Source organism: Erinaceus europaeus, unplaced genomic scaffold (assembly GCF_950295315.1).
Source record: "Erinaceus europaeus unplaced genomic scaffold, mEriEur2.1 scaffold_294, whole genome shotgun sequence".
Taxonomy (NCBI): domain Eukaryota; kingdom Metazoa; phylum Chordata; class Mammalia; order Eulipotyphla; family Erinaceidae; genus Erinaceus; species Erinaceus europaeus.
Window position 1 is genome coordinate 4,672 of NW_026648036.1, and position 144,179 is coordinate 148,850.

At 45.2% G+C, this 144,179-nt stretch overlaps 2 protein-coding genes, 1 long non-coding RNA gene and 3 pseudogenes across 3 annotated transcripts; 3 read left to right on the top strand and 3 right to left on the bottom strand.

Annotated features, from left to right (window-relative positions):
• The first annotated feature begins 26,090 nt into the window (after positions 1-26,090).
• Positions 26,091-96,317, top strand: LOC132536592 (TBC1 domain family member 10B-like; annotated as a pseudogene).
• LOC132536590 (zinc finger protein 200-like) lies at positions 39,285-44,187 on the bottom strand (annotated as a pseudogene).
• LOC132536591 (uncharacterized) lies at positions 66,548-68,477 on the bottom strand. Its single transcript, XR_009548106.1, has 3 exons — positions 68,366-68,477; positions 67,401-67,442; positions 66,548-66,611 (listed from the first exon to the last, which is right to left on the bottom strand). It is a non-coding gene; the product is annotated as an uncharacterized LOC132536591 (long non-coding RNA).
• A 4,907-nt stretch (positions 96,318-101,224) lies between the features above and the next one.
• On the top strand, positions 101,225-102,671 carry LOC103128125 (TBC1 domain family member 10B-like; annotated as a pseudogene).
• A 14,459-nt stretch (positions 102,672-117,130) lies between these two features.
• Positions 117,131-119,442, bottom strand: LOC132536593 (cone-rod homeobox protein-like). Its single transcript, XM_060184670.1, has 3 exons — positions 119,430-119,442; positions 118,356-118,525; positions 117,131-117,946 (listed from the first exon to the last, which is right to left on the bottom strand). Exons 1-3 carry the CDS (start codon positions 119,440-119,442, stop codon positions 117,131-117,133), a joined length of 999 nt encoding a protein of 332 aa, XP_060040653.1.
• Positions 119,443-127,035: 7,593 nt separating this feature from the next.
• LOC132536594 (paired mesoderm homeobox protein 2-like) lies at positions 127,036-129,694 on the top strand. The gene is made up of 4 exons (XM_060184672.1): positions 127,036-127,048; positions 128,312-128,466; positions 128,876-129,248; positions 129,597-129,694. Exons 1-4 carry the CDS (start codon positions 127,036-127,038, stop codon positions 129,692-129,694), a joined length of 639 nt encoding a protein of 212 aa, XP_060040655.1.
• Positions 129,695-144,179: the final 14,485 nt, after the last annotated feature.

Consider the following 144,179-nt stretch of genomic DNA (forward strand, 5'->3'; position numbering starts at 1 on the left):
ATGGAGGCTGAGAAGTGAACCTGGGACTTCTTATGCCTGAGACATGAAAGTCTTCTTCTTAAACCACTGTGCTGCTTTCTCCATCCCTAAATTTACTTTCTTAAGACTTTATTCATGCCATTTCACTTATATTCTGGCTAAAACTGAAAAACAGTTCACCTACATACTATTTCCAACTAAAAAGAAAAACTAAAGTAGTCAATCAGTCAGTCAAACAAGCCCAGACCAGTGGCTTGGAGGGCTTAGGAGTAAGAGAGGAAAATCTCTTATCTTAGGAAAATCAGAGGGAATCAATTCATCAGTAGTGAAAGTGCTTTGTGGATATGCCTGCTCAATCAGCTTTGCTTTCTCACATGGAAAAATACCATTTCTTGGTTTGTCCATATATTGTGCTACAGTGAAAACAGGCAGGGAGGGGACCTCCCTCTCAAAGACCCCTCCTTTCTCCTGTGGATCATGGAGACTTGGGGAGTCTGGATCCCTGACCACAGTGTCATGCTACTGTCACAACTGTGCTGTAGACTGCAGTCACCTGTCTCACTCCAAGGGGACTTCAGAAGTGAGAGGGCAAGTCACATCTGAGGAGGTCTCTGAACCGGTAGCCCAGAAGGCTTGGGCCACCTCCTCTAGGAGTGGGGCCTCTGTCATTCTGGGGCCCAGACTAGAGTTCCACTCATCAGAGATGCCCTCTCTGATAACTTCCATGTTCTCCCCTGGGCACTTAGTCCTTTTCTTCTTGGAAGCTCTGATTACAACCTGTACTCTCCCCTCATCTTTACTCCACCTAGGAGCCCCAGGCCCAGGAGACCTGTCTAGCCTGTTCTTCTCTGCTCTGAACCCTGACCCAGAACAAAGCCTCCCTTGATCACCTATGGGAGAAATAAAAGACCAGATCTCTTGCAGATTCAAATTTCTTTTTTTTTCTTTCCTTTTTTAAAATTTTTATTTATTTGATTGATAAAAATAATTGAGAAAAGGGGAGAGACAGAGAGACACCTGCAATCCTATTTCAACATTCATGAAGCTTTCTTCCTGCAAGTGAGGACCAGGGACTTGAAGCCAGGAGTCTTGTGCATTGCAATGTATGCATTTAACCAGGTGCATCACTGCCTGGCCCCCAGATTTAAGTTTCCCTCTGATGTTCTCCCAGAAAGGGGCAGTAAAGAGGTAACTTCAGGACCGAGGACAGAGCATGGAGTGTCCACCTACTTGGTATTGGAAATGAACAGCACGTTGGAGCAGAGAAATAGTTCTCGCATCTGCCTCCTGCGGCCCTTCTTGACTTTGACTGTGCAGCGGAGCAGAAACCGACCACAGGGCTCCACCCAGGGCTGCTTTTCTTTGGGGACATCTCCCTCTACACATGAGCTGCAGCATAACAGACATCAGAGAACAATCAGTCACCAGCCAAGGAGAAAACAGACTTTTATGCTAAAATGTCCATGTTGACACAACACCAAAAATTATCTTCTGTTCCCTCAGACAGATTCCCAGACCCGCCAGGCAGGAGTCCCTAGGTAATGGGAGCTCCTGTCAGAGAGGAGGTCACTTTAAGGCTGGGAGAGATGAAGAGCAATTTGAAGGGCAGACAGGGCACTGGGACTTGATGCTCTAGAGGTGAGGAGTAGAGAAAGCACAAATCAGAGGCCCAGGTGGTGACTCATCTAGTGGAGTGTTCACGTTACAATGTGCAAGGACCCAGGTTCAAGTCCCTGGTCTCCACTTGCAGGGGGAAATCTTCACAAATGGTGAAGCAGTGCTGCAAGTGTCTCTCTCTCTCTCCCTCTCTATCTATCTGTCTTTCTCTCTCTCTTCCTCTCTCCTCCTTCCTCTCAATTTATGGTTATCTCTATACAATAAATAAAAATAATTTTTTAAAAAAAGGGAAAAAGAAAGCAAAAAAACAACCTACCACTCAAGAACCTGTAGGAAGGGGGACAACTAGGAAGAAATGGGAGGACTGCAAGAGGGTTGGAAAACAACAAGCCAGTGTGTGGTCTCCTATAGCAGACAAAATGATACATAGAGTGGTGAAGCAATAATCACAGGCTGTGAGGATTTAGATGACAGAATGGAGAGCCTCCTCTGGAGTATTCAGCAGAGCTAAAGCTTAGCCCCATGAGGAACTGTCCATGAAGCCAGTGCTGAACTTCAGGACCAGAGGCCTTCCTCAACCTGCCCTCCTCCTCTGATGGCCACATCCAGAAATATGTAGTAAGACCACCTGCCTCAGGCCGGCCAGCCAACTAAAACACCCTGAACGCCCGGAAGGGTTTCGGGTGGATGCAGACATCCTTCGCTCTTCACTCTTTGACACTGACTTGAAAGTTGAGTAAGGCACTCCAAACCCTGCCAACTCACTCTCCTACTCTGAGGATTCCACAGTAGTCATGGTCACAGATCTGCGATGGCAACATTCTGAGGCTCATGCCCTGCCCTAACTGACCAATTGGCAGACTGGCTTCCTAGACGGCTGTTGATTTTTTTAAAAAAACAATCATTTTCTTAGGAGGTAACTGTGGACTCACATGCAGTTTTTAGGAAACCACAGTGATTTCATAAGACTTGTGCCCTATTTGATCCCATGGTGATAACTCTCCAAACTGAAACATAGTATGTATCTATCGATGAGGCGATTCACAGGGAGATAGTCAGACTCACAACATTTCCGTTCACATAAGGAAGCTCACATTACCATCGCACCACCCAGAATTCCTTGCCACCTTTCTTACTGCATCACCTTTGACAACCATGTTGTCATTATAATTCTGTACTTCAAGAATATTATAGAAATGGGTTCATATGGCATCTGCACCTGACGTTTTAGGATTTTTTTTTAATTCCCATCCTTTACATAATTGGAAACATAGTCAGATAGCTTTGGGTGAAAATACTTACTTTGGGGTGGTATTCCTTATCTTTAAAAAATATTTATTTATTTATTTATTCCCTTTTGTTGCCCTTGTTGTTTTCTTGTTGTAGTTATTATTGTTGCTATCATTGTTGGATAGGACAGAGAGAAAAGTAGAGATGAGGGGAAGACAGAGAGGGGTAGAGAAAGATGGACACCCACAGACCAGCTTCACCGCTTGTGAAGTGACTCATCTGCTGGTGGGGAGCTGGGGGCTCGAACCGGGATCCTTACACCAGTCCCTGTGCTTTGTGCCATGTGAGTTTAATCTGCTGTGTTACCGCAAAACTCCCTGGGGAGTATTTCTTAGTAGGATTTCACTATATGGGTATAGTCCAGCTTGCTTAACTGAATGTTAAAGGACTTTTGGGTGGTTTATATTGGTTGGGGGTATTTTATGACAAAGCTGTTAGTCATTTATATATGGTTCATTTCTCTGAAATCATCTCCTTGTATCTTTTGCTCTTAAAAATTTTTTTGGGAGCTGGGCAATGGTGGACTTGGTTAAGTGCACATAATAATAAATATAAGGGTCTCTGTAAGGATCCAGGTTCAAGCCCCCAGCTCCTCAACTGCAGGAAGGATGCTTCACAAGCAGTGAAGCTGGTCTGCAGGTGTGTCTATCTTTCTTTCTTCCACTATATTTTCTCCTCCTTTCTCAGTTTCTCTCTCCTGTTCAATAAAACATAAAAAAACTGTCTTCCAGGAGCAATGGATTCATAGTGTCAGCACCAAGCTCCAGTGAGGCAAAAAAAATGTTTTTTAGCCATTGATTAAATATGTCTGAATGGATGCTATCAGGTTTCATACTAAATTTTGCTTTATCCAGAAAGTTGACTGCATTCTGGCCATGAGGCAATGAATCAACATAACCACAGGCATTGCGAATCTCTGGTAGCTGAGAGTCAGGCGTAGGAAGTGAGCTCCCAGAAGGTTGAGGTAGAGTTCAAGGTGGATGTGAGTAGTAGCAAAGCCTGAAGAGCAGCTGGTGGAGTTGGAGGTCAGGGTTTCCACACAGCTCCTGCATGTTCTTATTGTGCTTCTTTCTAACCATGTTCTTTTTTTGGGGGGTACTTGGCTTTTTAAGAAGGAGTGATGAGGTGAATCAACTATACAATAAAATCAGCACTTGCCACTTGCTGAGGTGCAGCTCCACCAAAGACCCTTGCCATCCTCTAATACTAAAAAACAAACAAACAAAACTTAAAAGACTTTCTCGGAAGGAAACTGTCGGAAAAGTAACCTCAACGTGACTAAACGGGAGTCATCCAATCAAGTCATTGATGACTAACTTTAATTGCCACCAGGTTTTGGTAATGAGAACAAACACATGGTATCCTAGGTTCTGAGTGAAAATTGGAAACGATTTCTCTCATTCACTTGGAAGCTAGACCAGAAGGAAGGAATGCCTGCCTCTCACACACCACCCAAGGCCTCGGAATGAGCATATGTAGTCTAGTTTCATGATGGAAACTTTTTTTTTTTTTTTGCTTGGCTAAGAGTATAACTTGTACCGACTTAATGAAATATTTCTTTTTTTTTTCTTTTTGAAAATATCCCATTCAAGTTTTGTTTCATTATCGTATGGGCAGTCGGCAAGATACCAATCATTTAGTATTTTCATTCTTGCTAGAATATAGACTTGTCAGCTATGACCAGAATTTCAAGCTCTCGGGATAGCAAGTATCATTGCTTTTCATCTTCTCTGTCACAGTGAATAAGAACAAACTTTCTATAGGGTAGAGGCAATTTTACAAGTGGAAAAGGGACTTTCTTCTTGTTCAGTGGGGAGGAAGGAAGGAGTAGTTGGGCAGACAAGAGCAAAAGAGAGGTACTTGTCATCACTGTGAAGTACAACTCTACTGCTCAGTGACAGGAAGCCTTTTCAGCATGAATTTGGCCTGAAATTCCCAGGCAGGAAGTGCCTCATGCTGCCTGCAGCCAGGCTTTCAGTGAAAAGCCCAGGACAGTCTCTCCAGCTCAGTCAATAAATGCCATGAAAAGTCCAGGAGGCGGAGCTGTGCCCTGAGGCGGAGCTGTCTCTCTGCCTTGCCTCCTGAAGGTGGGCTCCTTGCACAGCAGCACCTCCACCTCACATCCTTGCTGTCCATCCCTGGTCCCCACCTCTGGGGATGATGGACCACCGTTCACTCCTCAATGTGAAATCATCGACCCTCTGTCCAATGTTGTATTAGAAAGTACATGTAAATTTGCCCTGGACTATTTCTAACTGGGCTAAACAATAGAAGGACCTTTTAGTACCTAACAGTTAGAAATGTATAAGGAGGGCAGTCGGGCAATGGGTTAAATGCACGTGGCGCGAAGCGCAAGGATCCCAGTTTGAGTTCCAGCTCCCCACCTACAGGGGAGTTGCTTCACAGGCGGTGAAGCAGGTCTGCAGGTGTCTGTCTTTCTCTCCCCCTCTCTGTCTTTCCCTCCTTTGTCCATTTCTCTCTGTCCCGTCCAACAAGGACGCCATCAATAACAATAACTACAACAAGAAAACAACAAGGGCAACAAAAGGGAATAAATAAATAGAAAGAAATGTATAAGGAGGATGGATGGTTGCTCACCCAATGGGGTGCACACTTTACCATACATGAGGACTGGGGTTCGAACCCCTGGCTAAGTGATGGGAGTGTTGTGGGGAGGACAGTCTCCATTAGAGGTGAAACAACAAAGAATTGAAAGAGTCCCGCCAGTCAGGGTAAGTAAGCCACCAATATATTAAACAGGTGATAATAATAGATGCTTGATAGTTGGGGTTGGGCCTCGGAGATAGTAGCTGGTGTGTTCCCCCCACTCTGCCCCATGAGTTTTTACATCTTTGTTTGTTTATTTATTTATTTATTCTCTCTTTGCTCCATAGTCTGAGAGTGAATACATTACACTTCTAAGGGTTAAAAAGTGCCAGCATTCAAAATCAAAACAAAACAAAAAAGCAACTAGTCTTTGGTGTGAGGCTATATTCGGTTAAGACTCAGGACTGTTCCTTTCACAAGGATGAGTAGTTGCCTTTGTCAGATGGTTTTGACTGCTCTCTCTCACTCTCTCTTTCTTCCTTTTTGATTTGTGATTAATAGTAGGTTAAAAGATGGTAAGATTACAGGTCTAGTTCCACACCACACGCACCATCCAAGTTCTGTGTCCTGCCTCCTGACGATAACCGTCATAGCTCTATCGCAAGTCTTAGAAACGGTTGGTTGGCTTCTGTTTTCTTCTTCTTCTTCTTCTTCTTCTTCTTCTTCTTCTTCTTCTTCTTCTTCTTCTTCTTCTTCTTCTTCTTCTTCTTCTTCTTCTTCTTCTTCTTCTTCTTCTTCTTCTCCTTCTCCTTCTCCTTCTCCTTCTCCTTCTCCTTCTCCTTCTCCTTCTCCTTCTCCTTCTCCTTCTCCTTCTCCTTCTTCTCTTTCTTCTCCTTCTTCTCCTTCTCCTCCTCCTCCTCCTCCTCCTCCTGAAATAAATTGTATGTCTCAAAGTTTCTCAAAAGACAAACTGAATCTTTTTAATATATAGGCTATGTATTTGATATGCGGACTCTCTCAAAAGCCTAGACCAAGTAGATTAGAAGCTTCCAATAGCACAGCTATATACAAGATACTGGGTACTGTCCAGCAAACCATAACAAAGGGACTTTTCAAAGTTAACCCAATTAACAAATAATGTGATGATAATATTAACTATTGATTGTCTTTTTGAACCCTAAGAGAGCAGGAACCTCACATCTTCACTATAGAGCCCCTACTTCCCCCAGTCCTGGAACCCTTGGATAGGGCCCACTTTCCCGTATGCATCTCCAAATCCAAACCAAATAACATTGCATCTGCCGATCACAACCTTACCAAAGCAACGATTGCTACCTCAACATGCTTCACCTCAGAATGTATCCAGAGACTTCACGTGTGGAATGACAACCCTTCAGCTTCATTACTCGGGTGAGACCTTTCCTTTAATAGTACACTCTAATTTCATCTCAGGTAGTTCACTTTCCAACAAAGTCCCATAACCTAGATATACACCAGTTTCTGTGAGAGAGAGCTTATGTGCACACGTATCCATAAAATACTGCAAAATATATACCTGAAAGCAGGACTACACTAGAGTTTGCAGTGAGTACCTCCCTAACACTTCCTCTCCACTATTCCAAGCTTGGGATCCATGATTGCTCAACAAATTGTTTGGCTTCATATGTTAACTCTCTTTTCAATCACCAGGTTCCAGATGCCACCAGGATGCTGGCTAGGCTTCCCTGGATTGAAGACCCCACCAATGTATCCTGGAGCTCAGCATCCCCAGAGTCACACCCTACTAGGGAAAGAGAGAGGCAGACTGGGGGTATGGACCGACCAGTCAACGACCATGTTCAGCAGGGAAGCAATTACAGAAGCCAGACCTTCTACCTTCTGCAACCCTCAACGACCCTGGGTCCATGCTCCCAGAGGGATAGAGAATGGGAAAGCTACCATGGGAGCGGGTGGGTTATGGGGATTGGGTGTTGAGAATTGTGTGGAGTTGTACCCCTCCTACTTTATGCTTTTGTTCACGAATCCTTTCTTAAATAAAAAATTAAAAAAAAAAAGAAATGGCTGGTTGGCTTCTGTTTTCTTCTTCTTCTTCTTCTTCTTCTTCTTCTTCTTCTTCTTCTTCTTCTTCTTCTCCTTCTCCTTCTCCTTCTCCTTCTCCTTCTCCTTCTCCTTATTCTCTTTCTTCTCCTTCTTCTCCTTCTTCTCCTCCTCCTCCTCCTCCTCCTCCTCCTCCTCCTCCTCCCCCTCCTCCTCCTCCTTCTCCTTCTCCTTCTCCTTCTCCTTCTCCTTCTCCTCCTTTTTCATGTGCATCAGTCCTTTAGGTTCCACCTACGAGTGAAACTCCCCAGTAGTTGTCTTTCACCTCTTTAACTTACCTCACTGAGCATAATCACTTCCAATTCCATCCATTTTATCCCAAAGGATACAATATCATCTTTTTGGATTACATAGTAGTATCCCTTTGAATATGGAACCCATAACTTCTTTAGCCAGTCACCTGTTGATGGGCATTTGGGCTACTTCCATTCCTTGGCTATTATGAATAACTCAGCTCTGAATGCGGAGGAGCATATGTCCTTCTGGATAAGTGTTTGACATTTATTCACCTTGATGGTCAGATTCAAGTCACTGGTAGCTTGACCTTGGTTGCAGGACTCAGCTGTGGAGGTTTGTCAGCAGTTAATCCAAGAGGATCCAGGATGCTCTCCTCTTTCCCTAACAGGAGTCCTGGTGCAGCTTCAGGAGCAGAGGAGCAGTGCTGTGGTTTCTCTCCTCTTTCTTTCACTCCCTCTTTACTGGTATCTTCACCTGTGTCTTAAACAATGTGTCCGTGAGAGGGACTGGGTGGTGGTGCACCTGGTTGAGCACACACATCACAATGCACAAGGACCCAGGTTTGAGCCCCTAGTCACCTTCCTGCAAGGGGAAAGCTTCACAAACAGTGGAACAGGGCTGCAAGTGTCTCTCTGGCTCTCTCTCTGTCTCTCTCTCTGTCTCTCTCTCTCTCTCTCTCTTGCTTCTATTGATTTCTGGCTGTCTCTATTCAATAAATAAAAATTTTTTAAAAAGTGCCCATGAGAGCAGTGGACTCATGCAGGAGCTGACTCCCAAAGAAAGCCAAGGTGGCAAAGTAAAATAAGTCTTAGGGTTCACCCATCAAGATTAACAGTATTTTCAATCTACTGACCTTCTCTCCAAACTATATTCTTGAACACCTGTAGCATTTGCTGCTTCTTAGTTCAAACGTGGAAGCTGGTTATTTTGTTGAAATGAACAGTCTGGTAGGGCTGATGTCTGTATGTCCCTGTGTCTGTCATTTCAAATGCTCTTGACTATATGTCAACTAGTAACTTCCCATGTTTCATTTTAGTCTGAAACATCTTGAAATTTAAACAAGGGGAGAGAAAAATGTCAAACAGAAAGGAGGCTCACTTTGCCTTGGGGTCTACGATGCACTAACAGAACAGAACTAGCCACCAGGATGGGCCCCTGTGATCAGTGGCTATTCCACATGCTCAAGTGATTTGACTTGGTTATGAAATATCTTGGGGAAACTTGGATGGACACTTCACACTGCCCCTCAAGCCTCTGGCTACTAGGACAGGGACTCTTCAGTGTGTGTGTGATTTTAGGGCACTGAGTTAGGAGCATCTGAGAAGTTTTAGTAAAAAGGAAATTCCCTGAGCCTCAGTCAAGATTCAAAAAATAATACCATCAAAGTCGGTGAGATAGTGTGCTAGTTTGTTGTGTGTGACCGGAGTTGATCTTGGCCTTCACTGCATTGAAACAATCATTGGTGTTTTGGTCTCTCTCTCTCTCTCTCTCTCTCTCTCTCTCTCTCTCTCATTCTGTCTCTCTGTCTTTCTCTTTCTCTCTCTCTATTTCTGCCTCTCTGTCTTGACTTTATCTGAAAAATCATGAGGGTATGATCAGTAGATGCAGGATAGTGGGAAGGAGGCATGATAGCACTTTTTCTATGTATTTTGTGGTATTGGTGATCATTTAGATGGGAAAGCAGAAGACTTAGTATAGCAAGCACAATACTGTAAGAGGACAAAGTTGGAGGACTCCCACTACCCCACTTTAAAATTTATCTAGAATTGGGGCTGGGGGCTCTAGCTGTCCCAAGTAGAGCACGCTTACCACGTTCTCAGTCACGGCTACACCACGCAGAGGGGAAGCTTCACAAGCAGTAGAACAATGCTGTGGTGTCTCTTATCCTTTTCCTCATCCCTTTCTGCCTTTCGAGCTCTATCTGTAGAAATAGAGGAGGGAGGGAGAGAGGGAGAGGGAGATAGAAAGGGAGAGGGAGAGGGAGAGGGATAGGATGCTGCTTGGGAATGATGGAGTTATGCTAGCATGAAGCCCCAGTGACAATAAATATTCAAATGGGAAAAAGAGTGATTTATACAGCAGTAATGATTAATACAATGTGGCACTGATGGGGGGAAAAAGTCAACAGACTAGAGCAGAATATTTCAGTACAGAATAGAGAACCCTGACAAAAACAGTACCAACTTTTTGTTGTTGTTGTTGTTGAAAGAACAGAGGTCGTATAATAGACCAAAGGCAGTCTCCTTGACAAGTGGTGCTGGAACTACTAGGCATACAGGTGTGAAGAAGATAAATCTAGACACAGATTCACACACTTCCTCGAAATCAACTCAGAAATGTACTATGGACGTCAATGTGAAATTCCAAAACTATAAAACTCCTAAATGTTAAGAAGAAATCAAGGTAACCTTGAGTGTTGTCCCAGAGGCAAAACTCATAAAGAAGTGTTGAGCTGGGCTCCATTGAAATTAAAAAGTGCCTCTTCTTCCAAGAATGCTATCCAAGGAACAGAAGATTAAAGCACAGTCCAGAGACAGTATTTTCAAAAGACACACACTGCTCATCAAGGACTCATATCCAAAGAACTACAAAAAAAAAATCTGACAATCAATAAGGAAATAACTCATGAAAATGAATAAGTCAACAGCCTTAATGTCTCCCTCTCTGTCAATTTCTATGTGAAAAAAATGGGGGGGCTGGGTAATAGTGCAGCAGATTAAGTGTACATAGTAGGGAGCAGAAGGACCAGCACAAGGATCCCAGGACAAGCCCCCAGCTCTCCACCATGGATGGAGGGTCTCTTTGCAACTGGTGAAGCAGGTCTGCAGGAGTCTATCTTTCTCTCCCCCCTCCATCTTCCCCTCCTCTCTCTATTTCTCTCTGGCCTATGCAACAACAACAGCAGCAACACAACAACAACAACAACACCAAAAAAAAAAGGAAAAAATGGCTGCCAGGTACAGTGAATTCCTAGTATAGGCACCAAGCCCCAGCAATAACCCTGGAGGCAGAGAGAGAGAGAGAGAGAGAGAGAGAGAGAGAGAGAAAGAGAGACAAATTATTAGCCATTTCTGGAATAGAGGATAGTGCTGACATGAAGTCTCAGCAATAATTGGGGGGGGAATCATAATAATGAATTAAATTTAATATATATTTGTATTTGAGATTTTTAATTAAAGCAGCATTATTAATTTGACATATAATCACTCCCCTCAACACCCCCAAGACAACAATGTTGGACAAAACAGTTTTGAATTGGATTTTTTTTCCCAGAGCACTGCTCAGCTCTGGTTTTCAGTGGTTGCTGGGATTGAACCTGAGAGTTTAGAGCCTCAGCCATAAGAGTCTTCACATAACCACTATGCTATCTCCCTGCCCTGGACAAAACAAATCAAAATATTTAAAGTATCTAGATGCTCTATGATGATTTTATTGACAAAGTGGGAAAAATAACTTTAATATAACTTGATAAGCTGGTTACTTACCAAAGAAATGTAAATACTAAGGCAATCTTCCAGATCAAATTCATTAACAAATATCTATGTAACTTATCAAGGAATAGGTAACATTTACTGAAGAAGAAAATGAAATCATGAAACACAAGTAGATATGACTTATTAAAGAAAAGAGTAAAAAAACTAAGGAAGTGCTGAAATTGAAAAGTATGGTCATCTTAAAATTATCAGGTGAACATAGCTAAAGAAATCCAGAAAGTCCTCTTTCACAGAAAAAAGCCCTGTGCGTCTTAATTTTAAGTGTGAAAATAAAAGACCCAGATGAGAAATCACAGGTAATATCTATTATTCCAATAACGTGAGAAGAAACAAAGCAAGTCTTTGTATAATTCCTAGCAAGTCTCATTCCGTGTCAAAGGGCCTCAATGCTTTGAGTAAATAAATGTATTTGGATTGAAATTTTAAGTATCATTTCTAGTGAAAGGCTGTATTTTCTTTTTTTTTTTCAACCAGGCCTTCACTGCTCTAGGATGACTTTTTCAGTTAGAAAAAGACAGACAGATAAAGACACATAGGGACGGACACTGTATAGGACAGGGTTAGGACCTGAGCTGTACACACAGCAAGGCAGGTGAACTGTTTTGCTAGTCCTGTGAGAGTGTATATCCCTAGATGCATTCCAGAAATCAGAAATGTAAAAATAGCAAAAGAATAGACTTGATGAGTGCACCTTCTGAACTGAAAACAAACAAACAAACAAAAAATGCAGAAGCCCTGAGGCAGACCAAATGGTCCATGTAAAAATTACAACTCAGGTGTACAGATTGTATAGTCTGTCCATTATCTTTTTTTTAATTTTTATTTCTAAAAAGGGAACACTGACAAAAAACACAGGATAGGAGGGCTACAACTCTACACAATTCCCATCACCAGAACTCCCATTCCCACTCCCTCCACTGATAGCTTCCCTATTCTTTATCCTTCTGGGAATATGAACCCAGGGTCATTATGGGATGCAGAAGGAGGAGGGTCTGGCTTCTATAATTGCTTCCCCGCTGAACATGGGCATTGACAGGTCGAGCCATACTCCCATACTCCTGTCTTTCTCTTTCTCTAGTGAGGCAGGACTTTGAGAAGTGGGTCTCCAGGACATATTGGTGGGGCCGACTGCCCAGGGAAGTCTGTTTGGCATCATGGTAGCATCTGGAACCTGGTGGCTGAAACAAAGAGTCAACATCTACAGCCAAACAAATCGTTGCCTAATCATGAACGCAAAGGCTAGAATATTGCAGATGAAGGTTGGGGAGTCACCGTTTTGTAGATAGCAAGTAGGCCAATTCTATTTATATTTAAGGGGGCCCATGACTATACTAGTTTTTTTTTTTTTTCTGAGCCTGACATCTGATATGCTGGTGGATCCAAGTTATTGTCTGGGGAGATGATGTCATGGCTGGAAAAAGGACCAGAAAGCTGGATCAGGGAAGAGAGTAGCTCCCAAATATGGGAAAAGTATGTAAATATTGTTGACTATAAAGCCCATCGATTTGATCTGATCTGGGGCCCATGTTCAGCTTAGGAGCCTATGTGACCTCTGCATCCCTGGAGATCTGAGCTCACATTCTATGGTCATGAGTAGGAACGTTCTAGCCTGGCCCAACTTTACAAATGCCTGCACGATATAGGTTTCTGTTCATGCATACACTGCTATTCCTCTGATAGAAATGGAGTCTTTTGCAGACATTCACCCATGTAAATATGGCCATTTAGAAAGACGGAGATGTCAGGAAACTGTGAGGATGTGGCTGAGCTTGGCAGGCCTTGACCCTGAGGGCTGTGTCCAGTCCTCTTAATCTCTCTCTCTACTGTGAAGTTGAGCAAGGAGGGACAGTAGAACCCCAAAGGTGTGCCTCGTCCTATCAGACTCACTGCCTCACAAATCGCCCCACATTCTTCATATTATGGCGATTAGATTAATAGGAAGGGGGAGATGTCGGTCATTACACCAGGTCTTTACTGTATTGCTTGATGCTATGGTCTACTTACATAATCACTGTTTTTCCTGAGACACACCCCCACCCCCACCTCCCCATCCCCACCTATAGTGGTTAAATCCCATTGGTTAGAATCTTAGAAGCAGCTGCTATGCAAGGTTTCTACCTTCGCACTCTTTTTTTTCTCCACTCTTCTCCTAGTCATTTCCTTTTGGTACTTGCCACTTGCTTTTAAAAAGAAATAAAGGCGTTGTCTCTGATCAATAAAGGCATTGCATTGCGTTCCCGCTCAGCCACGGGTCCCCAGTTCTTCTCTCTCCTGTGACACTACCCTGGACTGGGTACATGACAGTGGGCCCTTCCCTCCCCCACAGCCTGTCCCACAGTCCCTCCACCAGCCCTGCTGTTCTCCATGTTCTGCAGAGGCAGGTCTGCTCAGAGGATGGGCTGTATGTTCCAAGGTCCTGGAGGAGTAGCAGTGTGAGACCCAGGAAGACCACCAGGGGGCAGAGGACTAAGGTGGAGACAGGAGATAAGGGAGCCTGGATTTAGCTCCTGGATGGATACCGTGATAGCCTGAGGGTGTTTCTTCCCAGGCACATGCTCTCTAGGTTGGAAACAACTCGACAGGAGCCAACCTAGGCAGCTGCATACTCAGCAACGCAGGAGAGGAACCAGGGAACTCATGTAGCATCTTGGGAGACAGAGATGCTGGGACTCGCGGAGCAGGAACACAATGAAATGATTTATTGATCAGAAAAACACTGCCCGTTATATCTTCTGAGATGGAAGTGGCAGGTCAGGAAAAGAAAATGGGTAGGAGAGTGGGTGGAGAGAAGAAAAAGAGTGCAAAGTTAGCCAGCTTCCATCTAACCAGTGGGGATTAAACCAATACCCTGAAGGCAGGGGGGGTCTCAGGCAAAAGAGTGATTATGTAAATAGAACATAGCAATGCAGCAGACCTGGCATTATGACCAACACGGATAGAGCCAGAAGGGGTCGTTAGAAGCAGAATGAGCCAAAGGAAAAATGATGACCAACAGATGGAGACTATGAAATTAACACCTGGATTTTGTGGAGGCTGTCCTCACCTGAGTGGATCCAGGAATTAGGACTCATGAAGAGAATCTCCAAAATGGACATTGGCAAATTGTATGGGATAGATTATAGGAGTCTGAAGCAGAAAAGTAGATGAATCAAAGTTGACTATTCCCTTAAGCCTAGTATGCCTAATAGCAATTAGTGACTGAAGCTGCCTTCCTCCTCCCTCCATATTCCTAAGCAGGACAACTAGGCAGGATGCAGCCTAGCTGATAGAGCTAAGACCCCTGTATCTACCTAGAACCAGAGCCCAGGATCATGGGCCTTTAGTGTGCCAATGTATGCATTCTCTCTGTAACCAAAATGTAGGATCCTATATAAGCTGGTGCTGTTTCATTTTTCGGTGGAGGTGGTAGGGAGAACTTCCTGGAGCAGTCCAGACCTCATGCAAACCAGTGGATTAAACTCCATCTGGCTCTGGTCTCATGTTTGGGGATAATCACTTTTCTTTCTCTCTTCTTTCTATTCTTTTGCCTCAGTGTTACTGCTGGGGCTTGGTGCCTGCAGTACAAACCCACTTCACCTGGAGGTCATTCTTTTCCATTTTCTTGACCTTGTTGTTGTTGTTATTGTTGCCACCAATGTTAATGTTGGAAAGGACAGAGAGAAATGGAAAGAGGAGGGGAAGACAGAGAGGGACACAGAAAGATAGATAACTGCAGACCTCCTTCACTGCCTGTGATGTGGCCCCCCTGCAGGTGGAGACCCAGGGGCTTGAACAAGGATCACACAACTAAGCCCCAAGTACACTCAATCTAGTGCACTACCACCCAACCCCCTGGAGGCAATTTCTACAGGAAGTCCCTCCACTTCCTCCTGGAGTCAATTGGAGATAATTTGAATCTAATTCTGAGCATGGGGTTGTGGTTCAGCTGGGAGGATCTGGGATGTATTTCCAGATTGAGGACAGGAACAGAGACACTGTCGATATTAACTTTTTTTTCTATTTTTTATCTTTTATTTTTTGACAAGTGAAGACATGTTTTGACATTTTTGACAAGGAGACATTTACAAAACCAGAGGACAAGAGGGGTACAATCCCATACAATTCCCGCCACCAGATCTCCGCATCCCCTCACCTCCCGTGATAGCCTTGCTATTCTTTATCCCTCTGGGAGTATTTCTCTAGCTCCATATCCATCCTGGTTTCCCTTTCTATCACATACACATACATCAATACAATATAACAAATAGGAAAAAGTTGCAGCCAATAGCGATCATTCCAAATATTGTAAGTGAACAAACTTCACTACTGGAACTCAGATATGTTCAATATTAATTTGTCTCTGGACTTTCTCAGCCTGTCCGTATGCATTGTCTGAAGAATAAAAATCGTATCTGTTTCTGACAACAATAAGACAGTTCTTCCAGAATGCCAGCCATGATCCTGGGACCAGGAGTCCCTATGCCTGAAATGTCTTTGGAAAACATGTCCACAGTGGTGGGGCGAGTCCTTCCTCCAAGATTTAACATCAAGTTATTTTGGCGGTCGGGGCCTCTGGTTCAGAGGCACAGGAGCAGCTGTCATGGGGATTATCAGGGTACCAGTTCCAGGGTGTCATCCATTTAGTGGGTGGGCAGGAAGTCTGTTGGAAGAGCTGGTCCTATCCGGGGTGTCCTCCTCATTGAAGTCAGGAACAGGGTCCCCCTGGGTTGCTGCAGGCCAGGCCTTGAGGTGAGAGCCCGGGCTTCACTGTGGAGAAGTTCTGAGCTGGGCTGATTAGAGGGGCCCTGCGGGTAGCTGAGAAAGGGCAGTCTTCAGGGGCAGGTTTCAAAGCTGGGCTTCTGGGGCATCAGACCCCAGAGCCATCAGATCTCAGCAGGCCTCCAAAGCCAAGGTCTCAGCTTCCCGAAGGCAAGAGTCGAGTTGAGCTGCGATCTCGGGGTGCTTTCCAGAGGTGAAGATGTCAGTAACAAACTTTTCAAGCAGGTCCATGCATTCGTGGAAGAGGGGCAGGTGTTCGCGAGGTAATCCGAAGATCAAGGAGTCTTCAGTCAAGGAAGGGGCTGGTCCAGTGGGCTCCGCTGAGCTCTCAGGGCCCGCAGGGGCAGGTCCTGAGGCTGGGGATCTGGCACTGTGGGGCCATGGCATCGCTGGTCTGGTGGGACCCGTAGGGGCAGGAGCTGGTGTAGTGGGTCTGGGGCTGCAGACAGCAGGGCTCCCAGGGCAGGGTGGGCCTTCAGGAGTGGAGGTTGAGGGCAGGCAGATGGACTGGGAGTCCTGCACCCCTGGGAGTTGTCCTGCCATTCTGGAATTTGCTCTAGAGAGTTTTGCCCTCTGGTTCTTAAACCAAATCTGCAAAGAAAAGGACACAAGGTCTGTGTGAGAGAACCAGGTGCCAGCCCTTCCTAGAAAGGGACTCTGCCAGCAACCCCTCCACTGGGAAGATAATGAGGTTTCCCAGATTTAAGGCAGGGAGTGGGCCATAGAATCAAAGCCCAGATCCCTGCTCTCTGAGGGTCTCCTGAGGAGAGGCCCTGACGTTTGGGCTAATAGACCTCATTAGCCAGTTCATGCCAGCTTCCCTGAGGTTCGACTTGAGGTCAAGGTTGGGAGCACTAAGGAGACCCCCCCTTGCTTAAGGGTCTCACGTACACTGGGCCTGTCTGGTTCTCTCAGTGCTGCACATGAGGTCTTAAGGTGGCTGTGGGCCTGGGTGTTGATGATGGGTGGGGGAAGACAGAAGGAAGGGAGTCTGAGACCACTTACCTTGACGCTGTACTCCCTCAAGTTCAGCTTGTGTGCCAGGGCCTGGCGCTCTCTGGCAGTCGGGTATCTGTCCTGCTCAAAGCATCTCCGGAGCTCCTGCAGCTGCTCCTCCGTGAATATTGTGAACTCCCTCTGCCTCTGATTCAGGGCGCTTGTACCATGTAGAGACCCTGCTGCAGGGAACTGGAGTTAGCTCATAGCCCAACATGTCCCAGCTTTCATCCCTTCCTCCCAGTCTGGCCTGTGGGGACACATGGCAGCAGAAATCTTGCTTCTCTTTTGCTGGAGCTCCATTGAAGCTGTGCCCCAATTCTGGCCTCATAGGCCACCTCTGTGCACCCCTACCCCAACAATTACCTGTGATCCCACAAACCCTGCAAGCCTTCAGGGTCCTGGGATCCTTCTGCAGCACTGCCCACCCTAATCTTGGGTCCCTCAAGAAATTCTTTAATGTATCACCTTTACATTGCTCTCGACGTAATCCGAACTTCATGGTGTCCTCAGTCAAGGCGGTTGCTGGGGCTGTGAGCTCCTCTGAGCTCTCAGAGCCCCCAGGGGCAGGGCCTGAGGCTGGAGCTATGGTGCTGTAGTGCCCTGAACTTGCTAGTCCCACAGGGTCCTGAGAAGGTGGAGTGGGTCTGGGGCGGCAGACAGCAGGGTTCCCTGGGCCTGGCTGGCCCTCAGGAGTGGGAGTTGAGGGCAGGCAGATGGGCTGGGAATCCTGTACCCCTGGGAGTTGTCCTGCCGTTCTGGAATTTGCTCTGGAGAGTTTTGCCCTCTGCTTCTTAAACCAAATCTGCAAAGAAAAGGACACATGGACTGTGAGAGGCAACCAGGTGCCAGCCCTACCTAGAAAGGGACTCTGCCAGCAACCCCTCCACTGGGAAGCTAATGAGATTTCAAAGACTTAAGGCAGGGGGTGAGGCCAGAGAATCAAAGCCCAGATCCTTGCTCTCCGAGGGTCTCCAGAGAGGCCCTGAAGTTTGGGCTCATAGACCTCATTAGCCAGGGCATTCCAGCTACCCTGATGTTGGCCTTGAGGTGAAGGTTGGGAGCACGAAGGGGGCCCCCTTGCTTATGAGTCTCACCAACTCTGGGCCTGTCTGGTTCTCTCAGTGCTGCACATGAGGTCCTAAAGTGGCTGTGGGCCTGGGTGTTGATGATGTGTGGGGGAGATGCAGAATGATGGGAGTCCTGGGACCACTTACCTTGACACTGTACTCCCTCAAGTTCAGCTTGTGTGCCAGGGCCTGGTGCTCTCTGGCACTCGGGAATCGGTCCTGCTCAAAGCAACTCCGGAGCTCCTGCAGCTGCTCCTCCGTGAATATTGTGAACTCCCTCCGCCTCCGATTCAGGGCGCTTGAACCATGTTGAGAACCTGGTGCAGGGAACTGGAGTTAGCTCATAGTCAAACACGTCCCAGCTTTCATCCCTTCCTCCCAGTCTGGGCTTGTGGGGACATATGGTGGCAGAAATCTTGCTTCTCTTCTACTGGGGCTCCACTGATGCTGTGCCCCAAGTCTGGCCTCATAGGCCACCTCTGTGCACCCCTGCCCCAACAATTACCTGTGATCCCACAAACCCTGCAAGCCTTCAGGGTCCTGGGATCCTCATGCAGCACTGCCCACCCTAATCTTATCACCAATAGGTGAGAACAAATTTTAGAACTAGTCAAGACCCTGATTTCAAGGATTTGCAGTTTATGTTGGTTAACCTAAAATATATATTGAAAACCATGGACAAATGGTATGTATGATATTCGGAAAGCATACCGTTCACATTGCTATTACATTTTCAGCATTATTGTTATTGGTTATTTAACCAAGTTCTGTGAATTCTGGTTTTGGCTAGCTCTGGCTGATGTAGTTATTGAAGTTGCACCTTGGGTCCCTCAAGAAATTCTATAATGTATCACCTTTACATTGCTCTCGACGTAATCCGAAGTCCATGGAGTCCTCAGTCAAGGCGGTTGCTGGGGCGGTGGGTTCCACAGAGGTCTCAGTGCCCCTAGGGGCAGGTCCCAAGGCTGGAGCTATGTCACTGTGGTTCCCTGACCTTGCTGGTCCCACAGGGACAGGAGCTGGTGGAGTGAGTCTGGGGCTGCAGACAGCAGGGCTCCCTGGGCCTGGCTGGCCCTCAGGAGTGGGGGTTGAGGGCAGGCAGATGGGCTGTGAGTCCTGCACTCCTGGGAGTTGTCCTGCCATTCTGGAGTTTGCTCTGGAGAGTTTTGCCCTCTGGTTCTTAAACCAAACCTGCAAAGAAAAGGACACAAGGTCTGTGTGAGAGAACCAGGTGCCAGCCCTTCCTAGAAAGGGACTCTGCCAGCAACCCCTCCACTGGGAACATAATGAGATTTCCCAGATTTAAGGCAGGGGGTGGGTCATAGAATCAAAGCCCAGATCCCTGCTCTCTGAGGGTCTCCTGAGGAGTGGCCCTGACATTTGGGCTAATAGACCTCATTAGCCAGTTCATGCCAGCTCCCTGGAGGTGGGACTTGAGGTCAAGGTTGGGAGCACTAAGGGGACCCCCTTGCTATGGGTCTCACCTATTATGGGCCTATCTGGTTCTCTCAGTGCTGCACTTGAGGTCCTAAGGTGGCTGTGGGACTGGGTGTTGATGAGGGGTGGGGGAGAGGCAGAGGGAAGGGAGTCTGAGACCACTTACCTTGACACTGTACTCTCCCAAGTTCAGCTTGTGTGCCAGGGCCTGGCGCTCTCTGGCACTTGGGTATTGGTCCTGCTCGAAGCATTTCTGGAGCTCCTGCAGCTGCTCCTCCTTGAACATTGTGCGCTCCCTCCGTCTCTGATTCAGAGTGTTTGTACCATGTAGAGACCCTCCTGCAGGGAACTGGAGTTAGCTCATAGCCCAACATGTCCCAGCTTTCATCCCTTCCTCCCATTCTGACCTGCAGGGACACATGTCAGCAGAAATCTTGCTTCTCTTTTGCTGGGGCTCCATTGAGGCTGTGCCCCAATTCTGGCCTCGAAGGCCACATCTTTGCAGCCTGCCCCAACATTTACCTGTGATCCCACAAACCCTGTAAACCTTCAGGGTCCTGGGATCCTCCTGCAGCACTGCCCACCCTAATTATATCACCAATAGGTGAGAACAAATTTCACAACTAGTCAAGTCCCTGATTTCAAGGATTTGCAGTTTATGTTAATTCACCTAAAATATAGATAGAAAACCATGGGCAAATGGTATATATGATATTCAGAAAGCATACCGTTCACATTGCTATTACATTTTCAGCATTATTATTATTGTTAATTTAATGAAGTTCTGTGCATTCTGGTTTTGGCTAGCTTTGGCTGATGCAATTATTTAACTTGGACCTTGGTTCCCTCAAGAATTTCTTTATTTTGTAATCTTGACATTATTTCCACAGTCATTTTGTTCTTAGATATATTTAAAAAACAAAACGTATTTTTGGAACTAGGACCTCATAGTGAAGAATTGCACTGTCTAACTTTTTATTTAGAGAGAAAGAGAGAAAGAGGGAGAGGTGAGGAAAGAGAGAGAGCACACACATCTTCAACTTCCATCATTGCCACAGCCCAGTCCTGGGAGCCTCCTCAGAATCCCAGGCTCCCTCCATAACAGACACCTGGACTCACCTTCTGGAGACATGGTGGCAGACATCGTGTGTCTTCTGCTCTTCGAAGCTCTACTGAGGTTCAGCTCCCTCAACTGGCTTTATATGCTGCCTCTGAGCCCTCACACCCTACACACCCCCACCACACCCTCTCCCTGGGTTCCCAGAAGCCCCTGCATGCCCTCAGAGTCCCAGGCTCCCATTCCAGTTACCCACCCTAATGATATCACCAATAGAGCCAGTAAATTGATCTCTTGTCCTAAAAGATTTGGGGTTTACCATTTGTCATCATTTGTTTTCTTGATTTCTCATTAGATGGCGCTTCTTTTTTCTTTCTCATCTCCACTATCATATCATTGGTCACCCTTTTAAAAAGTGGGATCTGTGTTCAAATGTCTTACTTCCTGGTTTCACAGTAGAAATTGTTATAAAGTCTATAATCTAGAGTGTAAAGTCTCCCCACCATTGTGAATTTAAGCACTTTACTGACATGTGCAGCGAGCATCAGGCTGTCTGTGGGCACCGTTGTCATGGACAGGGCAGGGTGACACACACAGAGGGGCATCTTCACAAAGGCCATCAGGCTGCAACCCATTTCCAAATGGAGGAAAGGACTAGAGACACGATAGATATGAATGTTTTGTATTAATACTTTAAAAAGAACTAACTTACTAATGTGCAAGTTAGGGGGCAAGAGAGAGAAAGAACCAAACATCACTCTGGTACACATACTTCCAAGGATTGAACTAAGGACCTCATTCTTGAGAGTGCAGTGCTTTATTCACTGTGCCACCTCCTGGACCACTGTATTAATACTTTACTGAGATTTTCATATCAACGACATAGAGTAAGTCTCTCACAGAGACAATGGAACTGAGTGAAATCTGAACTGAAAACTCAGAACAGACTTGCAGGGGCAGTTGAGACACAATTTATAAAATAGTGACAGATACAGGGCTGCATTCAATGAGTAGTGAATTATCTGTGTAGTGACACAAAACAGTGGAGAGTAAAAGTCAGCACATGAAAGGAACTGGTTTCAAGTCTCCAGGCCCCAGTGTGGAATCATCACAATTGGTGACTCAGTGATGCAAGATTCCCTCTCATTCTTTCTCTCTCTCTTTCTCCTCTCTCTCTCTCTGTCTCCCTCTCTCTCTCTCTCTCTATACATATATATATGCCATATTTATAATTTTATTTATTTATTCCCTTTTGTTGCCCTTGTTGTTTTATTGTTGTAGTTATTATTGTTGTTGTCATTGTTGGATAGGACAGAGAGAAATGGAGAGAGGAGGGGAAGACAGAGAGGAAGAGAGAAAGATAGACACCTGCAGACCTGCTTCATCGCCTGTGAAGCGACTCCCCTGCAGGTGAGGAGCAGGGGTTCAAACCAGGATCATTATGCAGGTCCTTGTGCTTTGCACCACCTGCGCTTAACCCGATGCACTACAGCCCGACTCCCTATATATGCCATTCTATGTATAAATGAAAAACTTAAAAACTGGAAAGATGAAACTTGGGTGATAATTACAAGTAGTGGAATTCTATTTTCACTATTTGAATTCAGTTAAGTCAATCATAGTTTGAATCTGGACTTCCCCTGCCTACCAGTAAGGAGATAGAGAGAGAGAGAGAGAGAGAGAGAGAGAGAGAGAGGTCAAGTGCACAGCTTAGGTTTCTCAATTGCCAAAGCTCCTCCCTTGTAGATTTGGATTCTGACTGAAAGGTACAACCAAAGCCCTCATCTGCTCAGTTATAAAGTGGTGTTGTGATTGAGTCAATGACCTCATGTGGGTGTTTTAGAAGGAAGAGTTATCCTCTAATATCTCAACACATTGTGTATGTATTAAATAATTCTATGTAAACACACACATAGGTATCATTACTTATTTTATTGATTTATATTTATTTGATAAGGCAGAGTATTTAAGTGGGAGGGGAAGATATGGGTGAAGAGATTTAGGGAGACACCTGCAACACGGATTCACCACTTGGGAATATTCCCCCCTTTGCTGGGCTCTGCAATGCATGTTAATTACTACCTGGAAATTCTACAGGCTGGGGAGACATTCTAGTGATTATGCAAAATGACTTTCCTGCCTGAGGCTCTAAGATCCCAGGATCCATCCTCAGCAGCACTGTAAGTCTGAGCTGAGTAGGGCTCTGTCCTCTTCCGCTCTCAGTATCTTTCCCTCTGAGTCCAATGTGAGGGGGACCACATTAGCTCTCCCTCCACACTGGGCCTTGGCCTTTTTCAGTCCCGATTTCTTGGGTTGTGGGGGCTGGGACTGGGGCTGGGGGAGGTTGAAGCTGAAATATCATTTCTTCATGTGGACAGAAAATGGATTTTTCATTAAGGCTGTCCTTTGGGGACTCCTGCTGCAGTTGACCCCGACCCCAGAATTATGAGAATTAAATGTTCATATCTAAAGATATTTCTTTAATTTTATGACAGAGAGAGGACAGTGTGAGGGAATTTGGCATATGGTAATCGCAGGCATTGAACCTGACCCATGCTCCATTCTTTTTTCTCATACCGTATTTATATTACTATTTAAAAGGAAAATAGATTGAGAAATTATATGAACACTATTTATAAAGCACATATTTTACATTGATATTATTTGACAGCACTAAGTGTTGGTATGCTTCTAATTCTGCTTATAAGACCTTTTGTTTTGATCAAGTTAGGTTCGCTTGTATTGCTTAACTCTGTGGTCTATTTACATAATCATTCTTTTAATCTCCACTAGTTCCTTATCTTTTTCCACTGTGCCCCCTCTCCTAGTCACACCCTGTTTTCCTCCGTTTAATCCCCACTGGTTTGCACTCTTTTCACTCCAACTTCTCTTGGTCACATCCTGTTTTACACCCTACCACTTCCTTCCTGGAGAGTATAAATGCAGATGAATAAAGCCAGCATGGCATTGCACTGCACCCCAGCTCAGCCATGAGTCCCTGGTTGTCTCAATCCCACCAATAAAGCTAGCCTGGCAACTAAGTATAGTGTTTTTTTAAATTTTTTATTAGTGTTTTAATAATGATTAACAAGATTATAAAATAAAAGGTAGGGCTTCCTTGGTATTGAATTCTTTAGGAAGCCTCTGCTCACTCACAGCTATAGCTGCCCAGGTCCAGACCCATCGTGGTGGTGGCTCCATGACCACCAGTGTCCATGGACATCTCGGCCCTGGTCAGCCTTGACCCATCCAGACATTGGAGGTGGCAGCCCAATGACCCCAGGCAGCAAGGTGGTGGTGCTGACCCTGGAGGCCTCCACCCAAGTCCTGAAGATGCAGGGGGCCCTGGAGGGAGCCTAGATGCCAATCTCCCTGAGCCTGGGGGCAGACTCTCGAAGGTTGGCAGGGAAGAGTGCTGGGGTGGCTCTCACCGTGTTGAATAGGTTGCAATCAACATGCAATATTATTTGACAGGAACTTAGAGAAGCATGCAGGAAAGTGGGACCCACCCTAAGGTTCCAGGACTGGGGGAAATATAGGCTCTATAGTGGAAATGTGAGGTTCCTCTGTCTTAGGGTTCAAGGAGACAATGGATAATTCTTGTTAGCATCACATTATTTGGTAATTGGGTTAAATTTGAAAAGTCCCTTTGTTAGGGTTTTCTGTATAATACCCCACATCTTGTAGACAGTAATGCGACCAGTTGCTTCTGTTCTCCAGGATCTAGGCTTTTGAGAGAGTCAACATAACAAAGACTCAGCCTATGTATTAAAAAGACTCACCTTCCGGAGACATGGTGGCAGACATCTTGTGTCCTCTGCTCTTTGTAGCTCTACTGAGGTTCAGCTCAGCACCTGGCTTTATGTGCTGCCTCTGAGCCCTCACACCCATCATACCCCCACCACACCCTCTCCCTGGGATCCCAGAAGCCCCTGCATGCCCTCAGGTTTCCGGGCTCCCATTCCAGTAACCCACCCTAACGATATCACCAATAGAGCCAGTAAATTGATCTCTTGTCCTAAAAGATTTGGGGTTTACCATTTTTCATAATTTGTTTTGTTAATTTCTCATTTCAGAAATACTTTAAAAATTGGAAAGATGAAACTAGGGTGATAATTACAAGTAGTGGAATTCTATTTTCACTATTTGAATTTAGTTAAGTCAATAATAATTTGAATCTGGACTTTCCCAGTCTGCCAGTAAGGAGATAGAGATTGAGAGATTGAAAGATAGTAGAGAGAGAGAGAGAGAGAGTAAGTGCACAGCTTAGGTTTCTCAATTGCCAAAGCTTCACCCTTGTAGATTTGGATTCTGACTGAAAGTTTGAAGCAAAGCCCTCATTGCTCAGTTATAAAGTGGTGTTGTGATTGAGTCAATGACCTCATGTGGGTGTTTTAGAAGGAAGAGTTATCCTCTAATATCTTCACACATTGTGTATGTATTAAATATTTCTATGTAATTACACACATAGGTATTTTTATTTGTTTATTTATATTTATTTGATAAGGCAGAGTATTTAAGTGGGAGGGAAAGATATGGATGAAGAGATTAAGGGAGACACCACTTAGAATATTCCCCCCTCTGCTGGGCTCTGCAATGCATGTTCATTAAAACCTGGAAATTCTACAGGCTGGGGAGACTTTCTAGTGATTATGCACAATGACTTTCCTGCCTGAGGCTCTAAGATCCCAGGATCCATCCTCAGCACCACTGTAAGTCTGAGCTGAGTAGTGCTCTGACCTCTTGCTCTCTCAATATCTTTCCCTCTGAGTCCAATGTGAGGGGACCACATTAGCTCTCCCTCCACACTGGGCCTTGGCCTTTTTCAGTCCCGATTTCTTGGTTGGTGGGGGCTGGGGCTGGGCCTGGCGGAGGTTGAAGCTGAAGTCTCATTTCTTCATGTGGACAGAAAATTGAATTTTCATTAAGGCTGTCCTTTGGGGACTCCTACTGCAGTAGAACCCTACCCCAGAATGATGAGAATTAACTTCATATCTAAAGATATCTCTATTTTCATGACAGAGAGAGAGAGAATATTGCCAAGGAATTTGGCATATGGTAATCCCAGGCATTGAACCTGACACATGTTCCATTCATTTTTCTCATACCGTATTTATATTACTATTTAAAAGGAAAATAGATTGAGAAATTATATGAACAATATTGATAAAGTACATATTTTACATTGATATTATTTTGAATGCACTAAAAATGGTGGTTTTTAATTTTTATTAGTGTGTTAATAATGATTAACAATATTATAAAATCAAAACAGGACTTTCTTGAATTTTATTTTTTTTAATGAAACCTCTGCTTAGCTAATGCTGCCCAGAGCCAGACCGTAGTGGTGTTGGCTCCGGGGCTGCTGGTGACCAGGGCCATTGCGGCCCTGGTGGCCCCCGGGGAGGCGCGGGACGTCTGGGTCCTGTGACAGAGTCTGACCTCGAAGGCACCGGCCCCTATGGCCCCAGGTAGTAAGGTGCTACCCTGGAGGCCTTAGTCCAATCCCCGATGGCGGAGGGTGCCTGTGCAGGGAGCCCCTGGGGTCGGTGGCCAGATCCTAGAAGCTGGTCACACTGGGCCCAGGGGCAGACTTTTGAAAGATGGAAGAGGCTCCAGACGCCCCTGGCCTCAACGGGTACCCCCACCAGGACTCCCTCCAGAATGGCGCCAGGGGTCCCAATGGCCAAGGACCTGCTCGCTCCAAGCCCAGAACCTCCGTGTCCTCTGTGGCTGCGACACGTGTGGCTGCGGCAACAGAGGGGCTGGTGACAGGCAGCGGCATCAGCAGCAGCATCAGGCTCCGCACGACGCGCACCAGAAGATCCCCCCCATCCTTGGCCGAGGGTACCTGCGACCCTCCGGTGGCAGTGGTGACCATGACCCCAGCGTGGAGCTCGAGGACAACTGTCAGGACCTCGGCTCCACGTCCAGCCTGGGCCCCGGCATCGCAGGGCCGTGGGGGCAATTCCTGGACACGCTGAGCTACTTTGATTCCAACCCTCATGTCCAGGAACCTGGAGTCCTTGGCGAGTGATGTGAGCTCCATGGGCTCCGACTGGGGGATCCAGGGGCTGGCGCTGAGCAAGACAGACACGTATGACTTCCTGGGGTGCAGCCAGTACTCGGGCAGCCTCCAGAGCTCCGTCCCTGTGGACAAGGCTCTGCTGCAGGAGCTCAGGTGGCTGGAGATGTTCAGTTACTGGGAGAAGTGGATGTCATGGCGTTTCTATAAGGTGAAGATGAGCTGCCTGAAGGGGATCCCCCTCTCTCTTTCCCTAGAGGGGTGGGTCTCTGGGGAAGGGAAGCTCCAGGACACATTAGTGGGGTCCGCAGTCCAGGGAAGTCTGGTCAGCATCATGCTAGAATGGACCCTGCTGGCTGAAAAGAGAGTTCACATACAAATCCAAACAAAGTGTTGAACAATCATGGTCCTAAAGGCTGCAATAGTGCAGATGAAGTGTGTGTGTGGGGTATTCCTTGCAAACCCTTGTGTACTTCGGCTTTCTGGTGTATATTTTTCGCTGGTTTATGGACAAATGTGAACATATGTTCTATCTCAGGGCACCTGGTCTATAACTAGTTTGAGGACTTTATTGGTGAGTGGAACACTTGGAATGGAATTAGAGAATACTATGAAAGGAAAGGTCTCACCCAAGTGATGAAGCTGAATGGTTGTCATTCCACCCCTGAAGTCTCTGCACACAGCCAACAACAGATGAGTGGCTGAGAAAACTATGACTGTGCTATATATCCACAATGGAATACTATGCAGCTATTACAAACAATGAACCCACCTCATCTGAACCATTTTGGACAGAGCTAGAAGGAATTATGTTAAGCTAGCTAAGTCAGAAAGACAAAGATGAGTATGGGATGATCTCACTCATCAACAGAAGTTGACAAAGAGGAAGAGAAAGGGAAACTAAAACAGGATCTGATTAAATAGAGAGGAGGGCACCAAAGTAAAAACCCTGTGGTGAGGGGGAGGGTGGACATTCGGCTTTCTGTGGCGGTGGGGGAGGGGCAGCATGGGTGGGAGGGAGAGATGGGGCACAGTCTTTTGCTGTGGGAATGGTGTTTATTTACACTCCTAGTAAAGTGTAGTCACATAAACCACTAGTTAATTAATATGAGAGGGGAAATATTGATTGAACGTCTCAAACTTTTTAAAGCACAGATTGAGTCTTTTTAATACATAGGCTGAGTCTTTGATATGTTGACTCTCTCAAAAGCCTAGACCATGGAGAACAGAAGCAACCGGTGGTACAGCTATCTACAAGATGTTGGGTATTATACAGCAAACCCTAACAAAGGCACTTTTCAAAGTTAACCCAGTTACCAAATGATGTGATGATAACAAGAACTATCCATTGTCTTCTTGAACCCTAAGACAGCAGGAACCTCACATTTCCACTATAGAGCCTATATTTCCCCCATACCTGGAACCTTAGGGTGGGGCCCACTTTCCTGCATGCTTCTCTCAGTTCCTATCAAATAATATTGAATCAGCTGATCGCAACATAATCAACGTAGCGAGAGCCACCCCAGCACTCTTCCCTGCCAACCTTCGAGATTCTGTCCCCAGGCTCAGAGAGACTGGCATCTAGCCTCCCGCCAGGGCCCCCAGGTGCTCTAGGCCACAGGGACCCCTGCATCTTTGGGACTTGGGTGGAGGCCTCCAGGGTGAGCACCACCACCTTGCTGCCTGGGGTCAATGGGCCGCCGCCTCTGAGGTCTGGCTGGGTTCGAGGGTGACCAGGGCCAAGATGGCCATGGACACTGGCGGTCATGGAGTCACCACCACGATGGGTCTGGCCCTGGGCAGCTATAGTTGTGAGCAGAGGTTTCATAAAAAGATCAATAGCAAGGAAGCCCTACCTTTTATTTTATAATTTGTTAATCATTATTAAAACACTAATAAAAAATTAAAAAACACTATTCTTAGTTGCCAGGCTAGCTTTATTGGTGGGATTGAGATGACCAGGGACTCATGGCTGAGCTGGGGTGCAGTGCAATGCCATGCTGGCTTTATTCATCTGCATTTATACTCTCCAGGAAGGAAGTGGTAGGGTGTACAACAGGATGAGACCAAGAGAAGGTGGAGTGAAAAGAGTGCAAACCAGTGGGGATTAAATGGAGGAAAACAGGGTGTGACTAGGAGAGGGGGCAGAGTGGAAAAAGATAAGGAACCAGTGGGGATTAAAAGAATGATTATGTAAATAGACCACAGCGTTAAGCAATACAATCGAATCTAACTTGATGATCAAAACAATAGGTCTTATAAGCAGAATTAGAAGCATACCAACACTTAGTTCTGTCAAAATAATATCAATGTACAATATGTAAAATTATATGTCAATATTGTTCATATAATTTCTCAATCTATTTTCCTTTTAAATAGTAATATAAATAAGGTATGAAAAAAAGGAATGGAGCATGGGTCAGGTTCAATGCCAGGGATTACCATATGCCAAATTCCCTTGCACTCTCCTCTCTCTGTCATGAAAATGAAGAAATATCTTTAGATATGAACAGATAATTCTCATCATTCTGGGGTAGGTTTCCACTGTAGTAGGAGTCCCCAAAGGACAGCCTTAATGAAAAATCAATTTTCTGTTCACATGAAGAAATGAGACTTCAGCTTCAACCTCCCCCAGCCCCAGCCCCAGCCCCCACTACCCAAGAAATCGGGACTGAAAAAGGCCAAGGCCCAGTGTGGAGGGAGAGCTAATGTGGTCCCCCTCATATTGGACTCAGAGGGAAAGATACTGAGAGAGGAAGAGGACAGAGCCCTACTCAGCTCAGACTTACAGTGGTGCTGAGGATGGATCCTGGGATCTTAGAGCCTCAGGCAGGAAAGTCATTTTGCATAATCACTAGAATGTCTTCCCAGCCTGTAGAATTTCCACGTAGTAATTAACATGCATTGCAGAGTCCAGCAGAGGGGGGAATATTCCCAAGTGGTGAATCCGTGTTGCAGGTGTCTCCCTTAATCTCTTCACACATATCTTCCCCTCCCACTTAAATATTATTTAATACATACACAATGTGTTAACATATTAGAGGATAACTCTTCCTATAAAACACCCACATGAGGTCATTGACTCAGTCCAAACACCACTTTATAAACCAGCCGATGAGGGCATTGGTTCTACCTTTCACTCAGAATCCAAATCTACAAGGCAGGAGCTTTGGCAATTGAGAAACCTAAGCTGTGCACTTACTCTCTCTCTCTCTCTCTCTCTCTCTCTCTCTACTATCTTTCTCTCCATCTCTATCTCCTTACTGGAAGGCAGGGAAAGTCCAGATTCAAACTATGATCGACTTAATTGAATTCAAATAGTGAAAATAGAATTCCACTACTTGTAATTATCACCCAAGTTTCATCTTTCCAGTTTTTCATTTATTCATAGAGTGGCATATATATGGAGAGAGAGAGAGAGAGAGAGAGAGAGAGAGAGGGAGAGAGAGACAGACAGAGACAGAGAGAGAGTGGAGAAAGAGAGAGAGAATAGAGGGAGTCTTGCATCACTGAGTCACCAATTGTGATGATTCCACACTGGGGCCTGGAGACTTGAACCCAGTTCCTTACATATGATGACTTGTGCTCTCAACTGCTTTGTGCCACTACACAGTCAATTCACTACTCATTGAATGCAGCCCTGTATCTGTCACTATTTTATAAATTGTGTCTCAATTGCCCCTGCAAATCTGTTCTGAGTTCTCAGTTCAGGTTTCACTCAGTTTCATTGTCTCTGTGAGAGACTTACACTATGTTGTTGATATGAAAATCTCACTAAAGTATTAATACAGTGGTCCAGGAGGTGGCACAGTAAATAAAGCACTGCACTCTCAAGAATGAGGTCCTTAGTTCAATCCTTGGCAGTATGTGTACCAGAGTGATGTTTGGTTCTTTCTCTCTCTCCCCCTATCTTGAACATTGGTAAGTAAGCTCTTTTAAAAGTATTAATAGAAACCACTCATATCTATTATCTATCATGTCTCTAGTCCTTTCTTCCATTTGCAAATGGGTTGCAGCCTGATGGCCTTTGTGAAGATGCTCCTCTGTGTGTCTCCCTGCCCTGTCCATGACAACAGTGCCCACAGACACTGCACATGTCAGTAAAGTGCTTAAATTCACAATGGTGGGGAGACTTTACCCTCTAGATTATAGACTTTATAACACATTTCTACTGTGAAACCAGGAAGTAAGACAGTTGAACACAGATCCCATTTTTTTCATAGTTGACCAGTGATATGATAGTAGAGATGAGAAAGAAAAAAGAAGAGCCATCTGAAATGAGAAATCAAAAAAACAAATGATGAAAAATAGTAAACCTCAAATCTTTTAGGACAAGAGATCAATTTACTGGCTCTACTGGTGATATCATTAGGATGGGTAACTGGAATGGGAGCCTGGAACGGTGAGGGCATGCAGGGGCTTCAGGGAACCCAGGGAGATGGTGTGGTGGGGGTGTGTAGGGTGTGAAGGATCAGAGGCAGCATATAAAGTCAGGTGAGGGAGCTGAACCTCAGTAGAGCTTCGAAGAGCAGAAGACACACGATGTCTGCCACCATGTCTCCAGAAGGTGAGGCCAGGTGTCTGTTATGGAGGGAGCCTGGGATTCTGAGGAGGCTCCCAGGACTGGGCTGTGGAAATGATGGAAGTTGAAGATGTGTGTGCTCTCTCTCTTTCCTCACCTCTCCCTCTTTCTCTCTTTCTCTCTAAATAAAAAGTTAGACAGTGTAATTCTTCACTGTGAGGTCCTGGTTTCAAAAATATGTTTTGCTTTTTGAATATATCTAAAAACAAACAGACTGGGGAAATACTGTAAAGATTACAAAATACAGAATTTCTTGAGGGAACCAAGGTCCGAGTTCAATATCTGCTTCAGCCAAATCTAGCCAAAACTGGGTTGCACAGATCTTGTTTAAATTAAAAATAAAAATAATGCTGAAAATGTAATAGCAATATGAATGGTACGCTTTCTGAATATCATATATACCATTTGTCCATGATTTTCTATGTATATTTCAGGTGAACTAACATAAACTGCAAATTCTTGAAATCAGGGACTTGACTAGTCCTGAAATTTGTTGTCACCTATTGGTGATAAGATTAGGGTGGGCAGTGCTACATGAGGATCCCAGGACCCTGAAGCCTTGCAGGGTTTGTGGGATCACAGGTAAATGTTGGGGTAGGGATGCACAGAGGTGGCCTACGAGTACAGAATTGGGGCGCAGCCTCAGTGGATCCCCAGCACAAGCGAAGCAAGATTTCTGCTGACAACAGAAAACCCAACAGGCCCAAACTGGGAGGAAGGGATGAAAGCTGGGAAATGTTGGGCTATGAGCTAACTCCAGTTCCCTGCACCAGGGTCTCTACATGGTACAAGCGCCCTGAATCGGAAGTGGAGGGAGCGCACAATGTTCACGGAGGAGCAGCTGCAGGAGCTCCAGAGATGCTTCGAGCAGGACCGATTCCCGACTGCCAGAGAGCGCCAGGCCCTGGCACACAAGCTGAACTTGGGAGAGTACAGTGTCAAGGTAAATGGTCTCAGACTCCCTTCCTTCTGCCTCTCCCCCACCCATCATCAACACCCAGACCCACAGCCACTTTAGGACCTCATGTGCAGCAATGAGAGAACTAGCCAGACCCAGAGTTGGTGAGATTCATAAGCAAGGGGGCCCCGTTGTTCCTCCCAACCTTGACCTCAAGTCCCACCTCCAGTGAGTTGGTATGCCCTGGCTATGAGGTCTATGAGCCCAAACTTCAGGGCCTCTCAGGAGACACTCAGAGAGCAGGGATCTGGGCTTTGATTCTATGGCTCACCCCCTGTCTTAAAACTGGGAAACCTCATTAGCTTCCCAGTGGAGGGGTGGCTGGCAGAGTCCCTTTTAGGAAGGGCTGGTACCAGGTTCTCTTACACAGTTCTCCTGTCCTTTTCTTTGCAGGTTTGGTTTAAAAACAAGAGGGCAAAACTCTCCAGAGAAAGTTCCAGAATGGCAGGACAACTCTCATGGGTGCAGGTCTCCCAGTCCATCTGCCTGTCCTCAACCCCCACTCCTGAGGGCCAGCCAGGCCCATGGAGCCCTGCTGTCTGCAGCCCCAGGCCCACTCCACCAGCTCCTGACCCTGTGGGACCAGCAAGGTCAGGGCACCACTGCGCCAGAGCTCCAGCCTCGGGACCTGCCCCTGGGGGAACTGGGAGCTCTGTGGAACCCACTGCCCCAGCACCCGCCTTGACTGAGAACTCCATGGACTTCGGATTACGTCGAGAGCACTGTACAGGTGATACATTACAGAATTTCTTGAGGGACCCAAGGTCCAACTTCAATAACTGCATCAGCCAAAGCTATCCAAAACCAGAATGCACAGAACTTGGTTAAATTATCACGAACAATAATGCTGAAAATGTAATAGCAATGTGAACAGTATGCTTTCTGAATATCATATATACCATTTTTCCATGGTTTTCAATCTATATTTTAGGTGAACTAACATAAACTGCAAATCCTTGAAATCAGGGTCTTGACTAGTTATTGTCGTATGCTTTACATTGGTTTGTTCTAGCCCTCCCCCCGCCAAGAGAATTGGATCAGGCCTGCTAATTTCACGGGCCGCTTGGCCCCGCCCCAAAGAAATCCCGAGAGAGGGTTCCTGAGTTCCCGAGTGACAGAGTTCCTGGGTTCCTGAGTTCGAGAGTAAGAGAGAGTTCCAGTGTGCCAGAGTTTCAGAGGGCTCTCAAGTACAAGAATTCCAGAGTGAGAGAGTTCCCGAGTTACAGATTAAGAGGGAGTGCTTGTGCCGCTGCAAAGAGACAGCAGAGTTCTGTTTGGTGATTAGTTTGTCTTGGTTTGTGAATGGTTGTTCCTGAATAGAGAAGTGCAGCTTCCCTGCCCAGCCGTTGTCTCCGCGTCTCTGTTGCCCGCCCGCGGGGCCAACCCGGCCGGCCAGAGCCTTCCAAAATTTTAACAACAAGTTATGAAATTTGTTCTCACCTATTGGTGATAAGATTAGGGTGGGCAGTGCTGCAGGAGGATCCCAAGACCCTGAAGGCTTGCAGGGTTTGTGGGATCACAGGTAAATGTTGGGGCAGGTGTGCACAGAGGTGGCCTATGAGGCCAGACTTGGGGCTCAGCATCAGTGGAGCCCCAGCAGAAGAGAAGCAAGATTTCTGCTGCCATGTGTCCCCACAGGACCAGACTGGGAGGAAGGGATGAAAGCTGGGACATGTTGGGCTATGAGCTAACTCCAATTCCCTGCACCAGGGTCTCTACATGGTACAAACGCCCTGAATCGGAGGCGGAGGGAGTTCACAATACTCACGAAAGAGCAGCGGCAGGAGCTCCGGAGATGCTTTGAGCAGGACTGATACCCGAGTGCCAGAGAGCTCCAGGCCCTGGCACACAAGCTGAACTTGGGAGAGTACAGTGTCAAGGTAAGTGGTCTCAGACTCCCTTCCCTCTGCCTCTCCCCCACCCATCATCAACACCCCGGCCCACTATAACCTTAAGACCTCATATGCAGCACTGAGAGAACCAGACAGGCCCAGCATAGGTGAGACTCATAGCAAGGGGGTCCCCTTAGTACTCCCAACCTTGACCTCAAGTCCCACCTCCAGGGAGCTTGCATGCCCTGGCTTTGAGGTCTGTGAGCCCAAACTTCAGGGCCTCTCAGGAGACCCTCATAGAGCAGGGATCTGGGCTTTGATTCTATGGCCCACCCCCTGCCTTAAATCTGGGAAATATCATTAGCTTCCCAGTGGAAGGGTTACTGGCAGAGTTTCGGTACCAGGAAGGGCTGGTACCGGGTTCTCTCACAGAGTCCTTGTGTCCTTTTCTTTGCAGATTTGGTTTAAGAACCAGAGGGCAAAACTCTCCAGAGCAAATTCCAGAATGGCAGGACAACACCCACAGGTGCAGGACTCCCAGCCCATCTGCCTGCCCTCAGCCTCCACTTCTGAGGGCCAGCCACACGCAAGGAGCCCTGCTGTCTGCAGCCCCAGGCCCACTCCACCAGCTCCTGCCCCTATGGGTCCCGCCAGACCAGTGATGCCACAGCCCCACAGTGCCAAATCCCCAGCCTCGGGACCTGCCCCTGGGGGACCTGAGAGCTCACAGGAGCCCAGTGGACCAGCCCCCGCCTTGACTGAGGACTCAATGGACTTCGGATTACCTCGCGATCACCTGCCCCTCTTCCACGAATGCATGGACCTGCTTGAAACGTTTGTTTCTGACATCTTCACCTCTGGAAAGCACCCTGAGATCCCAGCTCAACTTGACTCTTGCCTTCAGGAAGCTGAGACCTTCGTTTTGGAGACCTGCTTAGACCTGATGGCCCTGTGGTCTGATGCCCCAGAACCCCAGCTTTGAAACCTTCCCCTGAAGACGGCCCTTTCTCAGCTACCCTCAGGGCCCCTCTCATCAGCCCAGCTCAGAACTTCTCCACAGAGAAGCCCGGGCTATCAGCCCAGGGCCTGGCCTGCAGCAACCCAGGGGGACCCCGTTCCTGACTTCAATGAGGAGGACACCCTGGACCAGCCCTTCTACCGGACTTCCTGCCCACCCACTAGATGGACAACACCCTGGAACTGGGACCCTGATAAACCTCATGGCAGCTGCTCCTGTGCCCCTGAACCAGAGGCCTGGCCCCCACAATTAACTTGATGTTAAATCTTGGAGGATGGTCTCGCCCTGCCCCTGCGGACATGTTTTCCAAAGACATTTCAGGCACAGGGACTCCTGGCCCCAGGATCAAGTCTGGAATTCTGGCATAACTGTCTTACTGTTGTCAGAAACAGATACAATTTTTATTCTTCGGAAAATGCATAGGGACAGGCTGAGAAAGTCCAGAGACAAGTTAATATTGAACATATCTGAGTTCCAGTAGTGAAGTTTGTTTGAATTCCAACATTTGGAATGATCACTATTGGCTGCAACATTTTGTATTTTTTATATTGTATTTATATATGTGTATATGATAGAAAGAGAAACTGGGATGGATATGGAGCTAGAGTAATATTCCAAGAAGGATAAAGTATAGGAAAACCGTCAGGGGAGGGGATGGGATGCGGGGATTTGGTGGTGGGAATTGTGTGGGGTTGTACCCCTCTTATCCTATGGTTTTGTAAATGTCTCCTTGTCAAAAATGTCAAAACATGTCTCCTCCAGTCAAAAATAAAGATAAGTAAAAGAATTAATATCAACAGTGTCTGTGTTCCTGTCCTCAATCTGGAAATGCGTCCCAGATCCTCCAGGCTGAACCCTAACCCCATGCTCAGAAGTAGATTCAAATCATCTCCAATTGACTCCATGAGGTATTGGAGGGATTTCCTGTAGAAATTGCCTCCAGGAGGGTGGGTGGTAGTGCAGCAGATTGAATGCACATGGGGCTCAGTTGTGGGATCCTTATTCAAGCCCCTGGCTCTCCACCTGCAGGGAGGCCAGCCACATCACAGGCAGTGAAGCAGGTCTGCAGGTATCTATCTTTCTCTGTCCCTCATTGTCTTCCCTTACTGTCTCCATTTCTCTCTGTCCTTTCCAACAATAACAATAATGAAAACAACAAGGTCAAGAAAATGGAAAAGAATGGCCTCCAGGTGAAGTGGGTTTGTAGCGCAGGCACCAAGCCCCAGCAGTAACCCTGAGGCAAAAGAATAGAAAGAAGAGAGAAAGAAAAGTGATTATCCCCAAACATGAGACCAGAGCCGGGTGGAGTTTAATACACTGGTGGGCAAGAGGTCTGGACTGCTCCAGGAAGTTCTCCCTACCACCTCCACCGAAAACTGAAACAACACCAGCTTATATAGGATTCTACATTTCGGTTACAGAGAGAATGTGTACATTGGCACACTAAAGGCACATGATCCTGGGTCCTGGTGCTAGGTAGATACAGGGGTCTTAGCTCTTTCAGCTAGGCAGCATCCTGCCTAGCTCTCCTGCTTAGGAATATGGAGGGAGGAGGTGAAGCAGCTGCAGTCACTAATTGCTATTAGGCATACTAGGCTTAAGGGATTAGTCAACTTAGATTCATCTACTTTTCTGCATCAGACTCCTATAATCTATCCCATACAATTTACCAATGTCCATTTTGGAGATTCTCTTCATGAGTCTTAAATCCGGGATCCACTCAGGATTGTGAATAGAAATAGCTATCTTGCACTGCATCCCCAGTCATCAATAAAAATGGAACTGCGTTCCCAGCTCAGCCATGAGTCCCTCGTCATCTCTCTCCCACCCACGAAGCTAGCCCGGCAACTGGCGCCCCGAACTGGGACAGGCAGCATGTGAACTTTTAATCTAAACGCTAAGACATAAAGGATGATGCAGCTCATTTTTTTCCATTTTAACGCCACTAGAAATAAGTTTGTAACACTTTTCAGGAGAATGTCAGATTTTGTTTTTCTCCCTTTCTTTCTTTTATTGGAATGAGATTCTCATTAATGGCAAAAAAAAAAAAAAAGTGGAGAATGAGGTCAGTTTCAGACCCTGGAACCACCACATCCCAACCAGTGGAACCCTGTGTTGCATATCTCTCTCTGTCTCTCATTCCCCAAAAATTACATTGCATTTTTAAATGGCAAACATGTTCTTAGCATTCAAGGGCAGAATTCTACTCTATTAAACTCCCCCAAAAGGTTTGTGAGAATGAATTTTTTTGGCCCACAATGACAAATGAGACCACATATTCATTTCCAAACTAAACCACCACAAAATTGAGCATAGAAACAGTAGATACATAAGAGAGAGAGAGAGAGATTATATTCACATGGTTTGGCAGATGGCACAGTGGATAAAACAATGGACTCACAAATATGAGATCCCAAGTTCAATCCCTGGCAGCACATGTACCAGAGTCCTGTCTGGTTCTTTTTCTATCTCCTATCTTTGTCATTGATAAATAAATTAAATTTTTTACCTCCAGGATCATTGCTGGGGCTCAGTACCTGCAATACAAATCCACTGTATCTGAAGGCCACTTTTCCCATTTTGTTGCTCTTGTGGTTATTGTTATTGTTGCCATTGGTCTTTTTGGATAGGACAGAGAGAAATCAAGATAAAAGTGGAAGACAGAGAGAGAGAGAGAGCAAGACAGAAACCTGTAGACCTGCTTCACCGCCTGTGAAGCAACCTCCCTGCAGGTGGGGAGGCAGAAGTTTGAAAATCAATCAACATGATCTACCACATCAATAAAAGCAAGACCAAAAACCACATGGTTATATCAATAGATGCAGAGGATGCCTTTGACAAAATCCAACATCCCTTTATGGTCAAAACACTACAAAAATGGGAATAGATGGATAATCCCTCAAATATAGGAGTCTATAAATAGCAAACCTACAGCCAACATCATACTCAATGGTGAAAAACTGGAAGCATTTTTTCTCTGATCAAGTTCTAGACAGGTCTGCCCACTATCACTGTTGGTATGCTTCTAAGACCCCTTGTGTTTCATTGGTTTACTCCCCCCGCTTAACACTGTATTCTATTTACAGAAACCACTGTTAACTAAGCACCACCCTGCCTCTAGGGCATTGGTTTAATCCTGCTGGTTCATACTCTTTTTTTGCTCTGCCCTTCTCCTTGTCACACCCTGATTTCCACCAATTTCTTTTCGCTCCACCCTCTCTGCATCATATCCTGTTTCCACCCTACTTGGTGAGTATATATATAAGGACAGGATTGTGATATAGTTAGTTTAGACAGCTGAGATTGTGCTGCATTCCACATGAATAAAGAGATACTGCTTCCCAGATGAGCCATGAGTCCCTGGTCATCTTTCTCTCACCCATGAAGCTAGCGCAGCAATCACCATTACTATTCAACATAGTGTTGGACATTAGCAATCAGCCAGGAGCAAGGAATAAAAGGCATACAGATCAGAAGAGAAGTCAAACTCTCCCCATTTGCCAATGACATGATAGTACACACAGACAAATCTAAGGAATCTAGCCAGAAGGTTTTGGAAATAATCAGGCAATACAGTAAGGTGTCAGGCTACAAATGTAACATGCAAAAGTACGTGGCATACCCTATAAAACACTAAGTTAGAAGAAGATGAAATCTAGAAATGAATTTTTTTTTTAACAGTAAACATTTTTAATGAGTCTTTGGCATTCAACTGCTATAGTTTTCCTAAGTAAACAATACTTTTCAACACTCAAGCTTTAACAGGGTGTTAAGTTCTTAAAAGTGTCAGGTTAATTGATAATGGCAGTTGGATTAAAAAGTGAATAATCTGCTTCTTTTAGAGGAAAACAGTTCTAGATTAGAACCTTCACATTCTTACTGTTTTTTGTTCTCCAGGGTTATTGCTGGGGCTCGGTGCCTGCACCAGGAAAACACTGCTCCTGGAGGACATCCCTCCCCTTTATTGCCCTTGTTGTGGTTGCTACTGTTGTTGATGTAGTTCGTTGTTGGATAGGACAGAGAGAAATGGAAAGAGAAGGGGAAGAGAGAGAGGAGGAGAGAAAGATAAGACACCTGCAGACCTGCTTCACCTCCTTTGAAGTGACGTGTGATTAAACTGCTGCTCAACCTCCTGACCCCCACAATATTTCTTAAGTGTGAATCCCCACATGAAGGAGTAAATAGGTATGCTTTCAATACATCAGTCACTGTGTATTGCACATTCAAAACCATTCTTTGGGAATAGAACTTACATAGTTATGTAAGTTCATGCACACAAAAAATCCTTAGTCCAAAAAGTGTGGGTGTTGAGGTATAGCCCTTGAAGATGTTTTCTTCCTTGTAGATTTTCTAAAAACTTGAGGTTTGAGCCAAACTGGGTATTTATCTGATTTTGGCTATTAACAGGTTTTTATATGTCTACATCTTCCAGACAGTGGGGATTCTGAATACGTGCGACACATTTCAGACTGAGGCAGGGCCATCAGACCTTTACCGAGTCCACTTGTGCTTTCGGTTCTTACATATTGAATGAGTTCTTTCATGCCGGGTACAGTTTGACAGCCTACCAAATCTTTTACCGTGCTTTTGACAGCTGTATGACCTTTCTGCCACATGAGTCTGTAAATGATGTACTAGTTCTTTATTCCCTGGGAAGGTTTTCCCACATTCTGGACACTTAAACATCTTCTCCCTTATTTGGATTCCTTCATGCTGACTCCAATGAGAATTCTGATGAAAGTTCTTCCCACAATGAGAACAGGAATAAGGCCTCTCTCCTGTATGGACTCCTTCGTGTTTGTTTAGGTTTGTTTTATGATTGAAGCCTTTCCCACAGTGACTACAGTTATAAGGTTTTTTTCTCCAGTGTGAGTCCTCTGGTGGGAAACAAGGTAAGAGCTTTCGTTAAACTCTTTCCCGCAGAGTGGACAAGTGTACCATATTTTTGATCTTCGATTTCAGGTAAGTGCTACAACATTGGTATCCACATATTTTGAGAGTTCTTCTAGTGGAGCATCATTTTCAATGGTAACTAAAAGATTTCTCATTTTTCTTTCCATTGCAGTGGATGCATTTAGTACTTTATCATAATTTGAAGGTTTCTTAGAGACCATTTCACCACAATCTGATGGGTGTTCTCCATGATTTTCATTCTCTCAGATTCTTTTCAAAGATCACCATCCTCAAGATTACTGTCATTAACTTTTTGAATGTTATAGACCAAGAAAAGTCCTATTCTCGCTTATTACCCTCGGGGGTGGGGGTAAGTCACACATCTGGAGCAGGCTTGAGGAGCATCATCTCCCCAACATTGTCTTCCTTCTCTGAGCTAGGCCACTGTGCAGAATCCAGGCTCACACACTCTTCTTGGGAGTGAAATACATTCAAGTCCTCAAAGACTGTCAGCTCCTCAGGCTTAGCTTTCCAACATGGAGACAATGTGTCCTGTTTCTGGTGGCCTCCTTCTCTGGGCACAAGGCTCACTAAGGGATGAGGTTGTGCTCTGTTCAGAAAGCCAGGGCTCCCACCCCTAACCGAAGCCAGGGGGTCCTTGGTTTTCTCACTGGGCTGGACCAGGCCTGACTTGGGCAAGAAGGTGAGGAATTGCTCCAGAAGCAGCTGGTGGATGGTCTTGGGCCCACTAGACACATTCTGAAGGAGGTCTTGTCCCAGCTTGGAGTTCGGAGGAACTCATAGTATGAAGGACTGCTTTGCCTTCTTGGAGGGCACAGGATCCACTTTTGCAGCCAAGGCGTCTTACAGCCACACAGCACCCTGCTTTCTAGGCTGGCTGCCCAGGCCTCCCTCTGCCATCCCGAAATGGCCGGCCGGGAGATTCCCGCTCCGGGAGAGACCTGGAGACCTCTTGAGAGTAGCCACACCCTTTGATCGCCCTACTGTGCATCCTCCTTGCTGCCTTCCGGGACTACAGCTCCAATTCCTTTTACTATAGCAACAAAAGCAACAACATATGTAGAAATAAACCTAACCAGAGAGCCCGGGCTTCTCTGTGGAGAAGTTCAGAGCTGGGCTGATCAGAGGGGCACTGCGGGTAGCTGAGAAAGTGCGGTCTTCAGGGGCAGGTTTCAAAGCTGGGCTTCTGGGGCATCAGACCCCAGGGCCATCAGGTCTCAACAGGTCTCCAAAACCAAGGTCTCAGCTTCTGGAAGGCAATAGTTGACTTGAGCTGCTATCTTGGGGTGCTTTCCAGAGGTGAAGATGTCAGAAACAAACTTTTCAAGCAGGTCCTTGCATTCATGGAAGAGGGCCAGTGTTCTTGAGGTAATACAAAGTCCATGGAGTCCTCACTCAAGGCAGGGGCTGGTGCAGTGGGCTCCACTGAGCTCTCAGGGCCTCAATGGGCAGGTGCTAACCAAAGAAGTGAAAGACTTGTATACTGAAAATGATGAGTCACTACTCAAGGAAATAGAAAAAGCCACAAAGAAGTGGAAAGGTATTCCATGTTTATGGGTTGTAAGAATTAACATCATCAAAATGAATATACTATCCAGAGCCATCTACAGATTGAATGCTATCCCCATCAAGATCCCAACCACATTTTTAGGAGAATAGAACAATTGCTACAAATGTTTATCTGGAACCAGAAGACCTAGATTTGCCCAAACAATCTTGAGAAGAAAGAACAGAACTGGAGGCATCACACTGCCAAATCTCTCACTGTATTATAGTACTGTTTTGCTAGGGTTGTGGGAGGGAGAGATAACCCATCTGTCCTTCTTCCGGCTTCTCTTGTTGAACAGGTTTCCCTTTTGAGCCATCCAAGTCACAGCACAGCAGAATGTGGCATCCTTTGTGACAGCTGTCTAGTACTCCAAAGAAGCAAGAATCCATTATTGTCACCTCTGAGAACTTATTCGTTCAGGAGCTGCGTGGTGGTGCATCTGACTGGGCACACAGGATATAATGTGCAAGAACCCATGTTTGAGCCCCTGGTCCCCACCTGCAAAGGGGAAAGCTTTTCGAGTGGTGAAGCAGTGCTGCAGGTGTCTCTCTTTAGCCCCCCTTCCCTCTCAATTTCTGGCGATCTCTGTCCAATAAGTAAAAAAAATATATAACGATAAAAAAAGAGATGTGTTAGCCCACCCTCTTCTGTCAGGCTGTTTGATGGGAATTCATCATGACCCATTTTTCCTCGTGGCTCTGCTCTCTCTGAGTTTCCCAATAATGTACGTTTCGACATTAACCCATAATGACTGACTCATGGGATTTTGTTGTTGTTGATTATTTATTTATTTATTTATTTCCTTGTGTATTGAGGTCAAACTGAGAGTGAGGGAGTCAGGCGGTAGTGCAGCGGTTAAGCACACGTTGCTCAAAGTGCAAAAGTGAAGTAAGGATCCGGGTTTGAGCCCCCGGCTCCCCACCTGCAGGGACATGACTTCACAGGTGGTGAAGCAGGTCTGCAGGTGTGTCTCTTTCTCTCCCCCTCTCTGTCTTCCCCTCCTCTCTCCTCTTCTCTCTGTTCTGTCTAACAATGATGACAACAATAATAACTACAACAACAATACAAACAACAAGGGCAACAAGTGGGAAAATCAATAAATAAGAATAAAAAAAAGTTCCAAGTGAGAGACCTTAACTAATAGTAACAAATGCAACTTTATGAGGGCAGCAAAGGAGTGTTTATCGAACTTTTGTTCTTTTCAGAAGTTGAGTTTCCAAAGTTTTGAATGATTATCATTTCACACAGACTTTCCTAGAACACTGCCAGTTGTAAAATAGGACTTTTTCAATTGGTATTTGACATAGTTAATGCCTTTGACCAGTAGGTGGCAGTCCTATGCAATAGTTTAAAGTACTTACAGAAGGTAAGGAAGGGTTTCTTAGTATTTGAATCATCTGTCCATCTGCTTCCTCCCCTCCTGACCCCCTCCCACTGGTATTCTACTCAGAACAGCAGTCTCTTTCTTGCCATATCACCTCTCTTCAGGTGCCCAGGGATGTCTTGCTGCCAGTCTATTTGCTCACATGAAAATATCTTTTTTTGGTTAAAATTTATTTAGTAATAATTGACAGGACTGTAAGATAAGAGGGGCACAATTCCACCCCATTCCCACCACCAGAGTTCTGTATCCCGTCCCCTCCGTTGGAGGGGTCCCTATTCTTTATCCCTCTGGGAGTATGGACCAAAGATCTTTCTGGGGTACAGAAGGTGGGAGGTCTGACTTCTGTAATTTCTTCTCCACTGGACATGGGCATCTGCAGGTTGACCCATACTCCCAGCCTGTTTCTGTCTTTCCCTAGTGGGGTAGGACTCTGGGGAGGTGAGGTTCTAGGACACATTGGTGAGGTCATCTGCCCAGGGGAAGTCAACTTGATGACATAGTAGCATCTGCAACTTGATGGCTGAAAAAGCACTAGGATATAAAGCAGAACAATTTGTTTAATAACCAGGAGCCTAAAGGTAAGAATGGAGTAGGTGACATTTGGTGGTCTCCATTCTGGAAAAAAGGTGTAGGTCTATTTATTATTTTATTTATTATTCTGTGGCATTGGGGCCCTTTGTATACACCACAGTTTCACAACTCCCTGGTCAGTTTTGTAATTCATGGAGTGAGAAAGAGGGAGACAGAGAGAGAGAGAGGAGAGAGAGAGACAGGAAGAAAGAGAGAGATCACCAGCTTAAGGTGGCCCTTTCCTGTGATGTCAGGGTTCAAGCCTGCACTGTTTTCCAGGCAAGCATGTGACCTACCAAATGCCTTATCTCTCCAATTCTAGGAAAGGTTTTTTTTGGGTGGTGGGTCACTAGAATGTGGTACTCACCTCTCCCAGCAGCCGTTTCCCCCCTATAACTCTTTGATAGAAGGTGTGTGGGAGAGAGAAGCAGTTGGGGAGGAAGGGAGAGACAGAAAAGAGAGGCACCGATAGCATTGCTCCACAGCTTGTGAAGCTGTCCCACCCCGCCCCTCCATTGTAGGTCGTGATGGAGACTTGAACCCAGGTCCTCACAAATGGTAATGCAGGCTTGAACCCTGACATCACAGGAAAGGACCACCATAAGCTGGTGATCTCTCTCTTCCTCTCTCTCTATCACTCTCTCTTCTCTCTCTTTCTCTATATATATATATATATCTTTCTCCCTCTTTCTCTCTCCATGAATGAAAAAACTGACCAGGGAGTGGTGAAACTATGGTGTATACACTCTACTGGGAATGTCACCACCCTACCGCATCCCCCCAAAAGGTCTTTCATACTTAATTCTAATCAGCTTATAGGAGCAGAATCTGCCTCATACTTTGCAGGGCTCAGTATAAAATGAAAACTCAAGATACTTAGCTCGAAATTTATCCAGATTTTTTTTTACTAGAGCATTGATCTGCTCTGGCTTATGGTGGTACAGAGGAGTGAACCTGGGACTTTGGAACCTCAGGTATGAGAGTCTCTTTTCATAACCATTAGGCTACCTACCCCTGCCTCATCCAGAATCTCAAGACACAAAGAGAGCCTCGAGCCAAGCATGAGCCCCTACCTTCTGAGTCTGCCTATGTCACACACCTATGATACCAGCCTTTTGTAAGACATTAAAAGCCCTCCCCTTCTTCTGTTCTCTCTCTCTCTCTCTTTCACCCTTACATTACTTTCTGCCACTGCCATGCCAAGACATCTGACCATTTAGTTGCCTCATTTGAAAGTTGACTAAACTACATTTCCCAGAGGTGAAGTGACTTGCACATAGCCCTGGCTGGTTGTGTCAGACTGAACTGAGTTCTCTTTCACCAGCTGCAGGCGCACCCTCCCACACAGACTCTGAGAGGGAGATTTTGAGAACAGTTTTCCCTTCTACTCAAGACTCTTGTCTTCCCTACAAGAGAAGGACATGGGCTTGTGAGTACCAGCTATGTGTTTTATTCTTTTCTTTTTTTTCATTCTTTTTTTTTTTTCTTGGTGAGCCTGGCAGTAGAGTACCAGATTAAGCAAATAGTGCAAATCACAAGGACCCACTCTAGGATCCAAATTCAAACTGCTTGCTCCCCACCTGCTGGGGTTTGCTTTGCAAGTAGTGAAGCTGGTTTGCAGGTGTCTGTCTTTCTTTCCCCTTCTCTGTCTTCCCCTCCCCTCTCAGTTTCTCTCTGTCCTGTCTGACAACAACAGCAGCAACAACAACAGCAACACGGGAAAATGATGGGCTCCAGGAGCAGTGAATTCATAGTGCAGGCACCGAGCCCCAGCGATAACCCTGGGGACAAAAATAATTAAGTTTTTTTTCCCCTCCAGGGTTATCACTGGGGTTGTTGTCAGCACTACAAATCCATTACTCCTGGAGGCCATTTTCCCCTGCTTTTGCTGTTGTTGTTGCTGCTGTTGTTGGGTAAGACAGAGAGAAATTGAGAGGAGGCTTAAACAGAGATGGAGAGAGAAAGACACCTGAAGACCTGCTTCACCGCTTTTGAAGCAACCCCCATGCAGGTGGGTAGCCAGGGGCTCTAACTGGGATCCTTAAGTGGGTCCTTGTGATAGCCTGTTTTTCTCTCCCCCTTTCTTTCTTCCCCTCATCTCTCCATTTCTCTCTGTCCTTTCCAACAATGACAACATCAATAACAACAATAATAACTAAAACAACAATGAAAAACAACAAGGGCGCCAAAAGGGAATAAATAAATATCAAAAAGAAAATACTATGAAAGGAAAGGTCTCACCTGAATAATGAGGGTGAAGGGTTGACATTCCATGCCTGACATCTCTGGACACAGTCTGAAGTGAAGCATGCTGAGTGGTACTCATTACCATGATTAGGTTGAGAGCAATGATCATGCAGATGCATTATTATTCTGTATGAATTGAGAGCAGCATGCAGGAAAGTGAGCCCCACCCTAGAGGTTCCAGGACTGGGGGAAACACAGGCTCTATAGAGGAAGCAGGACGTTCCTCTGCTGCCTTAGGGTTTAAGAAGACAATAGTTATTGCTATAATCACATTATTTGGTAATTGGATTAACTGTGAAATATCCCTTTGTTAATATTTGCTGTATCATACACAACACCACCATAATGTACATCCTTTGAAATTATTTGTATATAGCTGTGCCACTGGTTACCTCTGTTCTCCCTGGTCTAAGCTTTTAAGAGAGTCAGCATATCAGATACATAGACTCAGCCTATGAATTAAAAAGACTCAGTCTGTGCTTTAAAAAGTTTGAGACATTCAATCAACTTTTCCCCTCTCCTATTAATCAAATAATGATTTATATGACTACAAATTAATAGGAGTGTACATAAACACACAAAAAGACACAATAGCCTGCAGTGAGTCAGTATGAAGTTCATAATGATATAGTGTCTACTTAGACTTAGATACCCTCCTCACCTACTTCCCATTACAGTTCTCTCACTCACTCCAAAGCTCACCTTAGAAGGCAAGGACTGCAAAAGATGAACAGAAGCAAGAGACTGTCACACTTTAATGATGACTCTTTAGTCACTATCAAGCCACCCCATCAGCTGGGACCCTAATCAGGGAGTCCTCAGATTCCAAACAGACATGATGGGCCTAGACCTCAAATAAATCCCTCTCTCTATTGTTACAGGTCATTTCTATCAGGAACAACACAATAGACCCCTTTGTGGGCCCCCATAAGACCTTGTCCTCAATTTGGATCAATAATGTTAGAGAATGTTCCATTCTCTGAAGGGAGGCTGGACAACATACTCTATGCTACACCTGAGGAAGATGGGTCGATATTGGAGCAACCTGGAATGTTGCTACTTAGGAGCACAGAATGTGAGCTCAGATTGACAGGGAAGCAGAGGTCACATAGGCTCCTGAGGTGAATATGGGCCCCAGATCACATCACATCGATGGGGTTTAGAGTCAACAATATTTATAGCCCCTCCCTATATTAGGGAGCTACTCTCTTTCCATCTTCCTGATATTTTTTTCCTGTCATGACAGCATCTCCACAAACAATAACTTGGATCCACAGGCATATCAGATTTCAGGCTCAGGGAAAAAAAGAAAAGAGAAAAAAAAACTAGTATAGCCACAGGCCCTTTGGAATATAACTAAAATATGCCTACTAGCTATCTACAAAATGGAGGGTAACCCCCTCACCCACTCCCCAACTCTTCATGTGCACTATTCCAGCCTTTTGGTCCATGATTGGTCAACAATTTGTTTGACTTTGTATGTTAACTCTCTTTTCAGCTACCAGGTTGCTGATGCTAGCATGATGCTGACCAGACTTCCGTGGACAGACAATCCCCCCAATGTGTCCTGGAGCCCCACTTCCCCAGTGCCCTTCCCTACTAGGGGAATAGGAAGACAGGCTGAGTGTATGGATCGACCTGTCAACACTGATGTTCAGTGGAGAAGCAATTACAGAAACCAGACCTTCCACCTTCTCCATTCCACAATGACCTTGGGTGCATACTCCCAGAGGGTTAAAGAATAGGAAAGCTATTCCCAGGGGAGGAGATAGGATACAGAGTTCTGGTGTTGGGAATTGTGTGGAGCTGTACCCCTCTTATCCTCTGTTTTATTCAATGGTTCCTTTCTATAAATGGAAAAATTAAAAAAGAGAGAGGTAGAGAAACCTGCAGTACTGCTCCACCACTCATGAAGCTTTTCCCCTATAGGTGGGGACCAGGAACTTGAACCTGAGTCCTTGTGCACCCCACAGCTGTGTGTTTTCTCTAGAATGTCTCAGTAACAATTTCAGAAAACTGTTGCTGTTTTCTTCATTTGTCAAGCAAGGGGAGTTAAGATGCCGAACTTGAATTTTAGTTAGCACATTGAAATCCAAGAGTGCACAAGTAGAGTCACAAATCTGTGATGCTTCTTTTTCCCTCCAGGGTTATTGCTAGGGCTTGGTGCCTTTGATACAAATCCTCTGCTCCTGGAGGCCATCTTTTTCCCATTGTTGCTTTTGTTAATGTTGTTGTTGCTGATGCTGTTGTTAGATAAGGCAGAGAGAAATTGAGAGAGGAGGGTGAGACAGAGAGGGAGAGCCAGGTTGGGAGCTGGGGCTCAAACTGCTAACTTTAAGCTTGTTCTTCCTCTTCCCACTATGTGAATTTAACCCAGTGTGCTACTGCCGGGGCGCCATGTCTGTGATTCTAAAGCCTATTCTCTCCTCTCCTCTCCTCTCCTCTCCTCTCCTCTCCTCTCCTCTCCTCTCCTCTCCTCTCCTCTCCTCTCCTCTCCTCTCCTCTCCTCTCCTCTCCTCTCCTCTCCTCTCCTCTCCTCTCCCCTCCCCTCCCCTCCCCTCCCCTATCCTTCCCTCCCCTACCCTCTCCCTTCCCCTCTCCTCCCCTCTCCTCTTCTCTTCTCTTCTCTTCTCTTCTCTTCTCTTCTCTTCTCTTCTCTTCTCTTCTCTTTCTATTATACATTGTAGGGCAGAGAGAATTTGAGAGGGGCCAGAGGTTCAGGAGAGAGAAAGAGAGATCGCTGCAGAGCAGCTTCACCACTCCTGAAATATTACCCCTGCAGGTGGGAGCAGGGTCTCAAACCTACTTGCTGGGCTAGCTTCTAGGGCAGGAGAGAGAGACAACCAGGGACTCATGGCTGAGTGGTATGCAGTTCAGTCTTTATTGATGTGGACTGTAGCGCAATCTAAGCTATCTCTAATCACAATCCTGTCCTTATATATCCTGAGGCGGAAGTGTCAGGTCTGAAGAGGATGTACTTAGGGTAGGGGGTGGGGAGAAGGAAAAAGCATGCAAAACAGTGAGGATTAAACCAGTGCAACAACCATTGTTGGAGAATACTGAGCCCAGTAAGGCTGGCGAACAGATACAGGGGTTCTTGTCATCATTCAGACATTGTCATGTCTGCAGGGGCCCTAATTTCCCTCAGCACATGACTTCCCCTGTCCCTTCATGCACCAGACTCCCAAGGGACCTCTCTGTTCCTCCTACATGACTTTTGTTTTTAATTCAAATAGGTCAACAAGAGAATATGGGGGTGGGGGTGTTGCTCTCTAGCCCTGACTTAAGTCATATTAGACAGTGTCAGGCACCAGCCTCCTCTCTTACCTGTTGTTGGTCTTGTGAGTGAATCTAGGGCAACACAGCTTTGCAATGAAAGGACTTGCAGGCCCCATCACCAGCAGACAGTCTCTGTCATTGAGTGCCATCTGCTCCTGAGAATCCAGGAAGACACCTGCCATAGGAATAGTCCTCACCCTCTTAGCTGTCCTTCCTGCTCTTGGCTCAGTCTCCTCCGCACTGTCCTGGGGCCTCCCATGCCTGGTTTTCTGAGGCCAAACATCTCTTTGTTTGCCTGGGATGTAGCAGGAGTGAGATGGGCTTCTAGGTCTCAAGTATTCAGACTTTGCCCTCCCATCCAGTTCTACACATCCTGCAATATCTCTACTCTCAGTGTGATTGTGTGTGTGGGGGGGGAAGGGGTGGAGGGGTTAGGGCCTCCCACAAAAAAAAAAAAGCAAAATTAGTTCCAGGGATTGAGAAAAATGACTTATTTGAAGCATTTATCCTGTGTGCGCGTGCACACGCACACACACACAGAAACATGCACACACACACACACACACCATCATGTGGAATATTAAGGTTCTGTGGTGGGGGGTAGTGAATCTTGTTTGGGGGCTGTCATCTTTGCCAGCAGACTATTAAGGTACCATCTTGCCTCCACTTGCCCGGAAGTTTCAGTAACTCCTTGAGCTCATCTCTGTAGGCTCTGTGCCCTGTTCTGTTTCAAGTTCATGCTGCAGTCCAACTACCTTCCTTGGGGCTCCTACTATGTCTCTCCCTGACAATCTCTCTGGTTACAGTGTCCTCAAACTTCTCTCTCTCTCTCTTCTTAAATTTTATTAGTGATTTAACATTGATTTATGAAATTCCACGTCAACAGAGGTATAAATCCACTCCACTCCCACCATCAGGATTCTGAATCTTCTGTCGGCCCACTGCAAGCCACCACATGGGCCAGCCATCATCTCTACAACTGTCTGTCTGTATTTATTCACAATTGCCCCCTTTTGCTTCCTGATCCAATCCTCTCTTCCCCTCCAAGCCACTATGATAACATTACTACCTCCAGATGACCCTCTCCTTTTCACCTCTCTCTCTGGGTGCTGATGGAGCTGGAGTTCAGAGCCCTCTCATCCTCTTCCTCCTATCACTTCTCCCCAACTGCGAGTATGGAGCATAGTTTTTTTTGAGGTGCAGAAGGTAGGAGTTCTGGCTTCTGTAATCGCTTCTCAGCTTGTCCTCATGCTTTTCCATTAACTTCTGCATTCTTGGCCTGTTCCCTCAATTCCTCCCCTTATCTCTCTCCTTCTGAATATCTGTTGTGTTCAAAGTGCATTTATACCCCCCATGTGCTGTACTGAAGCTTTCCTAAACACTTCTGCCAGAAGATACCTCTTGTTCTTCTGTGTTTATTTTTTACTTATTGTTCTTTTTCTTTTTTCCTTTTTTAAATATTTATTTTATTTTTTTATTCCCTTTTGTTGCCCTTGTTGTTTTATTGTTGTAGTTACTATCATTGTCATTGTTGTTGGATAGGACAGAGAGAAATGGAGAGAGGAGGGGAAGACAGAAAGGGAGACAGGAAGAGAGAAAGAGAGGCACCTGCAGACCTGCTTCACTGCTTATGAAGCGACTTCCCTGCATGTGGGGAACCGGGAGCTTGAACTGGGATCCTTCCGCTGGTCCTTGTGCTTTGCCCGACTCCCAGGTTTTTTTTTTCCTTTTTAAACAAAGTACTGTTCAGCACTTGCTTGTGGTAGTGCTGCTGGAAAATGAACCTGGAAATTTGGTGGCTAAGGCATTACAGTCTTTTTTGTATAACTAGGACGCTATCTCTCCAGTTCTTTTCTGTGCTACAGTAGGTCATGTGCTATTATTAAAGTTGATATATTACCTTCTCCTTTCATTCATCCTATTTAAGAGTTTAATTCAACGGAATGTAGGTCCTGGGGGCTGGACAGTGGTGTACCTCGTTCAGCACACATAGTACTAAGCACAAAAATTTACACAGGGACCCAGGTCAAAGCCCCCCCCACTGCAAGGGTTAAAGCAGGACTAGAGGTGTCTATATTTCTCTCTCCCTCTCTATGCCCCTATTTTCTCTCTATTGTAGCCAATAAAATGGAAAAAAATGGCCACTAGGAGCAGTGCCTCAGCTTTAACCCTGGAGGTAAAATAATTATTATTAATAATCAGAAAATAATGGAAGTCCTCCAAGAGCATCCCTGAGACATATTTCTCTCAGCATTGAGTAAGCATTGTAGGCTGGGATTTTCTTGTATTTGACTTACTTTAAATACAGAACATTTAAGTTTGGTTAACAAAAATGGTGAGTGTGTGTGTGAGAGAGAGAGAGAGACAGAGACAGAGAAGTTTTGATGATGATCTGATCAATGGATTTACTTGCTTCTTTCAAATGTAAGTCTTTATTATTCTAACTTAGAAAATAAGTCCATTTGCCATTAGGCAAAGCACAGGATTTCTGTCTTCCATCCCTCTCGACCTAGAGTAGTCCTCGTACTCTGGGCACCAGGACTGAATTGTAATTTATTTATTTCTCATTTTTGGTTGGGGGGAAAAACCCAAGTATAAGTGTATGTTGGAGAAAAACATGATTAGAGAAAGTTGAATAATTGTGTGAATAGATTTCCGTATCCCTTCTAATATCATCACTTCTCTTTCTAGTTAGCAGAATAAGGATATCTATGTAGAAGCAGAACAGTGTATGGCAAACAGAAGCCAGATACTGGACAGAGGTCTTTTGTCCTCTGTTTGATATAAAGATGGCCACACAAGGCACGCTGTTGGTGAGAGTTGAAGAGAGCAGAAGAAGTCCAGGAGATTCACACATAGTTAACAGTGAGATTGCACTCTGTGGAGAACTGTCATTTCTCTTAGGAATCCCCACTGGAGGGCATGATATGAAGACCTTAGGCAATACCCTCCTTGATGCTGGGTTGTGATGTGCAGATTGGTCTACAGGAAGACTAAAGTGTCAAGGTACCAAAGAGAGAGGGAAGGAGAGCAGAGAGAAAGAGAGAGAATCTCTAATACTATCAAGGTCCAGTTCTTACAGGGACTGTCATTCACATCTTTCATGAAAGGAGAAATACCACCCTTGTACAAGGAAATCTGTCATTAAAGTATTGATCTTGAGAAGCAATTACAGAAGCCAGACCTTCCACCTTCTGCACCCCATAATGACCCTGGGTCCATACTCCCAGAGGGATAAAGAATAAGAAAGCTATCAGGGGAGGGGATGGGATATGGAACTCTGGTGGTGGGAAATGTGTGGAGTTGTACCCCTCTTATCCTATGGCTTTTGTCAGTGTTTCCTTTTTATAAATAAAAATTAAAAAAATTATATTGATCTTGCTGACATAGTAATCCTAGGATGTGAAAATGTCCTATGAAAGTGCTTGGATGTACAGAAGAAAAATCTTTATAAAATTTTTCACAGGGGGTCAGGGGGTGGTGCACCTGGTTAAACACACACACACTACAATGAGCAAGGACCCGTGTTCAAGGCCCTGGTCCCCACCTGCAGGAGGAAAATTTTCACTGGTGGTAAAGCAGGGCTTCAGGTATCTGTCTGTCTCTTTCCCCCTCTATCTCTTCCTCCCCTCTCAGTGTCTCTCTATCTCTATCCAATAATCAATAATTTTTTAATTATAAATTTTGGGGGATTGGGCTATAGCGCAGTGGGTTAAGTGCACATGGCACTAAGTGCAAGGACCAGTGTAAGGATCCCGGTTCTAGCCCCCAGCTCCCCACCTGCACGGGGGGGGTCACCTCACAAGCAGTGAAGCAGATCTGCAGGTGTCTATCTTTCTCTCCCCCTCTCTGTCTTCCCCTCCTCCATTTCTCCTGTCCTCTCCAACAACAACAGCAATAACAACAACAATAAACAACAAGGGCAACAAAAGGGAAAAAATAGCCTTCAGGAGCAGTGGATTCATAGTGCAGGCACTGAACCCCAGCAATAACCCTGGAGGCAAAAAAAAAAATCCTAATTTTTTTTCCACTGTAACCTCAGTGCATGTAACCTCAAAGACCTCATGAAACAATTAATTGGAAATGATCTAAGTGAGAGTCCAGCGGAAATGGCTAGTAAAGTATAGTGCCTACTGTCTTGAAGCTGTCAACTGTTTAGGTACAATACCTCTGACTAATTTCAAACAACAAAAACCTGTACTACAATGGTCAGTGGTGGGGTGTTAAGTCCTATTATTGATTGTATAATTCAACCCCTGACAGAAAAGCTTCAAAGAATATACTGAGTATAGAAATCAGCCTCACTTGAGGTCAGTAGATAAATTATGTTGTGCATTGGCATCTTCTACAGCTTTGAGAATAAATCAACTTTGGCCAAGTCCAGTATGCATATCAAGATATAAAATGCATGGGATGGTGGTCCGGGAGGTGAAGCAGTAGGTAAAGCATTGGATTCTCGAGCATGAGGTCTTGAGTTCGATCCCTGGCTGTACACGTACCAGAGTGATGTCTGGTTCTTGCTCTCTTTCTATGCCTTTCATTAACAGATAAATAAAATCTTAAAAAATGCATAGGGTGTAATTTTAATTCATATGAAATTTAAAATCCAGACCAAACTAATAGAATAAAACAATGTTTGGTGATGCATACTCAAGTGATAAAATGATCGAAAGGAAAGGAAATAATTAGCACAGAAGTCAAGTCGACTGTGATGTCTGTCGGAAGGTTAGGAAGTGTGGTGGCTGGCCAAAGACATCACTGTTTCTGAGGGGTGATAATGTTATATTTTGTGGTCTGGATGACATCCAGTGAGACTTCTCCTTCTTCTTCTTCTTCTTCTTCTTCTTCTTCTTCTTCTTCTTCTTCTTCTTCTTCTTCTTCTTCTTCTTCTTTTCTTATTCTCTTCCTTCTCCTCCTCCTTTCCCTCTCACCCCCCCCTTCTTCTTTTTGCCTACAGGGTTATCTCTGGGGCTCGGTGCTTCAAATCCACTGCTTGGTGTCTACAAATCCACTGCTCTTGGCAGCCATATTTTCCATTTTGTTGGATAGGACAGAGAGAAATTGAGAGGGCAGGGTAAGATAAAGAAGGGGAGAGAAAGATAGATACCTGCAGACCTGCTTTGCCATTTATGGAGCATGTTGGGAACCGGGGGCTCGAACCTGGATCCTTGTTCAGATCCTTGCATTCACTACTATGTGCTTAACCCGGTGCGCCACCACCCGCCTGTCTCCCCCCGACACCTAGTGAGATTTTTCTATTGTATTCTTTACCAAACTCTGAAACCTATATGTATATGTGTTATATTTCACAGTAAAGATATGAAAATATACCTGGAAGAAGATAAGCTAGCTTATCAAAGTGATTGACGGTGAAATTAGAATTGATTTTGTTCTTCCTAATATTTTACTGTCCTGAATCTTTGCCTAAGTGTTTTTATAGGCCGGGACAAAGTAGTCATTTAAGGCACAGAGTTAAGGAATATCATTTATTTACCGCTAAAATACATACTATACTATACTGTACTATACTATACTATGAATGATACAATATTGAAGGATAGAGGAGAAATTTGTGGAGAATTTTGTTCTCTAATGAGGAGACAAGGGTTGCTAGAAAAACAGTAGAGTAGATGAGCTGAGATTTCTGTAGGAAGCTCATTTTCCATATATCCAAGTCGGCACAGCGAATCTCCACTAGTGCCTGAGATGAAGGTGTCTCAAATCCATTTTTGTGATAGAAAACTCATAGCTGAAGACTGGATTCAAATTCGACTAAGTCCTGCCAATTGGGGGGAAATATAAATATTTGTCACTGGAATGTTAGAATAAAGGAAGAAAAAGAGCATCGCTATACAATGACTATAGAGTGGCAAAGACTATAGACACGTTCATCTTGAATATCTGAGAGAGCTCTGGACACTGGGCTGTGTGGCCCCAAACAATAGGCCTTGGTGTCATTCTGCAGTTGTGCCTTTTGGCTGATGTCACTATCACTGAATTAGACTGCAGTGGTGGTTTAATGTGGTGGGGAAAAAATTCATATTTTAAGGGTCTAGATTCACCTCAATTCCTGATGGAATGGATTGCCCAAAGACTTCCTCTAATAAATAAGAGGAATTTATGATTAGAAATAGCCAAATATGAAGGAACTCCTATTATATGGATCCAGGCCCAGAATCTCAAGTCTCTAGTCTGCTACCAGGTCTCCTGCTGTGAGTTGTGACCAAAACTTGCATGGCTGAGGAAAAAGCTGCTAGAAATCAAAACTGTCATTTAACAAATTGGTTTCTACCCACTTTCTTATTGGACCTTCAGACAGTCCCAAGGCTTATTACATATTCTGTTGACCCAGCTTAGAGAAGGGAACAAGACAGAGCTGGAGTAACTGCCCAGAACTAACAAGCTGATACAGGTGACCCGGGAGTTCATAAACCGGAAAGGCTGTGATTGTGTGTGTGCTTCCCCCCCCCCCCCCCCCATGATGCTGCTGTTTTTCAGGGTGAGCTTGGGGAGGAGCTGTGATTTTTAAAGCAAGTTGTGACTCCATCAGGGGTTCTGGATTCTTATTATTTCCTTCACCCAGTTTCAGAGGTGAAATAATGACCCAGCATTCTTCTGGCTGGGCACACTAGGAGGAAGAGCACTGTGCCTAGAACCATGTCTGATCCATCCTATGGCCCAATCGACCCAGGCCAGACGAGGCTAGGAGGAGCAGAGGAGTCAGAAGCAGTGCCGCTGTTTAAATCATGGAACCACAGGCTTGGAGACTTGGGTCAGAGCTCTGCACCCCTCAGTGATGAGGCTGAGAGGAGGCCCTTGACTAGCCAACTCCAAATAAGCCCCAGCTCCCCGTGCCCGAGAATAGAGTGTCTGCCACTGCAGAGGACTGAATTGGAAGTGGGGATATCAATCATCTGTCTGTCAGATTTAATATATACATATATATGGAGAGAGAGAAAGAGAGAGAGAGACCTGCAACATTGCTTCACCACTTGTGAAGCTTTCCCCCTGCAGGTGGGGATATAATTGAACCTGGGTCCTTGAACATTGTAATATGAGTGCTTAACCATGTACGCCACTGCCTGGTCCCTTAAATTTTATTTATTTATTTGTATATTTATTGCCTTCAGGGTTACTGCTACGTTTCAGTACTGGCACTATGAATCCACTGCTCCAGGTGGCCATTGTTTTTTTCATTTTATTGGAAAAAAATTGATAGGACAGAGGGAAATTGAGAGAGGAGGGGGAAGTAACGAGGGGGAGAGAACGAGAAACACCTGCAGGCCTGTTTCACCGCTTGTGAAACTTCCCTCCTGGCTCAAACCCAGATCCTTGGGTGGGGCTTTGCACTTAGTACTATGGGTACTTAACCCAGTACACCACCGCCTGGCCACACTTAAATTTGTCCTTCGGAAATCAAGTCACGCAGAAGGTGTGTACCTTTAGGAGAAATACGACTCTGGGATGGCGAGCCTCTGCTTCTGGCAATCTGTGCTGATGAACCCCATGAGCCTGCAGATGATCAGAGAGGCGGTGACAGAGGCGCTGAAGGGGCTGACCGCATCATTTCCCTGCAGAAGCAGACTGATGTGTTCCATGAGGTCCTCCTCTGCCATGTGGAGTGGGAAGATGGGCCGGTGCAGGGCATAGTTGTCATACAGAGGCATCTTGGGATCCAGCCTGTCCCCACAGGCCATGACAGACTCCGCGATGTGAGCAGAGGCCCAGAGGGACATTACAGTCCCTTGCTCCTCCTCCTCGGGTGTCACGTACAGATAGTCACGCCAGTTGTTTTCTGGATCCCTGAGGGTGGAGGTAGTGATAGCATTCTTCCTCTGGTCCATGGCCAACAGGGTGCTCTGGTATCGGCGGCGGCTGGTGACAGATGGGAAAGTGGTCCAGGTAGCAAAGTCACCCCCAGCAAGGACATCTGTGAAGGTGAAAGTGATTTTGGTAATGGACAGAGGTAGGGGCTGGGCACTGACCAGAGGATGGAGGGAGACTAGTGCAGGGGTCCAGGGCACACCCCCACTTACTTAGCTAACCATTGTGGAGAAAGCTCCCCCATCTTTTTTTTTTTCTCTTTTCTCCTTTTTTGCCCCTAGGCACTAGGGCTCCTTGCCAGCACTACAAACCCACCACTTCTGGAGGACTTTTATTATTATTATTATTATTATTATTATTATTATTATTATTATTATTTATTCAATAGAACAGAGAGAAATTGAGAGAGGAAGGTGGATGGAGTGTGCGAAAGATAGAAAGCCACCTGCAGACTGGCTTTGAGGCTTGTGAAGTGACACCCCTGTGGTTGGGGATGGGGGGACTTGAACCGAGAATCTTCCTTGGGTCATTGCACTTTGTACTATATGCGCTTAACCCAGTGCCTGATGGCCATGCCCCCAATTCTTAAATGCACGCTGTTTGTTGATGCTAGAGTTTATGGTCCCCTTGTGACCAATCAAAGGAGACCTTGTATCCAGGGGGAGATGGACTGGAATAAGGTGACACAGAGAGGCCTAACCTTTCTTCATTCATTTGAGCGAGATTTGCTTATAGTTCTTTCTAGCTGTCAATTGGGGTACAAATTTTAACAAGGAAAATTTTTGGAGTGGGCTGCTTATAGAATAAGAATCATCGGGGGCCAGACAGTTAAGTGCACATGGAAGCACTCTGGAGATACAGACAAGGAGCCACTGTCTGCACAATTGAGAAAATTCAAATGTAGGGCAGAAAAGATAGCATAATGGCTATGCAAAAAGACTGTCATGCCTTAGGCTCTGAGTTCCTAGGTTCGGTCCTCAACACCACCATAAGCCAGAGCTGAGCAGTACTCTGGTTTAAACAAAAAAGGGGGGGGGGGATGACTATACTAGATTTTTTTTTTTCTGAGCCTGACATCTGATATGCAGGTGGGTCCAAGTTTTATCTGGGGAGATGATATCATGGCTGGAAAAAGGACCAGAAAGCTGGATCAGGGAAGAGAGTAGCTCTCAAATATGGGAAAAGTGTAGAAATATTGTTGACTGTAAACCCCATTGATTTGATCCAATCTGATCTGATGTGATCTGGGGCCCATATTCAGCTTAGGAGCCTATGTGACCTCTGCATCCCTGTAGATCTGAGCTCACACTCTGTTGTCATGAGTAGGAATGATCCAAGCTGCCCCAGTTTCAGAACCCATATTCCTCAGATGGAAGATAGAGTATGTTGTCCAGCCTCCCTTCGGAGGATGATAAAGTATAGAAAAGCTATCAGGGGAAGGGGATGGGATACGGAGTTCTGGTGGTGGGAATTGTGTGGAGTTGTACCCCTCTTATCCTGTGGTTTTTGTCAGTGTTTCCTTTTAATAAATAAAAACAAAGGAGGGGGGTCTGGGTGGTGTCCCACCTGGTTGAACACATATATTACAGTGCCCAAAAACCCAGGTTTGAGCCCCTGCTCCCCACCTGCATGGGGAAAGCTTTGTGAGTGGTGAAGCAGTGCTGCAGATGTCTCTGCAACTCCCCCTTTCCTCTCGATTTCTGACTGTTTCCATCCAGTAAACAAATAAAAATGAAAAAAATATTTAAAAAAGAATAAATGAGAACTTACCTGCGAAGGTAGGTCATTTGATTGTCATACACAGGAGCGGGGTTTGAGCCTGACCTCCACCATTGCTGAAGCAGGCTCTTTTGGGGGGATGGTGGCAGACCAAGTTAAGCACACATATTGCCTAGCACATGGACCTGGGTTCAAGCCCTTGCTCCCCACCTGCAGGGTATCCCCTTCACAAGTGATGAATCAGGTATACAGGTGTCTATCTTTAATTCCTACTCTCTATCTCCCTGTCCTCTCTCAATTTCTCTCTGTCCTATCTAATAAAAATTATAAAGAAGAATAAAAAAAGAAAGAAGAGAAAGAAAGAACAAAAAAATGGCTGCCAGAAGCAGTGGATTTGTAGAGCTGGCACTGAGCCTTAGCAGAAACCTCTGGTGGCAATAAATTAAAAGAAGGAGAAAGAGCAGAAGGAGGAGAAGGAAGAGAAGGGGAAGGGTAAAGAGAAGGAGAGAAAAGGAGGAGGAGAAGAAGAAGATGAGGAAGAGGAAAAGGAAGAGGAAGAAGAAGAGGTAGAAGCGGAAGAAGAGGAAGAAGAGGAAGAAGAAGAAGAAGAAGAAGAAGAAGAAGGAGAAGGAGAAGGAGAAGGAGAAGGAGAAGGAGAAGGAGAAGAAGAAGAAGAATCTCTTTTCCTCTGACTCTGTCTGAAAGAAATCAGCCCAGTGGTGAACCCCTTGTGATGACTACTAACTCATCAAACCCCCTCTTCTAAAAGCAAGATGGATTTGATTTCAGGCTACTGAGGTTTCTCAGAGCTCGACTGAGGATGGGTATTGGGGTCCTTGCCTGTGCCACTCCCTCTGTGACCTGCACCTGGTTTTCAGTGTCATGAGTCTGTTGTCAGGAGGGTGGTCATGGGCCCAGAGGAGACACTTGCTAGAATGCTGGACTCAGTCCTCCCTTTTGGGTACCTGCTAGGGGCCCAGGACCGAGCATGAGCTGACCTGGGGTGTCTGCAGACATCAGATCCAGACTGAAGGACTTCTTGAGAGTGGAAGCTGAGGTGGAATCATCTGGTCCCATTGGCAAGTGATCTGCCTCATTTCCCTGTGAGTGTCCTTGCCCTACAAGGGAAGAACCTGCATGTTAGTGGAGGTTGACCTGATGGTTCTTGATGAGCCTGTGAGCCTGTGACTGTACTAGCACATGTGGCGCATGTCCCCTGGGCTTCTGGAGAGAGACACCTTCCGCTCATGAGTGAGCAAAGCATTTCTGCTGTCTCTGGGAGACCCAGGCGCTAGCAGGTGTCCAAGCCAAAGCGTTTAACAGGAAAACATGTTTCTTTTTCTTTTACTTTTTTTTTTTAACAGCTTTCTTTTCTTGGAACGAATTACAGATTGGGGACTTGTGCTAAGATTCTGTATTTAAGGTCTGTGTGTTTTAGCCTTTGTACCAATGAGTTCTGTGAATTATTGAGCACCTCGGAGCCTGACATTGTCCTGCTAAGCTCTGCCATCACCCAGATGCATCCAGGATCCAAGTACATGGACTCAGAAACACCAGTGGCTTCCTTTTCTCTCGTTCTTTTCTTTTTCTCCCCATGCTTCAATAATTAGCAGAGGCATGTTAGGAAATGCTGTGGTCCCTGTCCTCATAGGCCATGCTGGTTTAATGAGCAGGGTTTTCTTTTCTTTATGCTAGTTTTTTATATATATAATTTTTAATATTTAGTTATTTTCTCTTTTGTTGCCTTTGCTGTTTTTCATTGTTATTGTAGTTATTATTGTTGTTGATGTCATTTTCAGGTAGGACAGAGAGAAATGGAGAGAGGAGGGGAAGACAGAGAGGAGGAGAGAAAGACAGACATCTGCAGACCTGCTTCACCACCTGTGAAGTGAAGCTCCTGCTTGTGGGGAACCGGGCTCAAACTGGGATCCTTATGCCAGTTTCTGTGCTTTGCGCCACATGTGCTTAACTCACTGCTCTACCACCTGACTCCTTCCTTGTGCGAGTTCTGAGGCTAAGCTACTGAGGAGCAGCGGGCAACTTGCTCTCTGCCTTCCCTCCCACTTCTCCTCCCAGGAGTCCACTCAGGCAGCCTCTTCAATGGAAGAGTGTAGGAGCTTGAAAATTCAGAAGCAAAGTGCAAAACAAAAGTTGACATAGTGAAATAATAATAATAATAATAATAATAATAGTGATGATGATGATGATAATGCCACACTTCAAGTCTCCCTCCCTATGGAATTCTCAAAGACCATGTGCTTTTGTTTTACTCATTATTTTGTTTCTTTACTGGGGGATTAATGGTTTACAGTCAGTAGTAGAATATAATAGTTTGTACATGAATAACTCATTTTTTAACAATAAAAGTTCCCTTTCTTGCATTTCCCTTTTTCTCTGACATTGACATATGTCACAATAAAAAAATGAGGCCTTTTAATTGACAAGAGACTTCACTGAGAACAATGAAGTGTATAGCCACTTCATGTGGAATAGAGTGGAGTTATTCTCCTTGAGAATCTTGAGCACGTTAAGCAAATACAAATGGAAATGCCTTCTGATCTAGCAATACCACTCCATGGCATATGTCCACAGAATGTGGAAACACTAATTCAAGAGGCACCCTATGTTCACAGTGGTCAAGTGTGAACACTGCCTCTGGGTCCACGAACAGATGACTGGAATATACACTAGAGAGGGAGTCACACTCTGCAATTAGAAAAGATGAGACTAGGAATAAAGAATAGGAAAGCTTAAATGGAGGAGATGGGAAGTGGAACGTTGGTGTGGGAATTGTCTGGAATTGTACCCCTCTTATCCTGCAGTCTTGTTGATCATTATTAAACCATCAATCAAAAATAAATATAAAGGAAGAAAAGATGAGACTATACTGTTTGGGGCTAAGTGGATGAAATTGAATGTGTTTATGTGATAAGTAGAGATGAAATACAACTTCAGGGTGGGTTTGCTCATAGGTGTGTGGGACTGTGTGAAAGCTTGGTAGAGATTAGGGAAGCTCTCCCATCCTTGGATGGAGGACTGGAAAGACACCCCATTTTTTAGCCTCTCTCCTCATAGAGATGAGCCAAGAGGGAAAAGTCTCCCAGACTCAGTTTCTCCTTGTTAGTCTCTCAAGCTCACAGAAAGCCTACAAGTATCTCACACTTAGTTCTCCCTGCTAGCAGCAGGCCACATTCCTGGTTCCTTCAAAGTTCATGATAGTCACTCAAAGTTCACACATCCATTTCACCTTTTGATCACAAAGGAGAACACACTCTATCATACACCTCAAACGCCAGACAGAGAAACCCCCCAAACTCCTCTTTCCTTATGACTTTTGATATCTATGATTTACATCAAGCCTTGTTTTTCTTTCTCTATCTCACCTTACTGGTTAACCCCTATGCTTCTCTCAAATGCCTTTGGATAATTAATTTTCCTGCATCATGGAGACTAATTGACTTGACCTTTATGTATCACATCAATTCTTGTCATACCAGCCCCCTACCATAGGGGCAAACTGACCTGTAAGAAACCTGTAATTTCTGACGTATTTGAAAAATGTTCTTTGCTTAACTTTCTACATATACCCAAACCCATCTTCCAATAAGTGAGTGTTTGTACCAAAATACTCCCTGAGTCTTCCTTTCTGAATCACTGAGCCCTTGAGCTGGTGAGGGAAGATGGGTGACTTACCTCCTGGCTGGAACCACCCCATGTAAGCCCCAGCATATGTGGAGTGACTAAAGCAAATGAACTGACGAGATACACAGTCACCAAACTGTCTCTTAGACTCTGTGGTGGTTACCAGAGGGGTGTGCACAAAAACTCTGGTGGTTTTTGTGCATTTAGAATTAATAGATTTTTTAAAGTGTTTTATTTTATTTTATTATAATTGGATAGAGACACAGTGCAATTGAGAGGGAAGGGGGAGATAGAGAAAGAGAGATAGAGAAACAGTGAAACAGTGTAGGTTGCCACTGCCTGAAGACTAGGGTCTGAATGCACTGTCGTTTATTTCTGAAGCTGAGACAAGTTCTATCATAGAGCAAGTGTTCAAAAAATCTTTGTATGTGGACTCGGAGATTAGAGTGGGTTTGTGAGCATTCACTGGGACAGAGGCCACGTGGATGTGGAAATATGGCAGAGGAATTTGAGACTGGAATGTGAAGGAAATATATTTGAGGAAACAGACTTCTTATCTACCTTGCTTTCAAACATCAGCAAAGAACAAGTTAATGGTGAAGAAATAAATGAATAGACAAATCAACAGAGTTTTTTTTTCTTTCTTTTCAAGACATCCCTGTTTGTGAAGAAAAAAAAAGACTCCACTTCTCTCTCTATCAATATCGTGAGGTACTGAATGGAGAGTTGTTAATTGGTTCCTGTGACTGAATGTGGTTGGGTAGCTATTTAGAAAATATGTGGGTGAATATTGCATGAAGTGATCTTCCTTCCTTCCTTCCTTCCTTCATTAGTTATTTAATATTGGTTTACAAAATTAGAAGGTAACAGGGGTATAACTCTACACTGTTCCCACCACTAGAGTTCTGTATCCCCAGTCCATCCATTGGAAGCTACAGTAGTTGTCCCAAGGTTGCAGATATGGGTTAACTATTGTTTCTATAATTACCTGTGTATATTTGTGGATATTTGCTCATTTTCCCTATGGTACCATCTTCATTTCCTTTTCATTCACACATTCACCTATTACTACATCCAAATGTCCCTCTCTTTTTTCTCCTCTTTCTCCGGTTCTTCATGGAGTTAGAGAGTTCAGAGCCCTCTGGTCATTTACCCCTATCATGTCTCCCCCATTGGAAGTATAGATCAAAATTCTTTTTTGAGGTGCAGAAGGTGGGAGTTCTGTCTTCTGTAAATGCTTCTCTGCAGGACATGGGCATTGGCAGGTCGATCCATGCCCCTTGCTGATTTCTATCTTTCCCTAGTAGGGTAGGCCTCTGGAGAGGTTGGTGAGGTCCAGGGAAGTCAGGATGGAATCATAATAGAGTCTGCAACCTGGTGGCTGAGGCTGCAGATGTCTCACTCACCTGTAGTTGGTGGCTTTTTGTTAAGGTCTGTATCTATAGTAGTAGTTATTTGTTATTGTTTTTATTTTCGGGGGAGGGTGTGTCTGCATAGCCACACCTCCTGGAAGTCCTCTGCATGGGGGTGATTTTTCATTGCAAAGTTATTTCACAGTTTAAACCAAATTTACCTTGAGAATTTTGAATGGCTCTTTTGAACACAATCAGCCCAACCTTAGATTCTATGACACTCACCTGTAGCATCTGGGGTCTCGTTTTTCACAGAATCCATAGACACCCGGTCATCCTCTTCGCAGTCCTTAGAGGAAAAAAAAAGGCGGGGTGGTGGTCATAACAAAACTTTCACAGTGACTGAACATGTTCTGGGGACTGGGTGGTGACACACCTGATAGAGTGCGTATGTTACAATGCTCAAGGGCCCAGGTTCAAGCCCTTGGACCCCATCTGCAGGGGAAAAGCTTCATGAGTGGTAAAGCAGGGTTGCAGGTATCTCTCTGTCTCTCTCCCTCTCTCTCTTTTTTGCCTAATTTTTAAAATTATCTTTATTTATATATTGGATAGAGACTATTATAAATCTAGAAATAAGGTGGATATAGAGAACAAGAGAGACAGAGAGCTACCCACAGTCTTGCTTCACCACTCATGAAGCTTCTCCTCTGCAAGTGGGGACTGAGGGCTTGAACCTGGGTCCTTGAGCAATATAACATATATGCTCACCCAGGCATGGACCACCTGGTTTCTCTCTCTCCTTTTCTATCACCTCCTTCCCTTTCGAATTCTGGCTGTCCCTACTCAATAAATAAATAATGAAAAATACAGATGAGCTTTACGCAAAAATTTTTAAAAAGCGTGATTCAAGTGGGCACTAGATAGTGATCAAAGGTTCGATCTGATGAGAAACTATAACCATCAATATGTATATGCATTTAACGTTAGTGCACCTGACTATACAAAACAAATATTATCTGACCCCAAGAGAGACATTAAAAGTAACACAACAGCAGCAGGAGACCTGTCTCAAGGAGAGACATTGAAAACAGGGCAGGGAGCCCAGGGAGGGGGAGGCAGGGAGAGGGATGTCTGAGGTATTAGTGAATAAAATTTCCCAGAGTTGACAAAAAGCAATATATTTCCAAATTAAAGGGGGAAAATAAAAGTACCCCCAAGAGCTCTGCACGTCATGGTAAATTATCAGGTTCTGTTCTATAATGTTAGAAATCTAACCGTGCAAAGTAACTGGGGCTAGTGGCCTTCCCCTCACCCTCAACAGAAGTATAAATACACAGGTAGATATGAGCATGTTGGTAAAATGTGTCACTTTACTCAGCTCCATTCAGTCCTAAGTTTTGCAAAAAATGCAAAGGTTCATCAAAAGGGCATTTGACAACCCAGTTAAACACAACAGCGGTCCCTCTAGGGGCTCCTGATCTGGGGAGGGGACAGTAGAAGTCATTTCTTAAATGGGCACATGGATGGGAGGTGAGAGCATCAGACCCATGTGAAATCAGCTCAGCATGATCATTGGATGGTGGCTGCATACAAGCAATCTCTATTTACAGGAAATTCCAAAGCACTTAGAGGCTGAGAACCATGAGGGTACAGGTCATCCTCAAGAAAGAGTATTCCAGAGTCAAAAAGTAGCACAGTGGGTTAAGCACAAGGAGAGCCATAAGGATACCAGTTCAAGCCCTGCCTCCCCATCTGTAGGGGAGTTGCTTCACAGGCAGTGAAGCAGGTCTGCAGGTGTCTATCTTTCTCTTCCCCTCTCTGTCTCCCCTCCTCTCTCCCTTTCTCTCTTTCTTATCCAACAACAGCAGCAGCAGCAACAACAACAATAATAACCACAACAATGATAAAACAACAAGGGCAACAAAAGGGGGAAAAATGGTCTCCAGGAGCAGTAGATTCATGGTACAGGCACCAAGCCCCGGCTATAACCCTGGAGGCAAAAAAAAAAAAAAGAGTATTCATAGAGAGACATATAGAAAGAAAGAAAGAAAGAAAGAAAGAAAGAAAGAAAGAAAGAAAGAAAGAAAAAAGAAAGAAAGAGAGAATGAAATAGGAAGAATTGATAGAACAGTGAAATATTGTTGTCTGGGTGGTGACACAGCGGATTCAAGCATTGGATTCTCAAGCCTGAGGTACTGAGTTCAGTTTCCAGCAGCATGTGTACCAGAGCGATGTCTGCTTCTTTCTCTCCTAATTCCTTCATGAATAAATAAATAAAATTTTAAAACAAACAGACAAAAACACTCAACTGTTGCTAAGTACTTGGCTGACTGGTAGAGCACACATGGGGTTTTCTGTGTGGCATTTCTACTTTGGTCACTTTTTCTTTCCCTCGTTTATAGCCATTTCAAAGAAAACCCTCATCAGAAGGGAGAATAAACCACAAAGGACAAAAAGTCATTTTGTACATAAGTGCAGCAGTTAACTAGAAGTGTGTGTGTGTGTGTGTGTGTGTGTGTGTGTGTGTGTGGTGTGTATGTGTGTGTAGATTTACAACACGGTAGATGCATCAAGGATGCACAGTCACATCTCCCTCAAATTTGTGTTAGCCCCACCACCACCACCAGAGTGCCCTCTCCACCCACTCAGGGCACTGGGCCACCTCCTGACTTGAGGAAACGTAATTCCAAAAAAAGCACGCACCAATTTGTGAAAATCACTTTATAACAGGAAGCTACTGTGATTGTTATTAGGAGGAGCCAGAGAAACATTCCATTCGACATGTCATATTCTTTCCAAGCTTAAAAGCATTGTGAACATGAAAAAGTATCCACCCACACTACACAATATATATATATATATATTATACATATATATATATATATATATATATATATATATATATATATATATACACACACACACAAACACACAATCATATACATGTGTACAGGAAGATACATTGTCCCATATGGTACTTGAGAAATTCTCACTCTTGTTCAGAGGTCCTATCAGGAGCTTGGAGTCTTGTTTTTATCTTAAAAGTACTTACAAAAGTATCGTCCTCTGAGTCTTCTATGATTGTGTCCAAGGAAGTGTTCTCAGGCTGGGCTTTATTTTTGGCAAGTTTAATAAAGCTAATGAAGGCCAATGGCAACCAAAAAAAGAAGCAAAAAAAATTTGGATGGATTAGTGCTTGGGTTATTTTCAAATCAGTTTATGTCGGTAATGTTTTTAGTGTTCTTTTTAATTTTAAGTGGACATATTCAGGTCAACTGATGTGGGAACATATACAGTAATATTTCAGGAAAATAATGACAAGGCCCATGTATAATAAGTTCTTTGAGACCAAGGCTACAGAACCAGTCCTCACTGCTTTCCTGCCTAAAAATCCTAAAAACCCAGAAGCTCCTGGGTTCCAGGGCAGGAAGGAAGACTTGCTATGGCAGTCACCCAGAAGAGAAATCTGAGGTTATGGAAATGTAATACATTTTGAAATAAGTGTTGGAGAGAAGCTGGAGAGAAGGAAAAATAAGAAACATATATATATATATATTCTGCACTCCACAATGATCCTGGTCAGATTCTCCCAGAGGACTAAAGAATAGGGAAGCTATCAAGAGAGGGGATTGGATATGGAGCTCTGGGGACGGGCAATGTGTGGAAATGTATCCCTCTTATCTTACGGTCTTGTCAATGTTTCCATTTTATAAATTAAAAAATAAATTTTTAAGAAAGAACTATAGCCAGAAATTCCTCAATGATAAATACTAGAATCTTCATGGGAATGAGAAACAATTTAACCTTTTTATTTTTCCTGAGGAGAAGGAGAACAGTTGGGAGGGCATGTGGGGGTTGCTTTCTATGTATCTGCATTCTGCCAGTACCTATTAAACATGTAACAATAGGTAATACTGATCAGATACCTGCGCAGACAGAAAAGCCATTCCTCCTTATCTCCAAGAGAACTGCAAGTAAAAAAAGAAGAAAGTCAAACACACAAAACGCTTCCATTAGTATATTAATCTGCCACTCCAGGACCCTAGTTAGTGGTGGGGCTGTGTGTGACAAGTGGACCCTCTCCTAAATGGGCTTGTGTGGGAGGCTGCTCTTTCACAGGCCACATGGTGGGGTGGAAAGGAGACTTTCCAGGGGAGGAGAAGTTAGTTTGGAATCAGAGTACTGCTTGGAAACTATGTGATGCAAATTAGGTGATTCTCGTTTCGTCACTTCACTGCTCAGAGCTTCCATTCCCAAAAGGAGAGAGGGTACATGACACCCCAGAGTGTTCCTACAGCTGGGAGTTCTATTCAGTAAAGAACATTTGGATCAGATGAAATCCTTTCCTCTAAGGAAGTTGGCATCTGGATGCACCTATCTTGGCACAGACTTAAGACTATTTAGAAAAAAAATCCCCGCAGTACTTTCTTTATACAGAAGACATATTGAATATACTAGTTTGAGTCTAGAAAACTTGTTCTTCTGTATTATTGGGTAGAGATAGAGAGAAATTGAGAGGGGAGGGGCAGGTAGAGAGGGAGAAAAGTAGAGAAACACCTGAAGCTCTATTTCACCACTCATGAAGCCTCTCCACCCGCAGGTGGCAACCAGGGGCTTGAGCCTGGTCCTTGTGCATTGTAGTGTGTGTGTGTTTCACCAGGTACACTACCACGCAGCCCCTGAAAACTTATTCTTGATTTCTTTGGCATTTTAATTTTCTGCTTAAAGGAAACTACTGCATGCAAGAACCTTCTGGAAGGAAGGGAGAGGTGCGGAAGTGTTATTGCTCTAGGTGAAAAGTGCGTCACTGATTGAATGTTACGATCACATGAAAATGTTTCCTAGTGGAAAGACTGTGCAAAGAACAGGACCAAGAAGCTAGAGGTCTTACTAAAAGGAGATCACGATGCTGCAATTAGGCCAGCCTAGAACTAGGGACCTCCTGGCCCTGCTGTTGGCTCTCCCAGTCTTCTCCAGGCTGTCAGACACCCACAGGATTTCCAGGGGCACTGAATACTTAATATTGAATCTGTCTTCATATCTGGAAAGATAATCACATGAGAGCTTTGTCACTTGGTATGCCCGCTGTCAGGGGGAGCAGCTGAGATGATGACCAGATTCTCTTCCATTTCTGTCCTCATTTGCACAGCTCAGTACAGGGAAGAGAAGAGGGGCCCGTGCACTGTGTGCACTGACTGAAGCCCACCCAGCCCAAGCAGGTCCTGGAAACACTTCACCCCTGGCAGCAAACTGCCTTTTCTTGGATGTGTCCTCATCCCGGACCATCCTCTGCATTTTGGAGTCTTTGCAAATGACCTTCAGAGACCCATTCATTGAAGCATTCCTTTCTTGTTGCTAAATTTGTTGTATTTTGTTATAGGTAATTATATAGTTTGTATATTAATTTTACAGCAGATAGAAATGATGCATTGTTTCATTCATGCTCTCCACTTTTGGAAAGGATTTAAGGATCTTAATGAGAGAAATGACACATGATTCATAAAAGTATTTAAATACATTTTTTTCTTAAAGGAGCTACTAAATTAAGCTTCGATGAAAGGGACTAAAATTATGTCTTTCAGCCTCAGTTAAAAAATTCAATTTCTACTATTTAAGGCAATGTGATATTTTATTTTCTTTCTTTCTCTCTTTTCTTTTTTTTTCCTTCCTTCCTTCCTTCCTTCCTTCCTTCCTTCCTTCCTTCCTTTCTTTTCTTACCAGAGCATTTATCACTTCTGGCTTATGTGGAGGCTGAGAAGTGAACCTGGGATTTCTTATGCCTGAGACATGAAAGTCTGCTTCTTAAACCACTATGCTGCTTTCTCCATCCCTAATTATACTTTCTTAAGACTTTATTCATGCCATTTCACTTCGATTCAGGCTAAAAGTGAAAAACAGTTTGCCTACATACTATTTCCAACTAAAAAGAAAAACCAAAGTAGTCATTCAATCAGTCAGTCAGCAAGACCAGACCAGTGGCTTGGAGGGCTTAGGGGTAAGAGAGGAAAATCTCTTATCTTAGGAAAATCAGAGGGAATCGATTCATCAGTAGTGAAAGTGCTTTGTGGAAATGCTTGCTCAATCAGCTTTGCTTTCTCACATGGAAAGATACCATTTCTTGGTTTGTCTATATATTGTACTACAGTGAAAACAGTCAGGAAGGGAACCTCCCTCTCAAAACCCCCTCCTTTCTCCCGTGGATCATGGAGACCTGGGGAATCTGGATCCCTGACCACAGTGTCATGCTACTGTCACAACTGTGCTGTAGACTGCAGTCACTTGTCTCACTCCAAGGGGACTTCAGAAGTGAGAGGGCAAGTCACATCTGAGGAGGCCTCTGAACCGGTAGCCCAGAAGGCTTGGGCCACCTCCTCTAGGAGTGGGGCCTCTGTCATTCTGGGGGTCAGACTAGAGCCCCACTCATCAGAGATGCCCTCTCTGATAACTTCCACGTTTTCCCCTGGGCACCTAGTCCTTCTCTTCTTGGAAGCTCTGATTACAACCTGTCCTCTCCCCTCATCTTTCCTCCACCTAGGAGCCCCAGGCCCAGGAGACCTGTCTAGCCTGTTCTTCTCTGCTCTGAACCCTGACCCAGAACAAGGCCTCCCTTGATCACCTATGGGAGAAATAAAAGACCAAACCTCTTAAAGATTCAAATTTCTTTTTTTTTCTTTCCTTTTTTAAAATTTTTATTTATTTGTTAGGTAAAAATAATTGAGAAAAGGGGAGAGACAGAGAGACACCTGCAATCCTATTTCAACATTCATGAAGCTTTCTCCCTGCACGTGGGGACCAGGGACTTGAAGCCAGGTCCTTGTGCATTGCAATGTATGCATTTAACCAGGTGCATCACCTCCTGGCCCCCAGATTTAAGTTTCCCTCTGATGTTCTCCCAGAAAGGGGCAGTAAAGAGGTAACTTCAGGACCGAGGACAGAGCATGGAGTGTCCACCTACTTGGTATTGGAAATGAACAGCACGTTGGAGCAGAGAAATAGTTCTCGCATCTGCCTCCTGCGGCCCTTCTTGACCTTGACTGTGCAGCGGAGCAGAAACCGACCACAGGGCTCCACCCAGGGCTTCTTTTCTTTGGGGACATCTCCCTCTACACACGAGCTGCAGCATAACAGACATCAGAGAACAATCAGTCACCAGCCAAAGAGAAAACAGACTTTTATGCCAAAATGTCCATGTTGACACAACACCAAAAATTAGCTTCTGTTCCCTCAGACAGATTCCCAGACCCGCCAGGCAGGAGTCCCTAGGTAATGAGAGCTCCTGTCAGAGAGGAGGTCACTTCAGGGCTGGTAGAGATGAAGAGCAATTTGAAGGGCAGACAGGGCACTGGGACTTGATGCTCTAGAGGTGAGGAGTAGAGAAAGCACAAATCAGAGGCCCAGGTGGTAACTCATCTAGTGGAGTGCTCACGTTACAATGTGCAAGGACCCAGGTTCAAGCCCCTGGTCCCAACTTGCAGGGGGAAATCTTCACAAATGGTGAAGCACTGCTGCAAGTCTCTCTCTCTCTCTCTCTCTCTCTCTATTTCTCTCCCTCACCCTCTCTCCTCCTTCCTCTCAATTTTTGGTTATCTCTATCCAATAAATAAAAATAATTTTTAAACAAAGGGGAAAAGAAAGCAAAAAAACAACCTACCACTCAAGAACCTGTAGGAAGGAGGACAACTAGGAAGAAATGGGAGGACAGCAAGAGGGTTGGAAAACAACAAGCCAGTGTGTGTTCTCCTATAGCAGACAAAATGATACATAGAGTGGTGAAGCAATAATCACAGGCTGTGAGGATTTAGATAACAGAATGGAGAGCCTGCTCTGGAGTATTCAGCAGAGCTAAAGCTTAGCCCCATGAGGAACTGTCCATGAAGCCAGTGCTGAACTTCAGGACCAGAGGACTTCCTCAACCTGCCCTCCTCCTCTGATGACCACATCCAGAAATATGTAGTAAGACTACCTACCTCAGGCAGGCCAGCCAACTAAAACACCCTGAACGCCCAGAAGGGTTTCGGGTGGATGCAGACATCCTTCGCTCTTCACTCTTTGACACTGACTTGAAAGTTGAGTAAGGCACTCCAAACCCTGCCAACTCACTCTCCTACTCTGAGGATTCCACAGTAGTCATGGTCACAGATCTGCGATGGCATCATTCTAAGGCTCATGCCCTGTCCTAACTGACCAATTGGCAGATTGGCTTCCTAGATGGCTGTTGATTTTTTTTAAAAAAAACAATCATTTTCTTAGGAGGTTAACTGTGGACTCACATGCAGTTTTTAGGAAACCACAGTGATTTCATAAGACTTGTGCCCTATTTGATCCCATGGTGATAACTCTCCAAACTGAAACATAGTATGTATCTACCGATGAGGCGATTCACAGGGAGATAGTCAGACTCACAACATTTCAGTTCACATAAGGAAGCTCACATTACCATCTCACCACCCAGAATTCCTTGCCACCTTTCTTACTGCATCACCTATGACAACCATCTTCGTCATTATAATTCTGTACTTCAAGAATATTATAGAAATGGGTTCATATGGCATCTGCCCCTGACCTTTTAGGATTTTCTTTAAATTCCCATTCTTTACATAATTGGAAACATGGTCAGATAGCTGTGGGTGTTAATACTTACTTTGTGGGGGTATTCCTTTTCTTTTTAAAAAATATTTATTTATTTATTCCCTTTTGTTGCCCTTGCTATTTTCTTGTTGTAGTTATTATTGTTGTCATCATTGTTGGATAGGACAGAGAGAACTGGAGAGATGAGGGGAAGACAGAGAGGGGGAGAGAAAGATGGGCACCCGCAGACCAGCTTCACCGCTTGTGAAGTGACTCATCGACTCATCTGCTGGTGGGGAGCTGGGGGCTCAAACCAGGATCCTTACGCCAGTCCCTGTGCTTTGTGCCACGTGAGCTTAACCTGCTGTGCTACCGCACAACTCCCTGGGGAGTATTTCTTAGTAGGATTTCACTATATGGGTATAGTCCAGCTTGCTTAACCGAATGTTAAAGGACTTTTGGGTGGTTTATATTTGGTTGGGGGTATTTTATGACAAAGCTGTTAGTCATTTATATATGGTTCATTTCTCTGAAATCATCTCCTTGTATCTTTTGCTCTTAAAATTTCTTTTGGGGAGCTGGGCAATGGTGGACTTGGTTAAGTGCACATAATAATAAATATAAGGGTCTGTGTAAGGATCGGGTTCAAGCCCCCAGCTCCTCAGCTGCAGGAAGGATGCTTCACAAGCAGTGAAGCTGGTCTGCAGGTGTATCTATCTTTCTTTCTTCCTCTTTATTTTCTCCTCCTTCCTCAGTTTCTCTCTCCTGTTCAATAAAACATAAAAAAACTGTCTGCCAGGAGCAATGGATTCATAGTGTCAGCACCAAGCTCCAGTGAGGCAAAAAAAAAAATGCTTTTTAGCCATTGATTAAATATGTCTGTATGGATAATATGGGGTTTCATACTAAATTCTGCTCCAGCCAGAAAGTTGACTGCATTCTGGCCATGAGGCAATAAATCAACATAACCACAGGCATTGCGAATCTCTGGTAGCTGAGAGTCAGGCGTAGGAAGTGAGCTCCCAGAAGGTTGAGGTAGAGTTCAAGGTGGATGTGAGTAGTAGCAAAGCTTGAAGAGCAGCTGGAGGAGGTGGAGGTCAGGGCTTCCACACAGCTCCTGCAGGTTCTTTCTGTGCTTCTTTCTAACCATGTTCTTTTTTGGGGGGTTACTTGGCTTTTTAAGAAGGAGTGATGAGGTGAATCAACTAGACAATAAAATCAGCACTTGCCACTTGGCTGAGGTGCAGCTCCACCAAAGACCCTTGCTGTCCTCTTCTTCTTCTAGCGTTTGCCCTTCTTCCGTAGCCAGTCAACAGCGTCAGGTTGAGCCTGATGTAAAGTTACGAAACCTCCTTTGAATCTGGAGAGGTGGCAGTCGTTGACTATGCTGTCCTCTAATGCTAAAAAACAAACGAACAAACAAAACTTAAAAGACTTTCTCAGAAGGAAACTGTCGGAAAATTAACCTCAACGTGACTAAACGGGAGTCATCCAATCAAGTCATTGATGACTAACTTTAATTGCCACCAGGTTTTGGTAATGAGAACAAACACATGGTCTCATTCGTTCCGAGTGAAAATTGGAGACGATTTCTCTCATTCACTTGGAAGCTAGACCAGAAGGAAGGAAAGCCTGCCTCCCACACACCACCCAAGGCCTCAGAAAGAGCATATGAAGTCTAGTTTCATGATGGAATTTTTTTTTGTTGTTTTTTTGCTTGGCTAAGAGTATAATTTGTACCAACTTAATGAAATATTTCTTTTTAAAAAAAAAAAAAAAAGTAAATGCCATGAAAATCCAGGAGGCGGAGCTGCGCCCTGAGGCGGAACTCCCTCTCTGCCTTGCCTCCTGAAGGTGGGCTCCTTGCACAGCAGCACCTCCACCTCAGATCCTTGCTGTCCATCCCTGGTCCCCACCTCTGGGGATGATGGACGACCTTTCACTCTTCAATGTGAAATCATCGACCCTCTGTCCAATGTTGTATTAGAAAGTACATGTAAATTTGCCCTGGACTATTTCCAATTGGGCTAAACAATAGAAGGACTTTTTAGTACCTAACAGAAATGTATAAGGAGGGCAGTCGGGCAGTAGCGCAATGGGTTAAAGGCACGTGGTGCGAAGCGCAAGGACCGGCTTAAGGATCCCGGTTTGAGTCCCAGCTCCCCACCTACAGGGGAGTCGCTTCACAGGCGGTGAAGCATGTCTGCAGGTGTCTGTCTTTCTCTCCCCCTCTCTGTCTTTCCCTCCTTTGTCCATTTCTCTCTGTCCCATCCAACAAGGACACCATCAATAACAATAACTACAACAAGAATACAACAATAAGGGCAACAAAAGGGAATACATAAATAGGAAAAAATGTATAAGGAGGATGGATGGTTGCTCACCCAATGGGGTGCACACTTTACCATACATGAGGACTGGGGTTCAAACACCTGGCTAAGTGATAGGAGTGTTGTGGGGAGGGCCGTCTCCATTAGACGTGAAACAACAAAGAATTGAAAGAGTCCCACCAGTCAGGATAAGTAAGCCACCAATCTATTAAGCAGGTGATAAGAGATGCTTGATAGGTGGTGTTTGGCCTTGGAGATAGTAGCTGGTGTGTTCCCCCCACCCCACCCCATGAGTTTTTACATCTTTGTTTATTTATTTGTTTGTTTGTTTATTAGCCCTTTGCTCTAGGGTCTGAGAGTGAATACATTATGCTTCTAAGGGTAAACAGTGCCAGAATTCAAAACAAAACAAAAAAGCAACTAGTATTTGGTGTGGGGCTATATTTGGTTAAGACTCAGGATTGTTCCTTTCACAAGGATGAGTGGTTGCTTTTGTCAGATGGTTTAGATGCTCTCTCTCTTCCTTTTTGATTTGTGATTAATAGTAGGTTACAAAATGGTAAGATTACAGGGTCTAGTTCCACGCCACATGCACCATCCAATTTCTGTGCCCTGCCTCCTGAAGATAACCGTCATAGCTCTCTCGCAAGTCTTAGAAACGGTTGGTTGGGTTCTGTTTTCTTCTTCTCCTTCTCCTTCTCCTTCTCCTTCTCCTTCTCCTTCTCCTTCTCCTTCTCCTTCTCCTTCTCCTCCCTCTCCCTCTCCCTCTCCCTCTCCCTCTCCCTCTCCCTCTCCCTCTCCCTCTCCTTCTCCTTCTTCTTCATGTGCATCAGTCCTTTAGGTTCCATCTACGAGTGAAATTCTCCAGTACTTGTCTTTCACCTCTTTAACTTACTTCACTGAGCATAACACTTCCAGTTCCATCCATTTTATCTCAAAGGATACAATATCATCTTTTTGGATTACAGAGTAGTCTCCCTTTGAATATGGAACCCATAACTTCTTTAGCCAGTCACCTGTTGATAGGCATTTAAGCTGCTTCCATTCCTTGGCTACTATGAATAACTCAGCTCTGAATGCGGAGGAGCATATGTCCTTCTGGATAAGTGTTTGACAGTTGTTCACCTTGATGGTCAGATTGAAGCCACTGGTAGCTCGACCTTGGTTGCAGGACTCAGCTGTGGAGGTTTGTCAGCAGTTAACCCAAGAGGACCCAGGATGCTCTCCTCTTTCCCTAACAGGAGACCTGGTGCAGCTTCAGTAGGAGAGGAGCGGTGCTGCGGTTTCTCTCCTCTTTCTGTCACTCCCTCTTTACTTCTCTCTTCACCTGTGTCTTAAACAAAGTGTCTATGAGAGGGACTTGGTGGTGGTGCACATGGTTGAGCACACACATCACAATGCACAAGGACCCAGGTTTGAGCCCCTAGTCACCTTCCTGCAAGGGCAAAGCTTCACAAACAGTGGAACAGGGCTGCTGGTGTCTCTCTGGCTCTATCTCGCTCTCTCTCACTCTCTCTCTCCCTTCTCTTGATTTCTGGATGTCTCTATTCAATAAATAAAAATAATAAAAAGTAAGAAAAAAAAGTGTCCATGAGAGCAGGGGACTCATGCAGGAGCTGACTCCCAAAGAAAGCCAAGTTGGCAAAGTAAAATAAGTTTTAGGGTTCACCCATCCAGATTAACAGTATTTTCAATCAACTGACCTTCTCTCCAAACTATATTCTTGAACACTTGTAGCATTTGCTGCTTCTTAGTTCGAACGTGGAAGCTGGTTATTTTGTTGAAATGAACAGTCTGGTAGGGCTGATGTCTGTATGTCCCTGTGTCTGTCATTTCAAATGCTCTTGACTATATGTCAACTAGTAACTTCCCATATTTCATTTTAGTCTGAAACATCTTGAAATTTAAACAAGGGGAGAGAAAAATGTGAAACAGAAAGGAGGCTCACTTTCCCTTGGGGTCTACGATGCACTAACAGAAAAGAACTAGCCACCAGGATGGGCCCCTGTGATCAGTGGCTATTCCACATGCTCAAGTGATTTGACTTGGTTATGAAATATTTTGGGGAAACTTGGTTTGACATTTCACACTGCCCCTCAAGCCTCTGGCTACTAGGACAGGGACTCTTCAGTGTGTGTGTGATCTTAGGGCACTGAGTTAGGATCATCTGAGGAGTTTTAGTAAAAAGGAAATTCCCTGAGCCTCAGTCAAGATTCAAAAAATAATGCCATCAAAGTCGGTGAGATAGTGTGCTAGTTTGTTGTGTGTGACCAGAGCTGAGCTTGGCCTTCACGGCACTGAAATAATCTTTGGTGTTTCGAGTTCTCTCTCTCTCTCTCTCTCTCTCTCTCATTATGTCTCTCTGTCTCTCTCTTTCTCTCTCTCTTTCTGCCTCTCTGTCTCGACTTTATCTGAAAAATCATGAGTGTGTGATCAGTAGATGCAGGATAGTGGGAAGGAGGCATGATAGCACTTTTTCTATGTATTTTGTGGTATTGGTGATCATTTAGATGGGAAAGCAGAAGACTTAGTATAGCAAGCACAATACTGTAAGAGGACAAAGTTGGAGGACTCCCACTACCCCACTTTAAAACTTATCTAGAATTGGGGCTGGGGGCTCTAGCTGTCCCAAGTAGAGCATGCTTACCACGTTCTCAGGCATGGCTACACCACGCAGAGGGGAAGCTTCACAAGCAGTAGAACAATGCTGTGGTGTCTCTTATCCTTTTCCTCTTCCCTTTCTGCCTTTCGAGCTCTATCTGTAGAAAGAGAGGAGGGAGGGATAGAGAGAGAAGGAGAGGGAGAGGGAGAGGTTAGAGGGAGAGGGAGAGGATGCTGCTTGGAAGTGATGGAGTTATGCTGGTATGAAGCCCCAGTGACAATAAATATTCAAATGGGAAAAAGAATGATTTATACAGCCGTAATGATTAATACAGTGTGGCAATGATGGGGGAAAAAGTCAATAGACTAGAGCAGAATATTTCAGTACAGAATAGAGACCCCTGACAAAAATAGTACCAACTTTTTTTTTTTTTTGGTGAAAGAACAGAGGTCATATAATAGACCAAAGGTAGTCTCCTTGACAAGTGGTGCTGGAACTACTAGGCATACAGGTGTGAAGAAGATAAATCTAGACACAGATTCACACACTTCCTCGAAATCAACTCAGAAATGTACTATGGACCTCAATGTGAAATTCCAAAACTATAAAACTCCTAAATGTTAAGAAGAACTCAAAGTAACCTTGAGTGTTGCCCCGGAGGCAAAACTCATAAAGAAGTGTTGAGCTGGGCTCCATTGAAATTAAAAAGTGCCTCTTCTTCCAAGAATGCTATCCAAGGAACAGAAGATTAAACCATGGACCAGAGACAGTATTTTCAAAAGACACACACTGCTCATCAAGGACTCATATCCAAAGAATTACAAAAAAAAAATCTGGCAATAAATAAGGAAATAACTCATGAAAATGAATAGGTCAACCGCCTTAGTCTCTCCCTCTCTGTTACCGTCTATGTGAAAAAAATTGGGGGGGGGGCTGGGTAATAGTGCAGCAGATTAAGCGTACATAGTAGGGAGCACAAGGACCAGCACAAGGATCCCAGGACAAGCCCCCAGCTCTCCACCAAGGAAGGGGGGTCTCTTTGCAATTGGTGAAGCAGGTCTGCAGGAGTCTATCTTTCTCTTCCCCCTCTGTCTTCCATTCCTCTCTCCATTTCTCTCTGGCCTATCCAATAACAACAGCAGCAACACAACAACAACAACACCAAAAAAAAAAAAAAGGAAAAAAATGGCTGCCAGGAGCAGTGAATTCCTAGTATAGGCACCAAGCCCCAGCAATAACCCTGGAGGCAGAAAGAGAGAGAGAGAGAGAGAGAGAGAGAGAGAGAGAGAGAGAAATTATTAACCACTTCTGGAATAGAGGATAGTGCAGACTTGAAGTCTCAGCAATAATTTGGGGGAGCAAAACGTAATAATGAATTACATTTAATATATATTTATATTTGAGATTTTAATTAAATCAGCATTATTAATTTGACATATAATCACTCCCCTCAACACCCCCAAGACAACAATATTGGACAAAACAGTTTTGAATTGGATTTTTTTTCCCAGAGCACTGCTCAGCTCTGGTTTACGGTGGTGGCTGGGATTGAACCTGAGAGTTTAGAGCCTCAGCCATAAGAGTCTTCACATAACCACTATGCTATCTCCCTGCCCTGGACAAAACATTTTAAAATATTTAAAGTATCTAGATGCTCTATGATGATTTTATTGACAAAGTGGGAAAAATAACTTTAATATAACTTGATAAGCTGGTTACTTACCAAAGAAATGTAAATACTAAGGCAATCTTCCAGATCAAATTCATGAACAAATATCTATGTAACTTATCAAGGAATAGGTAACATTTACTGAAGAATAAAATGAAATCATGAAACAGAAGTAGATATGACTTATTAAGGAAAAGAGGAAAAAAACTAAGGAAGTGCTGAAATTGAAAAGTATGATCATCTTAAAATTATCAGGTGAACATAGCTAAAGAAATCCAGAAAGTCCTCTTTCACAGAAAAAAAACCCTGTGCGTCTTGATTTTAAGTGTGAAAATAAAAGACCCAGATGAGAAATCACAGGTAATATCTATTATTCCAATAACATGAGAAGAAACAAAGCAAGTCTTTGTATAATTCCTAGCAAGTCTCATTCCATGTCAAAGGGCCCCAATGCTTTGAGTAAATAAAAGTATTTGTATTGAAATTTTAAGTATCATTTCTAGTGAAAGGCTATATTTTCTTTTTTTTTTTCCAACCAGGCCTTCACTGCTCTAGGATGACTTTTTCAGTTAGAAAGAGACAGACAGATAAAGACACAAAGGGACAGACACTGTATAAGACGGGGTTAGAACCTGAGCTGTACACACAGCAAGGCAGGTGAACTGTTTTGCTAGTCCTGTGAGAGTGTATATACCTAGATGCATTCCAGAAATCAGAAATGTAAAAATAGCAAAAGAATTAGACTTGATGAGTACAACTTCTGAACTGAAAACAAACAAACAAACAAACAAAAGCAGAAGCCCTGAGGCAGACCAAATGGTCCATGTAAAAATTAAAATTCGGGTGTACAGATTGTATAGTCTGTCCATTATCTTTTTTTTAATTTTTATTTCTAAAAAGGGAACACTGACAAAAACCACAGGATAAGAGGGGTACACCTCCACACAATTCCCATCACCAGAACTCCCACTCCCACTCTCTCCCCTGATAGCTTCCCTATTCTTTATCCTTCTGGGAATATGGACCCAGGGTCATTATGGGATGCAGAAGGAGGAGGGTCTGGCTTCTGTAGTTGCTTCTCCGCTGAACATGGGCATTGACAGGTCGAGCCATACTCCCATACTCCTGTCTTTCTCTTTCTCTAGTGAGGCAGGGCTTTGAGAAGTGGGTCTCCAGGACATATTGGTGGGGCCGTCTGCCCATGGAAGTCTGTTTGGCATCATGGTAGCATCTGGAACCTGGAGGCTGAAACAAAGAGTCAACATCTACATCCAAACAAATCATTGCCTAATCATAAACGCAAAGGCTAGAATATTGCAGATGAAGGTTGGGGAGTCACCATTTTGTAGATAGCTAGTAGGCCAATTCTATTTATATTTAAGGGGGCCCATGACCATACTAGTTTTTTTTTATAATTTTTTTTATTTAAGAAAGGATTAATTAACAAAACCATAGGGTAGGAGGAGTACAACTCCACACAATTCCCACCGCCCAATCTCCATATCCCACCCCCTCCCCAGTAGCTTTCCCATTCTCTATCCCTCTGGGAGCATGGACCCAGGGTCATTGAGGGTTGCAGAAGGTAGAAGGTCTGGCTTCTATAATTGCTTCCTCGCTGAACATGGGCGTTGACTGGTCGGTCCATACTCCCAGCCTGTCTCTCTCTTTCCCTAGTAGGGTGGGTCTCTGGGGAAGCTGAGTTCCAGTACACATTGGTGGGGTCTTCAATCCAGGGAAGCCTGGCCGGCATCCTGATGGCATCTGGAACCAGGTGGTGTAAACTCTAGTGCACTTCTGCTTTCTTACTTTGGTGCCATAGTCCAAACTCAGTCAATTTCTGCTTTGCATTTCTACTTCTTTTTTTTTTACATGCATAACATTCCCCAGATTCCCATTTAACAATACAACCCCCACTATTTCATTCATCATTTTTCATGGACCTGTATTCTCCCCACCCACCCACCCATCCCAGAGTCTTTTACTTTGGTGTAATACTCCAATTCCATTTCAGGTTCGACTTGTGTTTTCTTTTCTAATCTTGTTTTTTTCAACTTCGGCCTGAGAGTGAGATCATCCCATATTAATCCTTCTGTTTCTGACTTATTTCACTCAACATGATTTTTTCAAGGTCCATCCAAGATTGGTTGAAAACGGTGAAGTCACCATTTTTTACAGCTGAGTAGTATTCCATTGTGTATATAGACCACAACTTGCTCAGCCACTCATCTGTTGTTGGACACCTGGGTTGCTTCCAGGTTTTGACTATTACAAATTGTGCTGCCAAGAACATATGTGTACACAGATCTTTTTGGATGGATGTGTTGGGTTTCATAGGATATATCCCCAGGAGGGGAATTGCAGGGTCATAGGGTAGGTCCATTTCTAGCCTTCTGAGAGTTCTCCAGACTGTTCTCCAGAGAGGTTGGACCAATTGACATTCCCACCAGCAGTGCAGGAGGGTTCCTTTGACCCCACACCCTCTCCAGCATTTGCTGCTGTTACCTTTTCTGATGTGTGACATTCTCACAGGAGTGAAGTGATATCTCATTGTTGTCTTGATTTGCATTTCTCTGACAATCAGGGACTTGGAGCATTTTTTCATGTGTTTCTCGGCCTTTTGGATCTCTTCTGTAGTGAATATTCTGTCCAAGTCTTCCCCCCATTTTTGGATGGGGTTATTTGTTGTCTTGTTGTTGAGTCTGGCAAGCTCTTTATATATGTTGGTTATTAAACTCTTATCTGATGTATGGCATGTAAAGATCTTTTCCCATTCTGTGAGGGGTCTCTTGATTTGGGTAGTGGTTTCTTTTGCTGTGAAGAAGATTTTTAACTTGATGTAGTCCCATAGGTTTATACTTGCCTTAGTCTTCCTTGTAATTGGTTGTCTTGTTGTTGAGTCTGGCAAGCTCTTTATATATGTTGGTTATTAAACTCTTATCTGATGTATGGCATGTAAAGATCTTTTCCCATTCTGTGAGGGGTCTCTTGATTTGGGTAGTGGTTTCTTTTGCTGTGAAGAAGATTTTTAACTTGATGTAGTCCCATAGGTTTATACTTGCCTTAGTCTTCCTTGTAATTGGATTCGTTTCATTGAAAATATCTTTAAAATTTATGCAGAAAAAAGATCTTCCAATATTTTCCTCTACAAATTTAATGCTATCCCCATCAAGATCCCAAGCACATTTTTTAGAAGAAAAGAACAAATGCTACAAATGTTTATCTGGAACCAGAAAAGACCTAGAATTGCCAAAACAATCCTGAGAAAAAAGAACAGAACCGGAGGCATCACACTCCCAGATCTCAAACTGTATTATAGGGCCATTGTCATCAAAACTGCTTGGTACTGGAACATGAACAGACACACTGACCAGTGGAATAGAATTGAGAGCCCAGAAATGAGGCCCCAAGCGTATGGACATCTAATCTTTGACAAAGGGGCCCAGACTATTATATGGGGGAAGCAGAGTCTCTTCAACAAATGGTGTTGGAAACAGTGGGTTGAAACATGCAGAATAATGAAACTGAATCACTGTATTTCACCAAATACAAAAGTAAATTCCAAGTGGATCAAGGACTTGGATGTTAGACCAGAAACTATAGATACTGAGCTCACATTCTACGGTCATGAGTAGGAACATTCTAGCCTGGCCCAATTTTACAAATGCCTGCACGATATAGGTTTCTGTTCATGCATACACTGCTAATCCTCTGATAGAAATGAGTTTTACAGACAGTCACCCATGTAAATATGGCCATTTAGAAAGACAGAGATGTCAGGAAACTGTGAGGATGTGGCTGAGCTTGGCAGGCCTTGACCCTGAGGGATGTGTCCAATCCTCTTAATCTCTCTTTCTACTGTGAAGTTGGGCAAGGAGTGACAGTAGAACCCCAAAGGTGTGCCTCGTCCTATCAGACTCACTGCCTCACAAATTGCCCCACATTCTTCATATTATGGCCATTAGATTAATAGGAAGGGGGAGATGTTGGTCATTACACCAGGTCATTATTGTATTGCCTGATGCTGTGCTCTACTTACATAATCACTGTTTTTTTCTGAGACACACCCCCACCCCCACCTCCCCATCCCCGCCTATAATGGTTAAATCCCATTGGTTAGAATCTTAGAAGCAGCTGCTATGCAAGGTTTCTACCTTCGCACTCTTTTTTTTCTCCACTCTTCTCCTAGCCATTTCCTTTTGGTACTTGCCACTTGCTTTTAAAAAGAAATAAAGGCGTTGTCTCTGATCAATAAAGGCATTGCATTGCCTTTATTGAAGAAACGGGTCCCCAGTTTCTTCTCTCTCCTGTGACGCTACCCTGGACTGGGTACATGGCAGTGGGCCCTTCCCTCCCCCACAGCCTGTCCCACAGTCCCTCCACCAGCCCTGCTGTTCTCCATGTTCTGCAGAGGCAGGTCTGCTAGAGGATGGGCAGTATGTTCCAAGGGCCTGGAGGAGTAAGAGTGTGAGACCCAGGAAGACCACCAGGGGGCGGACAACAAAGGTGGAGACAGGAGATAAGGGAGCGTGGATTTAGCTCCTGGATGGATACCGTGATAGCCTGAGGGTGTTTCTTCCCAGGCACATGCTCTCTAGGTTGGAAACAACTCGACAGGAGCCAACCTAGGCAGCTGCATACTCAGCAATGCAGGAGAGGAACCAGGGAACTCATGTAGCATCTTGGGAGACAGAGATGCTGGGACTCGCGGAGCAGGAACACAATGAAATGATTTATTGATCAGAAAAAAACCGCCCCTTGTATCTTCTGAGATGGAAGTGGCAGGTCAGGAAAAGAAAATGGGTAGGAGAGTGGGTGGAGAGAAGAAAAAGAGTGCAAAGTTAGCCAGCTTCCATCTAACCAGTGGGGATTAAACCAATACCCTGAAGGCAGGGGGGTCTCAGGCTAAAGAGTGATTATGTAAATAGAACATAGCAATGCAGCAGACCTGGCATTATGACCAACATGGATAGAGCCAGAAGGGGTCGTTAGAAGCAGAATGAGCCAAAGGAAAAATGATGACCAACAGATGGAGACTATGAAATTAACACCTGGATTTTGTGGAGGCTGTCCTCACCTGAGTGGATCCAGGAATTAGGACTCATGAAGAGAATCTCCAAAATGGACATTGGCAAATTGTATGGGATAGATTATAGGAGTCTGAAGCAGAAAAGTAGATGAATCTAAGTTGACTATTCCATTAAGCCTAGTATGCCTAATAGCAATTAGTGACTGCAGCTGCCTTCCCTCCTCCCTCCATATTCCTAAGCAGGACAGCTAGGCAGGATGCAGCCTAGCTGATAGAGCTAAGACCCCTGTATCTACCTAGCACCAGGGCCCAGGATCATGGGCCTTTAGTGTGCCAATGTATGCATTCTCTCTGTAACCGAAATGTAGAATCCTTTATAAGCTGGTGCTGTTTCATTTTTCGGTGGAGGTGGTAGGGAGAACTTCCTGGAGCAGTCCAGACCTCTTGCCAACCAGTGGATTAAACTCCATCTGGCTCTGGTCTCATGTTTGGGGATAATCACTTTTCTTTCTCTCTTCTTTCTATTCTTTTGCCTCAGTGTTACCGCTGGGGCTTGGTGCCTGCACTACAAACCCACTTCAACTGGAGGCCATTCTTTTCCATTTTCTTGACCTTGTTGTTGTTGTTATTGTTGCCACCACTGTTAATGTTGGAAAGGACAGAGAGAAATGGAAAGAGGAGGGGAAGACAGAGAGGGACACAGAAAGATAGATAACTGCAGACCCCCTTCACTGCCTGTGATGTGGCCCCCCTGCAGGTGGAGAGCCAGGGGCTTGAACAAGGATCATACAACTAAGCCCCAAGTACACTCAATCTAGTGCACTACCACCCAACCCCCTGGAGGCAATTTCTACAGGAAGTCCCTCCACTTCCTCCTGGAGTCAATTGGAGATAATTTGAATCTAATTCTGAGCATGGGGTTGGGGTTCAGCCGGGAGGATCTGGGATGTATTTCCAGATTGAGGACAGGAACAGAGACACTGTCAATATTAACATTTTTTTTTCTATTTTTTATCTTTTATTTTTTGACAAGTGAAGACATGTTTTTGACATTTTTGACAAGGAGACATTTACAAAACCAGAGGACAAGAGGGGTACAATCCCATACAATTCCCACCACCAGATCTCCGCATCCCCTCCCCTCCCGTGATAGCCTTGCTATTCTTTATCCCTCTGTGAATATTTCTCTAGCTCCATATCCATCCTGGTTTCCCTTTCTATCACATACACATACATCAATACAATATAACAAATAGGAAAAAGTTGCAGCCAATAGTGATCATTCCAAATACTGTAATTGAACAAACTTCACTACTGGAACTCAGATATGTTCAGTATTAATTTGTCTCTGGACTTTCTCAGCCTGTCCGTATGCATTGTCTGAAGAATAAAAATCGTATCTGTTTCTGACAACAATAAGACAGTTCTTCCAGAATGCCAGCCATGATCCTGGGACCAGGAGTCCCTATGCCTGAAATGTCTTTGGAAAACATGTCCGCAGTGGTGGGGTGAGTCCATCCTTCAAGATTTAACATCAAGTTGTTCTGGCGGTCGGGGCCTCTGGTTCAGAGGCACAGGAGCAGCTGTCATGGGGATTATCAGGGTACCAGTTCCAGGGTGTCATCCATGTAGTGGGTGGGCAGGAAGTCTGGTGGAGGAGCTGGTCTGGTCCGGGGTGCCCTCCTCATTGAAGTCAGGAACGGGGTCCCCCTGGGTTGCTGCAGGCCAGGCCTTGAGGTGAGAGCCCGGGCTTCACTGTGGAGAAGTTCTGAGCTGGGCTGATGAGAGGGGCCCTGGGGGTAGCTGAGAAAAGGAAGCCTTCAGGGGCAGGTTTCAAAGCTGGGCTTCTGGGTTATCAGACCCCAGAGCCATCAGGTCTCAGCAGGCCTCCAAAGCCAAGGTCTCAGCTTCCCGAAAGCAAGAGTCGAGTTGAGCTGCGATCTCAGGGTGCTTTCCAGAGGTGAAGATGTCAGTAACAAACTTTTCAAGCAGGTCCATGCATTCGTGGAAGAGGGGCAGGTGTTCTCGAGGTAATCCGAAGTCCAAGGAGTCTTCAGTCAAGGCAGGGGCTGGTCCAGTGGGCTCCGCTGAGCTCTCAGGGCCCCCAGGGGCAGGTCCTGAGACTGGGGATCTGGCACAGTGGGGCCATGGCATCGCTGGTCTGGTGGGACCCGTAGGGGCAGGAGCTGGTGTAGTGGGTCTGGGGCTGCAGACAGCAGGGCTCCCAGGGCAGGGTGGGCCTTCAGGAGTGGAGGTTGAGGGCAGGCAGATGGACTGGGAGTCCTGCACCCCTGGGAGTTGTCCTGCCATTCTGGAATTTGCTCTGGAGAGTTTTGCCCTCTGGTTCTTAAACCAAATCTGCAAAGAAAAGGACACATGGACTGTGAGAGGGAACCAGGTGCCAGCCCTACCTAGAAAGGGACTCTGCCAGCAACCCCTCCACTGGGAAGATAATGAGGTTTCCCAGATTTAAGGCAGGGAGTGGGCCATAGAATCAAAGCCCAGATCCCTGCTCTCTGAGGGTCTCCTGAGGAGTGGCCCTGAATTTTTGCTCATAGACCTCATTAGCCAGGGCATGCCAGCTTCCCTGAGGTTCGACTTGAAGTCAAGGTTGGGAGCACTAAGGAGACCCCCCTTGCTTATGGGTCTCACGTACACTGGGCCTGTCTGGTTCTCTCAGTGCTGCACATGAGGTCTTAAGGTGGCTGTGGGCCTGGGTGTTGATGATGGGTGGGGGGAGACAGAAGGAAGGGAGTCTGAACCACTTACCTTGACGCTGTACTCTCTCAAGTTCAGCTTGCGTGCCAGGGCCTGGCGCTCTCTGGCAGTCGGGTATCGTTCCTGCTCAAAGCATCTCCGGAGCTCCTGCAGCTGCTCCTCCGTGAATATTGTGAACTCCCTCTGCCTCTGATTCAGGGCACTTGTACCATGTAGAGACCCTGGTGCAGGGAACTGGAGTTAGCTCATAGCCCAACACGTCCCAGCTTTCATCCCTTCCTCCCAGTCTGGCCTGTGGGGACTTATGGCAGCAGAAATCTTGCTTCTCTTTTGCTGGAGCTCCATTGAAGCTGTGCCCCAATTCTGGCCTCATAGGCCACCTCTCTGCACCCCTGCCCCAACAATTACCTGTGATCCCAGAAACCCTGCAAGCCTTCAGGGTCCTGGGATCCTTCTGCAGCACTGCCCACCCTAATCTTGGGTGCCTCAAGAAATTCTTTAATGTATCACCTTTACATTGCTCTCGACGTAATCCGAACTTCATGGTGTCCTCAGTCAAGGCGGTTGCTGGGGCTGTGAGCTCCTCTGAGCTCTCAGAGCCCCCAGGGGCAGGGCCTGAGGCTGGAGCTATGGCGCTGTAGTGCTCTGAACTTGCTAGTCCCACAGGGTCCTGAGAAGGTGGAGTGGGTCTGGGGCGGCAGACAGCAGGGTTCCCTGGGCCTGGCTGGCCGTCAGGAGTGGGAGTTGAGGGCAGGCAGATGGGCTGGGAATCCTGCACCCCTGGGAGTTGTCCTGCCGTTCTGGAATTTGCTCTGGAGAGTTTTGCCCTCTGGTTCTTAAACCAAATCTGCAAAGAAAAGGACACATGGACTGTGAGAGGGAACCAGGTGCCAGCCCTACCTAGAAAGGGACTCTGCCAGCAACCCCTCCACTGGGAAGCTAATGAGATTTCCCAGACTTAAGGCAGGGGGTGAGGCCAGAGAATCAAAGCCCAGATCCTTGCTCTCTGAGGGTCTCCAGAGAGGCCCTGAAGTTTGGGCTCATAGACCTCATTAGCCAGGGCATGCCAGCTACCCTGATGTTGGCCTTGAGGTGAAGGTTGGGAGCACGAAGGGGGCCCCCTTGCTTATGAGTCTCACCAAATCTGGGCCTGTCTGGTTCTCTCAGTGCTGCACATGAGGTCCTAAAGTGGCTGTGGGTCTGGGTGTTGATGATGGGTGGGGGAGATGCAGATGGATGGGAGTCCTGGGACCACTTACCTTGACACTGTACTCCCTCAAGTTCAGCTTGTGTGCCAGGGCCTGGTGCTCTCTGGTACTCAGGAATCGGTCCTGCTCAAAGCAACTCCGGAGCTCCTGCAGCTGCTCCTCCGTGAATATTGTGAACTCCCTCCGCCTCCGATTCAGGGCGTTTGTACCATGTTGAGACCCTGGTGCAGGGAACTGGAGTTAGCTCATAGCCCAACACGTCCTAGCTTTCATCCCTTCCTCCCAGTCTGGGACTGTGGGGACTTATGGCAGCAGAAATCTTGCTTCTCTTCTACTGGGGCTCCACTGATGCTATGCCCCATGTCTGGCCTCATAGGCCACCTCTGTGCACCCCTGCCCCAATATTTACCTGTGATCCCACAAACCCTGCAAGCCTTCAGGGTCTTGGGATCCTCCTTCAGCACTGCCCACCCTAATCTTATCACCAATAGGTGAGAACAAATTTTAGAACTAGTCAAGTCCCTGATTTCAAGGATTTGCAGTTTATGTTGGTTAACCTAAAATATATATTGAAAACCATGGACAAATGGTATGTATGATATTCGGAAAGCATACCGTTCACATTGCTATTACATTTTCAGCATTATTGTTATTGGTAATTTAACCAAGTTCTGTGAATTCTGGTTTTGGCTAGCTTTGGCTGATGTAGTTATTGAAGTTGCACCTTGGGTCCCTCAAGAAATTCTATAATGTATCACCTTTACATTGCTCTCGACGTAATCCGAAGTCCATGGAGTCCTCAGTCAAGGCGGTTGCTGGGGCAGTGGGTTCCACAGAGGTCTCAGTGCCCCTAGGGGCAGGTCCCAAGGCTGGAGCTATGTCACTGTGGTTCCCTGACCTTGCTGGTCCCACAGGGACAGGAGCTGGTAGAGTGAGTCTGGGGCTGCAGACAGCAGGGCTCCCTGGGCCTGGCTGACCCTCAGGAGTGGGGGTTGAGGGCAGGCAGATGGGCTGTGAGTCCTGCACTCCTGGGAGTTGTCCTGCCATTCTGGAGTTTGCTCTGGAGAGTTTTGCCCTCTGGTTCTTAAACCAAACCTGCAAAGAAAAGGACACAAGGTCTGTGTGAGAGAACCAGGTGCCAGCCCTTCCTAGAAAGGGACTCTGCCAGCAACCCCTCCACTGGGAACATAATGAGATTTCCCAGATTTAAGGCAGGGGGTGGGTCATAGAATCAAAGCCCAGATCCCTGCTCTCTGAGGGTCTCCTGAGGAGTGGCCCTGACATTTGGGCTAATAGACCTCATTAGCCAGTTCATGCCAGCTCCCTGGAGGTGGGACTTGAGGTCAAGTTTGGGATCACTAAGGGGACCCCCTTGCTATGGGTCTCACCTATTATGGGCCTGTCTGGTTCTCTCAGTGCTGAACATGAGGTCCTAAGGTGGCTGTGGGACTGGGTGTTAATGAGGGGTGGGGGAGAGGCAGAGGGAAGGGAGTCTGAGACCACTTACCTTGACACTGTACTCTCCCAAGTTCAGCTTGTGTGCCAGGGCCTGGCGCTCTCTGGCACTTGGGTATTGGTCCTGCTCGAAGCATTTCTGGAGCTCCTGCAGCTGCTCCTCCTTGAACATTGTGCGCTCCCTCCGTCTCTGATTCAGAGTGTTTGTACCATGTAGAGACCCTGGTGCAGGGAACTGGAGTTAGCACATAGCCCAACATGTCCCAGCTTTCATCCCTTCCTCCCATTCTGACCTGCAGGGACACATGTCAGCAGAAATCTTGCTTCTCTTTTGCTGGGGCTCCATTGAGGCTGTGCCCCAATTCTTGCTCGAAGGCCACATCTTTGCAGCCTGCCCCAACATTTACCTGTGATCCCACAAACCCTGTAAACCTTCAGGGTCCTGGGATCCTCCTGCAGCACTGCCCACCCTAATCTTATCACCAATAGGTGAGAACAAATTTCACAACTAGTCAAGTCCCTGATTTCAAGGATTTGCAGTTTATGTTAATTCACCTAAAATATAGATAGAAAATCCTGGGCAAATGGTATATATGATATTCAGAAAGCATACCGTTCACATTGCTATTACATTTTCAGCATTATTATTATTGTTAATTTAATGAAGTTCTGTGCATTCTGGTTTTGGCTAGCTTTGGCTGATGCAATTATTTAACTTGGACCTTGGTTCCCTCAATAATTTCTTTATTTTGTAATCTTTACATTATTTCCACAGTCATTTTGTTCTTAGATATATTTAAAAAACAAAACGTATTTTTGGAACTAGGACCTCATAGTGAAGAATTGCACTGTCTAACTTTTTATTTAGAGAGAAAGAGAGAAAGAGGGAGAGGTGAGGAAAGAGAGAGAGCACACACATCTTCAACTTCCATCATTGCCACAGCCCAGTCCTGGGAGCCTCCTCAGAATCCCAGGCTCCCTCTATAACAGACACCTGGACTCACCTTCCGGAGACATGGTGGCAGACATCGTGTGTCTTCTGCTCTTCGAAGCTCTACTGAAGTTCAGCTCCCTCAACTGGCTTTATATGCTGCCTCTGAGCCCTCACAGCCTACACACCCCCACCACACCCTCTCCCTGGGTTCCCAGAAGCCCCTGCATGCCCTCAGAGTCCCAGGCTCCCATTCCAGTTACCCACCCTAATGATATCACCAATAGAGCCAGTAAATTGACCTCTTGTCCTAAAAGATTTGGGGTTTACCATTTGTCATCATTTGTTTTCTTGATTTCTCATTTCAGATGGCTCTTCTTTTTTCTTTCTCATCTCCACTATCATATCATTGGTCACCCTTTTAAAAAGTGGGATCTGTGTTCAAATGTCTTACTTCCTGGTTTCACAGTAGAAATTGTTATAAAGTCTATAATCTAGAGTGTAAAGTCTCCCCACCATTGTGAATTTAAGCACTTTACTGACATGTGCAGCGAGCATCAGGCTGTCTGTGTGCACCGTTGTCATGGACAGGGCAGGGAGACACACAGAGGGTCATCTTCACTTATAAGGCCATCAGGCTGCAACCCATTTCCAAATGGAGGAAAGGACTAGAGACACGATAGATATGAATGGTTTGTATTAATACTTTAAAAAGAACTTACTTACTAATGTGCAAGATAGGGGGAGAGAGAGAAAAAGAACCAAACATCACTCTGATACATATGATGCCGAGGATTGAACTCAGGACCTCACTCTTGAGAGTCCAAGCTTTATTCACTGTGCCACCTCCTGGACCACTGTATTAATACTTTACTGAGATTTTCATATCAACGACATAGAGTAAGTCTCTCACAGAGACAATGGAACTGAGTGAAATCTGAACTGAAAACTCGGAACAGACTTGCAGGGGCAGTAGAGACACAATTTATAAAATAGTGACAGATACAGTGCTGCATTCAATGAGTAGTGAATTATCTGTGTAGTGACACAAAACAGTGGAGAGTAAAATTCAGCACATGAAAGGAACTGGTTTCAAGTCTCCAGGCCCCAGTGTGTAATCATCACAATTGGTGACTCAGTGATGCAAGATTCCCTCTCATTCTCTCTCTCTCTCTCTTTCTCCTCTCTCTCTCTCTCTGTCTCTGTCTCCCTCTCTCTATATATACATATATATATATGCCATTTTTTAAAATTTTACTTATTTATTCCCTTTTGTTGCCCTTGTTTTATTGTTGTAGTTATTATTGTTGTTGTCATTGTTGTATAGGACAGAGAGTAATGGAGAGAGGAGGGGAAGACAGAGAGGAAGAGAGAAAGATAGACACCTGCAGACCTGCTTCACTGCCTGTGAAGCGACTCCCATGCAGGTGAGGAGCCGGGGTTCAAACCAGGATCATTATGCCAGTCCTTGGCCTTTGTGCTACCTGAGCTTAACCCTCTGCACTACAGCCCAACTCCCTATATATGCCATTCTATGTGTAAATGAAAAACTTAAAAAAACTGGAAAGATGAAACTTGGGTGATAATTACAAGTAGTGGAATTCTATTTTCACTATTTGAATTCAGTTAAGTCAATCATAGTTTGAATCTGGACTTTCCCTGCCTACCTGTAAGGAGATAGAGATAGAGATAGAGATAGAGAGAGAGAGAGAGAGAGAGAGAGAGAGAGAGAGATCAAGTGCACAGCTTGGGTTTCTCAGATGCCAAAGCTCCTCCCTTGTAGATTTGGATTCTGACTGAAAGGTAGAACCAAAGCCCTCATCTGCTCAGTTATAAAGTGGTGTTGTGATTGAGTCAATGACCTCATGTGGGTGTTTTAGAAGGAAGAGTTATCCTCTAATATCTCAACACATTGTGTATGTATTAAATAATTCTATGTAAACACACACATAGGTATCATTATTTATTTTATTGATTTTTATTTATTTGTTAAGGCAGAGTATTTAAGTGGGAGGGGAAGATATGGGTGAAGAGATTAAGGGAGACATCTGCAACATGGATTCACCACTTGGGAATATTCCCCCCTCTGCTGGGCTCTGCAATGCATGTTAATTAAAACCTGGAAATTCTACAAGCTGGGGAGACTTTCTAGTGATTATGCAAAATGACTTTCCTGCCTGAGGCTCTAAGATCCCAGGATCCACCCTCAGCAGCACTGTAAGTCTGAGCTGAGTAGTGCTCTGTCCTCTTCCTCTCTCAGTATCTTTCCCTCTGAGTCCAATGTGAGGGGACCACATTAGCTCTCCCTCCACACTGGGCCTTTGCCTTTTTCACTCCCGATTTCTTGGGTGGTGGGGGCTGGGGCTGGGCCTGGGGGAGGTTGAAGCTGAAGTCTCATTTCTTCATGTGGACAGAAAATCGATTTTTCATTAAGGCTGTCCTTTGGGGACTCCTACTACAGTAGAAACCTACCACAGAATGATGAGAATTAACTGTTCATATCTAAAGATATGTCTTTAATTTTATGTCAGAGAGAGGACAGTGTGAGGGAATTTGGCATATGGTAATCCCAGGCATTGAACCAGACCCATGCTCCATTCATTTTTTTAAACCGTATTTATATTACTATTTAAAAGGAAAATAGATTAAGAATTTATATTAACAATATTGATAAAGTACATATTTTACATTGATAATATTTTGACAGAAGTAAGTGTTGGTAAGCTTCTAATTCTGCTTATAAGACCTTTTGTTTTGATCATCAAGTTAGGTTCGCTTGTATTGCTTAACGCTGTGGTCTATTTACATAATCATTCTTTTAATCTCCACTAGTTCCTTATCTTTTTCCACTCTGCCCCTCTCCTAGTCACACCCTGTTTTCCACCGTTTAATCCCGACTGGTTTGCACTCTTTTCACTCCACCTTCTCTTGGTCACATCCTGTTGTACACCCTACCACTTCCTTCCTGGAGAGTATAAATGCAGATGAATAAAGCCAGCATGGCATTGCACTGCATCCCAGCTCAGCCATGAGTCCCTGGTCATCTCAATCCCACCAATAAAGCTAGCCTGGCAACTAAGAATAGTGTTTTTTAATTTTTATTAGTGTTTTAATAATGATTAACAAGATTATAAAATAAAAGGTAGGGCTTCCTTGGTATTGAATTTTTTAGGAAACCTCTGCTCACTCACAGCTACAGCTGCTCAGGGCCAGAACCATCGTGGTGGTGGCTCCATGACCGCCAGTGTCCATGGACATCTCGGCCCTGGTCAGCCTCGACCCAGCCAGACATCGGAGGTGGCAGCCCGATGACCCCAGGCAGCAAGGTGGTGGTGCTGACCCTGGAGGCCTCCTCCCAAGTCCTGAAGATGCAGGGGTCCCTGTGGCCTAGAGTACTTGGGGGCCCTGGAGGGAGCCTAGATACCAGTCTTCCTGAGCCTGGGGGCAGACTCTCGTAGGATGGCAGGGAAGAGTGCTGGGGTGCCTCTCGCCGCGTTGAATAGGTTGCAATCAACATGCAATATTATTTGACAGGAACTGAGAGAAGCATGCAGGAAAGTGGGCCCCACCCTAAGGTTCCAGGATAGGGGGAAATATAGGCTCTATAATGGAAATGTGAGGTTCCTGCTGTCTTAGGGTTCAAGGAGACAATGGATAATTCTTGTTAGCATCACATTATTTGGTAATTGGGTTAACTTTGAAAAGTCCCTTTGTTAGGGTTTGCTGTATAATACCCAACATCTTGTAGATAGCTATGCGACCAGTTGCTTCTGTTCTCCATCATCTAGGCTTTTGAGAGAGTCAACATATCAAAGACTCAGCCTATGTATTAAAAAGACTCAATCTGTGCTTTAAAAAGTTTGAGACGTTCAATCAATTTTTCCCTCTCATATTAATTAACTAGTGGTTTATGTGACTACACTTTACTAGGAGTGTACATAAACACCATTCCCACAGCAAAAGACTGTGCCCCATCTCTCCCTCCAACCCACGCTGCCCCTCCCCCACCGCCCAGGGAAGTTGAATGTCCACCCTCCCACTCACCACAGGGTTTTTACTTTGGTGCCCTACTCTCTATTTAATCAGATTCCGTTTTACTTTCCCTTTCTCTTCTTCTTTGTCAACTTCTGTTGATGAGAGGGATCATCCCATACTCATCTTTGTCTTTCTGACTTAGCTCGCTTAACATGATTCCTTCTCGCTCTGTCCAAAATGGTTCAGATGTGGTGGGTTCATTGTTTGTGATAGCTGCATAGTATTCCATTGTGGATATATAGCACAGTTATAGTTTTCTCAGCCACTCATCTGTTGTTGGCTGTGTGCAGAGACTTCAGGGGTGGAATGACAACCCTTCAGCTTCATCACTCGGGTGAGACCTTTCCTTTCATAGTATTCTCTAATTCCATTCCAGGTGGTGCACTCTCCAATAAAGTCCCCAAACCTATATATAGACCAGGTCCCCTGAGATAGAGCATATGTTTACATGTGTCTATAAACCAGGGAAAAATATATACATGAAAGCAGAAGTACACAAGAGTCTGCAGGGAATACCCAACACTTCATCTGCACTATTCCAGCATTCAGGACCATGATTGTTCAACAATTTGTTTGGCTTTGTGTGTGAACTCTCTTTTCTGCCACCATGTTCCATGCTAGCATGATGCTGACCAGAATTCCCTGGACTGCGGACCCCACTAATGTGTTTGGAGCTTCCCTTTCCCAGAGACCCACCCCACTAGGGAAAGACAGAGGCAGACTGGGAGTATGGATCAACCAATCAATGCCCACGTTGAGTGGGGAAGCAATTACAGAAGCCAGACCTTCCACCTTCTGCAACCCACAAGGACCCTGGGTCTCTACTCCCACAGGAATTGAGAATGGGAACGCTATCAGGGGAGGGGATGGGATATGGAGATGGGGTGGTGGGAATTGTGTGGAGTTGTACCCCTGCTATCCTATCCTAAGGATTTGTTATTTTCTTCTTTCTTAAATAATAATAAAAACAAAGATGGAAGAGGCTACAGCCACCCACGGCCCAGGGACCCGGACGGGGACGCCCACCAGAACAGCGCCCAGGGTCCTGAAGACCAAACACCCGCTCTCTCCCAAGCCTGGAACCTCCTTGTCCTATGAGGCTGCTGCAGGCAAGTCGCTGTGGAACTGAGGAGCTGGTGACAGGCGGCCCCTGGGCTGAGGCATCAGCATCTGGCTCTGCAGGACTTGCTCTAGAGGATGCCCCCATCCTCAGCCACAGATCCTGGCAACACTCCAGTGTCGGTGGGGACCATGACCCCAGCCCCTGAACCGGAGGACAACTCTCAGGTCCTCGGCTACAGCTCCAGCCTTGGCCCTGGCTTCTCCGCACCACGGGGGCTGGCCTCGGACACCCGGAGCTACTTGGACTCCGTGAGCCTCACATCCAGGACCTGGAGTCCTTGACAGATGATGTGAGCTCCATGGGCTCTGACTGGAGATCAACAGACTGGCGCTGTGCAAGTTAGACTTCCTGGGGGGCAGCCAGTACCAGGGCAGCCTAGAGAGCTCTGTCCCTGTGGATGTGGATGGGAGTGGGAGCTCAAGCAGCTGAAGCTGTTCAGTTACTGGGAGTAGTGGCTGTCATGGCGTTCCCATAAGGTGAAGATGATCTGCCTGAAGGGGTCCCCTCCTCCCTCAGAGCCAAGGCCTGGCAGTGGCTGTCCAACAGCAGGGAGCTTCTGGAGCAGAACCCTGGAAAGTTGGAGGAACTGGAGCTGACAACTGGGCACGCCAAGTGGCTGTATGTGATGGAGAAGCACCTGCACCTCCAGTTCCCGTTCCATGAGATGTTTGCTGCTCGAGGGGGGCATGGACAGCCGGACCTGTACCGAGTTCTGAAGCCCTACACCATCCAATGGCTGGACATGAGCTATTGCCAGACCCAGGCATCCGTGGCCATAGTGCTGCTCATGCACATGCCCGCCAAGAAAGCCTGTTGGTTCCTGGTGCAGAGCTGTGATAAGTACCTCCCGGGCTACAACAGTGCAGGGCTGGAGGCCATCCAGTTGGACAGAGAGATCTTCTTCTGCTGCTGCTGAGTCAGATCTCCCCATTGGCACACCGACACCTGCAGGGGCAGCGCATGGACACCGTGCTGTACATGCCCGAGTGGCTCATGTGCATCTTCGCCTGTACACTGCCCTAGATTCGGTCCTCCATGTCTGGGACATATTCTACTGCGAAGGCATGAAGGTCATCTTCCACCTGGCGTTGGTGCTAGTGCAGCACACCCTGGGCTCGGTGGACTGGGACCCGGCTGGAGCCTTGGCCTTGCAGGCCCTTCAGGACAATTACTTCTGACCTCTGCCCTGGGGCTGGACTGCATGGCCCCCTCTTTGTCCCACTGTCTGGAGCAAGCCTGGCATCTGGGGTTCCCCAGCTCCCTGCCCCAATGTGCACACGCAGCAGGGCCAAGGATGGGGCCGACCCTCCTGTTAGATCCAGAGGGGTCTCTGTCACTCCTGTCCTATGTCCCTCTGGTGGGAGGGGGGTTCGTTACCAGGTGCTGTGTCCCAACTGGCCTTTTGTTTCCCAGAGGTGACACTGGGCTGCTGCAGGAGAAGGCGGGATTTGTATTTATCACTCTAGTCGCTCCTTTGCACGAGGAGTAGCAAGCTGGGTCCTTGCAGATGGAGTTCTGTAAGGTTCCTTTTGCCCTCCTTCAGCCCTGCCTGTCTTGCCCACTTACTGGCCTAGGACTGGGCAGGATGGTGGCACAAGGCTGGCCTCAGTCTACCTGGTGGCTGAAGAGAGTTAACATACAAAGCCAAACAAATTGTTGAACAGTCATGGACCTAAAGGCTGAAATAGCTCAGATGAAGTGTTTGTGGGGGGTGTCCTCCATTTTGTCAATAGCTGTTCCACATATTTTAGTTACATTCCATGTGCACTTAACCCACTGTGCTACCGCCCATCCCCTATTTTAGCTATATTGCATAGGGCCCGGGGCTATCTAGTTAGGTTTAGAATCTATAAGGGTGCTCTGGGCTGCTGTGCTGAAAGGTAATAAGAGAGCAGGGTATGGAAGGGTTTAGGGAAGAGAGGTGTGACTCAGACCCAGGTGATAGCAGTGCAAGTGATGAGAAATGGTTGCACTCCCGGGTGTGTGTGTGTTTGTGTGTGTGTGTGCACGTTATGCCTGCGTTATGCTTCACTTTTTTCTCTGGAAAACTCAAGTGGATACAAAAGCAAGGAGGTCAGTGCTATGAATTCTCACGTCCCTACTCAGTTCCTGTTGAGCCAGTCCTGTGTCTTTATGGTCCAGGCACTTGCAAACAGCTGTAACAGTTACCCAAATTCTGGCCACTGTTATTCACTCTATATGCCTTCATTCTGCCTCCTCGAGCCCCAAATTGAGAAGGGAAATGGCAATGTAGATCCCATGTGACTTTCCCAGCTTTTTCTCCTCCCCCACCTCCACCCCCTGTCCGTCCCCTCTGTGTAGCCCCCTGTGCTGCTGTCTTTCGGGGGGCCTTCTGTCTGCTTGGTTTCATATACTCAGGACTTGTACTTACTGCCTGCCCCCTTCATTCATCCTTTCATCCTCTAAGCCTCTTAAACAACTAGCAGCAATGTCATTCCTCAAATCTAAGCCCCTCAAGAGAGGTTGTTTATTTTTTTTTAATTGGGGGAGATTAATGGTTTATAGTAGATACGGTTCCTGGTACATGTGTTAAAAAAATCTCAGTTTTCTGCACAACACTGTCACCCCCAGTCCTGGTCCTCCTCCACCATCAGGCATCAAGACCTGAAAGCCCCCCACTCCCACCCCCAGCCCCAGAGGCCTTCAGTGTGGTGCAGTTCACCAAACCCCGTCCACATTCTGCTGTCTCTGTTCTTATTTCTCAACTTCTGCCCAGGGGTGAGATCATCCGTGTTCATCTTGGGTCCTGTTAGCTGTGTCGTTATTTCTTCTGCATGGAGTTCATAAACTGGCCAACGTGTGTCAGACTGGCCACCCTGGGGTCAGGCACCTTCTTTTTGGTCAATGAACTTGGCAGAGTAACAGAATCAGTTTTCCCAAGGAAGGTTGATGTTACTGACAGTCGCTTAGCTAATGACATGCTGTTCTCCAATATCAAACAATACTGGAAATTTAGTACTAAAATTGTGCATTATTGCAAAAAAAAATTTTTTTGCCTCCAGGGTTATTGCTGGAGCTTAGCGACTGCACTGCAGTCCACTGCTCTCAGAGGTCTTTGTTTCTTTCTTTCTGCATTCTATTAGACAGGACAGAGGGAAATTGACGGGAGAGGGGAGAACAGAGACGGAGAGAGAAAGACAGACACCTGCAGACCTGTTTCACTACTCGCAAAGCTTTCCTGGTACAGGTATGGACTTGGGGCTTTTTTTTTTTAATAGGTGAACGCAAACAGGTGCACCCCCACCTAGTTCACACTTTTAGTATCTTCACTTTGAAACTAGGCTTGTGCTGTTCTTGCTCTGTTTCACATAGGAAAATGAGTTCAATTTAAGAGCTAAAAGCATTTAACCAAGTTCTGTCCTGGTTTTGGCTGGCGTTGGCTGATGCAGTATTTGAACTTGGACCTTGAGTCCCTCAAGAAATTATTTATTTTATAATCTTTACAGTATTTCCCCAGTCCATTTGTTTTTAGATATATTTAAAAAAACAAAACATATTTTTGGAACTAGGACCTCACAATGAAGAAGAATTGTGTTGGTATGCTTCTAAAAACCCCTTCTGTTTCATTAGTTTAATACCCCCTGCTTAACACTGTATTCCTTTTACATAACTACTGTATTCTATTTACATAACCACAGCTGTGGCCTATTTACATAAATCACTTTTACGTTTACATAAAGCACCACCTTCCCTCCAGGGCATTGGTGGTTCAGTGGTATAATTCTCACCTGCTCCGCCCCCTCTCACACCCTGATCTTCCACCTGTGACTTTTTGCTCCACCCTCTCTATGTCACATCCTGTTTCCACCCTACTTGGAGAGTATAAATACAGCTGCTCTTCTGATTAAACACACTTGGAAATTGCTTTCCGGCTCTGAGAGTTCCAGAGTGTATCTCCTGCGAAGTTAGTACGGCACGAGTTCCTGATGCCTCTCCCACGCAGCAGCCTAGATCGGCTCCAGTTGAGTTCTCTCCAACCCAGAGAGCAAAGCTCAGGAAGAAGCATCCTCAGGCTATCCCGGCATTATTGCACTGTCTAACTTTTTATTTAGAGAGAAAGAGAGAAAGAGGGAGAGGTGAGGAAAGAGAGAGAGAACACACATCTTCAACATCCATAATTGCCACAGCCCAGTCCTGGGAGCCTCCTCAGAATCCCAGGCTCCCTCCATAACAGACACCTGGACTCACCTTCTGGAGACATGGTGACAGACATCCTGTGTCCTCTGCTCTTTGTAGCTCTACTGAGGTTCACCTCACCCACCTGACTTTATGTGCTTCCTCTGAGCCCTCACACCCTACACACCCCTACCACACCCTCTCCCTGGGATCCCAGAAGCCCCTGCATGCCCTCAGGGTTCTGGGCTCCCATTCCCGTAACCCACCCTAATAATATCACCAATAGAGCCAGTAAATTGATCTCTTGTCCTAAAAGATTTGGGGTTTACCATTTTTCATAATTTGTTTTGTTAATTTCTCATTTCAGAAATACTTTAAAAATTGGAAAGATGAAACTAGGGTGATAATTACAAGTAGTGGAATTCTATTTTCACTATTTGAATTTAGTTAAGTCAATAATAATTTGAATCTGGACTTTCCCAGTCTGCCAGTAAGGAGATAGAGATTGAGACATTGAAAGATAGTAGAGAGAGAGAGAGAGAGAGAGAGAGAGAGTAAGTGCACAGCTTAGGTTTCTCAATTGCCAAAGCGTCACCCTTGTAGATTTGGATTCTGACTGAAAGGTACAACCAAAGCCCTCATCTGCTTGGTTATAAAGTGGTGTTATGATTGAGTCAATGACCTCATGTGGGTGTTTTAGAAGGAAGAGTTATCCTCTAATATCTTCACACATTATGTATGTATTAAATATTTCTATGTAAACACACACATAGATATTTTTATTTATTTATTTATATTTATTTGATAAGGCAGAGTATTTAAGTGGGAGGGGAACATATGGGTGAAGAGATTAAGGGAGACACCACTTAGAATATTCCCCCCTCTGCTGGGCTCTGCATGCATGTTCATTAAAACCTGGAAATTCTACAAGCTGGGGAGACTTTCTAGTGATTATGCAAAATGACTTTCCTGCCTGAAGCTCTAAGATCCCAGGATCCATCCTCAGCAGCACTGTAATTCTGAGCTGAGTAGTGCTCTTACCTCTTCCTCTCTCAGTATCTTTCCCTCTGAGTCCAATGTGAGGGGGACCACATTTGTTCTCTCTCCACACTGAGCCTTGGACTTTTTCAGTCACAATTTCTTGGGTGGTGGGGGCTGGGGCTGGGTTGGGGGAGGTTGAAGCTGAAGTCTCTTTTCTTCATGTGGACAGAAAATTGATTTTTCATTAAGGCTGTCCTTGGGGACTCCTACTGCAGTAGAACCCTACCCCAGAATGATGAGAATTAACTTCATATCTAAAGATATCTCTGTTTTTATGACAGAGAGAGAGAGAATAGTGCTAGGGAATTTGGCATATGGTAATCCCAGGCATTGAACCTGACACATGTTCCATTCATTTTTCTCATACAATATTTATATTACTATTTAAAAGGAAAATAGATTGAGAAATTATATGAACAATATTGATAAAGTACATATTTTACATTGATAATATTTTGAATGCACTAAAATTGTGTTTTTTAATTTTTATTAGTGTGTTAATAATGACTAACAATATTTTAAAATCAAAGCAGGGCTTTCTTGAATTTGGTTTTTTTTATGAAACCTCTGCTCAGCTAATGCTGCCCAGGGCCAGACCGTAGTGGTGTTGGCTCTGGGGCTGCTGGTGACCAGGGCCATCGTGGCCCTGGTCACCATAGTGGCCCCCGGGGAGGCGCGGGCCGTCTGGGTCCTGTGACAGAGGCTAACCTCGAAGGTGGCGGCCCTTATGGCCCCAGGTAGCAAGGTGCTACCCTGGAGGCCTTAGTCCAATCCCTGATGGCGCAGGCTTCCTGCGCCGGGAGCCCCTGGGGTCGGTGGCCAGATCCTAGAAGCTGGTCACCCCAGGCATGGGGCAGAATTTTGAAAGATGGAAGAGGCTCCAGACGCCCGTGGCCATGGAACCTCAATGGGTACCCCCACCAGGACTCCCTCCAGAATGGCGCCAGGGGTCCCAATGGCCAATGCCCTGCTCGCTCCAAGCCCAGAACCTCCGTGTCCTCTGTGGCTGCTGCACGTGTGGCTGCGGCGACAGAGGGGCTGGTGACAGGTAGCCACATCAGCAGCATCAGGCTCCGCACCACATGCCCGAGAGGATCCCCCCCATCCTTGGCCGCGTGTACCTGCGACCCTCCGGTGTCAGTGGTGACCATGACCCCAGCGCAGAGCCCGAGGACAACTGTCAGGACCTCGGCTCCACATCCAGCCTGGGCCCCCGCATCGCAGGGCCGCGGGGGCAATTCCTGGACACGCTGAGCTACTTCGACTCCGACCCTCATGTCCAGGAACCTGGAGCCCTTGGCAGGTGATGTGAGCTCCATGGGCTCCGACTCGGGGATCCAGGGGCTGGTGCTGAGCAAGACAGACAAGTACGACTTCCTGGGGCGCAGCCAGTACTCGGGCAGCCTCCAGAGCTCCGTCCCTGTGGACATGGCTCTGCTGCGGAAGCTCAAGTGGCTGGAGATGTTCAGTAACTGGGAGAAGTGGATGTCATGGCGTTTCCATAAGGTGAAAATGAGCTACCTGAAGGGGATCCCCCTCCTCCCTCAGAGCCAAGGCCTGGCAGTGGCTGTCCAACAGCAGGGAGCTTCTGGAGCAGAACCCGGGCAAGTTGGAGGAACTGGAGCCGGCAACTGGGCACGCCAAGTGGCTGGATGTGATTGAGAACGACCTGCACCGCCAGTTCCCATTCCAGGAGATGTTCGCTGCTCGAGGGGGGCATGGCCTGCAGGACCTGTACGGCATCCTGAAGGCCTACACCATCTACCACAGGTGAGGGCTACTGCCAGGCCCAGGCGCCCATGGCCGCAGTGCTGCTCATGCACATGCCCGCTAGACAAGCCTGTTGGTGCCTGCTGCAGAGCTGTGACAAGTACCTCCAGGGCTACAACAATGCAGGGCTGGAGGCCATCCTACTGGACGGGGAGATCTTCTTCTTCTGCTACTGCTGAGTCAGATCTCCCCGTTGGCGCACCAACACCTGCGGGGCAGCGCATCTACCTTGTGCTGTACATGACCGAGTGACTCCTCTGCGTCTTGGACTGCACGCTGCCCTGGGCTTCTCCTCCACGTCTGAGACATGTTCTTCTGCGAAGACATGAAGGTCATCTTCTGCCTCGTGTTGGTGCTACTGCGGCACACGCTGGGCTCGGTGAAAAAGCAGCGTGCCTGCTAGGGCATATGAGACCATGGAGCAGCTGAGTAACCTGCCCCAGCAGTGAATGCAGGAGGACTTCCAGATGCAAAAGATGACCATCCTCCAGCTGCAGAAGCTCAAGAAGGCTCATGGCAAGAAGACCTCCCTGCGCAAGAAGCTGCCAGCCCCCTCGGAGGGCGGGGTCCCAGCTGAAACCTAGACCTGGGAGGCCACCAGGACACTTACTTCTGACCTCTGCCCTGGGGCTGGACTGCATGGCTCCCTCTTTGTCTCTCTGCCTGGAGCAGGCCTGGACTCCAGGGTGCCCCAGTTCCCCGCCACAGTGTGCACGGGTAGTGGGGGCAAGGCTGGGGCCACTCCTCCTGTTAGGCCCAGAGGGGTCTCTGTCACCCTTGTCCCACATCCCTCTGGGGGAGTGGGGGGGTTTCTTCCCAGGTGCTGTCCCAACTGGCCTTTTGTCACCAGACAGGTGATATTGGGCTGCTGCAGGAGACTGTGTGTTTTGGATTCTTCCACTCCAATCGATCCTCCTCTGTGAGGGGAGGAGTGAGCTGGGTCATCCCCATGAAGTGGAGTGTGCTTCCTTTTGCCCTCCTTCAGCCCTGCCTGTCTCCCCACTTCCTGGCCTGGAGCAGGGTGGGAAGGGGGCACAAGGCTGGCCTCAATCTACTTCTGGACACCTCTGTTGTAATTATGTACAGAGGAGACACATGGCCCGGGGTGGGGGTGCTGACTGGCTTTTGTTGTCTGATTCTTCTTCCACAGTGTCTAGTTTATTTCAGGAGGCATGCACTGGAGCAGGAAATGTCCCCCACCCCAGCTGTCCCCCCTCCTCACCCTCATCCCTCTGTATTCTGTCCCTGACACCACATGTACCAGAATCATAACTGGTTCATTCTTTCTCTTTCTATTGTTCTCATTAATAAATAAATAAAATAATTAACCAAAAAGTGAACTAGTATATATCCATTACTAATCAATAAAATAAAAATAACCCCTCAGAATGTATCCTTACAAAGAGCTGGAGATCAGCAGTTTGAGAACCTCATGGCATCATTTTGCTATATTACTGGGTTGCTGGAAAAGTCATGGCATGCGTTTTCTATGTTTTTTTTATGCAAAAATGCCTCAGGACTTTCCCAGCAACCCAGTGCCTCATAGATACATTGTATTATCAGGATGATCTAGACTGGGGAATTTTTTGTTAAAAATTGAGAAATTTGGGTGAGGGTAGACAGCATAATGGTTATGCAAAGAGACTCTTTCTTGTGCTTGAAGCTCCAAAGAACCAGGTTCAATCCCCCGCACCACCAAAAGCCAGGGATGAGCAGTACTCTGGGAAATAAAGAAAACAGAGAAGTTTTATATGTGTACCGCCAACTGTATTTATTATAAACTATTAACATCCCTCCACAGGAAAAAAAAAACAAAACATCAAATTATCAAGTTACAAAAGAAAGTATTTAACAAGGTTGTTTTAATTTTTGGGGGGGGTGGCTGTTGCAGAAAACAACAAAATAAAATTTAATTTCTTCCACTGACAAGATATCCCTTTCAAGCCCATGATACCTTCCAAGGTGGAAGAAATAAGTGTCCTACAAAAGGAATATCCAGTGGTCTGGAGGTGGCACCGTGGTAAAGCTTTGGACTCTCAAGCATGAGTTCCTGAGTTCCATCCCTGGCAGCATATGTGCCAGAGTGATGTCTGTTCCTTTCTCTCTCCTCCTATCTTTCTCATAAATAAATAAAATCTTAAAAAAAATAATATCCAGACGTAGGGCTGGGTGGTGTCTCATACAGTAAGGGTGCATGCCACTGTGAGATAGGACTCAGGTTCAGGCCCCAAGCTTCACTACTGGTATTGACATGGTGAGGTGACTCTCATCTCTCCTTCCTTTCCTATCTAGAGAGAGAGAGAGAGAGAAAGAAAAGAAAAATGACCACTGGAAAAGGTGGAGTTGTGCAGGCACTGAGTCCCAGTGGCAACTTGGTTGGAAGAAGAAAGAAATAAAGGAAGAAAGAAAGAAAGAAAGAAGAAACAAAAAAGAAAGAAGGAAAGAAAGACTGAAGAAACAAAAGTTCAATTCCCTTATTTTTAAATTATTTTGAATCAGGCACAGTTCCAAATTTAATTTAATTTATTTTTCCCAGAGTGGGCAAGAAGTAGATAGCATAATGGGTATGCAAAGAGACTCTCATGCCTGAGGCTTCCAAGTCCCAGGTTTAATCCCCAGTACCACCATAAACCAGAGCTAAGTGCTCTGGTTAAACTAATAATAATAATTAATAATAATAATAATTAAATGTTATTATTATTATTTGAACCAGAGCATTGCTTAGCACTGGCTTATAATGGAGCTGGGGATTGAACCTGGGCCCTTTGGTGCCTCAGGCATTGGAAGCCTTTGTGCATAACAGTTATGCTATCTCCCCACCCTCCATTAATTTTTGTTGGAAAAATATTGCTGTTTTATAAGGCAGTTTTGTCATTTCCCCAAAACATTTGCCATGCTTTGTGCCATCCCACAACCAAGATGACATTTCTTTCCACCCCAGGGGACAGTGACCCCAACTCCTTTAAAATAGAATACCCAGTACTCTATTAAAGATTTTTTTTTAATTTAAAAATAAATAAAATTTTAAAATAAAATAATTTTAAAATAAAATTTTACTTATTATTGAATTCCATTCCTATGGTCTATCTTCTTGGAGACCTGCTCTGCCTGCAGGGTAACATTAATCCCACTAGTTAAAACCCTTGCAACAGTTGCCAGGAAAGGTCTACTTTCCAGCCCCTCCCATTTTTCTCCACCCCTCTCCTAAATATGTATAAGATTGTAAAACCACTTCCCTCTCTGTCTTCTCTCTTCCCTTTCATGACCAGGAGAAGAGCAGACGAGGAGGGGGACACTGACGCCCGCCATTGCGGTTTTTGGCTCCAAGTGATTTTAACCAGGTGCCTACACGCCTGACTCTGGGGTGCCCACATGAATAAAGATTTGTATTGCTACCTACATGAACTTGGTTCCTGGGCAATCTCTCCCTCCCACAACGCCAGCCCAAAAGTACTATAATACAATGAAAGATTTGGGACTGTGAGGCCTCTGGTCCTGTTCTTTCTTCTCAAGATTGCTTTGGCAATTCTGGGTCTTCTGGTTCCAGATAAACATTTGTTCTATTCTCTTAAAAATGTGGTTGGGATCTTGATGGGGATAGTATTCAGTTTGTACATGGCTCTGGATAGTACATTCATTTTGATGATGTTAATTCTTACAACCTATAAACATGGAATATCTTTCCACTTCTTTGTGTCTTTCTCTATTTCCTTGAGTAGTGACTCATCATTTTCAGTATACAAGTCTTTCGCTTCTTTGGTTAGGTGTATTCCTAGATATTTTTTTGCTTTTGGTGCTATAGTAAAAGGAATTGATTTCTGTATTTCATCTTCTTGCATAGAGAAATTCCACAGACTTTTGAATGTTAATTTTGTAGCCTGACACCTTACTGTATTGCCTGATGATTTCCAAAAGCTTCTTGCTGGGTTCCTTAGGGTTTTCTATGTATAGTATCATGTCATCAGCGAATAGGGATAGTTTGACTTCTCTTCCAATCTGTATGCCTTGAATTCCTTGCTCCTGCCTGATTGCTATGGCAAGAATTTCCAACACTATGTTTAATAGTAATGGTGATAGTGGGCAGCACTGCCTAGTACTTGACCTGAGGGAAAATGCTTCCAGTTTTTCACCATTGAGTATGATTTCAGTTGTAGGTTTGCTATTTATAGACTCCATTATTTGAGGAATTTTCCATCTCTTCCCATTTTGTGTAGCCTTTTGATCATAAAGGGATGTTGCATTTTGTCAAAGGCATCTTCTGCATCTATTGATATAGCCATGTGTTTTCTGGTCTTGCTTCTATTGATGTGGTGGATCATGTTGATGGATCTTCAAACATCTGGCTTCCCACCTGCAGGGGGGTCGCTTCACAGGCAGTGAAGCAGGTCTGCAGTGTTTATCTTGCTCTCTCCCAATCTGTCTTCCCCTGTTTTCTTGAATTCTCTCTGTCCTATCCAACAACAGCACTGGCAACAATAACAACATCAATAAGGGCAACAAAATGAGAAACATGGCCTCCAGGAGCGTTGGATTTGCAGTGCAGGCACCGAGCCCCAGCAATAACCCTGGAGGCAAAAAATCAATTTATTTATCAATGACAAAGATAGGAGATAGAACAAGAACCAGACAGGACTCTGGTGCAAGTGCTGTCAGGGACTGGAATTGGGATCTCATATTTGTGGGTCCATTGTTTTATCCTGCCAGGAGCCATTTCTCTGCTTGATAGATGATAAGCTTGAAACAATGGAAGCCCTCGGGACAAGTTTCATTTCCCCCTGGGCAGGCCATTTTCCCCTCTGGTAGACCATTTATCAGAAACAGTGACACAACACATAGTTGTTGTAGCAAACATGATTTCATCCATTGTATGTTTCAAGGAACAATCCCCCTTTGAAGATTGCTCCCCCTCCTCCTCCTCCAGCACTTCCCCCTCCTTCCCCAAAGCCTTATAATGCCTGTGTTCACAATAAAATTTTGCAGCTTGATCAGAAACCTGTCTTGCTGTCATTCTTCGTGTCTTGTGTTTCTATCATTTAAGGTTTTATTGGGTTCCTAGCCCCTGCTCACCGCCCTGCTGGCCGGGGCATTCTGGCGCCCGAGCGTGGGGCGAAGAAGCCTTCTGGACCTAGAAACTCCGCTGATCGAGAGGGTAGGCCTACCCGAATTCACTGAGTCACTTTGGCCGAGGGGGTAACACAAAGACTCGCATAGATCGCCACGGAGATACCTGACTGTGAGTCTGGAGGAGAGTTTCACAGCGGCTGAGGTAAGCAAAACCATGGGACATGAATTTAGCAAACAAGATTTATTTATTAAATGACTCAAGGAGTCACTCAAGACACGAGGAACTAGGGTTAAAAAGAAAGAATTAAAGAAGTTTTTAGATTATATTGGTAATATTTGCCCCTGGTCCCCCCAGGAAGGCACTATAGATGAAAAACGTTGGAGGAGAATTGGTGACTGTCTTAATGATTACTATCAGTCTTTTGGTCCTGAACGTGTACCTGTTTCTGCCTTTTGTTACTGGAATTTAATTAATGACATCTTAAAAATCTATAATAATCACCCTGATATTAAAAACCTTATTATAGAGGGTGAAAAGGTCCTCCAGCAACTTTCTAGTCCGCCGTACAGGACAAAGTCCCCATCCCCTTCTGTGATTATTGATCTTGATCCCCCAGTACCCAGTCAAAATAAAAGCCTCCCAGCACCCGATGAAAGTAAAAGCCCTGTTCCCCTCCCTACAGGTCCCTCCTCACTTACAAAAGTTCCCTTTATTGACCCTCCTATTGCTAATTCACATGAGGATGAAACCCAGCATTCTTTCCCCCGCCTCTATCCAGTTTTACAAAACCTGCCACAAAACCCCCCCTCTCCTGAAGCACTTCCCGCAGTGGAGGATGAGGCTTTGCTAGAAAAAGAGGCTGCCAAATACCACAATCCTGATTGGTGTCCTCCTCCCTTTAATCCCTCTCCCTATATCCATGCCCCCGCTCTCCAGCCAGACCTTCTCCTTGACAACCCCTCCGTTAGGAGGGCACGCTCAGGAGCCCTTACAGGAATTTCCACTTTCCACAAGGTCCTTGCTGACCAGAGAGAGCAGCTTCAATTAATGAAAGAAATAGCTGCAGTTACAGAAGAACTTACATTTTTAAAGATTGAAGATATTTTAACGCCATTCTTGTAGAGTTTTAGAGTGTTTTGATATATGTCCTATTTGTGGTGGTCTGGTTGTTTATAGGAGACCTTTCAGAACTTCTTTCAGGGCAGGCTTGGTGATGGTTGCTTCCTTCAACTGTTGCTTGTCTGAGAAGGTTTTGATGCTTCCATCTAGTCTGAATGACAGTCTAGCAGGTTATAGTATTCTTGGCTGAAAGCCTTTCTCATTGAGCACTCAATAGATATCTTGCCATTCTCTTCTGTCCTGTAGTGTTTGTATGGAGAAGTCTACTGCTAATCTTATGGGTTTTCCTTTGTAGGTGACTCTTTGTTTTTCTCTTGCAGCCTTGAGGATCCTTTCTTTATCCTTATTCCTTTCCATTCTAAGTATGACATGTCTTGGTGTCTTTAGGTCTGGGTTAATTCTGTTTGGGACCCTCTGGGCTTCTTGAATCTTTATGTCTTTGGTGTTGTCTAGACTAGAGAAATTTTCAGCTATTATGGCCTGGAGAATGCTTTCTTCCTCTCCTTCTCTTTCTTCCTCTGGTAAGCCAATAATATGTATATTGTTTCTTTTGAAGTCATCCCATAGGACTCTATTGTTGTTTTCAGCATCTCTTAATCTCTTTTTGAGATCTCTTACTTCTTTTTTAGTTGTCTCTAATTCATCCTCAATCTTGCTAATTCTGTCTTCAGCCTCATAGATTCTATTCTCTCTGCCATCTATTGCTTTCTGGAGTTCATCTATTTTGCTGCCCTGCTCCGATACTGTTTTAGCTTGTTCAGCTAGTTGCCTTCTTAGCTCAGCGATTTCAGCTTTCAGCTCTCTAATAACCATGAGATTATTAGAATTTTCTTCCATATTCTCATTTGTTGTTCCTGCATCTCTGATTACAATTTTTTCAAATTCTTTACTCACTCCTGTTATTATTTCCTTAGCTAATGTTTGGATGTTGAACTCGTTGTTTTGTGCTTCACCCTCTGGAGGACTTTTAGCTGGACTCTTGTCCTGGTTCGAGTCTCCAATATTTTTTCTTGTTGTTTTATCCATTTTATATATTATGTTATGAGTTCCCTTTATCAGTACTTTTCAAATTATTGATCACTATTGCCTGGATTGACTTGTGTCTAAGTAATTTAATTAAAGGTTTTACCTTGGTGGAATTTAACAGTTTTTTCAATCCCTGACATGGAGCTCAGGGATGTAAAAGCCTCTTTTTTTTTTCTTCCCTGTAGGCTATGGGAGCCTGAGGGCTTTTAAACTGTCAATAGGCTTCTTAGCTTAATCACTGACTCCTGACCAAGAGATAAAGCAGGGTGTGGCAGAGATAATCCAGTGGTTATGCAAAGAGACTTTTACAGCCCCTTAGCTATGCCACCGAGGTATAGGTCTTCTCCTGAGTTTCCCGGTTAGATCTCTGTCCCCTGGTGTCCCTCCCTGTTGCTGCTCCATATTCTGAGGGTAGTAGCAATGGAGACTCAGAGTTTCACTTGGTGAGTTTCTGGGGAGTCCTTTCCTCCCTTCAGCTGTCCCCTTGTTGGTGGAGCAGACTGGAGGTGGTGTCTCCACTGATAAACTGTTGAACTGTTAGCAGTCACTTAATCTCTCCTTATGCTCCTCTCTCCTCTCTGTCACCAGCCACGCGTGTTTGTACTCACAGGTGATTTACTGGGTTCCTGTGGTCATTCTAGTCCTGTCTTGTTTCGGTCCGGGTGGTTTCCTTTGGTATTCCTAGTTGATCCGGGAGAGGAGAGGAGAGAAAGCGATCTGCTGCTCATAGCTCCGCCTCCGGAAGTCCAGAACTTACATTTTTAGCCTCACCTAAAAACCCAATCCCTAAAACTAAAGCTAAAACTAAACCATCCAAATCTAAACCGGTTTTGGCTTTCCCTGTTACTTGGAGCCAGGCTCAAACTGGCTAACCCTAACCCCTACGCTCTTCCTTGTCCAGACTGCCTCCCTACACCACCGCCCCTCCGTTTTGTGCTCCGGTCCTTGACTTGGCCAATAATACTGATTAGACCACCAAGGCTAAAACTCAACTAGCACGAAAAACAGCTTCCCTTAGATAATTAATAGAAGAAAATGAGAACATTTACAATTAGTTAAAAAACTGTGGGCTCTTGATTTGGCATTATTTTAAAACTAGTCAGCCAAAAAAGATCCAGCTTTTTTCCCTCTACTCTTAGAAAGCTTTAAACCAGTTCTGAGTGAGATCTTATCTGGCTAACAAGCTATTCCTTAGAGAAAAAATGAAATCAATCAAACAAGACGTTCTCTTTAACTTAAAAGCTATTAATCAGAGAACCAGTACACACTTTTGATAGAAATTTAATGATTTGTTTCTTTAAAACTGTAAAATGTACCTTATCCTAGAAAAAGAATTTCAAAGATTTTTCTCTGCACGGCAGTAAACTAAGCCCGCCTGTTCTGCCCGCACAGCCAATCACAGCACAGAGGTCCTGCTCCACAGATTGGCAAAGACTGCAGTCAATCATTCCCTAGCCACTAATGCCCCTCATGGGTGGGTAGATAGTCTGTGAGTTATGAATCCAAAAACCAAAGCGGTTTTTCAAAGGGAAATTTTTCTTTTCACCAAGAATGTTATGTTTTAAGTCTGTGCTAACCTTGTTTTCATTAATGTGTGTTAACCCCTAAGTAACTAAAGTTTGTTTTAAGTTTTAAATAAGATTTAGTTGAGCTAAATGTGGTTTTAAAGATCCCGACTCATAGAGTTGGCACACCTTTACCAGAGTAAAATATAGGACAGTTTCGTCCTTCTGATAGCTAATATCAACATCAATTCATTAGTTAAAAGATTTTCTGAGATATCTAGGCATGGTAAAATGCCTCTGTAGTCTCTCTCACTCTTGTAAAAATTGTAGATATTACCAGCACCTCAATACCAACTGCCACTGTTTGTTAATTTAATTCCACGCTTGAACTGACTTTCTAATAACCCAGTCAGTGTAGAGCAGTGGCCTTGCCAGAAAAAAAAGGGTTAAACATATTCCTGGCCTGATAAAAAAATTTTATTCAACAGATGTGATTCAACAAAATTATTTAGTGTAAAATGGTCATCTAAAAGAAATGTTAACAGTAAAAATTTATTTTAACATTTCAGCTATAAGGTTTCTTTTAGCTTTTTAAGTTACCTATCCAAATCAAAGTGAAAGATCAATTAAGTTGTGTACCCACCCTTGTTCATAGCTGCCCTAAGGGTGTGATAGCTTTGTGATAAACAAAGATCCTAACAAACAAGGTTTAACATTTTACTTAAAATTGTTTTTAATACTGGCTTGGGTTAATAAAAGATAACACAATAGTTATGTTAATTATTTACATGCCAGAGGCTTTTGCTCTGGTTTTCCTCTTTATTATCTTTCTGCTTTTAAAAATTATCTGGTTTGTTTTAAGACACTGCCAGAGGTTTATTCTTGATAAATTAAGGTAATACATTGTGCTTTTGGTCTGATAGAAGGTTTGCTTTGGCAAATCCCGATTTAACAAAATTATTATTTTGAACATTTAAGTTATGAGGTTTTATTTTAGCCTTTTAAGTTGCCATATTAGAGTTCTAAGGAACAAAATCTATTAAGAGTTTTATATCTATGCTTACTCATGATAGCCTTGTGATGAGTAAAGATCTTAGTAAACTAAAGGTATAATACTGTACTTAAACTGTCTAATCAGTTTAAAATAATGCTAAAAAATGGTAAACATTTTATCATGTCAACACATTAGGTATTGACTTTCTATAACATATTGGTATATTCTAATAAAGAGCCTTCTAAAATCATATGAAAGAACTCAAGCCAATTCTAACCATTAGATCATCAATTAACTTGGTACAAGTTCTCTCCCTAAGTAAATAATTATAGGTACATCTGCACATGAAGAACTGACTGCTCATATGCTAAGATTTAAAACTAAACATTTTTAATTTTTTATTTATGGGTGTGTGATGACTCCTAAAGTCACTCACATCTTAAAATTTTTCTCATTTTTTTACAAACCTCTTAAAAATTTTAACGCTTGACCTGCCATAGTGAGAGCACTTTACTGGCTCCTGCATTGTTTAATTAAGATCCTGTTATTCAGACTTTTAAGATTAATCTCTATTGATAAAAGCCAATGCTCTCTGACAGATTGATGTACTTCACCTGCCCATATTTTGTAAACAAAAACTTTTTTCTCTTAGTTGATATTTTTTCTAAATTTATGTGGGCTACAGCTCAAACAAAGAAAAAAAACCTAAAACCCTTAAGCTTAATTAATAAAAAAAGAAGGGGAGTGCACCCCCCAGTATTCAGTTGGATAAAGTGTCAATGAAGTAACATATTAAACCTTTTTAATATTTACAAAAATTCGAATTGTTCATTTATCGTATCTCACTGACAAAGCCACCCACTTTTCCAGTTAGAGACATATTTCCTTTTTCTCTTTTTTCAACACTGGATGTCCATGTTTGTTTTCCTTTTATTATGGTGGATGACATTATTGTTCTTGCAAAATCCACAGAGTCCCTGTTGGCAAGTCCTTACCACAAAGGACGCCATGGCAGTATATACTCCAGCTAACCTCACCAGCTTATCCAAGTCTTCTCTTTCTGCTGACCTACTACTGCTGACTTCATCTTTATATGTTTATTGACTGCTCACTTTTCTCAAAATATTCCTCGATGTTCAAGGAACTTCACCTTAACTTCTAATGTGTATGTACCTCCTCTGTGTTTTGGTAAACACCATCCTATATTTTCATGTCAATTCTTCTCTACCTGGTCCTTGCCTCCTAGTTTTGCTTGTTCCACAGCTGACCCTCTATGAAGAAGAAAAATTTCATCAGTTGGCGCTGACCAGACCAGACGTTCTGTGTTTCTTCCTCTGGACATCACATCCACTGACTGCTTCGCTTAGACTTGCTGGTGGCACGCTAGGACACTCTATATATTCCTCCCATGAATTTTCTGACAAATTACAACAGGTTATAGACTCCACCACAAATACTCTTGAGTCACTACAGAGCCCCTTATGAGACCCTTATTAGTCTATGGTTAATGATTACCTTAAGATCCTTTATTTTTAATAAGATTACTGATTTTATAAAATGGCAGATTGACTCCTTGGCATCAAAACCTTTGCAAATACATTATCACAGACTTGATTTGGCTGATAGAGGCCTGGCTGAACCTGAGGATGACAGACCTCCCTTTAGGATGGCATAAAACTCAGAATTATGCACTGAGACATCCAACCTTGGCAGGGCAAGGACACCAGTAAGGGGTGCAAGGCAAAGCACTGCAGGGGGAGGACCCTATAGTCTGCTTCTGAGTCCCCCATGAAGCAAACCTGATTTGCATGGAGGCTGGTGTCAGCAACAAAAAATCATTCCCCTGGAAACTGTGGCTCTGCCTCCCTTCCCCAAAAAGACACCGAGAGCCTTATAAGATGCGGGAAGGTTGGTTCCTGCACCCACCCCGCGGGAGGAATTGGGTCAATACTTCCCCCCTCTGGTTATACCTGCTGTTCAGGTCCCTGCTCCTCACCTCAACTACCTGCCTCAAGTTAAATTATAACGAAGGGATGACATGCCAGGAGCCATTTCTCTGCTTGATAGATGATAAGCTTTGAAACAGTGGAAGCCCTCGAGACAAGTTTCATTTCCCCCTGGGCAGGCCATTTTCCCCTCAGGTAGACCATTTACCAGAAACAGTGACACAACACATAGTTGTGGTAGCAAACATGATTTCATCCATTGTATGTTGCAAGGAACATTCCCCCTTTGAAGATTTCTCCCCCCCCTCCTCCTCCAGCGCTTCCCCCTCCTTCCGCAAATCCTTATAATGCCTGTGTTCACAATAAAATTTTGCAGCTTGATCAGAAACCTGTCTTGCTGTCACTCTTTGTGTCTCGTGTCCCTATCATTTCAGGTTTTATTGGGTTCCTAGCCCCTGCTCACCGCCCTGCTTGCCGGGGCATTATCCATTCTGCCATCTGCCAGACCCTGTTGATATATATATCGCTCTTATGCTCAAGTTTGTGGTGGGTGAGTTTGTTGATCTGCGAGTGGTCTAATTTGTCATTGTGGGCCAAAAAAGGTTTATTCTCACAGACCTGTTGGGGTAGTTAAGTAGAATAGAATTCTGCACTACAATGCTAAGAACATGCTTGTCATTTGAAAATACAATGTAGTTTTTGGGGAAAGAGTGAGTAAGAAATAGAGAGAGACACAGAGAGAGAGGTGCAACATAGGGATGGGATGTGGTGGTTCCAGACTCTGAAACCGATGTCATTCTGAACTTTTTTTGGCCAATAATGAGAATCTCATTCTTAAAAAAAAAAAATACAGGGAGTCAGGCAGTAGCACAGTGGGTTAAGCTCAGGTAGCACAAAGCACAAAGACCCAAATAAGGATCCCTGTTTGAGCCCCTGGATACCCACCTACAGGAGAGTCACCTCACAATTGGTGAAGCAGGTCTGTAGGTGATTATCTTTCTCTCCCCATCTCTGTCTTCCCTCCTCTGTCCATTTCTCTCTGTCCTATCCAAAAATGACAGCAATCATAACTACAACAATAAAACAAAAAGGGCAACAAAAGGGAATAAACAATAAATAAAAAATATATATTTAAAAAATACAAAATCTGCCTTTCTCCTGAAAAATGTTACACACTTATTTCTCGTGCTGTTAAAACTCAAACACATGAGCTGCACCATCCTTTATGTCCTAACGTTTAGATTAAAAGTTCACATGCAAATGAAATGGATAAACTGCCCTGCACTGATCGATGCTATTTTATTTATTTGGTCCTTAGTTTGGGGCAATGATGCCTCATTTGTCCCCCGGGCTCCCACTTGTAGTCATAAACTGAGGCATATTTGACCCTGGAACAATTATATATCATCACCAGAAAACCACTAAGAGGAAGAAGAGAAGGGGCTCCAGAGAGAGGGAAAGTGCTCCCATCACAGTGGATCTGCTGCACTTAACCCACATGTGCGTCCAGCAGCTGGGTGTCTGTAGGCACCACTGTCACAGGCTGGGCAGGGAGAGACACAGATGGGCATCTTCACAAAGGCCACCAGGCAGCCCCACTGGCCCCTGAAAAGCAGCAGAGCTGCTGCATGTGTGGGCTCAGCACTGCTGTGGGTGCTGCACCTGCTCACAGCCTGTGAGAAGTGAGTGTGGGGAGCAGACATTCTCCTGTTCAGTGACCTGGTGGGTCTCAGCCTGTGTGGTTAAGACCTTTCCCACCAAGGTCTCTGAGCAGCACAGTGGTCTCCGGGTACATGGCAGTGGCCCCTTCCCTCACCCACAGCCTGTCCCTCCACCAGCCCTGCTTTTTCTCCATGTTCTGCCTGAGGCAGGTCTGCTCAGAAGATGGAGAATTTGCTCCAAGGGCCTGGAGGAGTAAGAGTGTGAGACCCAGGGTGACCACCAGGGGGCGGCAGGCGAAGGTGGAGACCAGAGATAAGGGAGCCTGCATTTAGCTCCTGGATGGGGACTGTGGAATTATCACCGGGATTTTGTGGTGGCTGAACGCACATGAGTGGATCCAGGAATTAGGACTCATGAAGAGAATCTCCAAAATGGACATTGGCAATCGTATTGGATAGATATAGGAGTCTGAGCAGAAAAGTAGATGAATCTAAGTTGACTACACCTTAAGCCTAATATGCCTAATAGCAATTAGTGACTGCAGCTGCCTTCCCACCTCCCTCCACATTCCTAAGCAGGACATGTAGGGAGGATGCAGCCTAGCTGGAGGAGCTAAGACACCTGTATCGACCTAGCACCAGGGCCCAGGATCATGTGCCTTTAGTGTATCAAAGTATGCATTCTCTCTGTAACCAATATGTAGAATCCTATATGCGCTGGTGTTGTTTCTTTGTTCGGTGGAGGGGGTGGGGAGAACTTCCTGGAGCGGTCCAGACCTCTTGCCCACCAGTGTATTAAACTCCTCTCTTCTCAACACTTCTGACTCTGGTCTAATTTCTTTTTCTTTTTCTTTTTTTCTTTTATTTATTTTTTCTATTCTTTTGCCTCAGGGTCACTGCTGGGGCTTGGTGTCTGCACTGAAAACCCATTGCACCTGGAGGCCATTTTTTTCGAATTTTCTTACTCTTATTGTTGCCATTGAGGTTATTGTTGGAAAGGAAAGAGAGTAATGGAGAGAGGAGGGGAAGACAGAGAGGGGGAGAGAAAGATAGACACCTGCAGATGAGATTCACTGCATGTGATGCCCCCCACGCCCGCAGGTGGGGAGCCAGGGACTTGAAAAGGGATCACTACACTGAGTGCCATGTGCACTTAATCTGCTGCACTACTGTCTGACCCCCTGGGCACAGTTTCTACAAGAAGTCCCTCCACTGTCTCATGGAGTCTATCAAAGATTATTTGAATCTAATTCTGAGCATGGGGTTGGGGTTCAGCCTGGAGGATCTGGGATGCATTTCCAGATTGAGGACAGGAGCTGAGATACTGTCAGTATTAACTTTTTTTTTCTTTTCTTTCCTTTTTTGACATGAGTAGACATTTTTTGACATGTTTGACAAGGAGACATTAAGAAAACCATAGGACAAGAGGGGTACAACTCCATACAATTCCACCACCAGATCTCAGCATCCCATCCCCTCCCCTCTCCTGATGACCTTCCTATTCTTTATCCCTCTGGGAGTATGGAACTAGGGTCATTGTGGGTTGCAGAAGGTAGGAGGTCTGGCTTCTGTAATTGCTTAACTGATGAACATGGGCATTGACTGGGCGAACAGATAATTCTGCCAGATTTCCTGTGGTGAGCCTGGGGCCAGCAGTCCCTGTGCCTGAAATGTCTTTGGAAATGTGTCTGCAGGGGCGGGGCGAGTCCTTCCTCCAAGATTTCACTTCAGCCTATTCTGTGGTCAGGCCTCTTGTTCAGGAGCACAGGAGCAGCTCTCATGGGGTTTATCAGGGTCCCAGTTCTAGGATGTCGTCCATCTAGTGGGTGGGCAGGAAGTCCGGTAAAAGAGCTGGTCCGGGGTGTCCTCCTCATTGAAGTCAGGAATGGGGTCCCCTTGGGTTGCTCCAGGCCTGGCCTCAGGCTGAGAGCCTGGGCTTCTCTGTGGAGAAGTTTTGAGCTGGGCTGATCAGAGGGGCCCTGCTGGTAGATGAGAAAGGGCAGTCTGAAGGGCCAGGTTTCAAAGCTGGGCTTCTGGGGCATCAGACACCATGGGCATAATGTCTCAGCAGGTCTCCAAAGCCAAGGTCTCAGCTTCACAAAGGCAAGAGGCGAGTTGAGCTGCGATCTTGGGGTGCTTTCCAGAGGTGAAGGGGACAGAAACAAACTCATCCAGCATCTCCATGCATTCTGAAAGAGGGACAGGTGCTCCCGAGGTAATCCAAAGTCCATGGGGTCCACAGACAATCCGGGGGCTGGGGCAGTAGGCTCCTCTGAGCTCTCAGGGACCGCAGAGGCAGGTTCCCAGGCTGGGGCTCCAGCACTGTGGAGCCCTGGCCTAGCTGTTCTGGCAGGACCTGCAGGGGTAGCAGCTGGTGGACTGGGACTAGGGCTGCTGATAGCAGGGCTCCCTGGGCCTGGCTGGCCATCAGGAGTGGGGGCTGAGGGCAGGCAGATGGGCTGGGAGTCCTGCACCCCTGGGAGTTGTCCTGACCTTCTGGAATTTGCTCTGGAGTGTCTTGCCCTCTGGTTTTTAAACCAAATCTGCAAAGAAAAGGACACATGGACTGTGTGAGAGAACCAGGTGCCAGCCCTCCCTAGAATGGGACTCTGCCAGCAACCCCTCCACTGGGAAGCTAATGAGATTTCCCAGATTTAAGGCAGGGGGTGGCCCAGAGAATCAAAGCCCAGATCCCTGCTCTCTGAGGGTCTCCCAGGCCTTGAAGTTTGGGTTCATAGACCTCATTAGCCAGGGCATGCCAGCTACCTGGATGTGGGACTTGAGGTCAAGGTTGGGAGCAATAAGGGGACCCCCCTTGCTTATGAGTCTCACCTATGCTGGGCCTGTCTGGTTCTCTCAGTGCTGCACATGAGGTCCTAAGGTGGCTGTGAGCCTGGGTGTTGATGAGGGGTGGGGGAGATGCAGAGGAATGGGAGTCCTGGGACCACTTACCTTGACACTGTACTCTCCCAAGTTCAGCTTGTGTGCCAGGGCCTGGCGCTCTCTGGCACTTGGGTATCGGTCCTGCTCAAAGCATCTCCGGAGTTCCTTCAGCTGCTCCTCCGTGAACACTGTGCGCTGCCTCCGTCTCTGATTCAGGGCTCTTGTACCATGTAGAGACCCTGGTGCAGGGAACTGGATTTAGCTCATAGCCCAACATGTCCCAGCTTTCATCCCTTCCTCCCAGTTTGCCCTGTGGGGACACATGGCAGCAGAAATCTTGCTTCTCCTCTGCTGGGGCTCCACTGGTGCTGTGCCCCAATTTTGGACTCATAGGCCACCTCTGTGTAACATTTACCTGTGATCCCACAAACCCTGCAAGCCTTCAGGGTCCTGGGATCCTCCTGCAGAACTGCCCACCCTAACCTTATCACCAATAAGTGAGAACAAATTTCAGACCTAGTCAAGTCCCTGCTTTCAAGGATTTGCTCTTTATGTTAGTTAACTGTTGGTTATTACTCCAGGCAACCTGCATTGCTGAAAGCTGTGTCGATTTACATAATCATTGTTTTATCTGAGAAGCACCCTGCCTGCAGGACATCCATTTAATCCCAACTGGTTAGAACTTGCATAATAAGCAACCATTAGCCTCAAATACAGATTCAAAATCATGGAGAAACAGTATATATTATATTCAGAAAGCATACCGTTCACATCATATTTCATTTTCAGCATCATTATTATTATTATTGATTTAACCAAATTCTGTGCAGCCTGGTTTTGCTTAGGTTTGGCTGATGCAGTTACTGAACTTGGACCTTGGGTTCCTCAAGAAATTCTTTATTGTATCACCTTTACAGTATTTCCCCAGTCCTTTTGTTTATAGACATATTTAAATATAAAAATGTATTTTTGGAACTAGGACCTAACAATGAAGAATTGTACTGTCTATCTTTTTATTCCAAGAGAAAGTGAGGGGAAGAGAGAGAGAGAACAGAGCTCTCCAGCTTGCTCCATTGCCACAGCCCAGTCCTGGCAGCCTCCTCAGAATCCCAGGCTCCCTCCATAACAGACACCTGGACTCACCTTCCTGAGACATGGTGGCAGACATCTTGTGTCCTCTGCTCTTCTGAGCTTTACTGAGGTTTAGATCACTCACCTGGCTTTATATGCTGCCTCTGAGCCCTCACACCCTACACATCCCCACCAAACCCTCTCCCTGGGTTCCCAGAAGCCCCTGCATGCCCTCAGGGTCCCAGGATCCCATTCCAGTTATCCACCCTAATGATATCACCAGTAGAGCCAGTAAATTGATCTCTTGTCCTAAAAGATTTGGGGTTTACCATTTTTCATCATTTGTTTTCTTGATTTCTCATTTTTGATGATGGCTTTTCTTTTTTTTTTTTTCTCATCTCCACCATCATATCACTGGTCAACTGTTAAAAAAATGTGATCTGTGTTCAACTGTCTTACTTCCTGGTTTCACAGTAGAAATATATTATAAAGTCTATAATCTAGAGGGTAAAGTCTCCCCACCATTGTGAATTTAAGCACTTTACTGACATGTGCAGTGAGCATCAGGGTGTCTGTGGGCACAATTGTCATGGACAGGGCAGGGAGACACACAGAGGGGCATCTTCACAAAGACCATCAGGCTGCAACCCATTTCCAAATGGAGGAAAGGACTAGAGACACGATAGATATGAATGGTTTTTATTAATACTTTAAAAAGAACTTACTTACTAATGTGCAAGATAGGGGGCGAGAGAGAGAAAGAACCAAACATCACTCTGGTACATATGCTGCTGAGGATTGAACTCAGGACCTCATTCTTGAGAGTCCAGTGCTTTATTCACTGTGCCACCTCCTGGACCACTGTATTAATACTGTACTGAGAATTTCATATCAACGACATAGAGTAAGTCTCTCACAGACACAATGGAACTGAGTGAAACCTGAACTGAAAACTCACAACAGACTTGTAGGGGCAATTGAGACACAATTTATAAAATAGTGACAGATACAGGGCTGCATTCAATGAGGAGTGAATTGGCTGTGTAGCGGCACAAAGCAGTGGAGAGTAAAAGTCAGCACATGCAAGGAACTGGGTTCATGTCTCGAGGCCCCAGTGTGGAATCATCACAATTGGTGACTCAATGATGCAAGACTCCACCCCTCTCTCTTTCTCTATCTCTCTCTCTTCCTCTCTGTCTCTCTCCATATATATGATATCACTCTATGAATAAATAAAATGCTTAAAAATTTGGACAGATGAAACTAGGGTGATAATTACAAGTAGTGGAATTCTAATTTCACTATTTGAATTCAGTTAAGTCAAGAATAGTTTGAATCTGGACTTTCCCAGCCTACCAGTAATGAGATAGAGATGGAGAGAAATAAAGATAGTAGAGAGAGAGGGACAAAGAGAGAGAGAGAGAGAAAGTGCACAGCTTAGGTTTCTCAATTGCCAAAGCTCCTCCCTTGTAGATATGGATTCTGACTGAAAGGTAGAATCAAAGCCCTCATTGCTCAGTTATAAAGTGGTGTTGGGATTGAGTCAATGACCTCATGTGGGTATTTTAGAAGGAAGAGTTATCCTTTAATCTCTTCACACATTGTGTATGTATTAAATAATTCTATGTAAACACACACATAGGTATTTTTATTTATTTTATTGATTTATATTTATTTGATAAGGCAGAGTATGTAAGTGGGACGGGAAGATATGGGTGAAGAGATTTAGGGAGACACCTGCAACACGGATTCACCACTTGGGAATATTCCCCCCTCTACTGGGCTCTGCAATGCATGTTAATTAATACCTGGAAATTCTACAGGCTGGGGAGACATTCTAGTGACTATGCAAAATGACTTTCCTGCCTGAGGATCTAAGATGCCAGGATCCATCCTCAGCAGCACTGTAAGTCTGAGCTGAGTAGTGCTCTGACCTCTTCCTCTCTCAGTATCTTTCCCTCTGAGTCCCATGTGAGGGGAACCACATCAGCTCTCTCTCCACACTGGGCCTTGGCCTTTTTCTGTCCTGATTTCTTGGGTGGTGGGGGCTGGGGCTGGGGCTGGGGCTGGGGGAGACTGAAGCTGAAGTCTCGTTTCTTCATGTGGACAGAAAATTGATTTTTCATTAAGGTTGTCCATGGTTTACTTTGGGGACTTCTACTACAGTAGATCCCTACCCCAGAATGGTGAGAATTAACTCTTCATATCTAAAGACATTTCTTTATTTTCATAACAGAGAGAGAGAGGACAATGTGTGGGAATTTGGCATATGTTAATCCCAGACACTGAACCTGACACATGTTTTCTTCATTTTTCTCATACCGTATTTATATTACTATTTAAAAGGAAAATAGATTGATAAATTATATGAACAATATTTATAAAGTACATATTTTACATTGATATTATTTTGACAACACTAAGAATAGTGTGTTTTAATTTTGTGTTTTAATAATGCTTAACCAGATTATAAAATAAAAGGTATGACTTTCTTGGTTTTGATTTTTTTTATGAAACCTCTGTTCTGCTATGGCTGCTCAGGGCTGGACCCGTTGTGTTGGTGGCTCCGGGGCTGCTGGTGACCATGGCCATCTAGGCCCCTGTCACCCTGGTGGCACTGGGGAGGCTCGGCTTTCCTGGGTCCCAGGATAGAGCCAGACCAAGGAGGCAGAGGACCCAGGGCCCCAGGCAGCATGGTGGTGGTGATGACCTGGAGGCCTCTGCCCAAGCCCCGAGGGCACAGGGGGCCCTGGGCCCAGAGCTACTAGGGCCAGTGCCTGGAGCCTAGCCGCAAGTCTCCCTGGGCCCTGGGGGAAGACTCTTGATAGATGGAAGAGGCTCCAGCCACCTGAGGGCTGCAGACCCCTATGGGGACCCCCACCAGACACCCTCCAGAATGGTGCCCAGGGTCATGAAGGCCAAGCCCCCACATGCTCCCAAGGCTGGAACTTTGGGCATTACACCAGCTCCCCCCTTCTCCATGCTGCATTACTTGATGCTGTGTTCTATTTACATAATCATTATTTTGTCTGAGATCCACCCTGCCTGCAGGGTATTGGTTTAATCCCCACTGATTAGATAGAATCTTGCTGTCTTCCTGCTCTTTTTCTACCCATTTCCTTTTTCTGAACTGCCTTCCTTCTCAGAAGATATAAAGGGCAGGTTTTTCTAATCAATAAACACTGCACTATGTTCCCACTCCACGAGTCCCAGAGTCTCTGTACCATGACGCTAGCTAGCCTGCCAAGAGTTCCTGGTTCCCCTCCCATGTCGCTGAGTAACCAGCAGCCTAGGTTGGCTCTGGAGAGCACATACCCGGGAAGAAACACCCTCAGTCTAGCCCAGCATGGAACGTCCGTGTCCTATGAGGCTGCTGCACTCACATAGCTGTGGGGACTGAGGAGCTGGTCTGGCACCGTGGTCTCCTAGTCAAGATCTCAAGATGCCTGCCTCCATGGGTGGCCAACACTATATCGTTTCTTCTCCAAAACAGAAGATTCCGGGTGCATCTGGGTGACAAGTCTAGCAGATGGAGACTTGTCTCAAGTGGCCTCCCCCAGGGCTCCGTTCTGGCTCCTACGCTATTTAATATTTACTTCAATGACCTCCCAGAAACTTCTTCAAGGAAGTTCATCTACGCCGATGACATCTGCTGTGCAACTCAGGCATCCAAGTTCGACATCCTCGAGGAAACACTCACGAAAGACATGTCTCTGATATCTGATTACTGTAAAAAATGGCGACTAATCCCTAGCACTGCAAAAATGGTATCATCTGTTTTCCATCTACACCATGCCTCAGCCTCATGTGAGCTTAATGTGCAGCATGGCGATACGAGAATCCGGCATGAAGCCCAGCCAGTCTATATTGGCATTACTCTCGATCACACTCTGTCATTTCACGAACATCTCATAAAAACTGCAGCTAAGGTGGGCGCGAGGAATCACATCATTGCAAGACTGGCCAGCTCCTCATGGGGCGCGAGCGCTTCCACACTATGATCATCATCTCTGGCATTTATGCTATTCCACTGCAGAATACAGTGCCCCAGTATGGTTCCGTAGCCGCCATGTCCACTTGGTCGATTCCAAATTATATTCCTCCATGAGGATAATTTCTGGAACCATCCGTTCCACCCCGGTTCCATGGCTGCCAGTTCTTAGCAACATCGCCCCGCCAGATATTCGTTGGGATGCGGCATCATCTAAGTTCATTTCCCAAGTCTACGCTCGACCAGACCTCCCAATATACGCTGATATCCTCACCCACACTGTCCAACGCTTGACATCTTGTCACCCAATCTGGTCCTCTATGCCTAGAGTGAACTTCACTGTTCCAGACTCTTGGAAACAGAGTTGGCAGTCAGCTGAGGTAAAGAACAGACCCTTAATCACAGACCCCGGCAAGCGTCAACCCAGCTTTGACCTGGCATGTTATGATTGGGCCCTCCTCAATCGCAATAGAACAGGCCATGGCCGGTGCACCGCTATGTTCCATCGCTGGCAAGCCAGAGACGACCCGAACTGCCCCTGCGGCTCCAGACAGACTATGACCCACATAGTCAACGACTGCCACCTCTCCAGATTCAAAGGAGGTCTCGAAACTTTACATCAGGCTCAACCTGACGCTGTTGACTGGCTACGGAAGAAGGGCAAACACTAGAAGAAGAAGAAGGAGCTGGTGACAGGCGGCCTAGGGGCAGAGGCATCTGCATCAGCATCTGGCTCCACAGGACTCACTCCAAGGGACGTCCCCATCCTCAGCTGTGGGTCCTGGAAACCCTCCAGTGGCGGTGGTGACCATGACCCCAGCCCCTGAGCCTGCAGACAACTCAGGCCCTCGCCTACATGTCCAGCCTGGGCCCATGTAGGGTGGAAACAGGATGTGACACAGGATGTGACACTTGCACATATATATAAGGACAGGATTGTGATTAGAGAGGGTAGAGCAGAAAAAGAGTGGTGAAAATCAGGGTGTACTAGGAGAGGGGGCAGAGCAAAAAGATACCTTGAACCAGTGGGGATTAAACCAGTGCCCTGCAGGCAGGGCGGTGCTTAGTTAACAGTGGTTATGTAAATAGAATACAGTGTTAAGCAGGGGGGATTAAACCAATGAAACAGAAGGGGGTTTAGAAGCATGTCAATACTCATGATGGAGCTGTCTAGGCTGCCCGAGTACTGGCTGCCCACCCCCCAAGAAGCCATACTTGTCTGTCTTGCTCAGCGCCGGCCCCTGGATCCCCAAATTGGAGCTCATGGAGCTCACATCACCTGCCAAGGACTCCAGGGTCCGGGACATGAGGCTCACGGAGTTCAAGTGTTAGAAGATAAAACGTTGTTCCAGAAATAAAAGGGTAAAAAAGTAAAATTTGAGAAAATGGGCCCCTTGGAAAGGCCAGGAGACTACTTGTTTGACAAGAATCAGTTAAAGAAACATTTCCTGCTGAGGAGAGACAATTAACAAAGGTAACTCCCCAACCCACTGCTGACCAGACAGAAGGGGAAGATAACCAAAGGTGCAGCCCCTACTCCCTGTTTCCTCCTGCAGTGACTGGGAAAAACTTTTTTTAATTAAACTAACATGATGCCTGTCACGTAGGCCTTTTGTCCTGAGCCCTATTTAAGCCCAGTAGAAATTGTAATCAGGGGTGAGCACCCAATACAGCTGTGGGTTCTCAGCCCTAGCCCTATCCCGGGCTAGTAAATAAAGCTCTTTGTCTTTACATCACCCTGGTCTCTTGGTGAATTTCTTGGATCACCGAACCTAACACAAGTATCTCAGGGTGTCCGAGGCCTGTCCCCCTGGCATGGCGAAGCCTGGGCCCAGGCTGGACATGTAGCCAAGGGCCTGAGTTGTCTGCAGGCTCAGAGGCCGGGGTCATGGTCACCACCGCCACCGGAGGGTCGCCAGGACCCGCAGCTGAGGATGGGGGCATCCTCTGGAGCGAGTCCTGTGGAGCCAGATGCTGATGCAGATGCCTCTGCCCCTGGGCCGCCTGTCACCAGCTCCTCAGTCCCCACAGCTATGTGAGTGCAGCAGCCTCATAGGACAAGGAGTTCCATGCCAGGCTAAATTGAGGGTGTTTCTTCCTGAGCATGTGCTTTCCAGAGCCAACCTGGCTGCTGGTTACTCAGCGACATGGGAGGGGAACCAGGAACTCTTGGCAGGCTAGCTAGCGTCACGGGGCAGAGACTCTGGGAAATTGATTCAATCCCAACACCACTTTATAACCGAGCCAATGAAGGCTTTGGTTCTACCTATCAGTCAGAATCCAAATCTACAAGGGAGGAGCTTTGGCAATTGAGAGACCTAAGCTGTGCATTTGCTCTCTCTCTCTCTCTCTCTCTCTCTCTCCCTGTCCCTCTGTCCTATCTTTCTTTCTTTCCATCTCTATCTCCTTACTGGCAGTCTAGGAACATCCAGATTCAAACTATTCTTGACTTAACTGAATTCAAATAGTGAAATTAGAATTCCACTACTTGTAATTATAACCCTACTTTCATCAGTCCAAATTATTAAGCATTTTATTTATACATAGAGTAATATATATATATATATATATATATATATATATATATATATATAGAGAGAGAGAGAGAGAGAGAGAGAGAGAGAGAATGAGAGGGAGTCTTGCATCACTGAGTCACCACTGTGATGATTCCACACTGGGGCCTGGAGACTTGAACCCAGTTCCTTGCATGTGCTTTCAACTGTTTTGTGCTGCTACACAGCCAATTCACTCCTCACTGAATGCATCCCTGTATCTGTCACTATTTTATAAATTGTGTCTCAATTGCCCCTGCAAATCTGTTGTGAGTTTTTAGTTCAGGTTTCACTCAGTTCCATTGTCTCTGTGAGAGACTTACTCTATGTCATTGATATGAAAATCTCAGTAACGTATTAATACAGTGGTCCAGGAGGTGGCACAGTGAATAAAGCTTGGACTCTCAAGAATGAGGTCCTGAGTTCAATCCTCGGCATCATATGTACCATAGTGATGTTTGGTTCTTTCTCTCTCTCGCCCCCTATCTTGCACATTGGTAAGTAAGTTATTTTTAAATTATTAATACTAACCTTTCATATCTATCGTGTCTCTAGTCCTTTCCTCCATTTGGAAATGGGTTGCAGCCTGATGGCCTTTGTGAAGATGCCCCTCTGTGTGTGTCTCCCTGCCCTGTCCATGACAACGGTGCCCAGACACCCTGATGCTCACTGCACATGCCAGTAAAGTGCGTAAATGCACGATGGTGGGGAGACTTTACCCTCTAGATTATAGACTTATAACACATTTCTACTGTGAAACCAGGAAGTAAGACAGTTGAACACAGATCCCATTTTTTTAACAGTTGACCAGTGATATGTTAGTGGACATGAGAAAGAAAAAAAAAGCCATCATCTGAAATGAGAAATCAAGAAAACAAATGATGACAAATGGTAAACCCCAAATCTTTTAGGACAAGAGATCAATTTACTGGCTCTACTGGTGATATCATTAGGGTGGATAACTGGAATGGGAGCCTGGGACCCTGAGGGCATGCAGGGGCTTCTGGGAACCCAGGGAGAGGGTGTGGTTGGGGTGTGTAGGGTGTGAGGGCTCAGAGGCAGCATATAAAGCCAGGTGAGGGAGCTGAACCTCAGCAGAGCTTCGAAGAGCAGAAGACACATGATGTCTGCCACCATGTCTCCGGAAGGTGAGTCCAGGTGTCTGTTATGGAGGGAGCCTGGGATTCTGAGGAGGCTGCCAGGACTGGGCTGTGGCAATGGAGCAAGCTGGAGAGTTCTGTTCTCTCTCCCTTCCCCTCACTTTCTCTTGGAATAAAAAGTTAGACAGTACAATTCTTCATTGTGAGGTCCTAGTTCCAAAAATACATTTTTTTTTCTTTTTCCTCCTCCAGGGTTATTGCTGGGCTCTGTGCCTGCACCATGAATCCACTGCTACTGGAGGCCATTTTTCCCCCCTTTTGTTGCCCTTGTTGTAGCTTCGTTGTGGTTATTATTATTGCCCTTGTTGATGCAATTCGTTGTTGGATAGGACAGAGAAAAATGGAGAGAGGAGGGGAAGACAGAGAAGGGGAGAGAAAGATAGACACCTGCAGACAAGCTTCACCACCTGTGAAGCGACTCCCCTGCAGGTAGGGAGCCGGGGGCTCGAACCGGGATCCTTACGCCGGTCCCTGCGCTTTGCGCCACATGCGTTTAACCCACTGCGCCACCGCCCGACCCCCAAATACATTTTGTTTTTATAAAAACAAAAGGACTGGGGAAATACTGTAAAGGTGATACAATAAAGAATTTCTTGAGGGACCTAAGGTCCAAGTTCAGTAGCTGCATCACCCAAACCTAAGCAAAACCTAGCTGGAAAGAACTTGGTTAAATTAATAATAATAATATTAATGCTGAAAGTGTAATAGCAATGTGAAGGGTATGCTTTCTGAATATAATATATACTGTTTGTCCATAATTTAGAATCTGTATTTGAGGTTAATGGTTGGTTATTATGCATGTTCTAGCCAGTGGGGATTAAATGGATGCCCTGCAGGCAGGGTGCTTCTCAGATAAAACAATGATTTTGTAAATAAACACAGCTTTAAGCAACGCAGGGGTCTGGGAGTATTAACCAACGGTTAACTAACATAAACAGGTCCTTGAAATCAGGGACTTGACTAGTTCTGAAATTTGTTCTCACCTATTGGTGATAAGATTAGGGTGGGCAGAGCTGCAGGAGGATCCCAGGACCCTGAAGGGTTGCTGGTTTGTGGGATCACAGGTAAATGTTGGGGCAGGGGTGCACAGAGGTGGCCTATCAGCCCAGAATTGGGGCACAGCTTCAATGGAGCTCCAGCAAAAGAGAAGCAAGATTTCTGCTGCCATGTGTCCCCACAGGCCAGACTGGGAGGAAGGGATGAAAGCTGGGACGTGTTGGGCTATGAGCTAACTCCAGTTCCCTGCACCAGGGTCTCTACATGGTACAAGGCGGAGGCAGCGCACGGTGTTCACAAAGAAGCAGCTGCAGGAGCTCCGGAGATGCTTAGAGCAGGACCAATACCCAAGTGCCAGAGAACGCCAGGCCCTGGCACACAAGCTGAACTTGGGAGAGTACAGTGTCAAGGTAAGTGGTCTCAGACTCCCTTCCCTCTGCATCTCCCCAACCCCTCATCAACACCCAGGCCCACAGCCACCTTAGGACCTCATGTGCAGCACTGAGAGAACCAGACAGGCCCAGCATAGGTGAGACTCATAGCAAGGGGGTCCCCTTAGTGCTCCCAACCTTGACCTCAAGTCCCACCTTCAGGGAGCTGGCATGCCCTGACTAATGAGGTCTGTGAGCCCAAACTTCAGGGCCTCTCAGGAGACCCTGATAGAGCAGGGATCTGGGCTTTGATTCTCTGGCCCACCCGCTGACTTAAATCTGGGATACCTCATTAGCTTCCCAGTGGAGGGGTTGCTGGCAGAGTCCCTTTCTAGGGAGGGATGGCACCTGGTTCTCTCACACAGTCCTTGTGTCCTTTTCTTTGCAGATTTGGTTTAAGAACCAGAGGGCAAGACACTCCAGAGCAAATTCCAGAACACCAGGACAACTTCCGGAAGTGCAGGACTCCCAGCCCATCTGCCTGCCCTCAGCCCCCACTCCTGAGGGCCTGCCAAGCCCAGGGAGCCCTGCTATCTGCAGCCCCAGTCCCATGCCACCAGCTCCTGCCCCTGAGGGTCCCGCCAGAACAGCCAGGCCAGGGCCCCGCAGCGCTGGAGCCCCAGCCTGGGAACCTGCCTCTTCGGGCCCTGAGAGGTCAGAGGAACCCACTGTCCCAACCCCCGGCTTGACTGTGGACCCCATGGACTTCGGATTATCTCCGGAACACCTGTCCCTATTCCAGAATTCATGGAGCTGGACAAGTTTATTTCTATCCCCTTCACCTCTGGAAAGCACCCCAAGATCTCAGCTCAACTCGCCTCTTGCCTTCGCGAAGCTGAGACCTTGGCTTTGGAGACCTGCTGAGACATTATGCCCATGGTGTCTGATGTCCCAGAACACCAGCTTTGAAACCTGGCCCTTCAGACCGCCCTTTCTCATCTACCAGCAGGGCCCCTCTGATCAGCCCAGCTCAAAACTACTCCACAGAGAAGACCGGGCTCTCAGCCCAACGCCAGGCCTGGAGCAACCCAGGGGGACCCCATTCCTGACTTCAATGAGGAGGACACCCTGGACCGACTCTTCCACCAGACTTCCTGCCCACCCACTAGATGGACGACATCCTAGAACTGGGACCCTGATAAACCCCATGACAGCTGCTCCTGTGCCCCTGAACAAGAGGCCCCGACCAAAGAATAAGCTGAAGTGAAATCTTGGAGGAAGGACTCACCCCACCTCTGTGAACATGCTTCCAAAGACATTTCAGGCACAGGGACTGGTGGCCCCAGGCTCACCACAGGAAATCTGGCAGAATTATCTTTTCGACCAGTCAACGCCCATGTTCATCAGTTAAGCAATTACAGAAGCCAGACCTTCTACCTTCTGCAACCCACAATGACCCTGGTTCCATACTCCCAGAGGGATAAAGAATAGGAAGGTCATCAGGAGAGGGGAGGGGATGGGATGCTGAGATCTGGTGGTGGAATTGTATGGAGTTGTACCCCTCTTGTCCTATGGTTTTTTTAATGTCTCCTCATCAAACATGTCAAAAAATGTCTCCTCATGTCAGAAAAGAAAAGAAAAGAAAAAAAAAAAACAGTTAATATCGACAGTGTCTCTGCTCCTGTCCTCAATCTGGAAATGCATTCCAGATCCTCCAGGCTGAACCCCAACCCCATGCTCAGAATTCGATTCAAATCATCTTTGATGGACTCCAGGAGACAGTGGAGGGACTTCTTGTAGAAACTGTGCCCAAGGGGTCAGACGGTAGTGCAGCAGAGTAAGTGCACATGGCACTCAGTGTAGGGATCCCTGTTCAAGTCCCTGGCTCCCCACCTGCGGGGGTGGGAGTCATCACATGCAGTGAAGCTAGTCTGCAGATGTCTATCTTTCTCTCCCCCTCCCTGACTTCCCCTCCTCTCTCCATTTCTCTCTGTCCTTTCCAACAATAACCTCAATGGCAACAACAAGGACAAGAAAATTGGAAAAAAATGGCCTCCAGGTGCAATGGGTTTTCAGTGCAGATGCCAAGCCCCAGCAGTGACCCTTTTTCTTCTAGCGTTTGCCAGCAGTGACCCTGAGGCAAAAGAATAGAAAAAATAAATAAAAGAAAGAAAGAAAAAGAAATTATCCTCAATCATGAGACCAGAGCCAGAAGTGTTGAAAAAAGAGGAGTTTAATACACTGGTGGGCAAGAGGTCTGGACCGCGCCGGGAAGTTCTCCCCACCCTCTCCACCGAACAAAGAAACAACACCAGCGCATATAGGATTCTACATTTTGGTTACAGAGAGAATGCATACTTTGATACACTAAAGGCCCATAATCCTGGACCCTGGTGCTAGGTCGATACAGGGGTCTTAGCTCTTCCAGCTAGGCTGCATCCTCCCTAGTTGTCCTGCTTAGGAATATGGGAGGGAGGAGGGAAGGCAGCTGCAGTCACTAATTGCTATTAGGCATGCTAGGCTTAAGGGAATAGTCAACGTAGATTCATCTACTTTTCTGCTCAGACTCCTATATCTATCCCATAGAATTGTTGATGTCCATTTTGGAGATTCTCTTCATGAGTCCTAATTCCTGGATCCACTCATGTGACTTCAGCCACCAGAAAATCCAGGTGATAATTCCATATTCCCCATCCCGAGCTAAATCCAGGCTCTCTTATCTCCTGTCTCCATCTTTGTCTGCTGCCCCCTGGTGGTCATCCTGGGTCTCACACTCTTACTCCTCCAGGCCCTTGGAGCAAATTCTTCATCCTCTGAGCAGACCTGCCTCCGGCAGAACATGGAGAAGGAACAGGGCTGGTGGAGGGACAGAGGGACAGGCTGTGGGTGAGGGAAGGGGCCACTGCCATGTACCCAGAGACCACTGTGCTGTTCAGAGACCTTGGTGGGAAAGGTCTTAACCACACACACTGAGACCCACCAGGACACTGAACAGGAGAATGTCTGCTCCCCACACTCACTTCTCACAGGCTGTGAGCAGGTGCAGCACCCACAGCAGGGCTGAGCCCACACATGCAGCAGCTCTGCTGCTTTTCAGGGGCCAGTGGGGCTGCCTGGTGGCCTTTGTGAAGATGCCCATGTGTGTCTCTCCCTGCCCAGCCTGTGACAGTGGTGCCTACAGACACCCAGCTGCTGGACGCACATGTGGGGAAAGTGCGTCAGATCCACTGTGATGGAGCACTTTCCCTCTCTCTGGAGCCCCTTCTCTTCTTCCTCTTGGTGGTTTTCTGGTGATGATATATAATTGTTCCAGGGTCAAATGTGCCTCAGTTTATGATTACAAGTGGGAGCCCGGGGGACAAATGAGGCATCATTGCCCCAAACTAAGGACCAAATAAATAAAATAGCATCGATCAGTGCAGGGCAGTTTATCCATTTCATTTGCATGTGAACTTTTAATCTAAACGTTAGGACATAAAGGATGGTGCAGCTCATGTGTTTGACTTTTAACAGCACTAGAAATAAGTGTGTAACATTTTTCAGGAGAAAGGCAGATTTTGTATTTCGTTTCTTTTAAGAATGAGATTCTCATTAATGTCAAAAAAAAAGTACTGAATGAGGTTAGTTTCAGACCCTGGAACCACTACATCCCATCCCTATGTTGCCTCTCTCTCTCTCTCTCTCTCTCTCTCTCTCTTTCCCCATAAACTACATTGCATTTCCAGATGACAAGCATGTTCTTAGCATTCTAGGGCAGAATTCTACTCCATTTAACTCCCCCAACACATCTGTATGAATAAAACTTTTTTGGCCCATTAGAAAAATTAGACCATGCATACATCTCCAAACTCACCGACCACAAAATTGAGCATAAGAGCGATAGATACGTAGGTGGCGAGGGAAAGAAAGAGAGAGTAAGAGAGAGATTATATTCACATGGTCTGGCAGATGGTGGAGTGGATAAAACAATGGACTCACAAGTATGAGGTCCCAAGTCCAATCCCTGGCAGCACATGTACCAGAGTCATGTCTGGTTCTTTTTCTATCTCCTATCTTTGTCAATGATAAATAAATATTTTTTTGCCTCCAGGGTTATTGCTGGGGCTTGGTGCCTACACTACAAATCCACTGCTCCTAGAGGCCATTTTTCCCATTTTGTAGCCCTTGTTGTTATTGTTACTGTTGCCATTGCTGTTGTTGGATAGGACAGAGAGAAATCAAGAGAACAGGGGAAGACAGATTGCGAGAGAGCAAGATAGACACATACAGACCTGCTTCACTGCCTGTGAAGTGATCCCCCTGCAGGTGGGAAGCCTGAAGTTTGAAAATCAATCAATGTGATCCACCACATCAATAAAACCAAGACCAGAAACGCATGGTTAAATCAGTAGTTGCAGAGAAAGCCTTTGACAAAATGCAGCGTCCCTTTATGATCAAAAGGCTACACAGAATGGGAATAGATGGGAAATTCCTCAAATAGTGGAGTCTATAAATAGCAAACTTTCAGCCAACATCATACTCAATGGTGAAAAACTGGAAGCATTTTCCCACAGATCAAGTACTAGGCAGTGCTGCCCACTATCACCATTACTATACAACATAGTGTTGGAAATCCTTGCCATAGCAATCAGGCAGGAGCAAGGAATTCAGGGCATACAGACTGGAAGAGAAGAAGTCAAACTCTCCCTATTTGCAGATGACATGATAGTATACATAGAAAACCCTAAGGAATTTAGTAAGAAGCTTTTGGAAATCATCAGGCAATACAGTAAGGTGTCTGCTACAAAATCAACATTCAAAAGTCCGTGGAATTCCTCTATGCCAACACTAAGTTAGAAGAAGATGAAATGCAGAAATCAATTCCTTTTACTATAGCAACAAAAGCAATAAAATATCTAGGAATACACCTAACCAAAAATGAATGAGTTGTATACTGAGAATGATGAGTCACTACTCAAGGAAATAGAGAAAGACACAAAGAAGTGGAAAGGTATTCCATGTTTATGGGTTGTAAGAATTAACATCACCAAAATGAATATACTACCCAGAGCCATCTACAAATTAAATGCTATCCCCATCAAGATCACAACCACATTTTTTAGGAGAATAGAACAAATGCTACAAATGTTTATCTGGAACCAGAAGACCTAGAATTGCCAAAACAATCTTGAGAGAAAGAACTGAACTGGAAGCCTCAGTCCCATATTTCTAATTGTATTATAGTACTTTTGGGCTAGCATTGTGAGAGGGAGAGATTACTCAGGAACCAAGTTCCTGTTGGTAGCAATACAAATGTTTATTCATGTGGGTGCCCCAGAGTCAGGAGTGTAGACACCTGGTTAAAGCCCTATGGAGCCAAAAACCAGGTCAGCACCCCCCTGCACTTCTGCTCTTCTCCTGGTCAGGACAGGGAAGAGAGAAGACAGAAATGAAGTGGTTTTCCAATCCTATACATATTTAGGAGAGGGGTGGAGAAAAATGGGAGGGGGTGGAAAGGTAGAACTTCCCTAACAAATGTTGCTAGGGCTTTAAGGGGAGGGATTAATGTTACCCTGCAGGCAGGGTAGGTCTTCAAGAAGATAGACCAAAGGAATGGAATCCAATAATAAGTAAATTTAAAAATAAATAAATCTTTAATATAATACTGGGTATTGGATTTTAAAGGAGTTGGGGACACTGTCCCCTAGGGTGGAAAGAAATGACAACATGGTTGTGGGATGGCACAAAGCATGGCACATACTTTGGGGAAATGACACAACTGCCTTATAAAACAGAAATTCTTTTCCAACAAAGATTAATGGAGGGTCGGTAGATAGCATAATGGTTATGCACAAAGCCTTTCATTGCCTAAGGCACTAAAGGGCCCAGGTTCAATCCCCAGCTCCATTATAAGCCAGTGCTAAGCAATGCTCTGGTTAAAATAATAATGATAACAATTAATTAATTATTATTATTTTTACCAGAGCACTTATCTCAGCTCTGGTTTATGGTGGTGCTGGGGATTAAACCTGGGACTTTGAAGCCTCAGGCATGAGAGTCTCTTTGCATAACCATTATACTATCTAACCGTGACCACTCTGGTAAAACTAAATTAAATTAAATTTGGAACTGTGTTTCATTCAAAATAATTTAAAAATAAGAGTATTGGTCTTTTTTTTGCTTCTTCAGTCTTTCTTATGTCTTTTTTCTTTTTCTCTCTTTCTTTCTTCCATTATTTCTTTCTTCTTCCAACTAACTTGCCACTGGGAATCAGTGCATGCACAACTCCACCTTTTCCAGTGGCCATTTTTCTTTTCTTTATTTTTACTTCTCTCTCTCTCTCTCTAGAAAAGGAAGGGGAGTTGAGAGACACCTCAGCATGTCGGTACCAGTCATGAATCATGAGGTCTGAACCTGAGTTCTCTCTCATGGTGGTATGTACCATTACTGGACAAGCCACCACCCAGCCCGAGATCTGGATATTCGGATATTCTCCTCCTCCTCTTCCTCCTCCTCCTCTTCCTCCTGCTCCTCCTCCTCCTCCTCCTCCTCCTCCTTCTTCTTCTTCTTAAGTTTTTATTTATTTATGAGAAAGATAGGAGGAGAGAGAAAGGATCAGACATCACTCTGGTACATGTGTTGTCGGAGATCAAACTTGGGACCTCATACTTGAGAGTCCAAAGCATCCATGAGGCATTGGGTTGTCGGGAAAGTCCTGAGACATTTTTGCATAAAAAAACATAGAAAACATACGCCATGACTTTTCCAACAACACAGTAATAAGCAAAACGATGCCATGTGGCTCTCAAACTGCTGATCTCCTGCTCTTTGTAAGGATACTGAGGGTTGATTTTGATTTTATTTACTAGTAATGGATATATACTAGTTCAGTTTTGGTTTAAATATTTTATTTATTTATTAATGAGAACAATAGAAGGAGAAAGAATGAACCAGCTATGACTTGGTACATGTGGTGTCAGGGACTGAACTCGGGACCTCATGCTTAAGAGTCTAATGACCTATCCACTGCACCACCTTTCCAGACCATGGTTCACTTTTTATTATTATTATTATCTTTATTGTTTTTTATAGAGACAGCTAGAGATACAGAGGAAGTGGGGGAGAAAGAGAGAGAGAGAGAGAGACCTGCAGCCTTGCTTCACCAGTTGTGAAGCTTCCCCCCTCCTACAGGTGGTACTGGGGGCTTGAATATGGTCCTTCTGCATGGTAACCTGTGCACTCAACCAGGTGCACCACCACTCAGCCTTTAATAATGCGTATATTATAATACACTCCCCCCTTTTCTTTTTTTACAATTCAATACCCAAAGAATCCAAAGAAGAAATTGTTTAACCTCACCATCACTTTATAGAGGAAATACTGGTTTCTAAGACTTTTGTTGGCACAAGGATACACTTTTCACATTTCCTCAAGACAAGTCTCTCTGTCTCTCTCTTTCTGCCTCCAAGGTTATTGCTGGGGCTTATTGCCTGCAGTTCAAATCCACTACGTCTGTGTCTATTTTTTGGATACAACAGAGAGAAATTGAGAGAGGAGGGCAAGATAGAGAGGGAGAGAGAAAGACACCTGCAGATTCGCTTCACCACTTGTGAAGTGATGTCCCTGCAGCTGAAAAGCAGGAGCTCGAACAAGGATCCTTTCAGGAGTACTATGTGCACTTAAACCATTGCGCCACCACCTGGCCCTGTGTCACTCCATTTCCCTCTGAACCAAATCATTCTATTCCACCACAGGGAATCACAGTCCCAACCTCGTCCCCACACCTATGGACATCTAATGTTTGACAGAGGTGCTCAGACTATTAAATGGGGAAAGCAGAGTCTCCTCAGCAAATGGTGTTGGAAAAAATGGGTTGAATCATGCAGAAGAATGAAACTGAACCACTGTATTTCACCAAACACAAAAGTAAATTCCAAGTGGATCAAGGACTTGGACGTTAGACCACAAACTATCAGATACTTAGAGGAAAATATTGGCAGAACTCTTTTCCATATCAATTTTAAAGATATCTTCAATGAAATGAATCCAATTACAAAGAAGACTAAGGCAAGCATTAACCTATGGGATGGGACTACATCAAATTAAAAAGCTTCTGCACAGCAAAAGAAACGACTACCCAAACCAAGAGACCCCTCACAGAATGGGAGAAGATCTTTACATGCCATACATCAGACAAGAGGCTAATCACCAGAATATATAAAGAGCTTGCCAAACTCAACCACAAGAAAACAAATGACCCCATACAAAAATGGGGAGAGGACATGGATAGAATATTCACCACAGAAGAGATCCAAAAGGCCAAGAAACACACAGTCCCAACCTCCCCTTAGCAGCCTTCCCTTCCCCATTCTCCAGTCCCCAAAACTTATGCCATAGACTGACTCTTTCTCTCTCTCTCTCTCTCTCTCTCTGTCTCTCCCTCATTTTCTCTTTCTCAGAATTAGACAATTTCATTGTTTTGACTTTCCCCATAATTTTCATTTTGCAGTTGAAAAATGTTGGAGAGGTGAAGTAGTCTGTGTAGCAATAACCAGATGCCCCTGTCAACTCATAGCTAATCATTTCCCCAAAATGGCATTCTACAAAATATTCTTCCAAAGTGTGAATAGGTTTTCACAGGGTGGAGGAGTAAGGGCTGAGACTCCATGTTTTCACAGTGTCGAATTTACTAGTTTTTTTTTTTTTAACAGAGCACTTATTAGCTTTGTTTTGTGGTGGTGTGGGGGATTGAATATGGGACTTCAGAGCCTCAGAAATTAAAGTTTTTTGGTATAACCATTATGCTATCTACCCTGCCCTGGGTTAGTTTTCTTTTTCTATTTTTTTTCTTTTACTAGAGTACTGCTCAGCTCTGTCTTTTGGTGGTTTGGTTTTTTAAAATTATTTAATTATTATTATTATTATTTTTGCCTCCAGGGGTATTGCTGGGGCTGGGTGCCTGCACTATGAATCCACTGCTCCTGGAGGCCATTTTTCCCAATTTGTTGCCATTGTTGTTGTTGGATAGGACACAGAGAAATCAAGAGAGGAGAAGACAGAGAGGGCGAGGGAAAGATACCAGCAGACCTGCTTCACTATTTGTAAAGCCACCTTCCTGCAGATGGGGATATGGGGGTTCAAATCTGGATCTTTATGTATGTCCTTGTACTTCACACCATGTGTCCTTAATCTGTTGAGTTAACACCCAGCACACCGGCCCCCTTGCCATTTTTTTTTTGTTATGGTAAACATTCTCAGAGTCCTTAAAATTCTGTTGTGGTGAATCTGTAAGAGAAGAAAGAAATTTGCAATATACTCCACAAGCAGTCTAAACACACATAAAACTAATAGCTTGGAGTGTGCTAGTAAATGAAATCAGAGGCCTGTGTAAGTTAGAGCGCCTGGTGCCTTCACATTCTGTTCCCCATTTGCCACAATCCTTAGCTATAAAGTGACTCTCCAGTCCACTGAGGATTCAGCAAGTGTTGAGCTTTGTTCTGTTTCTTAGAGACTGCCTATTGCCGGGATAGCCCGAGGGTACTTCTTCCGAGCTAGTGCTCTCTGCATTGGAGAGAACTCAACTGGAGCCGATCTAGGCTGCTGCGTGGGAGAGGGATCAGGAATTTGTGCCGCACTAACTTCTGCAGGAGATACACTCTGGAACTCTCGGAGCCGGAAAGCAATTTCCAAGTGTCTTTAATCAGAAGAGCAGCTGTTTTTATAATCTCCAAGTAGGGTGGAAACAGGATGTGATATAGAGAGGGTGGAGAGAAAAGTGACTGGTGAAAATCAGAGTGTGACAAGGAGGGGGCGGAACAGGCGAGAATCCTATCACTGAACCACCAATTCCCTGGAGGGCATTTATGTAAATGTAAAAGTGATTTATGTAAATAGACCAAAGCTTTGAATGGGATCAGTAAATCCCTATATAGGCATATGGTTAAGCAGAAGCCAGGGGGAGGTGGCATACTACCCAACATCTCCCCCTTTCTTTTTAACTATTTGCCATAGTATCAGAGTGCGGGGCACTTTCTGAGGCAGGGAGACTGATAAGAGGCACACCTTTTTTTTTTTTGGGGGGGGTTCTACTGTCCCTCCTTGCTCAACCTCTCCGTGGAGAGAGAGACTAACAGGATTGACACACCCCTCAGGCTTAAGCCCTTCCAAGCTCAACCATATCCTCACAATTCCCCAACATCTTCCTCTTACTTAATGGCCATATATAACTGGGTCAATGTCTGTAAAAGGCTTCATCTCTGTCAGGGGAATAGCAGTGTAGGGGTGAACAGAAACCTGTTGGGAAGAAAGCAGAATGATAGCGTGTAAGTGTCTTCAAAAAGAACTAGCACAAGACAGGGAGGGATAAGTAAGAGTAGCAAGAGACAGAGTGAGCCTGATGGGTGGAGGAGTGGGGGCCTGATAAGCCGAGGGGCTAGATGGGTGATCTGGCATTGCAAAATCCCGAGTCAGCTGGCGGAAAGTTCTATGAACTGCTACAGTCATTCTTCAAGAAGTCCAGCAGTATAAAAGGAGTGTCCAGCAAGTTCTATAGAAGCATCAGTCCAATGTCAACGGCCAGGAAATAAATGTCACACGTCTATCTTGATGGATGAGGACGGCCACTGGAACTTTTCTTCTCTGTAGAGAGTGACCTGGAACCGCCAAAACATGGTGGGCGAAACAGAAGCAAGAAGAGCAGACAACGATGGTTGAGAGAAAGGCAGTAGGAAAGTCTTGTCCTTTGGAGTCTGTGAATCAGGTTCTCCAAATCGTGTCAGGTCACATCATGGATTTCGGGGGATGGCTGTAATTGTGGGTGATGTCAAAGGTCAGGGGTCCAAGATAGATTTCTGGGGATTCTATATGAGCAGATGCTTCTTTATGCGAAGGCTTGTCATAGCTGTAGTCAATTACTTATGAAAAAACTTTGTAACAAATAAGAAGTTTACTACAATTGATAACTCAATGATTATAATTGGTTTAGGTATCTTTATAATTTCGTGTAAAGGTCATCTTATGTGATCTCATGTAGCAGTCTCTATATAGCAAAATTTTCATACCGAATTTAAGTCACATATATTGATTCTTAACTATTTTTACATTGGGTTTTTTTAAAGCAAACTCAGGTTACTAGAGTTAACACATTTTAGTGACAATTTTTTTTGGTACATTTACAATATCAGATTGATGCCAAATTTGTTGTTGATTAATTTCCACAAGATAGCTTACAGTATATTTTTGGGGGCCCTCCAAAAATGTCCTGTATAGAGAATTTGTATTTTAACTTAGGAGATGATGAATTGTCACATTGAATATGTAGAGTTTTACCTTAAACACTCAGTTACTTAAATGAATAGATTTTACCTCTTCTCGTAAAAATGTAGCTTCGAAGTTACAATATAACTGTTAAGTTAATGTTTACCAAACTTGAAACACGCATATTAAACATATAGTTTATAACACACAGGAGAAGAAAAACTTGTAAATAAGACATATCATTTCAAATGTGAATTTAGATATACTGTCATAGTTGAACCATCTTTACTCACACAGTTTAAGACTAAACATTTCATATTGATATCAAGACTTAAAAAAGAAATCAAAAGGGGGAATGAACAATTTTTGAACTGTTTCTGGACGTCTACAGAAACCATGGCCGCACCCAGCCGTTTTATATAAAGTCAGTTAACTTTCAGAGTACTCTGAGCACAATGGGTCATACAAAAATTTTGGTCACTCAACTCACTCAATTTTTTTTTCACTCACTCACTCACTCACTCACTCACAAAACACAACTGGCCAGTCATAGCATAAGACATTCATCCGGGGGGGGAGGGAAGAGTTCTGTGAATCAGATATTTTTTTTGATTCTGCCATGCTGTATTATGGATCCTGGGGTGCATCCTGTAGCCAGTCCTCTTGCAGCCAGTCTTCTTGCAGTGTTTCTTGTTCTTCAGGGATATCAGCGCCATCATGTGGGTATTGCCAGACATGGCGGGCAGGAACCCAAACAGGCATGGAGTAATTTTGTGGAAAAATACATGTGAAACCCCTCCCCATAGTCAACAGGGGGTCAGGTCCTTTCCAAATTTTATCAAGTGGGTCTTTCCATTTGACTTTAATAGCTGGGAGGGTGGGTGGTATTTGCCAATGAAGAATTATAGGAGGTTGGTCTGAGTTTTTGTCAATATTAAAGAGATTTAATGTAGTTAAGGCTTTTGCCAGCTGGATATTAGGGGGGTACATTTCCCCTTTTTCTTTATTTAATTGAGCCTTAAGAGTTTGATGGGCCCTCTCAACAATGCCTTGTCCCTGTGGATTATACGGAATGCCTGTAGTATGAGTAATGTTCCAGAGGGAACAAAAATCTTTAAATTGTTTGCTGGTAAAGGCAGGTCAATTATCCGTTTTAAGTTGAAGAGGTAAGCCCATTACAGCAAAACAGGAGAGCATATGGCTTATAAGCTTTTTTGAGTTTTCTCCAGTCTGAGCTGTAGCCCACATAAACTTAGAGAAGGTATCAATTGAGACGAACACATATTTTTGTTTGCCAAAGTTAGGTATGTGGGTAACATCAATTTGCCAAAGAGCGTTGGCTTTTAAACCTCAAGGATTAACCCCCAGAGTCTGAATAGCAGGTGTTTTGATTAGACCTGCACAGGAGGAACATGTAGCAAGAATACGTTTTAACTGTGGCAGAGGAATATCAGGAAATCGAGCTCGAAGACCTTTAAGATTAACATGGGTTAGGGAATGAAAGTCAGCAGGATTAGAGACAGAGGCTAGGAGAATTCCTGTGGAGGCAAGGTGGTCGGCTGCAGCATTCCCTTCGGACAGGGGACCAGGAAGAGGGCTGTGAGAATGTAGGTGCTGAACATACAGTGGATGGGTTCGAGAACAGAGCATAGAGGCAATTTGAATTAAAAGAGAAAGTGGGTTGTCATCAACTCTTACATAAGATCGAGCAAGCCATGGAAGTAAGTTAACAGTATACACACTGTCAAAAAAAAGGTTGAAGGATTCTGGTACAGCTTTTAATGTAAGGAAAACAGCATAAAGTTCTTTGTACTGAGGGGAATTATCAGGAAGTTCAGTAAAGAGAGGTTTGGGGTATTGCTGGTCTGGATAATATATAAGGGCAGCAGCTCCCTTTTTTCCACCATCAGTGAACACTGTAGGAGCAGAGGGGATGGGATCTCGAGAGAAAAGTTTAGGTTCTAGTAGAGGCAACAGAGGTAAAGAAGCTATCAAATTATTAGAGGGAAAATGATTATCTAATTGTCCTGGAAAACCCATTAAACTTATGGCAAAATGAGAATGGTGGCGTATGAGCCATTCTGTATCAGTGAGAGAAAAGGGAAGAATGATTGAATCTGGTTCCCTTCCTAAGACCTGAACCGATCTGTTTCTTCCTTGGCGAACCATAAATGCTAAGGCATCAATCTCGGTAAGGAGTCTTGGAGCTCCGCCTACTGGCGTATGAAGCCATTCGAGAACGTCATGTTTCTGCCACAATGCCCCCACTACTGTGGGGGCGGAGTTAAAGATTAGAAAATTTACTGGAGAGGAGGGGGAGAACCAAACGAGGTGCATGTCCTGGAGAGCCTGGTTAACTTTTTCCAGTGCCAAGGAGGCTTCGGGGGTTAACATACGCTTTGAGGAGGGCTGTTTGTTTCCTTTTAACAGATCGAATAGTGGTTGCAGGCAGCTCGTAGGCAGATAAAGATACTGCCTAAGCCAATTCAAATTTCCAAGAAAACTTTGTAAAGAAGCAAGAGTGAGATTAGAAGGAAAAGTAACACAAGGTTTTAAAGGATGAATCTGCGTTAGGGAAATCTCTGAGCCTAAGAAAGATATTGGAGGGATTAGCTGTATCTTCTCAGGAGCTACATTAAGTCCACTTCTCTTTAAGGCAGGGATTAGAAAATCACGTAGGGCGGAGAGATCTGTATCCAATTCTCCCCATATTAACACATCATCCATATAATGAAAAACCTTAAGGCCCTTATGAATATATGGAAAAAGGGCAGATTTAACAACCTCTTGACAAATAGTAGGACTATTAGCCATGCCCTGGGGCAGTACCACCCATTCAAATCTATTGGCAGGGCTGGCAATATTAATAGAAGGAACAGAGAAAGCAAAACGTTTACAGTCTTGTGGGTGTAAGGGAATAGAGAAAAAACAATCCTGTATATCAGTAGCTATGATTGGAATTCCTGTGGGAATTGCGGAAGCAAGAGGCAAACCCCTTTGGGGGGAGCCCCAAACCTGCATGGTTTTATTAACTGCATGAAGATCTTGGAGGAGGCGCCATTTTCCTGAGCGCTTTTTAATCACAAAGACTGGAGTATTCCATGGGCTCCGAGAATGACGAATGTGTCCCAAAGATAACTGCTCTTGGACGAGTTCTTTTAAAATTCTAGCTTCTCCCTAGGCAAAGGCCACTGTTCCACCCAGACAGGCTCATTAGAAAGCCAATCTAAGCGGGGAGTTCTGTTACAAACAGTGGCAGTTAGTATTGGGGGTCCTGGTTGGGTCTAGCACACTCACAGGAGTGAGTGTGGTGTCCTGCAGAGGTGTCTGAGGAAATCACTACATCTAAAGATTCCAGCAAGTCTCTTCCCAATAAATTGGTGCTTATATCAGCTATTAAAGGCTGAAAGCGTCCGGTAGTCCCTTCTGGATCTTCCCACACAAGGGAATCTCGTGTGCAGAATGCCTGAGTCAATCCTCCAACACCATGTAAGCATGGTCCTGGGAGGAGTTCCCAACTCTGGGGAACCTCTGCTTGTCTTAATATTGTCTTATCTGCTCCCATGTCAATCAAACACTTAAAAGGAATATTACCAATCTTTACTGTCATAGTTGGGTGACCCCTTTCTAAAACAGGGGTGGTCCATAAAATCTCAGGCTCCGAATTCGAGCTGTTCTCTTGCTCCAGCTGGTTATTTCTATGCTGGAAGTTCCCACATACCGCGGGTTCCTCCTTCTGCTCACCCAAAAGATGGAATGACTACAACACACTCCCGCAAACCAATGATGAGACCTGGCACGACCTGAAGAAACAGATTCACAGACTCCAAGCTCACTCTCTAGAGAAAAGCAGAATTCTGGTGGCCGACATTCCCCATCAAGACAGATGTGCAGCGTTTCATCCTCTGGCATTTTCTCCTGTGATCAGCTACTTTGGACTGACACCTCCATCAGACTTACTGGTACACGCTGCTGTGTTTCTCAAAGACTATCTTCAGCCAATTGCCTTGAGACTTTATAGACCATGTACCCTCGCCTGCAGGCTCTTCCCCAGAGGCAGAAAACTCCCCTTCCTTATTAGGTTATGCCCACAGAGGCATGAAGCTCCCCAAGAGGCAAGAGATGCCCACAGAGGCAGGAAATGCCCTTTGAGGCAAGAGATGCCCCCAGAGGCATGAAGCGCTCCCAGAGGCAAGAAATGCCGTTTCACCTGCTAGGCCTTTCCCTTTGAGGCAAGAAACGTTCCCCTTGGCATCACACTGGTTATTGCTGCTCGCCTATTTTGTTTTCCATGTCTTATGCCAGTTCTTTTGAAAACGCCTGTACGATATAGGTTTCTGTTCACCCCACAATGGCCATTAGTTAAAAAGAAAAGGGGAATTGTTGGTATGCATGAGACCCCTTCTGTTTCATTTGGTTTAAATCCCCGCTGCTTAACACCTTTCTATTTACATAACCACTGTTAACAAGCACCTCCCTCCAGGGCATTGGTGGTTCAGTGATAGGATTCTTGCCTG

Excerpts from the sequence above, each read along its gene's own strand:
- LOC132536593 (XM_060184670.1), bottom strand. Across the intron at positions 117,947-118,355 it reads TGGGAGAGTACAGTGTCAAG|ATTTGGTTTAAAAACCAGAG; the intron begins GTAAGTGGTCCC and ends TTTTCTTTGCAG.
- LOC132536594 (XM_060184672.1), top strand. Across the intron at positions 128,467-128,875 it reads TGGGAGAGTACAGTGTCAAG|ATTTGGTTTAAGAACCAGAG; the intron begins GTAAGTGGTCTC and ends TTTTCTTTGCAG. Across the intron at positions 129,249-129,596 it reads GAATTCATGGAGCTGGACAA|ATGGACGACATCCTAGAACT; the intron begins GTTTATTTCTAT and ends CCCACCCACTAG.